The sequence below is a fragment of the Zingiber officinale genome, chromosome 11B (genome assembly GCF_018446385.1).
Source record: "Zingiber officinale cultivar Zhangliang chromosome 11B, Zo_v1.1, whole genome shotgun sequence".
Lineage (NCBI taxonomy): Eukaryota > Viridiplantae > Streptophyta > Magnoliopsida > Zingiberales > Zingiberaceae > Zingiber > Zingiber officinale.
This window is the reverse complement of record NC_056007.1, coordinates 71368248-71512426: the sequence shown is the minus strand read 5'-3', so window position 1 is coordinate 71512426 and position 144179 is coordinate 71368248. Positions and strand designations below refer to the sequence as shown.

General features: G+C 39.5%; 4 protein-coding genes, 1 non-coding gene and 1 pseudogene across 5 annotated transcripts; 2 read left to right on the top strand and 4 right to left on the bottom strand.

The window, feature by feature from the left end:
* Positions 1 to 51292: 51292 nt before the first annotated feature.
* Positions 51293 to 51398, bottom strand: LOC122035488. The gene has a single exon (XR_006127037.1). It is a non-coding gene; the product is annotated as a small nucleolar RNA R71 (small nucleolar RNA).
* Positions 51399 to 79436: 28038 nt separating this feature from the next.
* On the bottom strand, positions 79437 to 107985 carry LOC122033532 (annotated as a pseudogene).
* An 11-nt stretch (positions 107986 to 107996) lies between these two features.
* On the bottom strand, positions 107997 to 109025 carry LOC122033533. The gene is made up of 2 exons (XM_042592578.1): positions 108544 to 109025; positions 107997 to 108244 (listed from the first exon to the last, which is right to left on the bottom strand). Exons 1-2 carry the CDS (start codon positions 108639 to 108641, stop codon positions 108025 to 108027), a joined length of 318 nt encoding a protein of 105 aa, XP_042448512.1. The 5' UTR covers positions 108642 to 109025; the 3' UTR covers positions 107997 to 108024.
* Positions 109026 to 112631: 3606 nt separating this feature from the next.
* Positions 112632 to 114498, top strand: LOC122034757 (NDR1/HIN1-like protein 1). Its single transcript, XM_042594097.1, has 2 exons — positions 112632 to 113973; positions 114037 to 114498. Exons 1-2 carry the CDS (start codon positions 113593 to 113595, stop codon positions 114358 to 114360), a joined length of 705 nt encoding a protein of 234 aa, XP_042450031.1. The 5' UTR covers positions 112632 to 113592; the 3' UTR covers positions 114361 to 114498.
* A 13012-nt stretch (positions 114499 to 127510) lies between these two features.
* On the top strand, positions 127511 to 131652 carry LOC122034890. Its single transcript, XM_042594251.1, has 6 exons — positions 127511 to 127768; positions 127861 to 127944; positions 128057 to 128096; positions 130835 to 130903; positions 131100 to 131209; positions 131339 to 131652. The coding sequence occupies exons 1-6, from the start codon at positions 127512 to 127514 to the stop codon at positions 131472 to 131474; spliced, it is 696 nt and encodes a 231-aa protein (XP_042450185.1). The 5' UTR covers position 127511; the 3' UTR covers positions 131475 to 131652.
* Positions 131653 to 136425: 4773 nt separating this feature from the next.
* Positions 136426 to 138074, bottom strand: LOC122034889 (F-box/kelch-repeat protein At2g44130-like). Its single transcript, XM_042594250.1, has one exon. It carries the CDS (start codon positions 137922 to 137924, stop codon positions 136809 to 136811), a length of 1116 nt encoding a protein of 371 aa, XP_042450184.1. The 5' UTR covers positions 137925 to 138074; the 3' UTR covers positions 136426 to 136808.
* Between the last annotated feature and the right edge of the window lie 6105 nt (positions 138075 to 144179).

The following is a 144179-nucleotide window of genomic DNA, read 5'->3' as shown; positions in this document are numbered from 1 at the left end:
GTTTTAACCTTGTGTCTAAGTGTGCAGGAGCTTAGGAGCATAGGTACTCGAGCGGAAGATGCAGCTAGCGAGAAGGATGGCACGCGGTGCGTCCGAGGGACGAGGCACTGTTGAAGAGTACACCGACGGATGAGAAGGAAGCGTGCGGTGGTTCCGAGGGACGAAAGCCGGAGCGGAAGATTGCTCGGGGAGCAAGAGACGCAGCTAGCGAGAAGGTCGGCACGGGGTGCGACTGAGGGATGAAGACTGCAGATGAGTACGCTGGCAGACAAGAAGGAAACACGCAGTGATTCTGAGAGATGAGAAGCCGGGGCGGAAGACTGCTCGAGAAGACCGGAAGTTGGGTTTGAGTGAGCCCTTTTCTGGATGGCAGAGATCACCCAAGCGAGCGGATCCGGAGTAGAAGAATCGGACCGAAGCAGGTTGAACCGGAGCAGAGGTCCCAATGGATAAAAATCATGTAAAATACCGAAAAATAGGCGAATATTAATAAGGGAATTTTTTGAAATTTTTGGAAATTTTTTGGGAATTTTTCGGAGCTCGTATGGACGAGTTAACAGGGACAAAAATGGAGCCCGGAAAAGCCTGTTTAGGCTACCCCTTTTAAGCGAGGAAATGTTTATATTTACATTTCCTTTTTCTTTTATTTTTCTTTATTTCCTTTCTTCTCCCCTGCCGAAACTCTCACCCAACCCTTCTCGCGCCGACGCCTCCCCCTCGCGCCTCTCTCTGCCCTAACCGCCGGCCACGGCGGTTACCTTCTCCCTCTCCTCGCCAGCGACGCTCCTCTTCACTGCCGTCGGGATGCCAAGCGCCACAGCACACAGCCGACGCCGCCGAAGTACTGCCGACCCAGCGACGCCGTCCTTGTGCCCTAGCGAGTCGCGAGCCTCCATTTTTGTTCTTATCTCCCGAGCCCTCACAGCACTGACGATCTTCCTTCCTACAACACCAATCGCCGACAGCGCATGTCATCCACCTCGGTGCCCTAGCATCTCCGCCGGCCAATTTCTTCTCTGCCGTAGTCGTCTCCACCACCACCACCTATTCGACCAATTTCTGTGCCCTAGTTTTGGGTTCACAGTCGTTCACGCTGAAGACGCTCTTCTCCTCTCTTCTGTCGATGCTATCTTCACCGGCCGACGAGAGCCAACCGAGGGTAGTCATTTCTCTACACTGGTTCTCCTCTGATAACCTCTGTTCCAGCCACAGTAGCGTGCCCTAGTCGATCTTGGGAGGTCACAGATTGGTGAGGAAGTGGGGTTGTAGTGTTATTTGATCAGCAACAGAAGTGTTATTTGATCAGCAATAGAGGACTTAGTCCACAGAGGTGAGGAATGTGAATTGAAGGAAGAATTACAGTGGGTTTTTGTGTGTTGTGGATCAAGATACAATTGCTTGTTCAAATTCGGCAGCAAGCAACCTTTCATCACAGTCACTTAGCTGTGAATTCAAGTAAGATACTGGGTTTTGGTCTTAGTAGTAGATCTTAGTGTAATTTGATTATTTTAGATCGTGAGACATGTTGTAGAGAATTTGATATCTTACTGTAAGAACTCCTGATTGATTTATTTTGGGATTTGTTTTCTTCTGGATAGCAGTGGGCGATTGGTTCGAAGTTGTTGGATTCCAGCCACCACAACACAGAATGACTGGTTATTTTCTTGATCACCATTTTGATTAGATCAGTGTAAGTGTTTTCGGCCAATGAATTTCTGTTATGTATATTGGATTGTTAGTTGTGTTAGAAAGAGATGTTTATGTAGGTTGATTAGGATTTTATCCTATTGGTCGTTGAGATTTTATTTAGCTATTCGTTGTGTTCTAGCTAAATAAATGTATGTATATCGTTTGACATAGGATTTTGACGCGAGACGAGTATCTCGGAGTCAGAATTGGACCTTTCTTTTGTCGGAGGCGGGTACTTTTGACTTATTGTCTTTGATATGCTTAGTAATGAAATTAACATGTTGCATTAATTGTGTTTCTTATTTGTTCGGTTAATCACTGCCCAATACATGTTACCTGTTTGATTGGTTGTTTGTTTGCATCTCGTATTGATCTCGTACCTGATTTTTCATGCTCATGGGTAGTGATATAACCATGTTTTACCATGTCAGGACCTAGGTTTGATACCTTATTGATCAGTATATCTTGATATGATTTATTCACTATGGTGCCCCCATTATTATATGTCTAGAGGTTGGTTTAGTATATTACCATGCTTAGTGACATGCACCATTTGCAAGATCGCATGCTGTGCGATAGATTGCTCCATTATTGTTGAGCACATTGCCAGTTTCATCACTGTTCGTGCTCCGTTGTGGCCTTCGGGTAGCGTGACACGTGGTAGACGCGTCGGTTTGCTCTTAGGTGCTCGTTGGTCCGCCACGTGGGTAGTGTGGCGACGCAGTAGACGTTAGAGATCTCTCCCGTCATAGCGTCGGAGATGAGAGCATCGCCCCCATTTATGATTTGGGGTAGAGTACGTGTACTCTACGATCCCGTCCACTCGGCCACCATCGTGGGTAGTGATGCAGAGTGCGGTTGTCAGCTTCTACCCACTCGGTCCCACTTTTGTTATGAGTTGGGTGGTGGCGTCGGTGGCCGTGACATTGGCGCATCATACGTCGATGCATTTATTGTTCGTGATTGTGTTTCACTGCATTTATACGCCGATATTGTTCGATACCTATGTTTGACATGCATACAGGTCTTCTATACCTTTCGGACTGTTTGTCCTTATACCGGGTCCTGGTTAGTACAGATTCTCTCCTGTCTACTTCGGTTTGTATTTATCTTTATTTTTATCAGGAGACTGTACGCATGATTAGTGCTAGGTGTTATTTCTTTACTTTGTATATCAATTGTACCTGCTGAGTGTTGAACTCACCCCGCCTCCATTGTTGATATTTTCAGGTTGATGCTGTCAGGAGAGAGTTCCAGTTGCTGGTCCCTGCAGCTCGAGTGTCTTTTGGTTTTCTTTTGTTTCTTTTTTCTATGTTTGAACTTGTTATGTTTTGGATTATTTTACTTATGGACATTGTATGGATTTTATTATGTCGATGGATTTGGATTTGGATTTATTCTACTACATGTCTGCCTGGACGGCAGAAGAGGTGAGTTCATCGGATTTGAGCTTTACGAGTGTAGTGGAGTAGGGTTGATTTCGAGTCAGGGTATTATCTTTCTGTTTACTTGTTATATAAACTGCGTGGAATGTGTGGTTGTATTTTTATTGTTTTTATTATTCCAGCCGCCTGTGGCTGAGATATGTGAGGATGTAGAAAAGTTTCAGATTGTCCACCGTATAGGGGAGATGTTGCCGAAATTTTCTCGGACAGGGACTCCTCTGGGTCGTGACAATTTAGTGGTATCAGAGCACAGGTATACGATCTTTTGTTTCGTATTTTTGATGTTTGGGATAACCTGATACCAATTTATTTACTTGGTATCAGAGTTCCAAGTTTGGCGATACTTGTTGGATTTTTGTATTTTGGATTTTCGAGATTTATCTGATACCAATTTATTGGTATCAGAGCAGGTTATGGATACCTTCTTTTGGTGTTCTGTATTTTTGGATGTCTATTTCGGTTTGTACGGATTTTCGTTATGGTTATGTTTCGGACTTCTGTTTTGGATTTATATGGATTTCCGGCGATTTTCTCGTTCGGAATTTTGAGGTCAGAAGTTGGGGACTGGACAGCGATGGAACATCTCCAGACAGTAAATAGGTATGATGGTTAGGACATCTATTAGCACTTTATCTTTATTACATGTCTGGTTGTTGTAGCCATATTACATGTGATGGGTTAGCCACTGATCTTGGTCGACCCTAATAGAGATCAAGGATTATAGTCTCTGGTGATTTTTCATATCATACCATCAGTAGTTTTAGCTTCTGTTACTACTATTAGGAGATGAAGGCACATATCAGCCTCTGCTATTGTTAGCTGGGTAATGGATGATACCTATATATTCCTGTAGACTTAGCCAGTAGAGTTTTTATACTCGTATCTTTTGGATATTAGGGTATCTGATACGATGAAAATTGGTCATTGGAGAGTTATCATGTTTGATCATTGTTGAAAATGATTTGAGGTTGAGGGATATTGGGAGATCAGATATTGTGATGTGTTGATTTCTAATGATTTATGAGAGTAAATGTTATGTGGTTGTTTGATGATCTATTATTTGGGTTGTTGTTGATGGTGACATAGTGAGTGTCATGTATGATATTCACAGGTTTGATGTTTATAGTTGGTGATCGGATTATAAATCGGGTGCTAGAGAGTTTATGGTTTAGAGTGCCTATGAGATTTTAATAAATCTGGTTAGTTGTGGTTAGTTAACAGGATGATAAAATTGATGTTTACTTCCTCTGATATTGGACTATGTTGATAAATAATGATTTGATGTTTTGAATGTTAACTTGCTCTCATGGGGAGTAGACTTATTCATCTGATATTATGTGGGCTGATATTTTTGAGGATAAAAAAAATGAGAGTGTCTTGATGTTCTTGAATTCTGACTTTATCTTTTGGGTAGTATACCATTTTATCTTAGTTAATTTTTATCAGTAAATATTGATTTACTCTTATTAGATCGGTCAGTAGAAGACTAATTTACGATGGTCGAGTTGGGTAGTCGTGGTTTGATATACCTTAGTTGTTTGTGGAGGATTAAGGTATTCTTGATTAGTTAGTAGATGAATGATTTAGTTTTGTTGGTTGGTCAGTAGAGGATTTCCATACTCTATTTTTAGAGGTTCGAACCTTTAGGTTATTTGTGCTTAGTTATGTGTCTAAAGCACATTTGAGTACATGTTTTGTACTGACGTGGAAAGGACTGATTTAGCCATATACCATTGTCGGCTTGGATAGTTTATAGAGGATCGATGTATCCTATTCCATGAAGACTTTGACCATGGACTGTATATACCCGGTTGGATGACTTAGAAAGTGCATTGGGATATGTGACCCCACTGATGTAAGGAAGTGTAGAGCTAATTGCTTAACACTTATGGGATACAATCGTTACTAGTGTATACTGGGAGAGTACATTTGGATTTAAGATGATAAAATTTCCCCCATTAGATATAGTCTTGGTAGTGTACGACATTGACTTACAATGTTATACCATGGTGTGTATATCTTTCTTGTCCGATATTAGTTCCTTTGAACCTAGAGCAGGGTTGTTACTGGATAATTAGACTACTTTATTTTGGGTTGCTTTTGATTGATGTATTCATGCTTGATACATATGCATGAATTTTGTTTAGATATACCCGTAACCCATGAGTGTTGGTAGCATAAGGTTGGTCTCTTTGGTTGAGCTGGTATGCTGATTTTGCATGTCTATGTTGCATGTATATTATGATTGTTATGTGTTGTAGGAGTCCTATGGTAGACTGTCCATTTGCAAGTAGTATATGTATCCATGTTCTGATATGGTTTGAAGGTTCCTTGTGGATCATAGATATGTAGTTCGGTGTATGTATCTGGATGTATTTTTGAAGATATCTTGTCGATTAAATCCGAGTTGTAGTATAAGTACATCGGTGGTGTTTTGATGGAGGCATTTTGTCGATTTAATCTGAGTTGTGATATGTACATATGTGTTTGGTGTGGTATCTGAGGTATCTTTTTGATTATGTTTGATTGTGAGTGCACCTGGGTTTAGTATGCTTTATTGGAAGTATATGTTGGTTATACTATATGTTATGTGAGTGTTGTTTGAGGTGTATTGTTGATTTTACCTATGTTGATTTTGCACACGGGTTCGGTATGCATTGTTGGAGATATCACGATGATTTATACCTATGTTGTGAGTATGTTTGGTGTGTACTAATTGGAGGATTATGTCGATCATACATATGTTGTGTGAGCACGTGTGCCAGGTATATATTGGTAGCAGCATGATGATTCTACTTATGCTGAATGCAGAATGTGGAGTGACTGCATTATGTCATTTGTTGGATTAACTCATCAACTAATTCTCCTATCAGTGGATGACCCACTAGGATGCTGATAGAGTTGATGATGGATTTGATTAGTTTACTAGGTTGTTATAGCCTAGGCTAACCACAGTGATTTGTGGTAAAGAGATCTTGTACAGTCTCTAGCTGGATAGTTAGGTGCCTTGGGGTACTTATGTATTATTTTGTGGTGGAGCGTTGCTCCCACATATTACGGATTGCTGGTAGCGAAGCATTGCTCCTATATTTATTGCGATACATATTCCAGATTATTTGTAGTGGAGTGTTGCTCTTACATATTGAGGATTTCTTGTGGTAGAGCGTTGCTCCCACATATGTGGTGTTTCCTGTGATGGAGCGTTGCTCTCACACTGGATAATTTATTCTTTGGTGATTTATGTTGTTGATGATCAGATTTTTTTTATTTATTATCGGAGATCTTATGAATAAGAATGTCTGTGATACGGACATTATGTGTCTTAGTTTTTTTTTGGCCATATAGGTTTACAGTGCCTTAGATGTTTTCAGTGACATGATGGTTTTGGTATTCCCAGGATGATGGGATCGGTTTTCATTGTCTTTGTTGACGATGTTGTGGTCTATTTCGGATCCACGGTGAGTCACGCACATCATCTTTGCATAGTTCTAGAGATGTTTCGATGGAAATGTCTAGATGTGAAGATCAGTACTGCGTATTTTGGTTGTCTTCTGTGAGATTTTGAGACACACGGTCACCAGTAGAAGTATATCGTGGTCCCACAGGAGATCGATGTAGTTACCGTTGAGAATAGACGGAGTCTATAGAAGAAGCTCGCAACTTCCTATGTTTGACTCGATATCTCCGGAGATACGTTGAGGGTTTCTCACGGATTGCTATGCTACTTACACGTTTGACCATGAAAGGCGTGAAGTTTACTTGGACTGAGGATTGCAAGACCAGCTTCTAGGAGCTGAAGCGGAGACTAGTGTCGGCTTTGATTTTTTTTTTGTTTTTACCTTCTGGAGAGGACGGATTTATCCTCTACACCGACGCGTCTCTACAAGGTATGGGTGCTGTTCTGATGCAGCACGGTAGAGTATTCTCATATGTTTCTCGATAGTTGAAGGAGCATGAGAAGAAATACACAGTTCATGATATGGAGTTGGCCGCTATTATTTTTGCCCTGAAGATTTGGTGGCATTACCTGTATGATATTACATTGAGATTCTCACTGATCATCGAATCTCAAATATCTGTTTTACTTGGAAGGAACTTAATCTTCGACAGAGGAGATGGATGGAGTTCCTGAAGGATTATGATTGTACCATTAGCTATCACCCGGGAAAAGCTAATGTGGTTGCCGATGCACTTAGCCAGAAGTCCAGAGGGACTTTAACTTGCTACCGAGTTGTGGTTATAGGCTTGATTCAGGGTTTCTCTGTGTTAGACCTTGAGGAGCAGGGATAGACTGAGCAGTGTAGTCTTGTTACCATAATTGCTCAGTCGTCGATCAGGATGAGAATCCGAGAGGCCCAGTTGTTGGGACCTCATAGAGCTCAGCGAGGCAGAGTGGTCCTTACTATCGGACGGAGGATGTCAGAGGCATAAGACTGCCGGAAGTGTTATACTGACCGGAGTCGGAGACTCTTAGAGTTCTCCATATACGACCATGTATTTTTGCGAGTTTCACTCACAAAAAGGGGTGAAGAGATTGGCCTCAAAGGTAAGCTAGCTCCGCGATATATTGGACTTTTCCATATCTCGGAAAGGATTAGAGCGGTAGCTTACCGGTTGGCACTATCGCCGTCTTTGGCAGGCGTCCACGATGTATTCCACGTATCTATGCTGAGGAGACACGTACCTGACCCGACACATGTGCTGACAGATATCTCAGTTTCCGTTCAGCCTGACGTCACTTATGAGGTGATTCCGGTATGGATTATAGACCGGAAAGAGCTTCAATTGCGGAACAAGACTATCCGGCTGGTTAAAGTCGGATGGTAGCATCATTCGGATGAGGAGGCTACTTGGGAGCTCGATGACACGATCCGAGCTCGATATCCCCATCTTTTCACTTGAGGTATGTGATTTATTTACCGTTCAGCATATATACTCTATATCTGTTGTTAGTACTTGCTGATAGTAGATAACGAAATTTGGGGACCAAATTTTTATTAGTGGGGGAGAATGTAAAATATCAGAAAATAGGAGAATATTAATAAGGAAATTTTCTAAAATTTTTGGAAAATTTTCGGGAATTTTTCGGAGCTCGTATGGACGAGTTAACAAGGACAAAAATGGAGCCCGGAAAAGCCTATTTAGGCTACCCCGTTTAAGCGAGAAAATGTTTATCTTTACATTTTCTTTTTCTTTTATTTTTCTTTATTTCCTTTCTTCTCCCCTGCCGAAACTCTCACCCAACCCTTCTCGCGCCGACGCCTCCCCCTCGCGCCTCTCTCTGCCCTAACCGCCGGCCACGGCGGTTACCTTCTTACTGCCGACCCAGCGACGCCGTCCTTGTGCCCTAGCGAGTCGCGAGCCTCCATTTTTGTTCTTATCTCCCGAGCCCTCACAGCACTGACGATCTTCCTTCCTACAACACCAATCGCCGACAGCGCATGTCATCCACCTCGGTGCCCTAGCATCTCCGCCGGCCAATTTCTTCTCTGCCGTAGTCGTCTCCACCACCACCACCTATTCGACCAATTTCTGTGCCCTAGTTTTGGGTTCACAGTCGTTCACGCTGAAGACGCTCTTCTCCTCTCTTCTGTCGATGCTATCTTCACCGGCCGACGAGAGCCAACCGAGGGTAGTCATTTCTCTACACTGGTTCTCCTCTGATAACCTCTGTTCCAGCCACAGTAGCGTGCCCTAGTCGATCTTGGGAGGTCACAGATTGGTGAGGAAGTGGGGTTGTAGTGTTATTTGATCAGCAACAGAAGTGTTATTTGATCAGCAATAGAGGACTTAGTCCACAGAGGTGAGGGCTGTGAATTGAAGGAAGAATTACAGCGGTTTTTTGTGTGCTGTGGATCAAGATACAATTGCTTGTTCAAATTCGGCAGCAAGCAACCTTTCACCGCAGTCACTTAGCTGTGAATTCAGGTAAGATACTGGGTTTTGGTCTTAGTAGTAGATCTTAGTGTAATTTGATTATTTTAGATCGTGAGACATGCTGTAGAGAATTTGATATCTTATTGTAAGAACTCCTGATTGATTAAATTTGGGATTTATTTTCTTCTGGATAGCAGTGGGTGATTGGTTCGAAGTTGTTGGATTCCAGCCACCATAACACAGAATGGCTGGTTATTTTCTTGATCACCATTTTGATTAGATCAGTGTAAGTGTTTTCGGCCAATGAATTTCTGTTATGTAGATTGGATTGTTAGTTGTGTTAGAAAGAGATGTTTATGTAGGTTGATTAAGATTTTATCCTATTGGTCGTTGAGATTTTATTTAGCTATTCGTTGAGTTCTAGCTAAATAAATGTATGTATATCGCTTGACACAGGATTTTGACGCGAGACGAGTATCTCGGAGTCATAATTGGACCTTTCTTTTGTCGGAGGCGGGTACTTTTGACTTATTATCTTTGATATGCTTAGTAATGAAATTAACATGTTGCATTAATTGTGTTTCTTATTTGTTCGGTTAATCACTGCCCAATACATGTTACATGTTTGATTGGTTGTTTGTTTGCATCTCGTATTGATCTCGTACCTAATTTTTCATGCTCATGGGTAGTGATATAACCATGTTTTACCATGTCAGGACCTAGGTTTGATACCTTATTGATCATTATATCTTGATATGATTTATTCACTATGGTGCCCATTATTATATGTCCAGAGGTTGGTTTAGTATATTACCATGCTTAGTAACATGCACAATTTGCATGATCGCATGTTGTGCGATAGATTGCTCCATTATTGTTGAGCACATTGCCAGTTTCATCACTGTTGTGGCGTTCATGGGTAGCGTGACACAACGTGGTAGCACGTCGTTTAGCTCTTCCGGTGCTCCTTGGTCCGCTCGTGGGTAGTGTGACGCGTGTAGCACGTTAGAGATCCCTCCGTCATAGCCTGGAGATGAGAGCATTGCGCTCCCCATTTATGATTTGGGGTAGGAGTATGTGTGTACTCCGACATCCGTCCACTCGGTCACATCGTGGGGTAGTGATGTAGAGTGCGGGACTCTACCCACTCGGTCCCACTTTTGTTATGAGTTGACTGACTGGCCATGATATTGGCATCATACGCATGATGCATTTATTGTTGTGTTTGATGAGCATTTATATCTGCGTATTGTTTGGATACCTATGTTTGACATGCATCTGGGTCTTCCATACCTTTCGGATTGTTTGTCCTTATACTCAGGTCTGTTTTACTTTGGTTTGCATTTATCTTTATTTTTATCGGGAGATGATTAGTGCTAGGTGTTATTTCTTTACTTTGCATATCAATTGTACTGAGTGTTGGACTCACCCGCCTCCATTGTTGATATTTTCAAGTTGATCTTTGTCGGAGAGAGTTCGATTCTTTGGTCCCCTCGAGGATATGATTGGTTTTCTTTTGGTTTCTTTTCTGTTCTAGACTGTTTGAACTTGTTATGTTTTGGATTATTTTACTTATGGACATTGTATGGATTTTATTATGTCGATGGATTTGGATTTGGATTTATTCTACTACATGCCTGCCTGGACGGCAGAAGAGGTGAGTTCATCGGATTTGAGCTTTACGAGTGTAGTGGAGTAGGGTTGATTTCGAGTCAGGGTATTATCTCTTGGAATGTATGGTTGTATTTTTATTGTTTTTATTATTCCAGCCGCCTGTGGCTGAGGTTTGTGAGGATGTAGAAAAGTTTCAGATTGTCCACCGTACAGGGGAGATGCTGCCGAAATTTTCTTGGACAGGGACTCCTCTGGGGCGTGACAAATCAACTCCTGTTGACTATAGTGCTCCGGGCGCCTGGAATGGCTCAAGGCGCCCGGACCTTGAAAATCAACTAGATCACGTCAAACACGATCTGAATGTTGGGGATAAAGTTTTATCCCCCCCAGGGCGCCCGGAACCCTTCGGGGTGCCCTGACCTTAGCCTTGGTCCAGAAGCTTTTTCAACGAACTCATTACTTGTAATTCCAATGCTTGTGCACTTCTAGTTGTAGTTGAGCATCTGTTTTCTGTGCTTCAACGTTGTAAGAGGCTTCTCCGCCTGAAGGAGTTTTAGTGCTTAATCTTCCTTGGATTAACAACCACATCGGTTGTAGCCAAGTAAATATCGTGTGCCTCATCTTTTAATGTTTTATTTATTTGCTCTATTCATTATGCAAGTGTTAGCTTAAAGAGTTCGAGAAGGGTTGTCTTTCTTTTTATTGTTGTAGGATATCCAACCCCCTTCTAAGCCGGCCGCAATGGTCCTACAAGTGGTATCAGAGCCGAGACGTCTCAGAAGAACTAATCGCCGTCTGAAGCAACAAAACGATGGTCGGAGCTAGCGTCTACCCACCAATATTCGAGGGGGAGTTTATTTTATGGAAGAAACAAATGGAGGTATATCTAAACTCTGATTTCGGTATTCTTTTAATAATGAAAAGTGGTTTTGAAGCACCAAAGACAACGAATGGAGAAGAACTCGATAAACGCCTCTGGAACGAGAAGCAACGTAACAATTATATGGCAAACGGTCGGGCAGAATTTCATCTTCTAACCATAATACCAAATGAAGATCTCAATAGAGTTGGCGAATATAAAAGCACAAAAGAACTTTGGGAAAAGTTCTTAAAACTCTACGAAGAACAAGTCAAAGTTGAATCCAACACCGATTCATCGCCAGAAGAGTTCGAGAATGAAGAAACTGGCCAAACAGCCGAAGTCCATCCCAAAGCCATAGAAAGTTCATCCCAGATGAGCATCAATGAAGGGGGAGAGTCTTCGGAAGCAAGTGATTCAACAGGGGGAGAACCAACGGCCGACGAGGTAAGTAAGGTATGGCCTCTACCCTCTGAACAACTGGTTAATTCAATAGAAAAGTTGTCTGAAGATTTTTGCGATTTAAAAATTGAATTATCGAAAGAGTGTTTTGGTTTACCAACCATTTTGAAAGAATTTTGCAAATTACAAAATATTTTGACAAAATAACTTTGCAAGTTAGAAATTTTGCCGAAAGACTTTTGTGAATTACAAAAAAAAATTTTGAAAGAATTATGCAAATTAGAAATATTGTCAAAAATTTTCTTCGAATATTCTTTTGAATTACAAATTATGTTATCGAAAGAATTTTGTGAAATAAAGTCTATAAAGTCAAAAGAAATAGCTTATCGATTAAAGTATCTCGACAAACTATTAATAGAAATTAAAATGATACAATTTGTTGCATGTTTAATATTTGTTGCTTTAAATCTAAAAAAGTGTGATTTAAGAAGTTATGATATATTAAAATGGAAATTTAAAACTTTCTGATAAAAGCATTAGAATTAAATATATAAATAAATAAATACATAGAAAATTTATTTTAATGTTATCAATTTTTTTAAATTTTCTTGCATAAAGTTTTCAGCTTAAGAAAATTCTTAATTTTGATGACGAAAACTTAGAAATTTTCCAAAAAGTTATTTTTAACTTAGAAATTTTCCTTGACTTAGAAATATTTTCCAGAAAATCATTGAAATAAATTTCCATAATTTTTTTTTCAAAGTGTCATCCCTTAGATTTTTCTTGCAACCCCAATTTTTTTATGTAATCAAAGGGGGAGAAGAAAAAGTATAAGTCTAGGGGGAGGTAGAAATTGAAAATTAGAATTTTTGAAATTTAATTTTTTTTTCTATCTTGTTGCATGTTATTGCAATATAAATTATTTCATTTTTATGTCTATTTTAACCCTAGCTTAACTTGGATTGATCACATCAAAAAAGGGGAGATTGTTGGAACTCCAAGGTGGTTTTGGTGTGATCAACAAGTTAAGTTAGGTCCTGTGTTGTTTTAACCTTGTGTCTAAGTGTACAGGAGCTTAGGAGCACAGGTACTCGAGCGGAAGACGCAGCTAGCGAGAAGGATGACACGTGGTGAGTCCGAGGGACGAGGTGCTGCGGAAGAGTACACCGGCGGACGAGAGGAAGCGTGCGCAAGAGACGCAGCTAGCGAGAAGGTCGGCACGGGGTGCGACCGAGGGACGAAGATTGCGGATGAGTACGCTAGCGGACGAGAAGGAAACACGCGGCTATTCCGAGGGACGAGAAGCCGAGGCAGAAGGCTGCTCGAGAAGACCGGAAGTTGGGTTCGGGTGAGCCCTTTTCCGGATGGCAGAGATCACCCAAGCGAGCGAATCCGGAGTAGAAGAATCGGATCGAAGCGGACTGAACAAGAGCGAAGGTCCCGACGGAGAAAAGTCAACTCCTGTTGACCATAGTGCTCCGAGCGCCCGGAACAGCCCGAGGCGCCCGGAATGGCTCAGGGCGCCCGGACCTTGAAAATCGACCAGATCGTGTCAAACGCGATCTGAATGTTGGGGATAAAGTTTTATCCCCCCAGGGCTTCCGGAACCCTTCGGGATGCCTCGACCAAGGCTATAAATATAGTCTTGGTCTAGAAGCTTTTCAATGAACTCATTACTTGTAATTCCAACACTTGTGCACATCTAGTTGTAGTTGAGCTTCTTTTTTCTGTGCTTCAACGCTGTAAGAGGCTTCTCCGCCTAAAAGAGTTTTAGTACTTAATCTTCCTTGGATTAACAACCACATTGGTTTTAACCAAATAAATATCGTGTTCCTCATCTTTTAATGTTTTATTTATTTTCTCTATTCATTATGCAAGTGTTAGCTTAAAGAGTTCGAGAAGGGTTGTCTTTCTTTTTATTGTTGCAGGATATCCAACCCCCTTCTAAGTCGGCCACAACGGTCCTACAATTAGTACTACTATCCTGCTGAATTATGCTAACTTTATTTTATAGGATAAATATATTTTTGTTGCCCAGGACTAACTCTTTTTTTACAGGAAGGAGAAGTACGAAAAAGGAGATTTCGGGTGCCCGAAGCTGGTCTGGGTGCTCGGAGCTGAAAAATTATCCCGAGGATGAGTTGGAGCGTGTCGACTGGCCGAGCCACGTCAGCATGGTCCAGGCGCCCGGGGGAGTTCTAGGCGCCCGTCAATATAAGGGCCTTCGACTAGCAACTTCAGAATATCGACTACTACAAGTTTCATTCCTGTGTATTGTTTCGAAAAAGCTCCTACGACACTATAAAGCTCCTCCGACAACCAACGATCGAGATCTATTTATTTTCTCTGTTGTTGATAATATTTTCTTGTAGTTCTTATACTTAATTTGTAATCATTCAAACTATTAGTGGATTGCCCAACGAAAGCACTCAACGAGTGCAGACCTTAGGATATGAGTCGTCGAAGTCTGCGAACTAAGTAAAAAACTACTTGTGTTAACGAACGATTTTCTTTTTTTCTTCTAGTTTCTTTCTTTTATTATTCTGCTGCGTACTTCACTTTAATTCATAAGTTTTCAAAAAATGCTATTCACCCCCCTCCTCTAGCGCATTTATGATCCTACAAATGGTATCAGAGCTTATATCAGTGCATGATAGATTAGGGCTTTTATTATCAAATAAATTTTTAAATGATTTACACATTCTACAAAAAATTTTTACTTATGTTTTCTAAATTTTTTTTATTTCTCTAGTGTTGCAAAATTATTTTGGCCTTAGTCTAAGATCAAACTCATAGAAAGCATGATCTTATAGAACTAGGGAACGAGTATCTCACAAACACACTAAGTCTACCTCGATTGTGTATTAAAAACTTAGAATGGCATGAGATGTGTATGCCTTTTACCTAGACTTCATAGACTTATATCAATGCATCAAAATAAGTCTGGGTGATAAATACAATAGTACATTGATCAAGTTAAGTAGTTCTTTTTCAATAATTTATAACTGGACATTAGTACTTAACTTGACTAACCAAGTAAACACTACTATCCTCTGATAGTTAATTAGTAACAAAAGACTAATCATTTAAGGTCACATTTTAGATGAAAATTTTTAAAGAAATATCAGGTTCAGAAGGAGAATATTTGAAAACTATTTTTAAAAGTATCATCTTTTCAAAAAGTTTTTTTTTGCTATTTTTTTTAAACGGATATTTTAAAACTTACATAAATATCTATTTAATATCTTTTGTTTAAAGTTTTAAAATTATATTATTGAAAAATTAACTTAAAAATATTTTAAAATGATTACATCATCTAAAAAGTTTATTTTCAAAACTGTATTTCAAAATTTATTTTGAAAATTACTTTAAAAATTTCTTTAGAAGTTTCCTTGAAAATGTTCTACAAAAATAATTTAGAAAATATTTTGAAAAATAACTTTAAAATATTTTGAAATGTTATTCTTCTTTAAAATTACTTTTGAAATTTTGAAAAATTACTTACAAAATTCTCATAAAAATTATCTTTGTAAAAATGTTTTTTGAAAAATATTTGCAAAAGTTTGAAACTCCTTTCAAATTTTTCCTAGTAATTTCTTTCACAATATTTTTACAAAGTCATTATATAAAATCTTTTGAATAATATTGTATAAATTATTTTACCAAATTATTTGAAAAGCCTTGCAAAATTTTTTTGAAAACATTTATTCCTACCTACGATAAAGGTTTTTTTTAAAACAATGTATCTTTGTAAAATTTATTATTTTCAAAAACTCATTTTTGAAAATACTATTTAAAAACTAGAAATTATTATTTGAAAACTTGCTTGAAAAACTAAGTTTGCAATGTTTGTTCAAAAACTAGCTTTAGTTTGGTAAATAGACTAACTCCTTTATTGAATTGCTATTTTTTCTACTTGATGCATGGCATTATTTTTTTTTATGTATGCCAAAGGGGGAGAATAGTGGGTTATGTTAGAAAAATTAACTCACTTTACTCAATGCTTGTTTAATTGTATTTTTTTCTAACTTTAACTCAGATTGTCATTACATCAAAAAGGGGAAGATTGTTGGTGTAGATTGCACTGATAATCAGGTTTTGATGTATGACAAATAGGTTAAAGTTAGATGTGTTATTTTTCTAACCTTTCTACCAAATGTGCAAGAGTTGACTGGTTTGAAGAACCTGACACTCGGCTGAACTCCAGCTAGGTCTGCGGGACTCAATAGCTAGTGTGAAGTCCAGATAGGTCTATGAAACTCGATATCTGGCGGGAAGTCAAGTTGGGTCCACAGGACTTGAGAACCGACCAAAATCTAGTTGGGTCCATGGGACCTGATAACTGATGGGAAGACCTAGTGGGTAAAAGACAAATCAAGCGACTATAGTTGATAAGAGGAGGTATTGATGGAGAGATCCAATGAGGACACATTCCCAGTTGAGGGAACTGTAGACATCGGTCCAACTTAGGTCCATTTGGGAAACCTAAGTTGAGACCTTAACTAGATTTTGGTCTCGAGGAGATCGGATCTAATTACTACTACTCTCCTACTAAATTGTGCTAACTTTATTTTATAGGATAAATATATTTTTGTTGCCCAGGACTAACTCTTTTTTGTAAGAAAGAGAAGTATGAAAAAGAGGAGTCCGGGTGCCTGGAGCTGATCCGGGGGCCTGGAGTTGGTCCAAGCACTGGGGGGGATCCAAGTGCCCAGAATGGGCGTATATAAGGGCCTTCCACCTGCAGCTTTAGAATATCAACTACTACAAGTTTCATTCCTGCATGCTACTCCGAAAAAGCTCCTACAACGCTGTAAAACTCCTCTGACAATCGACGATCAAGATATATTTATTTTCTCTGTTGTCGATAATATTTTCTTATAGTTCTTATACTTAATTTTGTAATTATTTGAACTATTAGTGGATTACCCAATGAAAGCACTCGACGAGTGTAGGCCTTGCAGTAGGAGTCGTCAAAGGCTTCGAATCAAGTAAAACAATTACTTCTGTTAGCATGTGATTGTCTTTTTTCTTCTAGTTTCTTTCTTTTATTGTTCCGCTGCATACTTCGCTTTAATTCATAAGTTTTCAAAAAACACTATTTACCTCCTCCCTCTAGGGCATTTATGGTCCTACACATAGACCATTAGAGACGCCTTGGATGCCTTATATTAGCAGTGTTCGACTAGCAATAGCATATTCAATCATTCTATGCTCAAACAATCTTCATGCTATTCCAAAATTTAATTACGACACTGCAACACTACTCTGACATTGATGCTCTACTTTGAATCTTGTTTTCATGTCGGTATAATTTGATTATTACATTTATCTTTTTGTACTTATTTTATAAGAACGGTAAACTTGTTACCGCTCATAATCTTTTGTAAATGAAGAATTGATAGTGATTGCTTAATCAATACAATCCAAGGGATCATGGACCATGAAGTAGTAGTCCGTTGGGCTGCAAACCAAGTAAAACCAAATGAGTACTTTTTTCACTGCTTTTGATTAATTATTTTTCCGCTGCGTACTTGAACTTTCGACGAGTGTTTTAAAAATGAAAAGAAAAGTTTAAGACATCATTCACCCCCCCCCCCTTCCAGTGTCGGGACCCCCTCACGTTTTATACAATCATACACAATATACTTTTGAATTTGGAAAACACATTTGTAGTATTGTCATTTAGATGACACTTAATTTCTATTACATGTTTAGATAAATTCGGATATACTTTGTTGAATATGTGTGAATGGAGAAGATGTAGAAGAGGATAGAAGCTCTATTATGAATGGAATTTTAGGCCCACATTGGGAGCTTCAAGGCATGTTGGTTAGTTTATATTGATTCACATGTATTGAGGATGTGAACAAATGCACGAGGAGAGGCTCTCTCTCACGCGTGGGTGTGTAGGGGGGTGCAAATTCAGGGCTTGGATTGCACTAAACCATGTTGACTCATGTGCGGGCACGACCTGAGTGCGCCGAATGCCAGACCAGTCGGGGCAAAATTTTTCCAAGTGGAACAACCAACATTTTTCCATGTAAACTTTTTGCTTCTATGTAATGGATGCATTAAATTTGAGATTAATGTAGAATTGAAACGGTTTCACTGCTCGGCGAGTAATGGTATTTAATCGACCATTAACGTTGTCGTTGATCTGAGCTCCTATATAAGGAGGTTGCGATCACAGGCAGAAGACACACAGAAAGCAACAAAAGCTCTCCACCTGTGTTCCCTCCTCCTTTGTCATGCAACTCCTGCTTGGTAGAGTACCTGTGATAGCAATCGGGTGCCTCTCAGTTCATCGTGACCACTAGTGCTTGGTGGGATTCATGGTCAGCCGTTGTATCCTGGGAAACAGACGACCCTAGTAAGCCTCGAAGCACATCCGAAGGTGGGGTGAATCTGTTTCAAGGAAACTGTGACTCTAGTAGGCCTCAGTCAGCTCGCTCGGTCTCTAAGTCTCCACTAGCCCGGTCGGTCTCTTCGTCCGCCCGACCAACTTCTCTGATCGCTCGGCATATCGCTTCACCTGAACACCCAGCCTATCGCTTCGCCTGAACGCCCAGCCTGTCGCTTCGCTCGGTCGGCCTGTCTCTCGCCAGACTTGTCTGTCTGCCCGGCCTGCCTGCCACTCGCCAAGCTTGTCTGCTTGCTCGACCTGCCTCTCTCCAGGCCTGTCTGCTCACCCGACCTGCCTCTCATCAGGCATGTCTGCTCACCCAACCTTCCTCTCACCAGGCCTATCTGCCTGCCCGACCATACTGCCCGGTCGGCCTTACTGCCTGACCGTACTGCCCGGTCAGCCTTTTTGCCCGCTCGACCGTATTGCCCAGTCGGCCTTACTGCCCGACCGACCGTACTGCTTGGTCGGTCTCTCTAGTTGGACGGCTGCTCTGTCCGATCGGACTCTGTGCTCTCGACTGCTCGACTCGGCAATACAGACCTGTTGCTCAACAGATCTGCCCACTCGACGACTAAGTCTGATCTGCCACTCTTCGGTACGTAGCAGAAACCAGCCCCTGTTGGCATCTCTATTATAAGTTGAATTTAAATTCTGTGTGTAATTTTAAATTCAGCTAAATCTCCAAAAATCTCCGACAACAGATTATTTTTCTCAACATACTTTTCATTTGGAAATGGAAAGTTCAATATTTTTCAAAATTTTATTTTGTGTGGTGCTAATTTCTTGATTAACAAACTATATAGGTTAGACATTGAAACTAATATGGATAATATTGTAATGCATAGTATGTGCAAAACATGGTTTGACAAGTAAAAATTCATCAATATTGTGGCATAGACATTTAGGGTATATCTCTAAACAATACCTAGAAAAGTTAATATTACTAGGAATTCTCAACTCCTATAATATGTCAGATTTTAGTATTTACATTGAATATATCAAAAGAAAAACAACTAACAAAAGTAATAAGGGTTCAAGATGGTGTAATGGAGTCTTAGGGTTGATACATATAGATATATGTGGATCATTCCTTAAAGCTTCTTAGACAGTCAAGCATACTTTATTAGTTTTATAAATGATTATTCTCGATACGAATACTTGTACCTTATTCATGAGAAGTTGCAATCCCTGGACATGTTCAAAACCTTCAAAGCTAAAGTTGAAAATCAACTAGGTGGGAGGATTAAGGTAGTAAGATCAAATCATAGTGGTGAGTATTATGGTAGATCTAATGGATCAGGTGAACAATGATATGGGGCATTTGCAGAATACCTTTCTAAGTGTGGAATTGTGACACAGTACACTATATCTGGCACCTTTCAACAAAATAGCATAGTTGACTGATGAAATTAGACCCTAAAAGATATAGTGAGAAGTATGATAACACTTTCTTCTCTACCTAAGTCTTTATAGGGTGAGACACTCAAAATTATAGTATACTTACTCAATAGAGTTCCTAATAAGACGATAACAAAAATCTCATATGAGTTGTGGACAAATAGAATGCTTAATATTAGGCATCTACATTTCTGGGATTGTCTAGCTAAGGCTAGGCCCTATAGACCTAACGAAATAAAACTGGGCGAAAGAATCGTTAGTTGTCATTTTGTATAATACTCTGAAAATTCAAAGAGGCTTCTGTTGGAACCCCAAGATTGTTTTGATATGATCAACAAGTTAAGTTAGGTCCTGTGATGTTTTAACCTTGTGTCTAAGTGTGCAGGAGCTTAGGAGCACAAGAAGTCGAGCAAAAGATGCAACTAGCGAGAAGGACGGTACGGGAGAGAGCCGACGGGCTCGGTGCGTCCGAGGGACGAGGTGCTGCGGAAGAGTATGCGGGCAGACGAGAAGGAAGCGCATGACGTTTCTGAGGGACGAAAAGCTGGAGCGGAAGGTTGCTCGAGAAGGTCGAAATTAGGTTTGGGTGAGCCTTATTTCAGTTGGCTGAAATCACCCAAGCGAACGGAGCCGGAGTGGAAGACCCAGACTGAGGTGAGCAACACCAGAGCAGAGGGCCCAGACCAAAAGTCAACTATGTTGACTTTATTGGTCCGGGTGGCCGAGCCTAATCCGGGCGCCCGGAACCCGATTTTGACTGGATCGCGTTTGATCGTGATTCGTTGAAAAGGGGATTAAACTGTTGGATCGAGATATTCGCTAGAGGGGGTGAATGGTGATTAAAAATTTCGAGTGAGTACGCAGCGGAATGAATAAACAAAAAGAATGACACCAGTAGTTTTACTTGGTTCGGAGTCTGTGTCGACTCCTACTCCAAGGCCCGCACACAAAGGTGCTTTCGATGGACAATTACTAATAATTCGAAATATGGATTACAAAAGGAGTATAGGAATTATTAGAAAAGAAAACAACCAACAATAAAAAATACAAACAAGTTAGCAATTGTCGGAGAGCCTTCGCAACGTCGTAGGAGCACAAGGGAGCAAATCGTTTGTTGTGTTCTTGACTCCAGCCTTGACCCTCCTTATATAGGAGGTTCGGGATGCCTAGAACCTTCAGAGCACCCTGAATGTGACGTAACCGAGCTAATAAGTGAGCTCCACTTGGCGAGGCGACGTTGGGATAAAATTTCACCTCCGGGCACCCGGATCCCTCCTAGCGCATGAACCTCCGGGCGCCCGGAACCATCCCGGGCGCCCAGACCCTCATTTTCTAGCAGATTCCTTCCTGCAAGAAAATGTTAGTCTGGAGGCAAATATAAGATATATATCCTTCAAAATAGAGTATTAGCACAGTTAAAAATCAAATAGAATATTAATTAGATTTCGTCTCCTCGTGACCGGAATCTAGTCACGATTTCGACTTAGATATCCGAAATGGGTCTAAGTCGGATCGACGCCTAATATTCCCTTCCCGGGAACGCGCCCTCACAGTCACTCTCCTCTAGTGACTTACCTTCACTTACCTACTAGATGTCCGGTCAGCCCTTCGACCCGTCTGAACTTCGTGTCAGCTACCTGGTCAGCCCGTCGACCTAGCTGAACTTCCCTGCAACACTGAGTTAGCACAAAAACAGTGTTAACAGAATTCAAGTATAACCTAGGGTTACCTCCTAGGGTTACCTAGCTTCACTCACTAGGACTTCCATTGCCTGGCTTCACTCACCAGGACCTGGTTTCACTCACAAGGACTTCTTCTACCTAGCTTCACTCACTAGGGCCCGGCTTCACTCACTAGGACTTCCTCCACCTAGCTTCACTCACTAGGGCCCGGTTTCACTCATCGGGACTTCCACCACCTAGCTTCACTCACTAGGGCCCAACTTCACTCACTCGGACTTCCACTTTGCCTAACCTTGGGTTAGGACTTACCTTTGCTAGTCATCTAGTCCTGACTAGACATCTCTCTCCTAAACATCAAGTCCTGTTTAGGTCAACCCTTGGTCATATTGTCAAACATCGAAACCCTAGAGGTCGATTGCACCAACATAAACTTTATCCCCCTTCTAGGCGTCTGGAACCCTCCAGACACCCCGACCAAGGCTATAAATATAGCCTTGGTCCAGAAGCTTTTCAATTTGACAAGCAATTAGCAATACAACACTTGTGCACTTCTATTTTTAGTTTAGCTTCTCTTTTCTATTCTTTCACTGTTGTAAGAGGCTTCTCCTCCTGAAGGAGATACTTAGTGTGATTCATTCCTTGGATTAACAACCTCCCTGGTTGTAACCAAGTCAAGTCTGTGAGCCTCATCTTTTTAGTTTTATTCTTTATTTAATTTATGCAAGTTTTACTTTAAAAGTCTGAGAAGGGTTGTGTTTTGATTTTGTGCAGGGCTATTTAACCCTTTGATAGCTAGCCACCAACGGTCCCAACAAGTGGTATCAGAGTCAGAGTGCTTCAGGAGGACTAACCGCCGAACGAAGCACTGAATCAATGGCCGGACCAAGCATTATCTACCCACCGAAGTTCGAGGGGGAATTCGCTAGCTAGAAAAAGCGAATGCAGGTATTTTTCAAAATGGATTTCGATTTACTTTTGATAATGGAGTTCGGTTTTACAGCACCAGAAGGGAAAGAAAAATACCACTGGATGAAAAAGGAGCAGGCCAACTACGTAGCGAATGGTAAAACAGAGTTTGATCTATTGAGCATCCTTCCACCACAAGAAGTCAACTGGATCGGCAACTATGACTCAACAAAGGAACTGTGGTAGAAGTTCCTAGAGCTACACAAGGGGACATTCGAAGCCAAGCTCGCGAGATAGGACTTACTTTGCAACCAGTTCACCAACCTGCAACTTGAAGAAAATGAAACAATTGCGCATCTGCACTCGAGAATTAAGGAGCTCATTACCAAACTTTCGAATCTTGGAGAAAAGGTAAGTAACTGAGATTCACTAAGGTATACACTCAATGTATTCTCTAGGAATACAAAATGGGCATCACTAGTAGATGTCTTCTATATTTCTAAAGACTTAGAAACAATTACCTTGGAAGAATTATTTTCGACATTTGAAGTGCATGAATCGAGATGTACAGGTACGAAGGAGCCAAAGCACAACATCGCCCTCAAAGCATCAAGAGACAAACCTGAGTCAGAGTCTTCTCATGATGACGAGGAAATGGTAATGATGGTAAGGCATTTTAAGAAATTATATAAATTAACTATTCGCAGGGTAGAAAGAGGAGGACGATCAGATGCTACCATTGCGACGAAGAAGGGCACATCAAAGACAGTTGCCCCAAGCTAAGAAACAAGGACAAGGACAAAGGAAAGAATCATATCCAAAAGAACAAGTATAAGACTCTGAAGGTGACGTGGGACGATACGTTGTCCGAATCGAAAGTTGAGGTCTTCTCCAGACTTGCATTAATGGCAAGTCATCAAGATGAGGACTATGATTCAAGCTCATCCGAAATGAGCATCGAGAGCATCAATGAAGGGGGAGCTACGTCGGAATAAAGCAGTAGTTCAGGGGGAGCACGGATAACGAGATTGACAAGATAAGTCAGGTACGATCTCTTCCTCCCGATAAACTATTTAAGTTTGTTAAATTATTAATTAAAGATTGTTGTAAGTTAGAAAAAGAGATTAAAAATTTAAAAGTAATTCTAGCTAAATCTTACCCATTAGAAGAGTTAGATAAAGTAAAATTAGAAAATGATAATTTGCAAAAACAAATAAGTAACTTGAAAAATCATGCATGCTCACATAATACAACTTTTAGAAAATTCAATCTAAATTGGTATTTTAGATATCACAAGGGATAAATTAGAAATATTTCAAAGAAATATGTCCCCAAAAAGTTCTTAGTTAATCCAGTTGGTTGGAACCTATATTGGGTTCCAAAGTCTTGTCTAACTTAAACTTTAATTAAGCTTAGCGCTTTCAGTGAAAAAATTAAACATTTAATTTCTTTATGAGGCTTTGTCTAGAAAGTGGTTGTTGCTCCAATAACCAAAAAGGTCTAGTGCCTCGCCACTGCTTGGAAGCCAAGTATTGAAATAAAAAGTTTAATTGACTAACTGAAAAAATATTAAATTGAAATTAAATAATGCTTTAAAGGGTTACTTAATTCTTTTGTAAATTCTCAAAAAATATTTATGCTTGCAAAATTGTCTAACTTAGAAAAATTTTTTCTCTCACTTGAAATTTTCTTTTACTTCGAAAGTTTTTCTAAAAAGTATTGAAATAAGTTTCAAAATTTTCAAAGTTTTCAAAATTATTACCCTTAGATTTTCTCTTGGTACCTCATTTTTTATGTGATCAAAGAGGGAGAAGGAAAAGGTTAAGTCTAGGAGAGGTAGATTATAATTTTTTATTTTTTGCACTTTATTGTAATATTATTTGTTTTACTTTTATGTCTATTTACCCTACCTTAACTTAGGTTGCTCACATCAAAAAGGGAGAGATTGTTGGAACCCCAAGGTTGTTTTGATGTGATCAACAAGTTAAGTTAGGTCCTGTGGTGTTTTAACCTTGTATCTAAGTGTGCAGGAGCTTAAGAGCACAGGAAGTCGATCAAAAACGTAGCTAGCGAGAAGGACGGTACGGGAGAGAGCCGACGGGCTCGGTGCGTCCGAGGGGTGAGGTGCTGCTGAAGAGTACGCGGGCGGACGAGAAGGAGCGCGCGGTGTTTCGAAGGGACGAGAAGCCCGAGCGGAAGGTTGCTCGAGAAGGCCGAAATTAGGTTCGAGTGGGCCTTATTTTGGTTGGGTGAAATCACCCAAGCGAGCAGAGACAGAGTGGAAGACCTGAACCGAGGCGAGCAGCACCGGAGTAGAGGGCCCGGACCGAAAGTCAACTATGTTGGCTTTATTGGTTCGGGTGCCCGGACCTAATCCGAGCGCCCAGAACACGATTTTGACTGGATCACGTTTGACCGTAATCCGTTGCAAAGGGGATTAAACTTTATCCCCCTTCCAGGTGCCTGGAACCCTCCAAGAGCCTCGACCAAGGCTATAAATACAGCCTTGGTCAGAAGCTTTTCAATTCGATAAGCAATTAGCAATACAACACTTGTGTGATTTCATTTTTAGTTTAGCTTCTCTTTTCTGTTCTTTCACTGCTGTAAGAGGCTTCTCCGCCTGAAGGAGATACTTAGTGTGATTCATTCCTTGGATTAACAACCTCCCCGGTTGTAACCAAGTCAAGTCTATAAGCCTCATCTTTTTAGTTTTGTTCTTTATTTAATTTATGCAAGTGTTACTTTAAAAGTCCTAGAAGGGTTGTGTTTTGATTTTGTGTAGGGCTATTCAACCCTCTGATAGTCGACCACCAACGGTCCCAATAGCTTCATGTTTTTCAACCTCTTGAGTAGATCTGTTTTTGTGATAGGTAATGTCAAATTCATTAAGGATGGTGGAAGCACTAAAGTTAAGAAAATATCATTTAAGAAAAATATTAGTGATCCTTATATGCACAACCAGGTGAAATGATTGTCATTCCACATATAGTTGAATTTGCACAACCAGCAGGGGTAGTAGACCATAATGTTTCTATATCACCTCCAATACAATTAGAGGGTACGTTAGATCAAATAGAGTTATTCCCTCTTACGATTAAGCATGACTCTCAATCACCTCAAATACAAGTGTCACTAAGGAGATCTATTAGGGAAAGGAGATCTACAATGTCACATGATTATATTTATCTCCAAGATCATGAGTTTGACATTGGGTTTGAAGATGATCCCACATCTTTCCAAGAAGTCAAATAGTACCCTCATCAGGAAAATAGATCAAAGCCAAGAGGGAAATGATGAAGTCTATGACGAACAACAACATTTGGAAACTTGTTGAATTGCCCGAAGGGGTGAAATTTATTGGTTGTAAATGGATATTTAAAATCAAACAGAATTCATAGGACAATGCCAAAAAGTATAAGACTCGCTAGGTCACCAAGGGATTCACTTAAAATGAGGACATTGATTACAAGAGGACTTTTTTGTTGATTTCAATGAAGGGTTGTCTTAGGGTAATCATGATACTTGTAACTCATTATGACCTAGAGCTACACCAAATGGAGTTTAAAATTATTTTTCTTAATGGAAACATTGAGGAAATTAATACATAGTGCAGCTAGAGAACTTTGAGTTGGGAGATTCAAAACACCTAATATGTAAATTAAGAAAGTTTATTTATGGTATAAAGTAAGCATTTCGTTAATGATACCAAAAGTTTGATCAAGTGATTTCTTCATATGATTTTAAAAATAATCAATTGATCAATAATGTTTGTATATCAAGTTCAATGGAAACAAGTTTATTATACTTGTTATGTATCCAGATGATATTTTGCTAGCAAGTAATAATAGGGGTCTGTTGTTAGAAATCAAGTTATTTCTATCAAGTGAATTTGAAATGAATGATCTTAGAGATGCATCCTTTGTCTTAGGCAAATAGATTTATCATGATCATACAAGGTGCGCACTTGAACTATCACAAAAAGCCTATATAGAAAGGTGCTAATTTGGTATAGCATGCAGATTGTACTTTTGGTGACATGCCTTTACTCATTTGATATAGCATCCTTTGTCTTACAACAATGCCTGCACTATGAACTTGAGATTAAGGAAATGGAGCAATTTCCTTATACATTGTCACTAGGGAGTTTGATGTATGCTCAGGCATGTACATGTTCAGATCTTACGTACATAATAGGGATGTTGCATGGATATTTGAGTAACCCTTGAGGAAAGTTATAAAGAGGGTTATGTGTAAAGAAATAAGGATTATATACTCACATATCAAAGATCAAGTCATCTACAGATTATTGAATATTCAGACTCCAATTTCATTGGATGCTTAGATAGTAGGAAGTCCATCTTAGGTTATGTCTTAATACTAAAAGGAGGGGATATATCATGAAAAAATATTAAACAAACGCTAATAGGCACTTCTACTATGGAGGCAAAATTTATAGTCTGTTATGAAGCTTCTAACCATGGGATATAAATGCAGAATCTTATCATAGAATTATAGATCATTGGGGACATTGACAGATAATTGAGGATCAACTATGATAATAAAGCTACATAATTATATTCTAAAAATAACCTTAGTTTATCGAAATTTAAATACATCAACATAAAATTTTTTAGAGATTAAAGAAAAAGTTCAAAGTGGTTAAATTATGATGGAACATATAAGAACAGATTATATGTTAACAGATCTGTTCACTAAGATATTATCACCCAAAATAATTCATCAGCATGTGTCGAATATGGGTGTTCTTTCTTTTTTGAAGTACCATTTGGTAGGAATTTGTATTTGGTGTAATACTCTAAATTCATGAACACATATTTTTTGACTTATTGTGCGTACTAAAGTTTTTACATGTGAATAAGGTTTTAACTCTCTAACATAAAGACATCATGATTTATTATTGTGATTTTGCATATGGTATTTGTAAATATGATGTAGAACTCTATTTTAAGTCATAAGGATGAATCATGAATTACTACTACAATTCAGCATAATGTATCGGCTAACATGATTTGGACTCGATTTGGGTCATAAGGAGGATCTTGAGAATGGGTATGTATAGATCACATTTCGTATTATTTTTATATTACACATTCACATTCAATTTATGTTATCAATGAAATTAGTATTGTGATTACCGTTGGATCTTATTACAATTATAGTATTCTAACTTTTTTTAGTCTTGTACTAATTGAATTAATGTCCCAAATTGTTACTAATAGAATTTTATTGATAGGTTTCATCATTAATTACTTTGGAGATTATTAATTATGAGGTAATATATGATAATCAACTTTGTTTATGAAACTAACACAGTAAAATATCATTTTAGATTATGTTAAAAACTAGATTTCACTTTTATTTTTAAGTTACATTTTACTTCATAATATATATTTAATAAAGTAGTAAGTTACAAAATAAATTTTATGAATTCTAAGTATTGAATAATAAGTTGAACTGGTTAAAACACTTTTCCCTTCACTATTTAATATTTTTCCACTCAGTAAAAATGAAACAACCAATTCCCATTTTGTAAAAACCCTAGGCCACCAATTTTTTGTCTCCATCGTTCCACCATCACCGTAAATGGCATGTCAACACCTTTATTCAAAATTTTGAGGTCTGAAGCCTTCTATTTTAGTATCAATTCGGTGTTTAAACTCAACCCTGTCTTCTCCTTCATGCATCCTTGTCAGCAGAAATCTTCATTCCAGGTCTTTTGTAGTTCGATCCAGCCTTAGGACATGATTTTTGGGTTCATTTCAGAAGGTGAGTGGAAGACGATCAAGTTTAAGCTTTGCTTTTAGTCCCATTTTTTGTATTAATTTCAAGTTTGTGGAATATTGAGTGATGTGGTGTTCTTGTGTAGAGAGGCGCAAGGAATTTCTCAAATTTTAGCAACATAGCAAGGGTTAGAAATGTAAGAGGAAAATTTTGAGTTGTTTAAATCCTTGTTTCAACTATTAGTTTCAGATTTTAATGGTGATGACTTGAAATTTTCTTTGATTTTAGTCCCATAATTGCTTTCTGAAGATCAAATATAGATAATTGAGCGAGCCAGAGTTATTATTTCATGAAAAAAGATTATCTAGTTTTTGTGAAGATCAAATATAGATTTTTGTAATTGTCCCTGGACCTACCCTTGCCTTGCCCCTATTATTTTGCATGCTTATTTATTGTTGATAAAAGTACGGTTAATATGTGCACTAGAAATTCTTGCACCTTATAGTTTAGTATTCTCTTTGTTAGATAACTCTTTTCTTGATAATAGATAATAGATTGTCGTCATTCCTATTGAATTTCCATAGATTTCATATTTTGAAATACATGTAGCATATTTTATCTTTTGTTTATTTACTGTAATATATTCATTTTTTTATCAAATACAAATTGAAGAAGCAGTAGAACCCTTGAACCAATTTGAAGAATACCTACATCAAGCTATAAATAATACAAAAAAAATTTATATTGACCTATTGTTTTTAGGGATTTTGTTGTAGTTAAATGGATAAACCCTGGATACACTTGAATAGAAGGTTTAAATAATATGAGGATGTGGAATAGTTCATTAGAGTTTATTTACAGAATCTTAATATTAACACTAATTTAATTCATTGTCTTTATTGCAAATATATCAATCTTAAAAAAGGACTAGTTAAGTCCATTTTATAGCATTTTATTTTCATAATTTTAGTCAAAATTATGTAAATTGGATTTGGCATGATGAGCATGTAGAAAATGATTAAGTAAAATGAATGCCAACTAGGAGCCAAATGATAATTATTATGACAACTTTAAAACCTCTAATATGTGTGAGGAAGCATATGATAACTATATAGAAAACCAAAAAGCATTTATGAAATTTTTGGAGGAAGCAGAAGAGCTATTGTACAAGAGATGTCAATGTTACACAAAGGTGAGTGTACTTATAAAATTGTACAATACCAAAGCAAGACATGGAATGAGTGATGCTTTATTTTCATATCTATTAATGGATTTTGGGGATATGCGGCCAAATAATCATAATCTACCATCCTCAACGTATGATGCAAAAAAGATGTTGAGTTGTTTAGCATTGACTCATGAAAAGATTCATACTTGTTCCAATGATTTCATTCTTTATAGGAAGTAATATAAAGACCGCGTAAGCTTCCCTAAATGTGGATTGTCATGGTGGAAGCTAACCAAGTGTTAGGTTGAGAAGAAAGGTGTTGTTGACAAGGTGGTTTGGTATTTCCCTCCCATATCAAGATTTAAGGGCATGTTTAAATTTTTAGCGACCTCAAAAAATTTAACATGGGATGCAGATACCAAAAGAGTTGTTGGTCAATTACGTCATCCAGTTGATTCGCCATCATGGATTGGTGGAACATATGTGGCTCGATTTTGAAAGTGACCAAGAAATGTTTGCCTAGCACTTGCAGTTGATGGCATTAATCCTCATAGCAACCTTAGTAGTCGGTACAGTTGTTGGCTAATCATGTTAGTCAACTATAATATGTCTCCAAACATGTTCATGAAGAGGAAATTCATCATTCTAACTATGCTCATTTCAGGTCAAAAGTTGTTGGTGCAATCGACCTTCAGAGTTTTGATGTTTGTTTGAAAATATATTTAATGGAGTCTGATCAAGGTTAACCTAGTCAAGTGAAAAGTCTAGTCAGGTTAAGGTTGACCGAATGACTAGCAAAGGAACAATCTAGTAAGCTCAAGGTTGATTGGATGACTAGCAAAGGGAAAGCCTAAGCAAGTCAAGAGTAATCTGATGCTTGGCAAGAGGAAATCCTAAAGGAATGAACCTTAGGTAGTGAAAAGCCTTGGAGGAGTGAACTCCAATCAAGAGGGAAACCCTAGGGTAGTGAAATCGAGGAAGTGAGAAGTCTTGAAGGTGTGAACTTCAAGCAAAGGGAAACCCCTAGGAGAGTAAACCCTAGTTAGTGAGAAGTCTTGGAGGAGTAAATTCCAAGCAAAGAGAAAATCCTAAGGGAGTGAATCCTAGGTAGTAAGAATCTTAGATAAGTGAACTCCAAGAAAGTGTGACTGAAACAAGATTTCCAATTGACTGCACATAGTCAACCGAACAAGCATACTTGGTAAATTAAAGTATACTATTTTACTTTACTGTTTCTATCTATTGTGCTAAATTAGTATTGTAGAAAAGTCTTAGTGGATCAGGTCAATCAGATACTAAGCAGAGAAAGCTCAAACAAGTCTAGAGAACCTGATGTTTGGCAGATAAGTGAGGTAAGAATTTGGAGAAAAGAAGTCCTTCTGAAAATAAGGTGTGAGGACATGTTTTTATTTTGAGGAGAACCTTAGGTGTTGATCCGACTGAAGAAACCAATAGAAGTTTCTATGTCGAGATCATATCCAAATCTAGCAAAGAAGGAAATAAATATTCAATCGACTGATAAAGAGGATCAGTCGATAGAACACATTTGGTAACCAAAAATTTGATATGATCAAATTAGTTAACAAAGGAAACTCAAATGTTTAGTCAATCAATTATGGGATTGGTCGACCGAATGTATATGGTAAGTGCATATCAGATAAGATCGGATTTATCGAAAAAGGAAGTTCTGATGTCCAATCGACTGATAAGGAGAATCAATCAAACAATCAAGTAGATTTTGTGGAAGATATGATCTGGGCAGATCATGAATTTAGATGCAAACCCAATCATTTTCTAAAGGTTAGTCAATCAAAAAGTGGTTTAGTCGACTAAATAAAAAGTTTATAAAATAAACTTCAGGACCTAAGGTTGAGTAATAATTTTCTCTCATTCTTCTCTACTGTTCAATTCATGAAGTGTTGTTATTGTTAGAAGCTCTCTGAAAACCTACAACTATATTATACATCTTTTGTTATCAGTAATCTTTTTATTGCATTGCATTAGGGGTTAGTAAATTGTTATTATTGTTGGTGCGAGAAGCATCCGACGATCGAACCTAAGTTTTGATAATGGCAAAGGATTCAAAGTTAAGGTTATTTGTGTTATAATGTGTGTGAATGAGGTTTTTCAGGAAAGTCCTAACTGCGATTAGGCAGGTGGAAAATCTAGGGGATGGTAACCCTAGATCCTAGGGGGTGGTAACCCTAGGTGAAGGAAAACCCTAAGGGGCAGCAACCTTAGATCCTAGGGGGTGGTAACCCTAGGTAGTGGAAATTCTAAGGGGGGTAATCTTAGGTCCTAGGGGGAGGTAACCCTCGGTGGCGAAAAATCCTAGGGGGTGGTAACCCTAGGCGAAAAGTCCAGTCGGTCTGGAGGACCGGACTGACATCAGGTATGCTCTCCTGAGTGGAGTAAGTGAGGACGTGTTCCCCGGAAGAGGGAACAGTAGGCGTCGGTTCGACCTAGGACTTCCGGTTGGAAATCCGAAATCAGAATCGGACAGTCTGGAGACTGTCAAATACTTCTTTTATTGGATTTATATATATGTTAACTTTGTCTTGCAGGGTATGTAGGTGTTTTGTGGACTAACATATTTTGCAGGGACTAAAGTGAAGATCTTGCCTCGGATGAACAGTACCCGAGGCGCCCTCCATGGAGCTTAGAGGCGCCTCGAGTGCAAAGGTGGGATGGCTGCACAGTGGGCTTAGAGGTGCCCTCGAGGACAACAGAGGTGCCCTGGACGCTGGCTTGAAGGTGCCTCAATGGTTGATGGAGGCACCTCCAGGCGAATAAGAAGCAGCGACGCGAAGGCTTATCACAGCGTAGATTTCAAGATAAACCTTTGTGTTTGAGGCACCTCCATGAGGCATTGGAGGCGCCCTCAATGGCCAATAAAAGGGCATCTCGACCAGCAGCTAGAGTATAACCTTCCAAGCGATCTTTTTGTAACTAGCTGTTAACGAGAAGTTCCGACAAAGCTACAACTTGACGCGGACAACCCGGAGCACTGAATCTGCGATTTCTATTGTTGTTGGTATATTTTATTGTATTCAATTATACTTCATTTGTAATCATTTTATGAAATTATAAGTATTACCCAAAGTAAACGTTCAACAAACGTGGGCCTTGGGGTAGGAGTCGCACAAGGCTCTGAACCAAGTAAATACCTTGTGTTTGTGATTGTGTTGTTTTCTTATTTTATTCCGCTGCAATTTCTCTGATACGTTTAAATCGATTGTGAAAGCCACCAGTGTTATTCACCCCCCCCCCCCCTCTAGCGCGGTCTCGATCCAACAATTATCCCCTATATATTATAACAATTTCTCTCCTTATAGAAAGTTTTTGAAAGGAGGTATTTAATGAATTGCCTATCCAAAATAGTCCAAGAGATTATGGGCCTTGGAATACTAATCATTGGACAACAAACCAAATAAATCATTTGGGTTCTTCTTATTTCATTTTTAGATTTCCATTGTGCATCTTTGTCTTTGTTTTTATAAAGAAAAGAAAGTTTTCAAATCAGTGATATGTTAGTGCAAATAATCAAACTCAGATTTTGATATATGACAAATTATCAAAATTAGATGTTGTGTTTTTCAACCTATTTATCAAGTATACAAGGCTGAAAGACTTGATGAACCTAACACCAGGATAAAGTCCAGTTAGGTTGATAACTGGCATAGAAAAACCAAATAGGTTGATCTTTGGCAAGAAGTCTAGTTGAGTCTGTGGGACTTGACAACTGGCTGAAGTTCAGATAAGACATCTGGAAGGAAGACTTGGTGGGTCAAGAGATTGAGATTAAGTAAGTCTACAATGGTAAGTGAGGTAAGCAATTGGAGGAGAGATCCAGTGAGGACGTGTTCCCGGTTGAGGGAACAGTAGGTGTCAATCTGACCTAGGATTTTAATAAAATCTGAAGTCAGGATCGGACAGTCTCAAGACTGTCAAAATATTTATTGTTTTTATATTATGCTTGTTATGCTAACTCGGTGTACAGGAAAACGAAAGCTAGAAAAATGGGGTTCTAGACACTCGAACAAGGTCTAGGCGCCCGGAGCTCCGAGCGCCCCGAATGGGTCCAAGCACCTAGATTAGCCCAAACCCAGCTACTCGTGCAGATGAGTTAGCGCATTCTGCTTAGCTGGTGCACGTTAGCATCCAAGTTCCCAGGAGTAGATAGAGGCTACTGGATAGAGCTTCACTGAGGTGCAGTCACATCAACGATCCATGCGCCTAGGGTAGTCCAAGCACCCAGAGGTGGATAATCCAGTGACAAGGCAAGATCGAATAGACCTCAATCCAGGTGCCTGGGGGTGATCCAGGCTCCCGGGGATGATCCAGACGCCCATAAATGCCTATAAAAGGAACTTCAACCAGTAGCCTCAAACATCAATTTGTACAAGTTGTTTACGCGTTTACTCAACCATTTGGCTACTCCAACCTTGCATTGCTATTGTACTGCTATTCGACTACATTCGACCACTGTAGGCAGACTGACACCAATACCCAAACTAACAATTTTCTCATCCTTGTGTTGGTAATGCTTATTTTTAGTTATTTACATTACTGCTTAAAAGAAGTATAGGTTGTTACATTACTTCCTTATTCTTGTTCTTTGTACTTGATTCCTTATTAGTGGATTATCCATCGGAAAGATCCAATGGACTTGGGTCTTAGAATATATTTTAGAAATTGTTGAAAGAAGAAGTCAATCTTTTTCAATATTCCTTATTGGAAACACCTGCATATTTGGCATTGTCTCGATATTATGCACATAAAGAAAAATATTTTTGAATCCCTTATTAATACTTTGATGAATGTTAAAGGAAAAGCAAAGGATAATGCAGTAGCTAGGTTGGGCATAGTTCAGATGGGAATTAGGCCTGAATTGGCACATAAAGTTGGGAAGAAAAGAATATATCTTCCTCTTACTGCATGCTCATTCACAACAAAAAAAAAAGTTATAAGTGTGCAACTAGATATAAAAGTTCTGAAAAGGTTTCTCTTTGAACATGAAGAATCTTGTATGCATGGATGAGCTGAAGTTGATTGGCTTGAAATCCCATGATTGTCATGATCTAATGTAGTGTTTCCTACCAATAGTCATACGTGATGCACTGCTAAAACATGTTATATATTTCATCATAAGATTATGCTTCTTCTTCAAAGATATTTGTTGCAAGGTTATAGATGTAGCCAAGTTAGATAAGTTGAAATCTGATTTTGGTTGTTACACTCTACTTATTGGTACAGTATTTTCCCCTTTCTTTCTTCGATGGCATGCTTCAGTTAATAGTCCATCTTATTCAAGAAGTCTGATTATGTGGATCGGTTTACTACAGATGGATGTATTTATTTGAAAGATGCATGAAGGTGCTTAAGAGTTATGTAGATATTTCTAACCAAGTTATTTATTATTTGAGTGCAGTTACCTCTACAAATACTTGAAGAAAGAAAATAAGGTTGAATATGTCTCATTTGTAGACCCCGACGACATACCTACATGCGGTGTGGGCAAAGATGGAAATAAATTGTTATAGCATATTGTTACATAGTTGAAAGCATTGAATAGATATATCATCTACTTCATCTCGTACAACACTAGGTAAGATTTTAATTATTTATTAATTTCTACTACATACTAGTCAATGTTATATTGTTATTTGTGTAGATACCATTAGATCCTGACCATCATAAATGAAGGAAAGAATATGATATATTTATTAGACTCAATGGGTAACAAGAACCGAGATGATACTTGGAAAACTATTGTGACCAAGTAGGTAGTAGATTATGTTGCTTCTAAATGCATTCAGTTACAAATATGAAAAAAATAACCTTTTATTTTTTTCAATGTAGTGAGGTCAAGATGTACAATACCTCAAGAAATATTTCAAGGACCAAGGTTTAAACAATTAACGGTATATATTGTGACTATGTATTTAGGCATCAATTGATAGTTCTTATTATTTGGATTGCAACTAATTACATTATCTTTTCAATTTCATTAGGGTAATCTAAAATAAAGTGGTGGTGTTGAATATAGATATTGAGTAATGTGGTATATGAAAGAGATAATCTTAGATGAAGATCCACAATTGGAGAAGAATGTAATTTTTTTTCTTTATGAAATATTGAGTCACTTTGGATTGAGCCTCAAATTTCTATTAATGTTTCTAGAACTTCTATTTCTAAAGTCATAAGTCTAATTACATCCTAGTTTTTTATTATTTTTTTATTGAAGTAAAATCTCTACCCAAGTTATTAACATTATACTTTTTATATTTCAGTTTGAAGCATATATCAAGAACCAATATTACAATCAATCTCAATATGATAAAGTAAGAAATGAATGAAGTGAATTTGTCTACTCCTATATAAATTTTTGGATTAAATTTAGATATTTGTGAATACGCTTTTGGGTGAAGTTAGTCAAACATGTCTTAATGTTAAACATATCTCAAGTTGGTTAAACATGTCTCAAGTTTGAACTTGTGAATTTCATTTGTTGGTTTTAACACTTTATTTGGGTCTACAAGTTGGATTTTATTTTTCAAATTAGTAGATATTTATGGTATATTTATTAAATTTTGGCGAAGTGAAAAATATTTTTTTACTTCACTATTTTATGAAACAAAATGAAGTTAAATGTAATTCAAATACTTCATAAATTTATTAAATTAGCAAAGTGGTAATCAACAATTTCTTCATTAAATTAAAATTGTATTACAGTAAAATATTACCTTTATATTAAAAATAAATGGTGGATTAATATAATAAAAAATACTTTAACAAATTTAAATAGTGGTGTAGTTAAAGAAAATATTTGCTTCACCATGGTTCCAAATTGTTAAGTCGTGTGTATAAATTACTTCATTAAATTGAAATTTTTGCTATGGTAAAATATGTTCTATGATGTCTACACTATGAAGAAGTAATACAACAAAAAAAATACATCGATCAAGCCAAATTGTGAAAAAGTAAAAGCAAACATTTATTGCACCACATTACAAAAACTGTGAAGTCATACAAATAACTTACTTCATCAATTAATGTAACCTATGAAATCATGTATGATCAAATACTTCAATACGTTTACGGAACCGATAAAGTAAAAGAGCCTTTGTACATTGAAATGGATCCAATTTTGAACTGATTATGCATTTTTAGACCGACCAAAGACTTCAGTTTTTTACTAGAAATGACTTCAATTTTAAGGTGAAGTAATAAAAGGCTCTATTAGTTCACATGCATCTACTTTGGTATTTATCTATTTATTACTTCATTGAATATCCGAAGTGTATCAACAAAACTCTACTAGTGTGTTTTAAGGGTATTTAATCAATAAAGTTTTGGTATGTTGATCTCAATTATGGTGTTGTGTGGTGTATACTATATTAAGTAAAGACCAAGAGGAAAATTGAAATATTACATCTCCATTTGGTGGGCTAACACTTGAATTAACAACACACAACAATTGTCATGAAGATTAAATCCCATTAAGTAATCTAATACTTTTATATTAAGGGAGGTTTAGACTATTGAATGTAGATTTAATGTGTAAATTCAATAACTCAGTTCATTAATATTAATGAGTTGTTAATGGATTATGGGCTTTATGGTGGTTTGTCTCTGAAGGATGGCCAAGAGATATAAGGAGGAAGTCAAAAACCCCATTTTGTCCATCTTGAGGATTGGATTGACTCTTTTTCTTTCTCCTCTCCTCCATATTGAAAAGGACTACGATTGTTACCTATTCCTATAGAAGACTCTATTGTGCTTACAAGAACTTCTCCAACGACAAGGGATACAATGCCATTGGCTTTTGATTCAGATCATCTATTTTGGTTTGTCATTGTTTCAAATTAGTTTTGTTATTGCCTTATAGATTATTGATAACTAGATATATGCATCATTGATGTAGTTTGATGTATCACATTGTTGTCATGGCATTATTCTTCTCTACACAAATTAATAAGTTATTGTTAGTGTAAGCCCTAAGAGTCATTCAAAAGTTGATTGACTTAGGACATATTATATCATATTTCATTAATAAAAGGCAATGATTATTATATTTACTTCAGATCTGTGTTAGATGAATAAGTATAATAATGTCCTAGAGTAGTAGATTCTAATCTACAGCATATCAATTGATTGAATTGATAGTGGGAGCTTGTAGATATATATATAAACACTACTCTTAACTATTCCTAGTTAAACATGAATATGCAAGGACAATATTAATGCATTAAAACTAGCATGTAGGTCAATTGATGACTTAATTTCACAAGTCATGGATATGAGATATCAAGTTGACATATGGGTATACATTAAAGAATATGTACTGAATTGATCTGTCATGAGATGTTTCATGGATCGTTATATGAGTATTTTAAATATTGTCATAGTGACTATTGGTATGAATAATCCTTAAACCTAAAGTCACTACGGTTCCCTACATAAGGAGTTGTGTACTTTGGTATCGACAAATGTCACCTATAAATGTGGACTATAAAGTCAATCACTAGGTATGCAATATGTTATGCGGAGAGATATGAGTGATGTAGATGGGATCTATCCCTTCCATATGATGAAAGTGATATCTGTGGACCCCTTGATTAAGTAGGATACAAGAATGTATGGTCATGCTCAAATTAGTCAATATGAAATATTGAGCTTATTTGATTGAGTGTGTCAACTTAGGGATCAAGAAATACAAAGATTGATAAGAGGATGACGCAATCTATACCTCATTGATCAATCTAGATATCAAGAATAGAAGGACCAAGTCATACAAAATAATAGACACAGAAAAATTAGGTCGGATCTTAATATTCTCGTCACTTGGGTAGCAATGATACATTGCTAGATATCACTCATTGTTTATCTATCTAAAATAATTTTTAATACATTCCCAATATTACGAGAGTCTATTGGGTCACACACAAAGAACATGTTGATTTAGAGATAGGTTTAATTTAATTTGACTAAATTTTTATGGGTCTTAAGATTATTGGGTTACTCATTGAGTTAGACTCATTGGGTTGGATTGAGTCTAATCTGAGTTAGACTCAATTGAATCCACTCATTCAAGAAGGAAGTGTTAGAGTGTATACTGAAAGTCTAAGTTTTTGTAAACATTTATTTTGAATAAAGAATCACATTTGGTCAAATTGTCTACATTTGTTTGTAGTTGTTCAATTAATTTATATTGTAGATAACATAGTATGTGGTGTCACATACAGAAGATGATGTTATCAGTACCTTATAAATTATAAACAGTAGCTCACGACCAAAATGGAAGGGAACAAACCATTGGAAGGTCGTAGTGTAATTAGGAATTAGTTTATCATAACTATATAATTACACTAGTACACTTAGAGTGTATTGAGTAGGACCATTAGAGGTCGTTTCTTTTATACTGACTTTATAAAGGAACAAAGACCTCAGTTATTGTGGAAGTGTGTGCTCTTAATCCTAATATAATAACAAGCACGTATATTTGATATTTATTTCTTTAGTTTATCAATGGGTGAGATTTAGTTCGATAAATCAATAAACCCGATAAGTTGGGAAATGATATCACTTATAGTGTGTGTTGTTGATTATAAAAGAAACTGTGTCCTAGTGATCTAGGTTGATAATGTCCCCAAGATGAGCTCATAAGGATTGTCATGTTAAACCCTGCAGGTGGACTTATTCCGGCATGATGATAAGGTTGAGTGGTACTATTCTTGGACTAAGATATTAACTAAATGAGTTGTCAGTAACTCACTTAATTAGTGGACATTCGAAATCTTAAACGCAGGGAGACTAACACACTCATAATAAGGAGCCCAAAAATGTAATTTAGGATTGATGCGGTAGTTCAATAATAGTTCTCTAGTGGAATGAATTATTATTGATAAAATTAAGTTGTGTGTTCGGGGCGAACACGGAATGCTTAATTTTATCGGGAGACCAAAACCAATTCCTCCTCTCGGTCCCTATCGTAGCCTCTTATTTATAGAGTACTATACCCACCTATACCCGCCTTCATACCCATGATGTAGGGGTCGGCCAAGCTAGCTTGAGGATCAAGCTAGGGCCGGCCAAGCCTTGGTTCATGGGTGGCCGGCCCTAGCTTGAACCCAAGCTTAGGTGGTCGGCCCCCATTAAATTAAAAAAAAATTTAATTTTAAATTTTTCTTATGTGAAAGATATAATTTATTGGAGAGATTAAAAATTAAAATATCTCTTTTAAAAGGATCTACAAAAGATCAAAGAAAGAGATTAGATCTCTTTCCTTATTTGTAGATTGGAAAGATATTTTATTTTTCTTCTTTGTAAATTATTCACATGTTGAAAAATTAAAATTATAGAAATTTCTTTTTATCAACCATGAAGGGATTTTAAAGGGAAATTTTATTTTTTAAAAATTTCCAAAGACAAATAAGGAATTTTAATTGTTGATTAAAATAGCCTTGTTTGCTCTTAATGATGTGGCCGGCCATGACATGAAGGAATAGGAAAATTTTGTTTAATTTTTCTTAATTAATTCATGTCAAGGAAAGTTAAGGAAATTTTATTATAATTAAATTTCCTTATTTGCCAAAGCTAAGGATTATAAAAGAGGAGGTTGGGGTGCCTTCATGACACACAACTTTTATTATTCTTCTCCCTATTTTCTTCCTTGGTGTGGCCGGCCCCTTCACGATCTCTCTTCTCCTTGTTGTGGCCGAACCTCCCCTTCCTCTAGGAGATCAAGTGGTGGCCGGATCTTAGTTTGGAGAAGAAGGAGAGAAAGTTTGCATCCCTTGGAGCTTGGTTGGTGGAAAAAGATCTTCATCTTTTAGAAGCATTGTGCTTGGCCGAAACTTGAAGAAAGGAGAAGAAGGTGCTTTGGTGGTTTCTCATCTCGGAAGATCGTTGCCCACACAACGTCCGAGGTTAGAAGAGGAATACGGTAGAAGACCTAGAGGTTTTTGCTTGCAAAAGAAAAGGTATACTAGTATTTTATTTCTGCATCATACTAGTTTTATCTTCATGTAAAAAAATACCAAATACAAGAGGCATGCAATTCTAGTATTTCGAATTTGTTTTCAATGTTGTGTTCTTTGTTTTTCTTTTCCTTGTGATTTGATTGTTATTTTCGATTGACCTAAAGTTATTTAAGGAAATTAAATATTAGTTTTCCTTAAAAGGCTTTGTCTAGACGGTGGTGGTTGTTCCCATATCCAAGAAGGTTGTGTGCCTCGTCATGCAGTCCTGGAAGCCAATTTTAGAAATTAATATTTAATGGAATTAATAACCTAGGTGATTTAGATCGAACGTGTTAAGTTCCGCAGTAATTCCAAGTCTAAACCTAAAAGAACAAATAGATTAAACTTTGGATCAAACGTGTTAAGTTCCGCAGGCGATCCAAGTTTAATTTAAAAGAACACATGGTAGCTAGGAAAAGGTTCAAACCTTTGTACAAAATTTTTGTACAGTGGAACCATTAGGTTTTTCGAGTAGCAACCAACAATTGGTATCAGAGCTAGGGTTTTGTCTCTGTGTATTTGGTATTAGTTTAATTATGCACATGGCATACATAATTTAGGCAGGTTAATAGTAGGATGTGCTAACTTTATGGATGCAGAATCCAACTATTATGGCTTATAGTTTTTATATGTGTGATTGGACCCTTGGACATGTCAAGGGCATTTATTGTGTGTGCATGATTGTATTATAAAATATAGCAGGAGCTGTATTTAGTTTTATTAGGATTTTATTTTTGATCTAGATATATGTACATTCCTTTTATGGAATATAGGATCAATGGATGTAAATTGGTATTTTATGTTCGATCTAGTTCACATGTACATTCCTTCGAGGAATATAGGATCGAAAAATGTAAAATTCTATTTATGTCGCGGATCGAATCTTGCAAGGCGTGGAACCTTTTGAGGACCAGAGATGCAGCGGAACAAGGAGCAAGATGGATGCGACATCTAGACCCGGTGGCGGTGGCCAAAGATGGCAGTAGCTAGGGTTGGCGATACACGGAGGACAGCAATAGATAAAAGCCATAATAGTTGAAAATTTGTTTTTCTATTTATTGCTTTTTATGTTGTGACTGTGTATGCTTGTTAGTATGCATGTTAAGTAGGCTAGCATAGTCAAAATTCCTCATTTTTAAATAACTATGTGAGAGAGGGATTTTAAATAAATTCCACGGTCTCCATTACTGGTTTGTAAGTGATGCAGACAAGCTTGCGCATTGGCTCTGAGTGCCTTCCTCCATATCGGATGAGCTTGTTTGTGGATCACTAGAACAAACTTTCATTTTGGATGACTATAGGAAGTTAATTAAGAGTGTGTGATCTTCCCCATCGGAAGGGGCACAATCTTATTAATGGACTTAGTGTCAAGTAATGGTATACACTTAGGCACGTCTAATAGTATCTTCCCCATCGGAGTCACTGCTATTATTCGTGTGACCAAAGGAAACCAACTATTAATTTTATTTGTCAAAAAGTTAGGTTAACAAGATAATAAATTAATGGGTTAAACCCTCCTTTTACAAAAGTTGAATTTGTATACGTCCACACTATCGTGGCATACAAAAGTCTCGGTGTTTTGAGGTGTTGGTTAATTTAAAATAGTATTATTTGAGGAATCAATATTATTCTAAATTTAGAGTTCTGACCAAAAGTTATTTTTGATTCTTAGGATGACTTTCAACTCACTGGCCATCATACTAAAAGAGAATAGACTTACTGGTCCTAACTACATAGATTGGAAAAGGAACTTGGATATTGTTCTTACTGCTGAAAGCTATAAGTTTGTACTGACTGAGCCTTGCCCTGATGCACCCACTGGTGAATCTACCCAAGAGGAGATTGAATATCATAGGAAATGGATAAAAGCAGATGAGATGGCGTGGTGTTACATTTTGGCTTCAATGTCAAATGTATTGCAGCATCAGCATCAAGATTTACCAACAGCTTATGATATTATGAACAATCTCAAGGAACTCTTTGGTCATCAGGATCGGGCTTCTAGACAAGAAGCCATGAGAAAGATAATGACAGCAACCATGCAAGAGGGTACTCCCGTGAGGGATCATATCCTAAAGATGATGGCTTATCTAAATGAAATACAAATCCTTGGAGGAGAAATTGATGGGGAATCCCAGATCGATATGATCCTCCAAACACTACCTAGAAGTTTTGAGCAATTCCGCCTGAATTACAATATGAATAAAAGGGTATATTCATTGGCGAAACTTCTAACAGAGAAGGTTTGTTCCTTCATAATTCTCATATTCACTATCTGAAAATGGTTCTACTTCTAAACCGAAAGGAAAGAAAAAAAAAACAAGTTAGCTCAGCAAAGAAAGTGAATAAATATCAGAGTACAGAGTGAATGAAGAAGAAGGGCAAGTGCTTCATCTGCAAGCATTGGAAGGCGGACTGTCCTCGTAGGAATCAAAACAACAAAGGTATATCTCATGCTCTAGTTGTAGAAACATGTTTAGCGGTGTTATCTACCAGCACCTGGTGTGTAGATACGGGAGCCACTGATCATGTCTGCAATTCCTTGCAGGGGTTCCAGGAAACTCGATTACATGGGCAGTGCTACTAAGGTGGCGGCTGTTGCAGTGGGAGACGTCTACTTATCTTTTAATAGAAATAGAAATTTGGTTTTAAGAAATTATCTTTATGTACCCAGTTTTAGAAAGAATTTAATTTCAGTTTCTAAACTGTTTTTGGATGGATATTCAGTTTCCTTTAGTAACGATGTAGTTATTAAGAGAAATAAAGTGATTATCTGTACTGGTGCATTAGTTGGCAATTTGTATACTTTAAATTCAATTTCTCCCACAAAATATAATATGGAAATTAATAACACATCTTCTAACTCAAATAAGAGAAAAGAACCTTCGGAAATGAACCAAGCATATCTTTGGCATCTAAGGCTTGGTCATATTAACTTAAGTAGGATTCAGAGGTTTATAGCCGATGGACTCTTGGGTTCATTAGAGTTGGAAAATTTTTCAACTTGTGAATCTTGCTTGGAAGGTAAAATGACCAAGAGGCCTTTCAAGGCCAAGGGGTATAGAGCCAAAGAAGTGTTAGAATTGGTTCATTCTGATTTATGTGGTCCTATGTCTGTCCAGGCAAGAGGTGATTTTGAATATTTTGTCTCTTTTATAGATGATTATTCAAGATACGGATACATTTACCTAATGCGCCGCAAGTCCGAGTGCTTTGCTAAGTTCAAAGAATACAAGGCTGATGTGGAAAAACGACTAGGTAAAAGTATCAAGACACTACGGTCTGATCGTAGTGGCGAATACCTCTTAGGAGAGTTTAGGAATTACTTATCAGAGGCCGGGATTCAATCCCAACTGGTACACCCCAACAGAATGGTGTGGCAGAACGAAGGAATAGGACTCTTATGGAGATGGTTAGATCGATGATGAGTTATTCAGAATTACCAAATTTATTTTGGGGATATGCTCTGGAAACAGCAGTGTACATTCTGAACTTAGTACCTTCTAAATCAGTTTCTTCTACTCCCACAGAATTGTGGAATGGGTGAAAACCTAGTCTAAGACATATTCGGATTTGGGGTAGTCCAGCACATGTGCTGAAACCAGATGCTGATAAGTTAGAATCTCGTACAGAAGTTCGCGTATTTGGGTTATCCCAGAGGAACGAAAGGTGGTTTATTTTATAGTCCTAAAGACCAGAAGGTCATTGTTAGCACCAATGCCCAGTTTTTAGAAGAAGACTATATAATGGATCACAAGCCCAGTAGCAAAGTTGTTCTAGAAGAACTTAGAGAGGACACGTCTACTTTAGTACCAACAGTACAAGATGAAGTACCACAAGAGACTGCAACACGTGTCACACATGATACACAACCACAGACGGTGCTTCGTTGTAGTGGGAGAGTGGTGAGGGAACCTGAGAGATTCATATTTTTGGGAGAGTCTTCGGACTTGATCCCGGGTAAACATGAACCTGATCCCCGTACATATGACGAAACACTCCAAGATATAGATGCAGTATCTTGGCAAAAAGCAATGAATTCTGAAATAGAGTCTATGTACTCTAATAAGGTCTGAGAGCTTGTAGAACCACCCGATGGTGTAAAAGCCGTTGGATGCAAGTGGATTTACAAAAGGAAAAGAGGGACAGACGAGAAGGTAGAAACCTTCAAAGATAGGCTTGTTGCGAAAGGGTACACTCAGAAAGAGGGAATCGATTATGAGGAGACCTTTTCACCGGTAGCCATGCTTAAGTCTATCCGGATACTCTTATCCATTGCTGCTCATATGGATTATGAGATTTGGCAAATGGATGTCAAGACAGCTTTCCTTAATGGAAGTCTTGAAGAGAACATCCATATGAAGCAACCAGAAGGGTTCATTGAAAAAGGCAAAGAGCATCTAGTGTGCAAGCTCAATCGGTCCATTTATGGACTGAAGCAAGCTTCAAGGTCTTGGAACATCCGTTTAATAAAGTAATCCAGTCATATGGATTTATTCAGTGTCCAGATGAGTCTTGTGTATACAAGAAGTGTAACGGAAATGTGGTGGTATTTCTTGTACTATACGTAGATGATATTTTGTTAATTGGCAACAATGTCAAGGTATTATCGGACGTAAGGGTATGGTTGTCCAAGCAATTTGATATGAAGGACTTAGGAGATTGTGCACACATTCTTGGGATCAAAGTTATAAGGGATCGCAAGAAAAGAATGTTGTGTCTGTCCCAAGCTTCATATATAGATACAATCCTTGCTCGTTTTAGAATGCAAGATTCCAAGAAAGGTTTCTTACCTTTTAGGCATGGAGTAGCTCTATCTAAAGAGATGTCTCCGAAAACATCAAAAGAGATAGAGGACATGAAAGCAGTTCCTTATGCTTCGGCTGTAGGAAGCCTAATGTATGCAATGCTATGTACGAGACCTGATATCTATTTTGCCGTGGGCATGGTTAGAAGATATCAAAGTAACCCTGGACAAGGACATTGGACTGCGGTAAAGCATATATTAAAGTACCTGAGAAGGACTAGAGATTATATGCTAGTTTACCAAGCAGACGATTTGCTCCCTGTGAGTTACACGGATTCAGATTTCCAATCAGATAGGGACAACAGTAAGTCTACATCAGGCTATGTGTTTACTTTAGGAGGTAGAGTCATTGCGTGGAGGAGTGTTAAGCAGAAATACGTTTCGGACTCAACCATGGAAGCTGAGTATGTAGCAGCCTCTGAGGCAGCTAAAGAAGCAATATAGCTTAGGAACTTTCTAATGGACTTAGATGTGATTCCTGGTTTGCCCAAAATCATCATAATTTATTGTGATAATAGCGGTGCAATTGCAAACTCGAAGGAACCATGAGCCCATAAGGCAAGTAAATATATAGAGCGCAAGTACCACCTGATACAAGATATCGTGAAGCGAGGAGAAGTTGTCATCGCCAAGATTGTATCAGCAGATAACCTGGCAAATCCTTTCACTAAGGCCCTTCCGGCAAAAGCTTTCGATCGGCATGTGAAGGGAATGGGAATCAGATGTATGGCAGAAGATATAGCAGCTTAGTCATTAGTATAAGTGGGAGATTGTTAGAGTGTATACTGAAAGCCTAGGCTTTTGTAAACATTTATTTTGAATAAAGAATCACATTTGGTCAAATTGTCTATATTTATTTGTAGTTGTTCAATTAATTTATATTGTAGATAACATAGTATGTGGTGTCACATACAGAAGATGATGTTATCAGTACCTTATAAATTATAAACAGTAGCTCACGACCAAAATGGAAGGGAACAAACCATTGGAAGGTCGTAGTGTAATTAGGAATTAGTTTATGTTAACTTTATAATTACACTAGTACACTTAGAGTGTATTGAGTAGGACCATTAGAGGTCATTTCTTTTATACTGACTTTATAAAGGAACAAAGACCTCAGTTATTGTGGAAGTGTGTGCTCTTAATCATAATATAATAACAAGCACGTATATTTTATATTTATTTCTTTAGTTTATCAATGGGTGAGATTTAGTTCGATAAATCAATAAGCCCGATAAGTTGGGAAATGATATCACTTATAGTGTGTGTTGTTGATTATAAAAGGAAACTGTGTCCTAGTGATCTAGGTTGATAATGTCCTCAAGATGAGCTCATAAGGATTGTTATGTTAAACCCTGCAGGTGGACTTAGTCTGATATGATGATAAGGTTGAGTGGTACTATTCTTACACTAAGATATTAATTAAATAAGTTATCAGTAACTTACTTAATTAGTGGACATTCGACATCTTAAACACAGGGAGACTAACACACTCATAATAAGAAGGAGCTCAAAAATGTAATTTGGGATTGGTGCGGTAGTTCAATAATAGTTCTCTAGTGGAATGAATTATTATTTATAAAATTAAGTTGTGTGTTCGGGGCGAACACGGGATGCTTAATTTTATCGGGAGACCAAAATCAATTCCTCCTCTTGGTCCCTATCGTAGCCTCTTATTTATAGATTACTATACCCACCTATACCCACCTTCATACCCATGATGTAGGGGCCGGCCAAGCTAGCTTGAGGATCAAACTAGGGTTGGCCAAGCCTTGGTTCATGGGTGGCCGGCCCTAGCTTGAACCCAAGCTTAGGTGGTCGGCCCCCATTAAATTAAAAAAAAATTTAATTTTAAATTTTTCTTATGTGAAAGATATAATTTATTGGAGAGATTAAAAATTAAAATATCTCTTTTAAAAGGATCTACAAAAGATCAAAGAAAGAGATTAGATCTCTTTCCTTATTTGTAGATTGGAAAGATATTTTATTTTTCTTCTTTGTAAATTATTCACATGTTGAAAAATTAAAATTATAGAAATTTCTTTTTATCAACCATGAAGGGATTTTAAAGGGAAATTTTATTTTTTAAAAATTTCCAAAGACAAATAAGGAATTTTAATTGTTGATTAAAATAGCCTTGTTTGCTCTTAATGATGTGGCCGGCCATGACATTAAGGAATACGAAATTTTGTTTAATTTTTCTTAATTAATTCATGTCAAGGAAAGTTAAGGAAATTTTATTGTAATTAAATTTCCTTATTTGCCAAAGCTAAGGATTATAAAAGAGGAGGTTGGGGTGCCTTCATGACACACAACTTTTATTATTCTTCTCCTTCTTTTCTTCCTTGGTGTGGCCGGCCCCTTCAAGATCTCTCTTCTCCTTGTTGTGGCCAAACCTCCTCTTCCTCTAGGAGATCAAGTGGTGGCCGGATCTTAGCTTGGAGAAGAAGGAGAGAAAGCTTGCATCCCTTGGAGCTTGGTTGGTGGAAAAAGATCTTCATCTTTTGGAAGCATTGTGCTTAGCCGAAACTTGAAGAAAGGAGAAGAAGGTGCTTTGGTGGTTTATCATCTTGGAAGATCGTTGCCCACACAACGTCCGAGGTTAGAAGAGGAATACGGTAGAAGACCTAGAGGTTTTTGCTTGCAAAAGAAAAGGTATACTAGTATTTTATTTCCGCATCATACTAGTTTTATCTTCATGTAAAAAAATACCAAATACAAGAGGCATGCGATTCTAGTATTTCGAATTTATTTTCGATGTTGTGTTCTTTGTTTTTCTTTTCCTTGTGATTTGATTGTTCTTTTCGGTTGACCTAAAGTTATTTAAGGAAATTAAATATTAGCTTTCCTTAAAAGACTTTGTCTAGGCGGTGGTGGTTGTTCCCATATCCAAGAAGGTCGTGTGCCTCGTCATGCAGTCCTGGAAGCCAATTTTAGAAATTAATATTTAATGGAATTAATAACCTAGGTGATTTAGATCGAACGTGTTAAGTTCCGCAGGAGATCCAAGTCTAAACCTAAAAGAAAAAATAGATTAAATTTTGGATCAAACGTGTTAAGTTCCGTAGGCGATCCAAGTTTAATTTAAAAGAGCACATGGTAGCTAGGAAAAGGTTCAAACCTTTGTACAAAATTTTTGTACAGTGGAACCATTAGGTTTTCCGAGTAGCAACCAACAGGAAGATCAAAAGATAATAATGATTAATTTAGATTAATCATGCTTTAATAAGAGGAATACCAAAGGGTAAAAACCTTTGGTATTCATTAGATGAATATAAAAGGATTTTTTGCATTGTAATTTATACATGAGACTTATCATCTTCTTCCTCCTCCTCCTCCTCTTCTTCTTCTTGGTCGAAACTTCCTTGAGGGGTTGCTAGCACAACTGAGGTTCTTTCTTCTCCAAAAGGGTTGTCCAAGCCCCTAGAAGGGATCCGAGCGCCCAAACTCTGATGCCCAGAGTTGGTCTAAGCGCCTGGACCAGCTTCACAGGGCATGTGCCTAGCCAGGCACCAAGGCAGTCTAAGAGCCCGAAGCTAGTCCAGGCACCTAAACTAAAAAAAGTCATCTGAAGCTGAGTTGGAGCACATCAACTGGCTGAGCCCGTGTCAATGGTTTAGCGCCCGGAGGGGGTCCAAGCGCCCGAGGTGGATAAACTTCACAGATGAAGTTTTGAAGAGAGCTCACCACGTCAGTACAGTCCAAGCACCCGTGAGGGGATCCAAGTGCCCGGACAATGATGTGTGTAGATTGTATACTCTTGTTTAGCATGTTTTGACGTACATTCACATACTTTGCACATGTTTTATCTATGCTTTTTTGTACTTTCATATTTACTCTTTTTGTTCGGAGATCTTCTTTTGTGCATTTTTTGTACACAGGAGTCGATTTTGGAGAAGAAATGATGTCCGAGGCAAGCAATCAAAAAGAGGAAGGCACCATCCTTGTGTGTCACACGACCCTGTCATGGGGGGTTGCCCTGGCCGTGTGAGGTTCACCACCCGTGTGGCTGCAGCAGGAAAGGGAGTGGTCATGGCTGTGTGAGCTTCACACAGTCATGCCCAGTTTTAAAGCCAACAAGAGTCAGGCCGTGTACACCACACGGCCTTGCAAGCTCTCCAGAATTGAAGCAGTGCTCAGTCGTGTATATCTACACGGTCGTGCAACATTTCCAGAAGCTAAGAATGCCCTGGCCGTGTGCACCACACGGTCGTGTAGGAGTACCAGAATAGGAGGGAGGGTAGACCGTGTAGATCTACACGGGCGTGCAAGGGGGCAATGGCAGCGCATGCCACGACCGTGTGAGCATCACACGGCCGTGTCACCCTGGCAGAGAGGGGAGTAGGGCAGGTCGTGTGAGCTTCACACAGCCGTGTCTCGGGGCAGTGTGGCGCCCAAACCCCTCTTCTATATAAAGCTCTCTTCATGATTTGAAAGGGGATCTTCTCCCTTTTGGGGGAGAACGAGATTAGGGGCGTTCCTCCACCTTCTTGGAGGATTTTCCGGCGATTCAAGGGCAGATTCTTCAACGTATCGACTCTGGAATCGAGGATTGGATCCGAAGACCGTTCTTCATTGTAGATAAGCTTTTCTTCCCTTTCTTTTCTTGGATTTGGGATCAAGATGCTTGTAATCTTCTTGTTTTCGGATTTCTTTCCTCGTTCTATAGATTAGATCTCTTGTTCTAGGATGGAGGGAGTATTTGTAATGAAGATTTGATGTAAAACTCTTGTGGATTTGTCAATTTCCTATTTCAATGATTTTGTCCTGCTTTGTATCTCTTTGATCTTGTGTGGAATGTTATGATTTGTATCTAATGCCCATTCTTGATTGAATGTTTGAATACCTTGTGGATCTTGTAGAGATTATTTCCCATTCGATTTTTCGAGGGGCGTTCATGACAGGAACAAGCCCGTGTACGGACGTTTGAGAGATGATCTTGAGGGTGAAATAGGGTTATTCAAGGGGGTAGGATAGATTGTATGTGTTCATATCTTATATCTTGATGCGGTTGAGGAGAGATAAATTCTTATGTTGATTATCCGAGGGACGCACATGACAGGCAAGCCCGTGTAAGGACAACATAGATTCATCCCTAATTGATCACATTTATGTATAATTTCAGTCCTAGGCTGGTTGTCTGTTGCAAGAGGGAACCCGCAACCTCCTACAAATGATGGGCAATCGAGGAATAAGATTTGGTAGATCATTTACATTGAATGATCTTACAAAGAAACCGAAACTCCTAGAACATACCTTTATCATAGCCCTTATTCTTGTTTCTTATTCTTTAGTTTCTATGTTTTACTTTGCATAGTTGTACTTTGCTTTTGTCAATCTATTGATTTTTTGCTTAGCTAATTTGCGTTGAGATATCTTTAGTGCTTATATCTGTCCCTGTGGATACGATATGTTTTATTATTACTTACGATATTTCCGTACACTTGCGGAACGTCAACATATTTTTGGCGTCGTTGCCGGGGACTGCGCTATAACATTAGAGATTATCAATTGAGTTAGACTAAACATAACTTTTCTTTTCATTAGCATAATTGTAACTAATCTTTAGAATTCTATTTTTCTTGTATATCTTTCTACTTCTTGTCAATTCCTTTTTGTTACAATTCTAATTCTGCATTTTTAATTTCTAACATTCTAGTCTAACTTTTCTCTCTTTTGATTTAGTTTCTTTCTTCTTTTCTTTTGTAAACATATCTTGAAATCTTGTTCTTGGCATATGAATTATTCTAGATATTTTTCTTGTTCCTTTTGTCTTTTCTTTCTTGTTTTCATTATGCACTTTCTTTCTTGCAATTTAAATTCTGCATTTTCTTTCTTGCTTTTCATATTGCATTTTATTTCTTGTTTTTTATTCTTGAATATCCATGAGCACTAACATGTCAAGCAGGCCCATGAGAAATTTTTCTACACCTTTTTCTGCAAGATTTTTATCTCCCATTGTGCAACTTCAAATTGAAGCAGAAAGTTTCCAACTAGACCTAGAGTTAATTTTCAAGATACACGGTCATAAATTTGGAGGAGAAGTATCAAAAAGTCCTTATCTGCGTCTAGAATCATTTTTAGAGATTTGTGATACGGTGAAATGTGAAGGAGTGTCAGCAGATGCAGTTCGATTGATGGCATTTCCTTTTAGTATCAAGGATGAAGCAAGGACTTGGTTATATTCTCTCCGTCCTCAAATCATCACAAGTTGGGAATAATTGGAGAATCAATTTTTGAATCATTTTTTCCCTCCAAGCAGAACAGTGTATATGAGGAATTGCATAACAAATTTTTCTCAAGCATATGGAGAATCATTATTTGAAGCATGGGATAGATTTAAGAGTCTTCAAAGACAATGCCCTCATCATGGTTTTGAAAAATGGTTGATTTTGCACATATTCTATGGGGAAATTTCTTTCTCATACAAGAGTTTATTGGATTCATCAGCTGGAGATTCTTTTATGGACAAAAGTGTAGATGAAGCATATATGTTAATTGATCAAGTGACATTGAACCTCCATGAATGGTCGAACATAGGTTGGATGAAATCTCCCTCAAACATTCAAGAAGTACAAGCCATAAATGCTATAGAGCTTGTCAAGCAAATTGTAACTCAACCATCTATGAGTTTTGAAAATCACAAGTCATAGAACGGGAAATTCAAACATTTGGGGGCAAAGATTGAAATTATTATTTTAAAATGGTTTAAAGAAGATCCCCCTTCTTCACAGACAAGATCTCGTGAAAAGTGTGATGATGTTGGGTTGAGAATTGGAAAAAATCATGAAGAACTTCTGAAGAAGGACATGTTTAAAATTGAGGAGAAGAATAATAGAAGATCACAAGAACTCAGTTCCATTTCTCCAGGAAGTTCCCAAAGGTCACAAGTACCTTTCCCTCAACAATTGATCACACCAACACTAGATAAGCAAGTTGGTCCTCCTCCAAAAGCTCAAAGGGAATTTTGGAAAAAGAAAGTTCAATCTTTCCCAGGACCTTCACTAAGGGTTCCTTTTCCACAAAGGTTAGTGTGGGTCAATGAAAATAAAGACTTCGGCAAATCCTGTGACACTAATATGGTTGAGTGCAGATTTTTGAATGTATATAAAGATGAAAACTCTTAATATGAGGATTTTATTGATAATGCAGTGGTAAATAAGTTTTCAGATCTACCTCCAAAATTCATAGGGTGTTATAGTGACATTGAACTTTCAGATGATAAATGTGATGTGGTAGATCAACTTAAAACTACAAGTGAAGTTATTGATCCTCTTGTTATTGATTCTCCTATTGAGGACATAGATGTTGATTTATTTTTTGATGTTTGTGTTGATGATGATGATATGGAAGAATGTGTAGGGAGTTGTGTTTTGGAAGCAGCATCTCAAGGATCACCACCTTTGTTCATACAACCCTTAGAGGTTGTAAGAATTGATCATGTTGTGGAACAATGTGTAGGGACTCATGTAGATATGGTTGAGTCTCAAGAATCACCATCTTTGATATCACCAACGCCTGAGCCAGAGCCAGAACCATCATTTGATTCAGAGGAATTCATTTCTACATGTTTAGAAATTTCAAGTATCTCTCACCAAAGTAAGGTTAGTACTTCTTGTGATCTTTTAGGAAATTTTATAGAGGTACCTATTATTGACTTTGTTGGATATGATTCAGTTTTTATTTCTTATTCAGTTTATCTTAATATGGTTATGGCTCTATCTTATCTAATATGCTTGTGGGAGATTTGTACTTTCTTTACATGTGCAGATTTCACTTGGGCTAATGATTGGAAGCTCAATCTGAACCGTCTTCAACCACCCGAAAGAACTTTAAAGAAGACGAAGATGGAGAGAGTGTTACTTCACTTTTTAATGCAAATGTTGAAAGTTTCCACCAAACTAAGAACCCTTGGTAGGAGGGTGATAAATAATATTATCCCTCCAAGAACAAGATTTAGATGAATCTAATGAGGTGGTCAAGCTAATGACCTTAAACAAGTGCTTCTTGGAAAGCAACCCAAGTTCAATCTTGTTTTCATTTTCTAGTTTCTTTTTAGTTTCATTTCTTTCCTTATAATAAACTTGTATCTTCTATTTAATTTTTCTTGTCTATCTTATTTTTGTAGATTTCAAAGTTGTAGAGGAATGTGAGCATTGGATAGAGGAGTATCTTTAAAAACATGAATGTCAACCATTTGGAGCTCATCACTTGGTAACTTCTCTAAACATCATAAATCACCTCCATATATCATTTCTAGTTTTCATTGGGACAATGAAAAGTTTAAGTCTGAAGGGATGCGTTAGATGCATTTGATTTGCTTTGTTAGTTTTTGTTTTTTGCTTATGTCTTGCATTTTGTTTTGATTTTTCGTGGCATGCATCTTGAGAACATCAAACTTCACTTATATGTTTTCTTATCTTTTAGTAAAAATGTTAGCACGTTCATTATCTAGATTCATGATGTTTTAAATGATGCTAGTAGTATGCTTAATGTACCTCTTTTCTCTATCTTGGGTAGCATGAAATAAGCTAAGTGTCATATGGAAATGAATTTTAGTTTTGGCTTAACCTTAAGGATTTTACCTTCACTTCACTATACTTGAGCTTGGATTATTGATATCATTGAAATAGTTATGATTCATTTTATTTGTTTAGTACTTGGTTTCCATGGTGATTTCTCAAACTTCATTTTGGTTACTGGATGAGGCTCAAATCATATAAGCTCATTTGGAAAAATCAAAATATCCCAACATCTGTGCTAAAAGTACATTTGTGAATAAGATTTGCACAATGCAAATACTTATGAAAAAAAAGTGTGAAAAAGAAGAAAAAAAGTGAATAAGGGATATAAAAAATAATTGTCATGAGTGGAATCTAGCAAGTCACCCCTTTGAGACAGAGTTAGGTTACTGGGGAAATGACTGCTTAGCTTCTCTTGAGATTGAGCACGCCTTTAAGACCTTGGGTTGATTGGGAAATATGAACCAAGTGTGTGGCATGTAAGTGCCTATCACCGGTTACGTGTCTATCACCGAAAATATTAGGAACTCAAATTTGATGACGACTTGACTAGGACAAAGATTGAAACTTGAAGGGTTTTGAGTTACTTATTGCACTGTGCACAAGATATTTATGCTTAAGTCATTCTTAACTTGTTTCCATCATCATGCTTGTTAGTGAAACTTTTTGATAGAGATAGGAAAATGCATTAGGGATATAAGTGTGTTGTAGAACATATGAATTTAGATTGTAGCATTTTGCTTGAGGGCAAGCAAAGGTTTAAGTCTGGGGGTGTGATATTGTCACGCCCCCAAAGGAGTCCCTGTCAGACAAAAATCCGACAGCATCTCCCCTGTACCGGTGACAATATGAAGCATCACTACAAACAAAATACATCAGTCACATGCAGCTGGAACATTTATATACACAACCACGCAGTTATAATAACAGTCCACTCGGCTGGAATGAAACAATCACAAACACGCAGTTATATATAAAACAGCCCACACGGCTGTACTAAAACACAGCGGAAAAACGAAGGAAAGCCCACACAAACCAAATAAATACAATGCTTGTCGGCACGGCTTAAACATAAATACAACACCAAACCCACAAAATAGTCACATGGCTACACATAAATACAATGCCAAAAATAATAAAAAGATATACAAAAGAAAACAAACACGGTCTTCGGATGTGACGTAGGACCCGGCAGACAGGATACTCCGAGCGACACCAACCATCTACAAGCTACCTGAAAACATAAATGTATACATGCGGTGGTGAGTATAGGTAACTCAACGGGTAATAGACAAGATAGTGCATGGTCCATAAACAGACATGGAGATCACAAGTATACAATCTCAGTAGGGAATAAAGAACATGATCATACTATCATAATCAATGCACCTAAACATATCTGACATAATAACCTGGCATATAAACTGTACAAACCACAACTAACATAATGACAGATACATACCCAATCTGGAATCGGCACATGGTACAATGATCAGTAAACTCACCGGATCTGCAACAGATATACCCATGACACCTGTGCAATATAAGTACGACTACATATACATGTAAAATAAATGACATGTATGCAGTATGACAACCAAATGCAACAACCATATCTCAATCAAATGCAACAAATCACAATCACATGCAACTAGTATCTACTAGGCATGTATGCAGATATATCCCCCCAGATGCACCGCGCATCATATGCAAAAGTGCATGCATGCTCCATGGTCACCCCCGCCACCTCTCCAGATACCACGACCCCTGTATGGCCGAGAGGCTTGGGTTTGTGACGACTGTACTACCCTCCAGCTCACTATATAGTGGTCGAGGCGGACAGTCCGCTAGTAGCTATCTAGCTACATAGCATTAGGGTCCCTGACTGCTCACAACGCCGGATCTCACAAAACCTCATGACCGGGTGGCACGACAGGACTATCAGCAACTGCTCCAGCTACCACTACCCATGAGTGGCCGAGTGTGCGGTGCTATTCCCAAACCAACTGATGACTCTCTCAACCACAAGGGAGATAATGGTCATCAAATGCAATGAATGATGAACATGATATATATATATATAATCATCATCCATGCAACAACCCCAAACCTCATAAATACCTCCAACAAGAGTATAATCGTCATGATACCTCCACGTATCCCACCAAACATATGTACACACTACACATGTATAATCAACCAAAAATCTCCAATAATCCCACCAGACACATGTACACAAAATATAAGTACAATCAACATGTATCCTCCAGTAAAAACACAACAGACAGGTGTATATACCCCAAACATACAATCAACACAACTCCTCTAAAAGTACATGACAAATACGTATGTACACACCACATGTAAATGCACGGTCAACGAGATGACTCCTATAACACATACCCACCTATGTACAGTCCACATCATATACCCAATCAGCATGGTAATACCAACAACCCAACAATCCCTACAAGACATACTCTACACGTGTAATCACAACAGAGTAGATATCAAGAGTGGAGACTGTATTAGAATTAAATAGATCATCACAAGGGTCAAGCATAAGTATCATGCAGGAAAAACAGCAACCGATCATGATATAAGATAAAGCAGCCTAATTCATCCAATAATAACCATGCACTAAGTACAAGAAAATCTACATAGAGGCCAAGGAAGAAATACCCGCCTTGATACGTAGATCACGTCCTGAAATCCCACGCTGAGACACTCATCCCGAATCCAAGTCCTGCGATCACATAGTATATTTAGCTAATTACATAGCTAGCAAATAGCTAAATAAACTCCCCAATCTAATTAGGGAAAATCCTAATCGAAATAATTAACCTAATTTCTTAATCCAATTAGGTTTAACTAAATCCACAATTTCCTCCACTTCAATCCTACTCATGAGTAAATCAATTTAATCATGATCCTCTTCTAAAATCAATATACACTAATCAAATTCAATTATCCAAAACATCTCATTATCCCTAACATAATATGATTTAAATCTTTATTCATCCATCTATCACATAAATGCAACCAAAACTCCATACTTAGCTCACCTTGATCCATAACAAATTCACACCCTTTGATGAAGAAATCCAAAGTTTGATGTGGAGAAAAATAGAGCTTCTCCACCCATTTACAGCTGGTCCAGCACAAACAGATGCTCAAAATCAACACCTAGCATAAATCCAATACTAAATCCACAATCAATACATTCTCAATTAAGATTAAACCCAATAATTCATCCACAACCATTACCCTACACTTTACCTCGATTCACAGCCGATCAGGTTGCTGGTTGGAGTGTTGCCGGCAAGGAAACACCACTGGAACCAAGATCACCTTCAACAGATCCTCACTGATGGATTCACCTCACGATCACAGTTCCAGCACCTCACTGGAATCAATCGGATCAAGTAGAGAAATCAAGCAAGAAGCTCACTAATCCAGCAACAATCCTACTAGCTTCTGCCCGAAAACTCAAGAACACCTCATCATCATCAATCGAATCCCCCAATTAGCCACAAGAAGAGGAGAACCAACCTGATCAGGAGAAAAGTCCAGCACAAGAAGAGTCAACCTCGAAAGAAAAACCCTAATCTAGCTAAAATCCTTGAATCAACACAGATCCAACGAAGCCTTACCTCTCTGGATCACCTCCCGATGGCATCGCCGTTCAATTCCAACAAGAAAGGAGGCGGATCGCTCCATGAGCAGCGCGAGGGTAGGAGAGGGAGAGGTGGCGAGCCTCCTCCGGCCTTGGCGTTGAGTCGCCCGCGAGAGAGAGATAGCGAGAAGAGTCGGGGAGATCGAGAGAGGGAAGAAGGAAGTGTGTTCGGGTGAGGAGAGGAGGAAACGGCGATTTGGGGAAAAAAGAATAAAATAAATTGAATTTATAATTGAAAATATTTTCTCACTTAAACGGGTATCCCAAACAGGCTTTATCCGCGCCCGCCGATCGATCCCCTCAAAACCATCCGTACAAACTTCGAAAAATTCCCAGAAAATTTCTAAAAATTCTAGAAAAATCCAATAAGATTTTTCGTCCAATAATATTTATTATTTAATTTGGCGATATCTTATATTCTCCCCCACTAATAAAAATTTGGTCCCCAAATTTACTGGTCAATTTAGGGATCTTCATCCAAGGGTAACATCCAAGCAACATACACACACACCACTCTATCCAAGTATGATGAACAAATCTCCAACCGTAAAGAATGACTCTGTGGGTTATGAGCTCACCCTACTTCCACTACACCCACTCTACAATCTACCCAACTATGGAAAAATCAACTACCTCTGAAAATCAAAATCCACTACCCACGGATCATCCAACATCAGTATAGGGCACTCAAACTATCCATCAGTTTGAGGGTGAAAATCTATACTAAAGTAAAGCTCCTAATCCAAAATCTGCTGTAACCGCAATCAAAACCATGATGTGGAATCGCTGATCTCCATCCAATACAACACTCAGAGATATACCATAAGGTCCGGTAATCTCTCTACAGTATAATCCTGCTACTCAATCTAAAGAATCCGTCCTACAAATCGATAGCTAGGGAGCAAGTCATCGCCCAACAATGATTACCCAAACCAAAATATCCTCTCCAAGTCCTGGATAATCCCACAACAAAATCCATCATAACATGCTCCCAATTCTACACTAGTACCCAAATCAACGGAGACAATCCTACTAATCTCCGATGTTCAACATTCACTTGCTAACATGCTAGACATCAAGCTACAAAATCCGTGATGTCTTTCTTCATGTCATTCCATCCAACAGGAACGCTTCAAGTCTCTATATATCAGGCGTCACCCGGATGTATCACAAATCCAGATCAATGTGTTTCATGCAGTAACTCCTCCCGGATAAGAAGTGACTTGGAAACACATACTCTCCCATGAAAATCAAAGAATCTCATTCCTATCACAAGATAATTCAGTATACTGGCATGAGACTGCTCCACTCATGCTACATCGGAACTGCACCAAACCCCAGGTATGCCACACCTGTGTAGAGTACAAATCTGTCTACACCAGAAAACACAACTAAGACGGTGCAGTTAACAACTTTTTGTTTCAACACCTGAAACTGATCTCACAAGCATCTATCTAAGAAAATTTCATACCCTTCCTAGACAATCCAGTCAACGACATAATGCTGAAGAAACCCTTAACCAAACTCTGATAATATCCAGCTCGACCAAGAAAGTTGCAAGTCTCCTGTATAGACTACGACTACTCCCCGCTGGTAACAATCTCTATCTCCTGCAGATCTACGGTATACTCCTACTGATCACCACGTGTCAAGTAATCTCACAGAAGACAATTATAATACGTACTACTAAACTTCACATATAGATGTTCCCGTCGAAACATCTTTAGAACTATGCGAAGATAGTGTACATAATCAATCTCGGATCGGAAATAGATCACAACATCATCAATGAAGATAATGAAATCTAATCCAAACGCCCTAGGAATACCAAATACATCAAGTCCATAAAAACATTTAGGGCACGATATGCCTAAATGGTAATACCAAGGACTCATTATGTACGTACAAGTACACTCAACCGTAAGATCTCCAACAGCAAACCTATGATCGGATCACCAACCACAAATCACCAAATCCATAAATATCACACATGTGCTACTCCCCATATCGCTATCAACCTCAAACACCAAATAGTAGATCATCAAACCAAATATCCACCAATAGATCATCAATAAATAACATATCATCACACCTGATCTCCCAATATCCATCAATCAAAAATCATCCTCAACATCAATCAAACTGGATAACTTCATGAACAATGATAGCGAAAAAGAAAATCATCCAACCATATAACACTCACTGCCGATAAACTAGTTGTATCCAAAAAGTCTGTCAAATCTCATCATCTCATCCTCTTGGGTACTCAAATATCCACAGTAAGAGGATGTCAATCCCAAGTCCAAAGATTCACACCACCTCCTGACTAAGAGTCTATCCATCCAAAAGATATCTCCACAACCCTCATCTATAAATGTCCATCGACAAATACCGATAAAAGGTCAAACCCTCTAATATGAGATATAGACTACAAGATCTGGTAAAATGATCATGTGGTCAAGGTCTTGAGCCACCTGATAGAAACAATGTTAGCTAAGTCGTTTAACCATTGTCTTGTACCCCATCATACTGTGATTGCTCCACCCTGAGGTTCAGCAACCTCTAGTATCGAGCAATGAACACAAAGATAGAGGAACGCTATAACTAAATAGCTGATCAAAATATCCATCCATCGACGCTCTACCCCTCGAAGATCATCATCTGAAATTATACCTAGTTATGATGGGACCTCCTAGGTATTACTCAACTAACACTACTTCCTTCGCACCATTGCGGGGTATAAATATCACTAAGTACATCATGGATATCTAATCATATCCAATAGTTCCATGAGTCAGGATCTCCCATGGAACAGCGTTAGGCGAGTCGACTGATCATCGCCTTATAAACCATTATGCTACCGAAAGAGGTCAAGAACTACTCTCTCTCCAAACACCTCAAAGAAATCACTAAGTGATGTCCTAATCTCCAAAAAGCATTTTCTTCTTCTTCCTTCACGTGGTACTGGGTCACGTAAAGGTTAAGCAACTAACTTCAACTCTCTCACACTAGTACAAATCATATATCCCAATATACTCTTCAAATTATACACTCTAGTAACGACTGTATCTCATAAGTGTTAAGCAGGTAGTTTTACACTTTTTCACATCAATGGAGGTATCCTATCCAAATGTACCTTCTAAGTCATCCTATCAGGTACAAATAGTCCATGATCAAAGTCCCCATGGAATAGGATACTACAATCCTCTACAGGCTGACTAAGCCGACAATAGTATACGGCTAACTCAGTCCTTCCCATGACTGTACAAGTCATGTACTCAAGTATGTCTCCCAAAATATCTAACCAAGTACGAGTATCCCAAAGATAGGAATCTCTAAAAATAGAGTAAGTCGGTCCCTAATGATCGAACCAACAAAATAAATCGATCATCTCCTAACTGATCCAATAAGGGTAAATCAATTCTCGTCAAAAGCAACTAAGGTAAAATCGATCCACCACTATCCAAGTCAACGAGGGAAATCTACTAACCTAACCAACATGAGTAAATCAATACTCTACTAATCAAAACAACAGAAGTACAAAACCAACTAAGATAAATCAAACCACCACTGCACATGTCGATTAGGTAAATCAATCCTAAACTGATCTAACCAACCGGAGTAATACAAACTGAGTCAACATATGCATACAGATACCATCCACTATCCAGCTAATAATAATAGAGACCGGTATGTGACTCTGGTAAAATCGATCCACCACTATCCAAGTCAACGAGGGCAATCTACTAATCTAACCAACATGAGTAAATCAATACTCTACTAATCAAAACAACAGAAGTACAAAACCAACTAAGATAAATCAAACCACCACTGCACATGTCGATTAGGTAAATCAATCCTAAACTGATCTAACCAACCGGAGTAATACAAACTGAGTCAACATATGCATACAGATACCATCCACTATCCAGCTAATAATAATAGAGACCGGTATGTGACTCTGACTCTCAACTAACTAGTAGTAACAGACACTAAAACTACTAGTAGTATGATATGAGGAAATCCCCTGAGACTGTAATCCTTGATCTCCATTAGGTCAACCATGATCAGTGATTAACCCAACACATGCAATGCATGATACAATCAACTAGGCAAGTACTAACAAGAGAACACTAACACATGTCATAACGATCAGAACAACCATGCATATGTACTAACAAAATGCAAGATAATAATATGCAAACATACCTCCTAAAGCCTGGAGATGTCCTGCTGCTGCCTGGTCCCAAAACCTGAAAAGTCACATCAAGAAAACTGAATCACGAAATCCAAAACACGAATAACAGGCATCGTACCTGCTCTGATACCACTAATTGGTATCAGATAAATCTCGAAAATCCAAAACACATAGCAAGTACCGTATACCTGCTCTGATACCACTAAATTGTCACGACCCCAAAGGAGTCTCTGTCAGACAAAAATCCGACAGCATCTCCCCTGTACCGGTGACAATATGAAGCATCACTACAAACAAAATACATCAGCCACATGCGACTGGAACATTTATATACACAACCACGCAGTTATAATAACAGCCCACTCGGCTGGAATGAAACAATCACAACCACGCAGTTATATATAAAACATCCCACACGGCTGTACTAAAACATAGCGGAAAAACGAAGGAAAGCCCACACAAACCAAATAAATACAATGCTTGCCGGCACGGCTTAAACACAAATACAACACCAAAACTACAAGATAGCCACATGGCTACACATAAATACAATGCCAAAAATAATAAAAAGATATACAAAAGAAAACAAGCACGGTCTTCGGATGTGACGTAGGACCCGACAGACAGGATACTCCGAGCGACACCAACCATCTACAAGCTATTTGAAAACATAAATGTATACATGCGGTGGTGAGTATAGGTAACTCAGCGGGTAATAGACAAGATAGTGCATGGTCCATAAACAAACATGGAGATCGCAAGTATACAGTCTCAGTAAGGAATAAAGAACATGATCATAGTATCATAATCAATGCACCTAAACATATCTGACATAATAACCTGACATATAAACTGTACAAAGCACAACTAACATAATGATAGGTACATACCCAATCTGGAATCGATACATGGTACAATGATCAGTAAACTCACCGGATCTGCAACAGATATACCCGTGACACCTGTGCAATATAAGTACGACTACATATACATGTAAAATAAATGACATGTATGTAGTATGACAACCAAATGTAACAACCATATCTCAATCAAATGCAACAAATCACAATCACATGCGACTAGTATCTACTAGGCATGTATGCAAATATATCCCCCCCAGATGCACCGCGCATCATATGCAAAAGTGCATGCATGCTCCATGGTCACCCCGCCACCTCTCTAGACACCACGACCCCTGCATGGCCAAGAGGCTTGGGTTTGTGACGACTGTACTACCCTCCAGCCCACTATACAGTGGTCAAGGCGGACAGTCCGCTAGTAGCTATCTAGCTACATAGCATTAGGGTCCCTGACTGCTCACAACGCCAGATCTCACAAAACCTCGTGACCGGGTGGCATGACAGGACTAGCTGCAACTGCTCCAGCTACCACTACCCATGAGTGGCCGAGTGTGCGGCGCTATTCCCAAACCAACTGATGACTCTCTCAACCAAAAGGGAGATAATGGTCATCAGATGCAATGAATGATGAACATGATATATATAATCATCATCCATGCAACAACCCCAAACCTCATAAATACCTCCAACAAGAGTATAATCGTCATGATACCTCCACGTATCCCACCAAACATATGTACACACTACACATGTATAATCAACCAAAAATCTCCAATAATCCCACCAGACACATGTACACAAAATATAAGTACAATCAACATGTATCCTCCAGTAAAAACACAACAGACAGGTGTATATACCCCAAACATACAATCAACACAACTCCTCTAAAAGTAGATGACAAATACGTATGTACACACCACATGTAAATGCACGGTCAACGAGATGACTCCTATAACACATACCCACCTATGTACAGTCCACATCATATACCCAATCAGCATGGTAATACCAACAACCCAACAATCCCTACAAGACATACTCTACACGTGTAATCACAACAGAGTAGATATCAAGAGTGGAGACTGTATTAGAATTAAATAGATCATCACAAGGGTCAAGCATAAGTATCATGCAGGAAAAACAGCAACCGATCATAATATAAGATAAAGCAGCCTAATTCATCCAATAATAACCATGCACTAAGTACAAGAAAATCTACATAGAGGCCAAGGAAGAAATACCCGCCTTGATACGTAGATCACGTCCTGAAATCCCACGCCGAGACACTCATCCCGAATCCAAGTCCTGCGATCACATAGTATATTTAGCTAATTACATAGCTAGCAAATAGCTAAATAAACTCCACAATCTAATTAGGGAAAATCCTAATCGAAATAATTAACCTAATTTCTTAATCCAATTAGGTTTAACTAAATCCACAATTTCCTCCACTTCAATCCTACTCATGAGTAAATCAATTTAATCATGATCCTCTTCTAAAATCAATATACACTAATCAAATTCAATTATCCAAAACATCTCATTATCCCTAACATAATATGATTTAAATCTTTATTCATCCATCTATCACATAAATGCAACCAAAACTCCATACATAGCTCACCTTGATCCATAACAAATTCACACCCTTTGATTAAGAAATCCAAAGTTTGCTGTGGAGAAAAATAGAGCTTCTCCACCCATTTACAGCTGGTCCAGCACAAACAAATGCTCCAAATCAACACCTAGCATAAATCCAATACTCAATCCACAATCAATACATTCTCAATTAAGATTAAACCCAATAATTCATCCACAACCATTACCCTACACTTTACCTCGATTCAGAGCCGATCAGGCTGCTGGTTGGAGTGTTGCCGGCAAGGAAACACCACTGGAACCAAGATCACCTTCAACAGATCCTCACTAATGGATTCACCTCACGATCACAGTTCCAGCACCTCACCGGAATCAATCGGATCAAGTAGAGAAATCAAGCAAGAAGCTCACTAATCCAACAACAATCCTACTAGCTTCTGCCCGAAAACTCAAGAACACCTCATCATCATCAATCGAATCCCCCAATTAGCCATAAGAAGAGGAGAACCAATCTGATCAGGAGAAAAGTCCAGCACAAGAAGAGTCAACCTCGAAAGAAAAACCCTAATCTAGCTGAAATCCTTGAATCAACACAGATCCAACGAAGCCTTACCTCTCTGGATCACCTCCCGATGGCATCGCCGTTCAATTCCAGCAAGAAAGGAGGTGGATCGCTCCATGAGCAGCGCAAGGGTAGGAGAGTGAGAGTCTACCGGTTGGAAATAATGCTAGATTCGGCTCCTCACCGTGCCCTAGCCTCGATCGTCGGCGATTGGTCCCAAAATCCGCCGAAGCAGAAACCCCTCAACCGGAGATGACCTGGAGCCCACTGGTATCCGTCGAGCTCCGGTGGCGAGCCTCCTCCGGCCTTGGCATTGAGTCGCCCGCGAGAGAGAGATAGCGAGAAGAGTCGGGGAGATCGAGAGAGGGAAGAAGGAAGTGTGTTCGGGTGAGGAGGGAGGAAACAGCGATTTGGGGAAAAAAGAATAAAAGAAATTGAATTTATAATTGAAAACATTTTCTCACTTAAACAGGTATCCCAAACAGGCTTTATCCGCGCCCGCCGATCGATCCCCTCAAAACCATCCGTACAAGTTTCGAAAAATTCCCAGAAAATTTCTAAAAATTTTAGAAAAATCCAATAAGATTTTTCGTCCAATAATATTTATTATTTAATTTGGTGATATCTTACAGATATGCGTAGATTGTATACTCTTGTTTAGCATGTTTTGACGCACATTCACATACTTTGCACATGCTTTATCTATGCTTTTTCGTACTTCCAGTTTTGTTTTTAACATATTTACTCTTTTTGTTCGAAGATTTGCTTTTGTGCATTTTTTGTACACAGGAGTCGATTTTGGAGAAGAAATGATGTCCGAGGCAAGCAAACTAAAGGAGGAAGGCACCATCCTTATGTGTCACACGGCCCTGCCATGGGGGGTTGCCCTGGCCGTGTGAGGTTCAACACCCGTGTGGCTATAGCATGAAAGGGAGTGGCCATGGCCGTGTGACCTTCACATGGTCATGCCCAGTTTTGAAGCCAACAGGAGTCAGGCCATGTACACCACACGACCTTGCAAGCTCTCCAGAATTGAAGCAGTGCTCGGCCGTGTATATCTACACGGTCGTGCAACATTCCCAGAGGCCAAGAATGCTCTGGCCGTGTGCACCACATGGTCGTGCAGGAGTACCAGAACAGGAGGCAGCGCAGACCGTGTAGATCTACACGGTCGTGCAAGGGGGCAGTGGCAGAGCATGCCACGGTCGTGTGAGCATCACACGGCCGTGTCACCCTGGCAGAGAGGGGAGTAGGGCAGGGCGTGTGAGCTTCACACAGCCGTGTCTCGGGGTTGTGTGGCGCCCAAACCCCTCTTCTATATAAAGCTCTCATCAAGATTTGAAAGGGGATCTTCTCCCTTTTGGGGGAGAACGTGATTTGGGGCGTTCCTCCACCTTCTTAGAGGATTTTCCGGCGATTCAAGGGAAGATTCTTCAACGTATCGACTCCGGAATCGAGGATTTGATCTAAAGACTGTTCTTCATCATAGATAAGTTTTTCTTCCCTTTCTTTTCTTGGATTTGGGATTAAGATGCTTGTAATCTTCTTGTTTTCGGATTTCTTTCCTCGTTCTATGGATTAGATCTCTTGTTCTAGGATGGAGGGAGTATTTGTAATGAAGATTTGATGTAAAACTCTTGTGGATTTGTCAATTTCCTATTTCAATGATTTTGTCCTGTTTTGTATCTCTTTGATCTTGTGTGGAATGTTATGATTTGTACCTAATGCCCATTCTTGATTGAATATTTGAATACCCTGTGGATCTTGTAGAGATTATTTCCCATTCAATTTTTTGAGGGACGTTCGTGATAGGAACAAGCCCGTGTAAGAACGTTTGAGAGATGATCTTGAGGGTGAAATAGGGTTACTCAAGGGGGTAGGATAGATTGTATGTGTTCATATCTTATATCTTGATGCGGTTGAGGAGAGATGAATTCTTATGTTGATTATCCGAGGGGCGCACGTGACAGGCAAGCTCGTGTAAGGACAATATAGATTCATCCCTAATTGATCACATTTAGGTATAGATTTTAGTGCTAGGCTGGTTGTCTATTGCAAGAGGGAATCGGCAACCTCCTACAAATGATGGACAATCGAGGAATAAGATTTGATAGATCATTTACATTGAATAATCTTACAAAGAAACTGAAACTCCTCGAACATACCTTTATCATAGCCCTTATTCTTGTTTCTTATTCTTTAGTTTCTATGTTTTACTTTGCATAGTTGTACTGTGCTTTTGTCAATCCATTGATTTATTGCTTAGCTAATTCGTGTTGAGATATCTTTAGTGCTTATACCAGTCCCTGTGGATATGATATCTTTTATTATTACTTACGATATTTTCGTACACTTGTGGAACGTCAACAGACAAGCCTATAAAAGCAACCTTCGACCAGTAGCATCACAACAACATTTGATACAAGTTTTATTCTTACACGCTACTCCAAGAAGGTCTGACGATCCTAAAAAGCTACTCCGACAATCAACTATCAAGGAACTCTGTTCCTTCTTATTTTCAGTAATCTTTTATTTTTGAGCTCTTATACTCAAATCTTAACTCAATTTTTAACAAATAGTGATTGACTAACGAAAGCACTTAACGAGTGTGGGCCTTGGAGTTGAAGTCGTCGAAGGCTTCGAACCAAGTAAAAAATTACTTGTGTTAGCATTTATAATTTCGTGTTTCTTTTTCGCTATGTACTCTCGATTTCTGAAAAAAAACAGCAATTGTTATTCGCCCCCCATCTAGCGTCTTTACGATTCAACAAGTTGTATCAAAGCCAAGTTGGCTTTGAATTGGTGCAACCACCAATTAGGCAAGGGGGTAACTTTCAAACTTTCTTTTAATTTTTCTTTTTGATTTTTGAGCTTTTCGATATAGTCCATATTAGTACAATTACCTCTTTGGACAAGTCTTCTCGTCTCTTTCTACAATATCTTGAATTGGTGTAACATCAATCAGGTCTTTCTTTTCTCCCACACTACTTACCCCAAGACCAAGCTTTGGAAATATTTTAAGTTTCTCTTTCAGAAATTAATAGCCCAAAATGAGGGATACAGCACCATTTGTTCCCCTTCAATGGGAATAACTTCCCGTATTGGAAGAAGCGGATAGAAGTGTACCTAAAGACTGACATCTATCGATGGTTCACCATTCAATGGGGACACATGGTGTTGATAAGTTTCAAATTTTGCGTCATGAGTATACTTATCAAATTAACAATGTAATTCCAATAAAACCCCTTAACTACATAATGATGTCGTAATAAAGAGTGAATCTCTCGAGGAACTAACAATCAGATGTTTCTCTTAGACTTAGAACTATTTTTAGGGCTTCAGGACTGTTAGCTTCTATTTTGTCAGATACTCTGAAAGGTCAACGGGGTTTAAGTTGTATGACTCCTCGACAAGTTCATTCTTTGAGATAGGTTACGTAAAATTCAATGAGGACAGTGGGAGTGCATCATGATGAAAAATATTTTTTAAAGAGGAAAATATTAGTGATCTTGTTGAGGTTACTACTGATATAGTAGATAGTGACAGGGTAAACATTCCCTATGCTTTTGATATTGCACATCTAGGAGGGGTAGTGAGTCAAGATATTTTTGTTTCTCTTCCAATTCAGGTGGAGGGTCTTTGTGTTCCAATTGAGGATTTACCTCTGATTGTTTAGCAAATATCCCAATCTTCTCAAGTACAAGTGTCTTTAAAGAGATCCAATATGGAACTAACAACTTCTAGTGTGTATGTTTATCTCCAAGAGCATGATTTTAACATTAGACTAGAATGTTATCTTGTCTCTTCTAAAAAATCAAACAATTCTCTAATCCCACTAGGTGGATCGAAACCATGAAAGAAGAGATGAAGTCTATGACAGATAATGACATTTGGAAACTTGTTGAATTGCCTAAAGGCATGAAACTAGTTGGTTATAAATGATATTTAAAACTAAACGGGATTTACGTGGCAATGTTGAGAAGTATAAGGCTCACCTTGTTTCCAAAGGATTCACTAAGAAAGAGAATATTGATTACAAGGAGTCTTTCTCACCTATTTTAACAAAAGCTTACTTCAGGGTAATCATGACACTGTAGGCTGATTATGATTTAGAGTTACATCAAATGAATATAAAAACTGCATTTCTCAATGGATAAATCGATGAGGTTATATACATGGTGCAACTAGAGAACTTTAAATCAAAGGATTCCAAACACCTAGTATGTGTTGATGCGGGTAGCACTAACGGTCTAACCCAGGTTTTGATGAATGACAAATAGGTTAAGTTAGTTGTGTTGTTGTCTGACACTTTGATCGAGTGTGCAGGAGAAGTCCAGACAGGTCGACGGACTGACCAGATGTCTGGCACGAAGTCCAGCTAGGTCGACGGGCTGACCGGATAGCTGGCGAGAAGTCCAAGCGGGTCGACGGGCTGACCGGACGCTTGGCGAGAAGTCCAGCTAGGTCGACGGGCTGACCGAATAGCTGGCGAGAAGTCCAAGCGGGTCGACGGGCTGACCGGACGCTTGGCAAGAAGTCCAGATGGGTCGACGGGCTGACCGGACGTCTGGCAGGTAAGTAAGGTAAGTCACTGGAGGGGAGTGACTGCGAGGACGCGTTCCCGGGAAGGGAACATTAGGCGTCGATCCGGCTTAGATCCATTTCGGATATCTAAGTCGAGATCGTGACTAGATTCCGGTCTCGGAAAGACGGAATCTAAGTCATACTCTGGATGCTAATTTTTATTACTGAGCGTACCTGTAAAAATGTGCTAACAAACTGTGCTGCAGGGTTTATTTGCCTCGGACTAACACTGTTTTGCAGGTAGGAAACAGTGGGGGTCCGAGCGCCCGGAATGGCTCCGGGCGCCCGGAAGTCCGGGCGCCCGGAGGCAAATTTTATCCCCAGGACGACGTTGACACTTGGAGCATGCTGGTTGGGAGTGTTACGTCACATTCCAGGCGCCCGGAAGGGATCCAGGCGCCCGGAGCAGCATATAAAAGAAGCCCCAGGCAGGAGCTTCAATATATCAGTCTTCTGAGAACTCTGAGTCCAATCACTCTGCTGCTCTGCGCTCCAACGACGTTCACAAAGCTCCGACGACTCACTCCGGCTCTCTTTTTAATTCATTGTTTGTCGGTTAGCTTTGTTTTCTTTCTTTTCATTAGCAATATTTGTACGTAAATTGTAATTATCCGAATTGCTAGTGAATTGCCTAATGAAAGTACTCAAGGAGTACGGGCCTTCGAGTAGGAGTCGTCACAGGCTCCGAACGAAGTAAAAATCAACAGTGTTCATCTCTTTACTTCTTTACTTTTCCGCTGCGTCTTAACTCGAGATTTTCGAATCGATATTCACCCCCCCTCTATCGAATCTAACGGTCTTACAAGTGGTATCAGAGCAGGTACCGCTCTGATTTGGTGCAACCACCAATCAGACAGGGGGTGAAATCATTTTTTTAACAATTCCAAACTGATATTATTATCTTTTTGGAAGATTTTTTCTCGTTGCATTTAAAATCTAAATTGGTACAACACCAACTTAGAGTTTCTATTTCTCCCGCACTGCTAATCCAAGACGAAGTCTTGGGATTTTTTTCCAGTTAATTTAGTGTGTGCAGGATAAGATGTCTCAACAAGAAGGCTTCAGCACAGTACGTCCTCCCCTATTCAACGGGGATGACTTTTCGTACTGGAAGAGGAGAATGGAGGTCTACATGAAGACAGACTACGACCAATGGATGAGCGTCACAAAGGCTTACAAAATTCCAGTAGACAACTCCGGGAAAATAGTAGACCCTGAAGAATGGACAAATGATATAAAGAAAAAGGCATCAATTGAAAACAAAGCCATCAATACTCTACACTGCGGACTAACACGAGAAGAACTGAACCGGGTCGGACCACATGAAAACGCTAAGGAGCTTTGGGATAAACTGATCGAGCTGCACGAAGGAACAAGCGACGCAAAGGTAACAAAAAGAGATTTGCTGTTAAATAAAATTTTTAATATAAAAATGCAGGAAGGAGAAACGGCAAGTCAGCTCCACGCGAGGGTCAAAGATATCCTCAACGGTCTCCACGCGATAGGCCACCAAATGGAGAACCGAGACTTAATCAGGTACGCGTTAAATGCTTTTCCGCGAAACAATTTGTGGGCATCAATCGTAGATGCCTACAAAATTTCAAAAAATTTATCTAAATTAAAATTGGATGAACTCTTTTGTGAATTGGAACTTCATGAGCAAACTAACGCCGGGGTCGAGAAAGGTGTAGCTCTATTTGCAGGTTCCTCAAAAGAAAAGAAGAACAAGCCCGAATCCGAAGAAGATTCCGATCAAGACTCGGAAGACGAAGAACACCTGGTGAACCTGGTAAGGAAAATGTTCACCAGAAAAAAGAGAAGCTTCAGCAAACAGGATCTTCAGAAGATCAGTTCGCCAGCCGACTCAAGAAATGTCACATGTTTCGGATGTAACAAAAAGGGGCATTACAAGAACGAATGCCCAAGATTGAAACTTGACAAACCAAAGTCAACAAAGAAGAAAGCCCTCAAAGCAACATGGGACGATTCCTCCTCAGACGAATCGGAGGGAGAAAGGCAAAAGCACTAAAGTCACCTCGCGCTGATGGCTCGCGAAGCTGAAACGGAAGACGGGTCCGAACCCGAATCGAGCCACGAGTCTGCACTCGTTTCCGAAGGTTCCGAAGAGGTATACCTAAACTTAAATCGTAAATTCTTTAGAATTATCTCGTGTTTAAATAAAAAATTAGTTAAATTGGAAAATAAAAATAAATCGCTTCTTGAGGAAAATCAAAACCTCAAGGAACAATTAAAAAATTCGAATCCAACTCAAGATCGAACACTTGAGGAGGAGAATTTATCATTAAAAAATGAAATTAATAAGTTAAAAGAATTGTTGGAAAAATTCACAACAAGATCTAAAAATTTAGATTTAATTCTAAATAACCAAAAGGCATGCTATAATAAAACCGGACTTGAATATAAGTCAAACTCAAACAAAACCTTTAAATCATTATTAACCCAACACAAAGCAACTAAACAAGCTTGGGTCCCGAAAGCATGCTTAACCACGCAAGTAGGACTTAATCAATTCTATATACCTAAAGATAAAATACATTATATAAACTTGAATAAATCAGATCAAAAACTAAAATATAAATCTAAATTAAAATCAAAATTCAAAACTCAACAAAATTTAGATTATCACCAAGTTGATTATAACTATAAAAAGAATCGACACAAACCCAAAATCTAAATCAATGGCCAATAATTCAGGGGGAGGCTCCAGAATAGCTGGCACCTCCAAAACTAACCTACCCGACAGGGTAACCCAAAACAAACTAACCCGGCAGGGTAATTAGGATTAGTTAAAGAGAGACCAAGTTTAACTTGACTCATGGTACTGGTGAAGTTTTTGGATGATAGTACGTTAGGGAAGCTTGGGCATCGCATGTCTAGAAAGATATGGCTTCGATCTGGTGCATTTGGCCAAGTGGAACTGACCGAAGCTACCCTTAAACGAATCCTAACCAGTTAGACCAAGATTTAGTACTAAGTTCCGTGGGTAGGACTATTCGGAAAACTTCGAAAGGTTGGTTACTTCTAATGATGTCCATGTGACTCACCAAGCTTAGAAATTTATCCGAAGAATGCCTATTTGTGGAAACCAAAACTAAATCTGAATCTAACACACGTTAAACCAAAACTCCATAATTAAAAATCTAATTTCATCTCACAAAATCATAGGATTCCCTGATTGATAATCTAGATCGGGTGAGATGAATAAGGATTAAATTAATTAATTTTCAAACGAAATTAAAATTAATTAAAATTAAATTTGGAATTTCAAATTCAAATTAAATTAAAATTAATTAAAATTAAATTAAATTAAAATTAATTTTTTAAAAAAAAAAAATCTATTTTAAAGATTAAACTTAACTTTTTTTAACTTAAAAATTTATTTTAAAACTTATTTTTTTTAACTTAAAAATTTTTTAAACTAAAGTTTTTTTAACTTAAAAATTTATTATTTTAAATTGAAAAATTTATTTTAACCTAAAAATTATTTTAAAAAATTTATTTTAACCTAAAAATTATTTTAACTTAATTATTTAAAAATAAAAATCTATTTTTTAAAATTCTTTAAAAACTATTTTAAAGACTCTTTAAAAACTATTTTTTAAAATTCTTTAAAAACTATTTTCAAAATTCTTTAAAAACTATTTTTTGAAATTCTTTAAAAACTATTTTCAAAATTCTTTAAAAACTATTTTTTGAAATTCTTTAAAAACTATTTTCAAAATTCTTTAAAAACTATCTTAAAAATTCTTTAAAAACTATTTTTAAATTTCTTTAAAAAACTATTCGTTAAAAACTCTTTTAAATTTTTTTTAAAATTCTTTAAAAACTATTTTAAAAATTCTTTTAAAAATCATTTTAAAAAACTTTAAAATATTTTTATAAAAATTCTTTTAAAACATTTTAAAAACTATTTTAAAAATTATTTTAAAAATAATTTTAAAATCTTTCTTTTAAAAATTCTTTTAAAACCTTTTAAAAATTGTTATTTTAAAAAAATTATTTTAACTTAAAATTATTTTAATATAAAAATTACATTTTTAAAATTATTTTAACTTAAAAATCATTTCAAAAATTATTTTAAAAAACCTTTTAAAAATCATTTAAAAACTATTTTAAAAAACATTTTAAAACTATTTTAAAAATTATGTATCATTTTGAAAAATTCTTCTTATTTTTTCACTGTAATAAAATTCTTTTAACTTAAAAAAAAAATAGTAATAATAATAAATTATTTCTATAGACTATTTTCACTTTAAAAATTATTATTTTGACTTTAAACTCATTTTTAATCTTAAACATCATTTTAACCTTAAAACTATTTTTTTATTTTACCTAACTGAAAATTAAAACTTAAATTAAAACTTAAAAATTTAACTTTAAACTTAATTATGTAATTAATAGGTAGAACTTAACTATTTAAGTTTAACTTTATTTGAGAACTAAATTTGATTTGATTAGAACCTAGGTTTAACCTGAGTAAAAATATTAAAATTACTCTAAGTCATTTTTTTCAACCTTTAAAATATTAATTATTTTTATTAAAACATAATTAAAGTTTGACTTAAATTGAACCTTACTTAACCTTGTTTAATAACGAGTTTAACTTCAAATTACTACCAAATTTAAACTAAGTTAATCCAACTTAAAAGGAAGTAAATGAAAAGTTAAATTATAACTAACACCTTCATCAATTAATACAAAATTTAGATTATATTAAATTATTGAATCAAGCAAACTTTAATCAATAAATTATTAATATTGATTAATTATTGAATTAATAACAACTTATCTTACTTAACATTACACTAAAGGTTAACTCATTTCAACTGAATATAACGTTAATTACGTTTAGTCAAATTTAAATGAACAATTTTATAAAGATAATTATACAATCACCTAAAACACTTAGGTACGAAAATATGTTACGGTTGTAAAATTTTATATTAAGGGGGAGTAATAAATAAGGAAGATTAATAAATTAAAGGAGTATCAAATTCAGGGGGAGGTTTTTAATTATCTCCATAAGTGTTATTTTTTAATCTTCTCTTTAAAATCTCTCTATAAAATTCTACCTCAATTTTTTTTGAATATATTTAGCAAATATTTTCAAAATTTTATGTCAGGTTCAGGGGGAGAAATAAAACTAATTCAGTTTTTTAAATCGAATTTTAAACTTAAATTTGAAAATCAATTTTCAAAATCAACCTGTTTAAAATTGCGAAAAATTTCTCAAATCAACTCACAATTGTTTATTTTAAATCACAAACTTTTTATCCTTTTTACTTAGTTCTTGAAAACTGAACTTTTCTAGTATTTTAAACCATGGTTTTGAAACTAGTACTTTTCTAGTATTCTAGAAAACTGAACTTTTCTAGTATTTTTCAATCAGTTTTGAAAAATAAATTTTTCAAACTCAGTCTTGGAATTTTTGAAAACTTATTTGAAAAGCATTTCAAAATTGAAACTTGTTTTGAAAATTTAAAATTTGATCTTGAAATTTAGAACTTATACACTTGTGTTTGAGATTTTGTTTATCTAAACTTAGCTATTTTTCTAAAAGCTAAAAGCTAAAAGCTAAAAGCTAATGCTTTAAACAAGTTTTCAAAACTTTAAACTCCCCCAAGTCAATTTGGCTATTTTTTTTTGTGTTAAAAAATTAAATCAAAGTATATTGCAAAATCTGATTACTTTTTGCAGTAACTCAACACTATGATTGTTTACCTTTGCTTATTTTTTATGAATGCCAAAGGGGGAGAAGGGTTAGGTGGTTAAGTTAGCTAAACCAATTTGAAAACACAAACTAACTTTAAAACCACACAAATGCATGTTGTTTCGTACATATGCTTTCACTAACTTAACCAGGTTGTCATTCCATCAAAAAGGGGGAGATTGTTGGTGCGGGTAGCACTAACGGTCTAACCCAGGTTTTGATGAATGACAAATAGGTTAAGTTAGTTGTGTTGTTGTCTGACACTTTGATCGAGTGTGCAGGAGAAGTCCAGACAGGTCGACGGGCTGACCAGATGTCTGGCACGAAGTCCAGCTAGGTCGACGGGCTGACCGGATAGCTGGCGAGAAGTCCAAGCGGGTCGACGGGCTGACCGGACGCTTGGCGAGAAGTCCAGCTAGGTCGACGGGCTGACCGGATAGCTGGCGAGAAGTCCAAGCGGTCGACGGGCTGACCGGACGCTTGGCAGAAGTCCAGACGGGTCGACGGGCTGACCGGGCGTAAGTAAGGTAAGTCATTGGAGGGGAGTGACTGCGAGGACGCGTTCCGGGAAGGAACATTAGGCATCGATCCGGCTTAGATCCATTTCGGATATCTAAGTCGAGATCGTGACTAGATTCCGATCTCGGAAAGACGGAATCTAAGTCATACTCTTGATGCTAATTTTTATTACTTAGCGTATCTGTAAAAATGTGCTAACAAATGCGGGTTTATTTGCCTCGGACTGCTTTGCGGGTAGGAGCGATGAGGTCAGGCCGGAATGGCTCGGGCGTCGGCGCTGGAAGGATCCGGCGCCAAGGCAAATTTATTGACACTTGGAGCATGCTGGTTGGGAGTGTTACGTCACATTCCAGGCGCCCGGAAGGGATCCAGGCGCCTGGAGCAGCATATAAAAGAAGCCCCAAGCAGGAGCTTCAAGATATCAGTCTTCTGAGAACTCTGAGTTCAATCACTCTGCTGCTCTGCGCTCCAACGACGTTCACAAAGCTCCGACGACTCACTCCGGCTCTCTTTTTAATTCATTGTTTGTCGGTTAGCTTTGTTTTCTTTCTTTTCATTAGCAATATTTGTACGTAAATTGTAATTATCCGAATTGCTAGTGAATTGCCCAACGAAAGTACTCAAGGAGTACGGGCCTTCGAGTAGGAGTCGTCACAGGCTCCGAACGAAGTAAAAATCAACAGTGTTCATCTCTTTACTTCTTTACTTTTCCGCTGCGTCTTAACTCGAGATTTTCGAATCGATATTCACCCCCCCCCTCTATCAAATCTAACGGTCTTACAGTATGTAGGTCAAAGAAGTTCATTTATGGTCTGAACCAAGTGTCCCGTCAATGGTTGTAGAAGTTTTATCAAGTGGTTACCTCATTTGATTTTAGAGAAAACCCCGTTGATCAGTGTATGTATATCAAGTTCTGTGGGAGTAAGTTCATGATACTTGTTCGGTATGTGGACGATATTTTACTAGTAAGCTATAATAAGAGCTTGTTACATGAAACAAGTCAGTGCGTAGAAGCTTGCCACTCGAGAGCATGGGTTCGAACCGCGGGGTAGTCAGGGTGTAATTCCCTGATCCCTGTGCACCTCTTCCCACTGCGCACTAACTTCTCCAGCTACTGTGATTTACCTCCCTCGTGAAGACCTTGGGCGTGGTGCGGTGGGGGCGCTGGGGGTGAGCGATATCGCCATTTTGCCACTTGTTACATGAAACAAGTCATTTCTATCCGATAATTTTGAAATAAAGGATCTTCATGAAGCATCTTTTGTATTAGGCTTATAGATTTATCATAATTGTCCAAGGGATATCAAAAAGGTACTTAATCGATACGGCATGCAATAGTGACACACCTGTGTCTAAAGGTGAAATGTTTAGTTTGCAATAATGTCCACAGCTTGAACTTGAGATTCAAGAGACACAAAAGTTTCCTTATGGAGCCGCAGTAGGAAATCTCATGTATGCATAAGTTTGTACACTTCTGAATATTGCATACATACTTGGTATGTTAGGTAGATATTTGAGTTACCTGTACCAACACATTGGAAGGGTGGCAAGAGAGTTATGAGGTATTTACAGAGAACAAAGGACTATATGCTCAGGTATCAAAGATCTGGTCATCGGAGGTCATTGGATATTCATATGCAAACTTTGCAAGATACTTAGACAGCAAGAGGCCCACCTCAGGTTATGCCTTCATGATGACAAAAGGGGTTATCTCTTGGAAAAGCGTCAAAACAGATACTTATAGTCACTTCTACGATGGAGACAGAGTTTATAGCTTGCTACGAAGCATTAAATCAGGGGATATGGTTGTGAAACTTCATCATAGCGTTACAAATCGTCGATGGTGTTAATAGGTCATTGAAGATCAACTGTGATAATAAAGTCGCAAAATTGTATTCAAAGAACAACACAACTTGTCGAAGCCTAAACACAGCGACATTAAATTTCTAACAATCAAAGAAAGAGTTTAGAGTGGTCAAATGTAAATAGAGCACATTAGTACAAACTTTATGATTGTAGATCCACTCACCAAGGGCTTGCAACCCATGCAAGGTGTTTCATGTGCATGTTGCACATATAGGGGTGCTTCTATTGGGTGAAGTGCATGTTTAGTGGGAATCTGTATTTATGTTTGTCATATTGCTCCTCTATATATGCATTGAACATTTTGTTTATTTTTCACATACAATTTCTTATTTGTTGCAATAGTAATGGATTTTAATTATCACTCTGAAATAAGGATATCATAATTTACTAATACAGTTTAGCATTTGGTATCGTAAATATGATATGGACTCTAGTTTGATTCATAAAGAATAGGTCATGGTTTACAACTGCAATTTAGCTTAAGATATTTGTAAACACGACATAGACGCTTTGGGTCATTAGGAGGATCGGTTGAGAATGTGTATGTGAAAATTACTTTTCATGCAATTTTCATGCTACACATCCACATCCGATCTATTTCATTAATGAAGTTTGTATTATGATTACTATGAGACTTGTTACAGTTATAATAGCTATGACTCTTTTAGTAATTGCTAATGGAATTAATGGACTAGATTGTTTAAGGGGATATTTTTACTCATAAAGATTGACATCATTACATAAAACTAAGGAATATATTGCATGGTATATTATCTTCACATGAAACTCAAGTAAAAGATTGTTAAATATTTATATATCCAATAATCCGTTAGTAGGCTTATCGTGAATTTATAACCCACTATTTTGTCACTTAAGTGCAAATTCGTTAAAGTGATCTAATTGATACGTTATTAGGTTTGCTTTTGGATGTGGATATTATATGTGTAAACCTGTCATCCGTTATCATTAATAGGTTGATAATGAATAGTAGGCATTAAGCTATATATAGGGTATGATCTCCACAAGGTTAGGAATCGAGAGATTATTCCTTGCTTCCCATTCGGTGAGGATATACGGCGTCGAAGTCCTAACCCCCATGAAAAATCATGCTTCGACTTCAGAATTTGGGGATAACACCAAGACGATGTTTCTGAATTCAAGTATAATTTAATTACAGCATAAGATTTTTCGCATCTCGTTATAATTAATCTAATTTTTCCATGTCTATAATGTCTATATGGAAAAGATCCTGCTAGAATCTATTTTTCTCTTAAAGGGGTTCATCAATTATGGGAATGTAAGGAAGAGATGTTAATTTTTTGTTGGTATAATTCAATTTGATATGACGTTTAGTGTATTGACGAGAAGACTAAGGATACATGTAAGAATGCTTATGGTGTTGGATTTCAGATACACACAAGGAGCAAAAGTTTACTATACTAGTTTCGCATATCTATGACGTTGCAGGCAAGTCAATAATATTTGGAAAAAAAAACAGCCATTTTTCCCTTTTAAAATTTTGATTATTTGCATCTCGGGTTCGTGTAATTTAGCGTCGATGGCATGCCCCGTAGTTTTCTCAAAACTGGACAATGACAATGCCTGCAGAAAAATCAATGAGTGTAATAATTCAGAAGGAAAGTAGTGAGCAAGAAGTTTGAACAGGCATGGAATCGAAGCAAGTGCAGTTTCCATGAACATAAGACCAGTTTACAAGTCAAGGTCAATACAAAAAGTGTGAGATGGATCTACAGGGCGATCATGCCATTGGTCGCTTGTGGACTTGAAGGGTTCTGTATGGCTGATGTCATTTGCATCCATTCAAAAGTTGCCCCTGAATTCCAAGCTCCAAGACCGTGGACCATGGTGAAGCGGACTGTGTTTGTCGGGCAGTTCTTGGTTTGGTCCACCGTGCTTCTTTAATTTAATTTGAAAACCACCTTGATTGACACTGGCTGCTATGGTTGATTCATGGAAAGGAATTGATAGGGACAGCAAGAGCACGATGGTAGAATAGTGGTTACATCATTTAATTTCAGGAACTTAACATTGGACGAGAAACCACTAGTATTTTTGGATACAAATTTTTAGATTTATCCAATAGGTGAATTATAGAACCTCCTAAACTAACCTAGATACCTGAATTATCAAAAATAAAAAATTAATAAAAAAAAAAACTATTCATGTGTCTAGCTCTGCCAGAAAAATTCGATCCAATGTTAAGTTCCTGATTTTATAACGACAGATTTCCAATTTGCCGTTAAACCATACATCCATAAATTTTTATACGTTGCTAGTAAAACAAACAAATTGTAATCTATCAAAGTTCATTCAAAAATACCTCCAATTTGTACAGACGCAAACAGTAGCGAGAGGCAGTGCACGAGGTAGCAGATTCAAAAATCTTGAAATTGGAAATACAATTACGCTGAGCAAACCTCGTAACAATGACAGCTCACAAAGGCTTTATAGCTAACACCAAATTGAAGGTAAGCAAATTCTGGGCAATTGAAACAGTAGGTGCCGGCTGCTTTTGCTGTTGGAGATGCAGGCACGCACAAGTAGGCGTTGTTGATGAAGTAGACAAAAGAATGTCTAATCTTGTCACTAATGTTGGATTCGGAGAGATAGTCATGGTGGCAGAAGCCAACCCTGCCTCCTAACTTTTTTCGATCAGAACAATGGTTCTAAGAGACCACTCACTGAAGATCATCAAATGACTCTTGCAGGCACAGAGGCTTGTTGGAAAATGCCGTGAGCCATGTTGATGTTACCAGCAGTATGCAGTGTCATGTTTCTTCCAGCTGATGATTCTAACAATTGCACTGAGTGAAAGGAATATCTCCATTCGAGTTACATCCCGGTTTGCCTGCACACGACAATACGAGTATGCCCATGTTTTCACATATCAATAGACAATAGTGTTGTTTTTAGTGAGAAGAGAGCTGGAAGTACCTCTACAGCAAAACGTGCCCAAACTTTGCTTTTGCGTGCCTCCATCACCCCTTTCAATATGGTCAAACCCAAGCCTCTGATGAAGTCAGCAATCTCCAGAAAAGAACCACGCTCCTTGCAGAGCATCTACAAGGAAATGCATCTTTAAACGTTCTCATCATTGATGATCAATAAACATGGAATTAATTGTACCAAAGCAACGTATGATTTACTTCTACTAGGAGTTGACGAGGAGGGTTTAGATCCTCCACCACAATGGGACAAATCATTGGTTGAGTTCCTACTTCAAACGCCCATGTTGCACCATCCTCAAAGTTGTCTTTCATAAGTAAACCACCCTCCTCATCGCTGATCTGCATGAGAATGGAATTGTTATTAAACATTCGTATGGTCCAACAATATGATAACAAAGGAAAATCACAAAGATTCATGGCATGCATCCATGAGCAGAATTGACTGATTTATCAAGAAAGACATGGCATTAAAGTAAACAGTCATATATTAACAATTAAACCCAACAATAAAATTCATTTGTTCCAGAATTTGTCAAAGTTCAGATGCGTTTTCATTCTGAAGAAACTTCAAACTACCATTGCAATTAACTCTATCATGCATTGGAAATACTACTGAGTTATTTAGCTAAAAGAGAAGTTTTATCCGAAACTTTAGAATATATAGACAAGACATAGCAATGCAAGTTAGGAGTGAAAGTCCGACCTTGGGTTCTCCAGAAACCTTCAGCTTGTCAGCATGCGTTGTCACACTTTGCAAGAAAAACATGTGTTTGATAGTCTTCTCCAGCAATGCATCAATGCTGCACTATTCACTCACCAACAACAAGAGGCAAAAATATGTTAAGTAGGGCTCTTAAATACAAGCAGCATTTGCAAAAGATAAAGATTTAAGCTTCATTTTAAAACAAGTACCTTTGCCCCATTGGGGACTATTTCTCGAAGTTCCTTGATACGGTCTTGTATCAACTGTCTGTCTTTTGGCCGTGGTCTAGGGCTCTCTCCTGCTCTAGGCCTCTTCCGGTTCAGCTTACCTACTTCTGATACTCTTTTACTATTTGAATCTGATGCACCATCATTCATAGCGCTTTGACAGCTTTCAACCCGTGCGTTGATTTGAGGCTTATGAACCCTAGATTTCTGAGTGAACTCTCCATCTTTTTCAAAGCTGCATGAAGACTTGCTATAACTTATGCATGAAGGCTCTAATTTTACTACTAGCGGTGAAAAACCTACAGGTTCATCTTTCTTGTGATTAGACAACTGTACTTCACAGTGACTGGGAACTCTAGCATAACGTGAACTACAAGGATCCATGAATGCACTCTGAGAAACATTACTGTCCAAACCCTGATTGGAACACGAATTGATCTTTGTAATTACTGCATCCAATAATTGATCACTGTCATCTATGGGAAACAACCCAGAACAAGAGATCTGTTCATTTAAGGAATCATAATTGGGACAAGCATCCGATTCTTCTGGGAGCATGGTTACATCTGTGCCAAGATCACAAGCATTTGTACTATTCTTATGCACTACCACGTCAGCCAAACAGCCATTTGTCCAATATATCTTGTGATCAGCATCCAACATATGAAACATATCATTTTCTGAAGCAAACAAAGTTTTACTTTTCAATGAAGGCAGAAACCTATACTCTTTCAAATCTTGTGTACACTGAATGATCTCCGTTCTACAAGGGTCATTTTCTACATAATCAACATTTTCATTTATTTGGTCATTCCAGACAGGTTTTGAGTGGCTTATTGCATGTTCTTGGAGAATGCCAGAGAGCAGATCAGAGCAAGAAACTTTAGATTCAGAGGAAAAAACTAGAGAAGCTTGAACTGAATCATCATTTTCTTTGATCTCAATATTTGACTGGGTATCATCACCTTCACTTAATAGTAAAGGCTGGTCCTTCCTGGAAACCTCTGATATGCATGTGTTTCTAAATTTGAGTGCTTGTGCTCTTTGGCTTAAATTTGAAGTTGTCTCAATTACAGCAGATGAAGCTGAGGATTTAGTAACTGTGTGTGGATTTGTCATTGAACTAGCATTGACAATATCATATACAATGTTTGTAGATTCATATGCTCCAATAGCCGATGCAAACATAAGCTCTTCTTCCAAGACGTTTAAATTATTAGGCAATAAAAATGGGTTCAAATCAGAGTGTCTGTTTTGACACTGAGATTTTGAATCATCAGGTGGAATCTGTGATGTGGGTTGTATGCCTGCCTTTGGAAATATGTAATCAGCACTTTGCAAAATAAGCTTACCTAAAGGATATGCCCTCTTTGCAGTCAGTTCGGTTGGCACTACTTCAGAATCACTAGAAAGGATTTTCTTATTTAATTGATATGGAATTAGAGAAACAGATTCAGAGAAAGATCTTGGAGTTGGAGAATTGAGTAATTCAGTGTTGCATTGATCAGAAATGACATGTAATTTCTCATCCACATTAAGCCAAGGATTTTGAGAATGAGAACCAAGAGCTAGCCCATATGAACTATATATTTGACAATCTTCCCTCCAAGCTTTCTGGATATTACTAGATAGAACATCACTTGAACCATAATCTAGCTTCGCAAACAAACATTTTATGTGCTGAACCAATCCAATGTTTTCCGTAACCTGCAATTAACATATGATAAAACTTGAATTTTCTCCTAACCGCATGAATTCTAGGAACGAAATAAGAACTCAGATCGAGAAAATACAAAACATGATCTAGTTATGTCGTAAACATGGCATCACATAAGAAAGCATAATAGACAAGAAACTTAATTGAAGAGGCATGTCCTTGTCCGTCATTGGCTTGATCCCTATGGAAGAAGATGCAATGGAAAGGAAGGTCTTCCAAGGGACTTGGAGGATGACGGCGCCAAAGAGTTTCTTGTCAATAGAACAAAAAACTATAGATTTTTCCTAAACCTTGGGGACCTCCCCTTTATATAGGAATCTAATCCGTTATCAGCCCATAAATAATAACAGATTGGGCTAAAGAGTTCTACACATTGAACTCGCATTCAATAATCCGAAACCCAATAACCTTAAGATAGATCACTTAACGGGTTTCGGTATCGCAAGTCTTTTAAATGACATATTAGCGCACATCAAGGGATATTAAATTCAACAATCTCCCACTTGGGCTATATGTGATTTTAGACAATACGCGAATGTAACTTTAGTTGATATCATACTTTATGGGTATAAGATACCCCTATAAACATGCCTGGTCCATTAACTTCATTGATATAGGACTAAAGAGATCATAGTTACTGTATATGATCGTAACAAGCCCTAACAGTAATCACAATACCAATGTCATTAATGACATAGATCAAGATGCGAATGTGTAGAGTGGAAATTACAAGAAATGTGATCAATACATGTCAATTTCTAGCTAGTCCTAAGTGACCCAAAAGGATCTTATCATATTTGCAAATACCATATGCTAAACTGCAATAGCAAATAATAATCTAAACCTTATGATTCCTAAATGGAATGATATCATATTTTTCCAACATCAAATGTTCAACAGCAGCAGTAAATCATGATATTATATTTCAGAGTGTCTAACAAATAAATAAAATTCCATGAATGTTTTGAACTCTAAGTACATACAATTATCAAAACAAAATGCAAATATAGAGCAATAAAATAAATACAGATTTCCACTAGATGAGTTCTTCTTCCACAAGAAGGTCTCTCATATCCACAACATGCACATGAAACACCTTAGGCACCAAGCCTTTGGTGAGTGAATCGGCCAACATGGAATTTGTGCCGATGTGCTCTACCATGATCTAACAACTTTGAACTCTTTCTTTAACCGCTAGAAACTTGATGTCGATGTACTTGGACTTCGATGAACTACAATTGTTCTTGGCATAAAATTCTGCGACTTTTTTATCACGGTAGATCCTCAGTAACCTGTCAATGCCATCAACGATCTACAACGCTGTGATGAAGTTCCGCAGCCAAATCCCATAATTATATGCTTCATAGCATGCTATCAACTCTGCTTCCATAGTAGAAGTAACTACGCTCTTCTAAGATATAGCTCCTCTAGTCAGCATGAAAACATAGCCTAAAGTGGACCTCCTGTTATCTAAGCATCTAGTAAAATCGGAGTATGAATATCCAGTCATTTCCAGGTGATCTGACCTCCGATACGTGAGTATATGTCCTTTAGTTCTCTGCAAATACTATATCACTCTCTTTACAACTCTCCAGTGCGATGGTCCTGAGTTGCTAACACATCTACCTAACATGTCCACTATAAATGTTATATCTGGTCGAGCACAAACTTGTGCATACATAAGACTTCCCACTGACGCATATGGGAATTGTTCCATCTCCTTTATTTCAAGTTCAAACCGTGGACACTGCTGCATGCTGAACTTCTCACCTCTTGACACAAGTATGTCACCAAGTATACAATTCTATATATCATACCTTATAAGCACCTTTTCAATATAAGCCTGTTGTGAAAGTCCAAAAATCCCTCTTGAACGATCACGATAGATTTGTATGCTTAAAACAAAGGATGTTTCACCAAGATCTTTCATTTCAAAATTACCAGATAGAAATAACTTGGTTTCATACAATAGACCCTTACTATTGCTCGCAAGCAATATATCATCCACATACAGAAAAAGTATAACAAACTTGCTCCTACTGAATTTGATATATATGCAATGATCAACGAGGTTCTCTTTAAATCCAAATGAAATAATCACTTGATCAAATTTCTGATACCACTAGCAAGACGCATGTTTTAAACCATAAATGGACTTCTTTAATCTACATACTAGGTGTTTTGAGTCCTTAGACTCAAAGTTCTCTGGTTGCACCATATATATGGATTCCTCTATGTCTCCATTAAGGAATGCAGTCTTTACGTCCATTTGATATAGCTTCAAATCATAATGAGCTACAAGTGTCATGGTTACCCTAAGAGAGTCTTTCGTCGACACAGGTGAGAAAGTCTTCCTGTAATCAATGTCTTCTTTCTGAGTGAATCCCTTAACAACAAGACGAACATTATACTTTTTTATATTGCCCCTTGAGTCTCACTTGGTTTTAAATATCCATTTACAACCAATGGGCTTCTTACCTTCAGGCAATTCAACAAGTTCTCAAACGTCATTGTCTGCCATAAACTTCAACTCTTCTTACATGGCATTAATCCACCTTTCATGGTTAAAACATTGTTTGACTTCTTGGAAAAATGTAGGATCATTTCCAACCCTATGTCAAAATCATGCTCTTGGAGATAAACATAATCACGAGAATTCGTGGTTCTCTGTTCCCTTGTGGATCGCCTTAAAAGCACTTGTGTTTGAGATAGTTGAGGTACTTGCTCATCAATATAAGGTAATACCTCAATTTCAATGGCAGACTCCTCCAATTGCATTGGAGATGTCATGGGAATATCTTGGTTCACTACGCTCACTAGATGTGTAATATGCATAATGTGCAGTATGATAACCACACCGCTATTGATCACACTAGTAGTGACCATAGGAGAATTGCTGACACATTCCTCAAAAGATACTTTCCTTACCTTATCACTCCTACTGCCATCAATAAACTTGGCATTTCCCGTTTCGAAAAAGGATCTATTAGAGCGATTATAAAATTTATACCCTCTTGACTTCTCCGAGTAACCTACAAAATTGCAGCTAACCGTTCTTGAGTGCACTTTCCTTTCATTAGGCCTGTAAGGCCTAACTTCAGTTGGATAACCCCAGACATATAAATGTCTAATGGTAGGCTTTCTACCCATCCACATCTCGAATAGGATTTTAATTACTGCCTTACTAGGTACGCTATTGAGTAGGTAAACTACAGTCTTGAGTGTTTCATCCCACAAAGACTCTGGTAGAAGAGTGAAAGTCATCATAATTTTTACCATATCTTTTAGGGTACGATTGACTACACGATTCTAACTGGGAATACTAAGTATGGTATACTGAGGCACAATCTCACACTCAGCAAGGTAATTCGCAAAAGGTCTTAGACGTTGTTCATCTGATCTATCATATCGACCTGTAATATTCACCTTCACTATCGGATTGGACGATTTTAATTTTTTTGCTTAATTGAAGTTGAATTTCGGATTTAAAAATTTTAAACATATCCAAAAATTGCGACTTCTCATGAATAAAGTACAAATAGTCAAATCTAGAATAGTTGTCTATGAAGCTAATAAAATATGTGTATCCATTCCAAGATACCTTAGGGAAAAGTCCACAAATGTCCGTATCTATTAGCTCTAAAACGTTACTACAACGGCTAATCCCCTTATTCCTTTTATTAGTGGTCTTCCCATTAACACACTTTATGCAGACATCAAAGTCTATCATATCAAGAGAATTGAGAATTCCATGTGGCATTAACCTTTCTAGGCGTTGTTTGAATATATGTCCTAAACGCCTATGCCACAACATAGAAGAATTCTCGTCGGTCAATTTGCGTTTCGTACATATACTATGCATTATTACGTTGTCAATCGTAGGAGTAAAGGTGTTTATTTTATAAAATTTATCAACCAAGAAACCATTGCCAGCAACACTGAATTAAAGAGAATATTGAAAATTTCATTTCTAAATGAACAAGAATAACCTAATTTGTCCAAAAAGAAATTAAAATTAAATTCCGTCAAAAAAATGGTACAATAAATGTATTTTCTAAATCCGGAAAGACATTAGTTCCTAAACAAAACCTAAAAACATCAATCAACTCGATTTTAGCCTTCTTTCCATTTCCTATATAAATGTATCTTTCACCATTAAGCGGAAGCCAGCTCCTAAGACAACCCTACATAATGGTACTTATGTGAGTAGTAGCACTAATATCTATCCACCAAGTGTCAGTGGATACAATTGTTAGAGTGTATACTAAAAGCCTAGCTTTTTGTATAAACATTTATTTAGAAATAAGAATCACATTGGTCAAATGTCTACGTTTATATGCTAAGTGTAGTTGTTCAATTAATTTATAGTGTAGATAACATGGTGTGTGGTGTCACACACAGAAGATCATTATCAATTCCTTATAAATTATAAATAGTAGCTCATGACTAAGATGGAAAGGAACAAACCATTGGAATAGTCGTAGTGTAATTTGGTATTAGTTTATCTTAACTATAAAATTACACTAGTACACTCTGAGTGTATTGAGCAGGACCATTTAAGGAAAGTTCTTTTATACTGACTTAATAAAAGAACTAGACATTTTGTTATTATGAAAGTGTGTGCTCTTAATCCCGATATAGTAACAAACACATGTACTTAATATTTATTTCTTTGACTTATCAAAGAGTGAGATTTAGCTCGATAAATCAAGAGGCCCGATAAGTTGGGAAATGATATTATTTATAGTGTGTGTTGTTGATTATAGAAGAAAATTGTGTCCTAGTAATCTAAGTTGATAATGTCCCCAAGAGGAGCTCATAAGGATTATCATGTAAACTCTGCAGGTGGACTTAGTCCGACATGACGATAAGATTGAATGATACTACTCTTGGAGCTAGATATTAATTGAGTTATAAGTAACTCATTTAATTAGTGGGCATTCGATATCTTAAACACAGGGAAATTAACATACACTGATAAGAAGGAGCCCAAAATGTAATTTGGGATTGGTGCGGTAGTTCAATAATAATTATTTAGTGGTATGAATTATTATTGATGAAATTAAGTTGGGTGTTCGGGGCGAACACGGAAAGCTTAATTTCATCGGGAGACCAAAACCAATTCCTCCTCTCGGTCCCTATCGTAGCCTCTTACTTATAAAGTATTATACCCACCTATATCCACCTTCCTACCCAACCTTAGGTGGTCGGCCAAGCAAGCTTGGACCGACCAAGCCAAAGGCTTGAGCCAAGTAGGGTGGTCGGCCATAGCTTGGAGCCCAAGCTTGGTGTGGCCGGCCATATAAAATAAAAGGATTTTATTTTTAAAATCTTTTCTTATGTGGATACAATGGTGATCCTGTCCGAACGCTGAATCGATGGACGCTGGGCACGTGGCGCTCTTCCAACTGGTGAAGTGGACCTCTGACCGGCCGTATGGATCTCCGACGAACCTGCAAGGAAGTCGGGCCGGGAAGGGGTTCCCGGCGACGACCCTCCGACGCTCAAGTCAGACAAGAGGAAAACTAGAAAGTGGCTCAGGAGATGTGAGATCGCGTGATTGCGTGCCTACGGCGAAGTATGAGGACCCTTATATAGAGCTGTGAAGAGGCTTATGCACACACACCGAGGCGAATACGTGTCCTCTTACCATACCTCAGTATGGGCTTGTCAGTGGAGCTTGCCTGACACCATACTGCTACAGTCCGAGCACCTCTATAATGGGACAGTAGAACCTTCCATCATAGACTTCTGCGTATGGGTTAGTCGTCGAACACGCTTGTTGTCAGAAGATGTTCCCCGATGTTTCCCTTGTCTATGATGAACACGCTTGTTTGTGGGCTTGTCATACGCTTTTGTCTCTTCTGTCCCTGTGCCGAGCGTCCGGCCGCTCGGCGGGCACGTCGCATCCGACCGAACGTAGGTGATGGTTTGACCGGGAAGATTCTCGGTCACGTGCTCGGCTAACTGTTCACAGCATTGTCGCTCAAAGCCTTGGTCCGAGCAGGCTGCCCCGCTCGGCCTAGTTACCCTATTCCCTATGAGCATCGGAAACCCGAGTCCCCATCGGGTTGTCTTTAATTCCGCTTAAACCCCGTTCGGCCGGTCGGATACCCCTTTTCTGGTCGACTGTTTGACCTTTGACCTCCACGTGACGTTGACTCCCCTTAAAGGGGGTCCCGCGTCCGTACCGTCGGATCACTTGCCTCCCCTTCAAGTCTAGTCGAAGGAGGTGATTAGTCCGACTGACTGGACCATCAGTCACGCCGGGCGGCGTCTATATGCAGCTATCCTCCGCTTGGCCCCCATGAGGGTAGCTATAACGCCAGTCAACGCCAACATTCCTCGGTATCTTTTCGAAGTTTTGGCCAATCTCCATCATTAAGGTCGAGCGCGCGCTCATTAATTGCACTCCAGTAGCTGAAAGCCACGTGGCGATGCTGCCGTCATCGTATAGCGGTGGCGTGGTGTCCGACAGGATCGAGGCGATTCGAAATGGATGGCCTGATGCGTGCTTCGATTCCCGTGACCTGCATCCGACAGTGGAGGCCGCTCGGGCCCAACCCTATAAAGCCTTCGCCTTCTCTCCCAGCCGCATCTTTGCCTTCGCGTGCTCCCCAGTTTCTCTATCTGAGCTCTCCGGCGATCCTGCTCTTTTGTTTTCAGACGATCTCCGGCGTTCTTCCCTCGACCTTCCGTTTCATTGTAAGGTTCTCCTACTTTCTCTTTTGGTTAGCCTTGTGTTTCTTGTCGAGTTCTCGTCCTTTGCGCACTGTTTCGTCTATCATCTTCTTCCTTCTACCATCTACTTTTCTTCGCCTTTTGTGATTTCGTTCGCTCGGACAATGGCTAGTTCCTCTCAGCCTCAAGAACAAACTCTTGGCCCATGGTATACCACCATGGAGTCGCGCTTCGATCGGCGCGATGTCGATGTTCTGATGGATAATTTTGACATCCCATCCGACTTCGAAATTATCTTACCTTCTCCCTCCGCTCGGCCATACTGGCGTGGCGGGCTTTTTGTGTTTTCAGCGACCGGTTCGCGGTAGGTGCGATTTCCATTCATCCCTTCTATTGAAGTTTGCGATTTTTGCCTTCGCTCGAAAGCCTAGTCCCCAACACCTTGCCTTACGTGCGGCGTTGTCGTCTGTTCAAAATCCACAACATTCCCTCCAACCGGAGGTCTTACTATTTCTACTACCTAGCGATCCAGTGGTGCCCGTATTCGGGCTCGGCACGTTTAGTTTTCTTTAATAAATTGCCCTCATTCAATAAGCATTGGAAAGAGTTCTACTTACATTCGTATGCGGCGGGCCTCCTTCGAATCCGATGGCGGATCGGATGAGCCTCCCGAGCTTAAGAGGTTCAAGACCCGAAGGACTACCTTCATGCCAACACGCTACTTGCGAAGCTTGACATCAACAAGTTCTTCTGAAGGGTCGTGTATATATTTGGCTTGAGTCCGATCAGACCCCCTTCCGAGCGGCGGTAAGAATCTTACTTTGTCATTTGCCTTGATTACTAACGATTTTCTCCTTTTTCCTTCGCAGCCGAACATTGTCATGGAGTCGGTGATGGTAGACATTTTGAATAGAAGCGGTGGCTCGGCATGTTGTCAAAGAAATGGAACGCTTGCATTGAGCGGTCGGCTCGTGAAGGAGAAAGCGATACGAACGCGGGAGTCAGCTCGGCTTCTCTCCACGAGCGCCGCCTTGTTGCTAGTCGAGAGTGTTCCGTCCGGGAGGAAGGCTCGGCTCAGGAAGAAGAGCGCCCCCTCCGACAAAAGAGGCGCCACACGGAGACACCACTTCGCTCGGCTACTTCTGCGGTCCATCCGTCCGAGCGAGTCACCGCCGATTCTCGCGGCAAAGCGCCGGAGGTGGAGGCGATCTCGTCCGATCGGACACCATCCCAACTGGATGCGTCTGCGGAACCCCTCGAGGACGTTTCGATCAACGCCCATCCGCCCGCTCCCCGCCAAGTCCAACGTTCGGCGATTTTGTCTCAATTTTCTGCGTCGGCCTCCGATCCTTCCCCGGCTTCCGCCCAAACGACTCCCGGTCGGCACCGTACCATCCGGGTCTCCTTGCATCTCCCCACCGAAGAGCTGCTGCCCGAGTCCGCTCGAACCGCGCCCAAGCACATGATCACAATGAAGGGGCCTCTGGCCGAAATGTGGGCTGACGCTCGGACACGCGTCGCTATGATTCCGCTCAACAACTTGACCAATAGCCACATGCAGCAGGCCACCGGGGTAAGTGTATTTTCTTCCGAAGTTTTTTATGCATTCTTTCCGATCGTCCGTTAACAATTCTTGTTTATGCCAGAGATGGGTGGAGGAGATTGCCGTCTCCAACCGTCTGGCGATGGTGGACGAGGAGCTAAAAAGATTAAGGAGTTCGGGCGGCGCACCTTCCCAGGGTCCATCATATGCCAAGCTACAGAAAGAGCTCAAGAAGGCCCAAAACTTGTTGGCAGCCGAGCAGAAGAAGACGGCCGATCAGACCCACACTTTGGCTGAGCTCAATCGACAGGCCAAGACGCTCGACCAAAAAATAAGCATAGCCACCACTCGGAAAAACACTGCTATCTCCGATCTGGAGATAAAGAACGTCGAGGCTCGGGGCCTGGAGCAAAAGGTTAAAGAGCTGATGGACCAGCTGGCCAGCAAGAAGGTTGCCCGTTCGGCTGAGGTCACGAAACTAGAGACTGTTTTACAAGAACACCAGGCAGCTGCAGATGCTTTCCGAGCGGCCCTCAAAGAATATCAGGAGGCCGAGCCAGAACGGGTTGCCGCCTTGAGACAGAATTACATCCGATCGGACGAATTCTTGGAGAAAGTTTGCGAACGGATGTACACTGCCTTTGAACTTGCCATGGCTGCCACGATAAACTACCTGAAGTCCAAGGGTCATCTTCCAGACTCCGTCATCATCCCGGCCCAAGACCAGGCGATGCTCCTCGGCACCATCCCAAAAGACCTATACGATTATCTAGAATAGTTCTTATGTAATTCGGCCGCTCAGCCAAAGACTATCCTTGTTTTGTAATTCGGCCGCTCGGTCTTAATTTCTTTAATGATATGCTATCATTTCGTCTGCCTTTTCTTTTGCTAATCAATACGCGTGCTGTCCGCTCGGCTCACCAACCATCGTTCATGTTCCCGTACTTCTCCCCGTTATTCGCCTCTCATCCTACTTCTCTTGTGTTCGAAAGGGATTTTTTACGAAGTATTTTGCCTAGCTAGTCCGCTTGGCTGAATATATCCTGTTTCGCAAAAGGGCTTTTCGCTAGATGTTTATGCAGTACTTTTGGTTACTAGGCCGATCGGCCAAACGACTCACAAGTTAACTTCTTTATTGTCTTCTTCCGACCGGAGGGTTTATAGTCGCCGACGCGACTCTCGATTTTTAACGTCGGAGCTCGACGGTCTTCCGGCCAGAGGGTTTATAGTCGCCGGCGCGACTCTCGATTTTTAACGTCGGAGCTCGACAGTCTTACGACCGGAGGGTTTATAGTCGCCGGCGCGACTCTCGATATTTAACGTCGGAGCTCGACGGTCTTCCGGCCGGAGGGTTTATAGTCGCCGGCGCGACTCTCGATATTTAACGTCGGAGCTCGACGGTCTTCCGGCCGGAGGGTTTATAGTCGCCGGAGAGTCGGAATGAACGAAAACGTGGTATTAAACAAGAGGAAAACCTGAGTCTAGATCCGTGAGGATACTTGAACCCAAGAAATTTTATTTCTGGCACACTTACAACTTAAGTAAAACTCACACTTACAAGTACTCTGACTTACAACTTAGTAACACTTCGAGTATCTTTCGCTTGTGTTTCTAAGCATACTAAGAACACACATTTATAGGCTAGGAAAAGCATCTGATACGATCGATTTCATAGTGATCGAATCTTATCTAAAGTTACATTATTAAAGTTTGTCTGCCATTCAATAGTAGCATAAGGAAAGAACGGCTCCCCGGGGCTCAGTTTTTTCCTTTGTCACTAAGTAAAGCTATTGTGAACAGAGTTTTGATTGTTTCACCAAGAATCTCTTTTGTGTTGTCGCTTGCACCTTGCGTTTCCTCCACCGAGTCACAAACCTGCTTTAATAATTGAAGCTGGCATTCAGGTAAAGTGACTTTATTAGTGACATGATGCACTATTCGCGATAACGCATCTGCCAGCTGGTTGTTGGTACCTTCAATGTGCTCAAATTCAACATTAATACCTATCCCGGTGATATAGTCAGTAAATGCAATCCATCTGACACGGGATGGTTTGTTACTTGTTGATTTGTTGAAAAATTTTATGATTGCATGACAGTCAGTCCTCAACGTGATTTCCTTTTTATCTAAATAATGAATTTTGAATGCAGATAACGCTTCCATACAAGCATGTATTTTAGCGTCTATTGTGGATTTAATCACGGAGAACTTTCCACTGGCATATGCACATATCTTCTCAGTTCTTTTACTATCGTATTTTGCCATTTTCCACTTGCATACTCCTCCCCAACCTTCCATAATTCCATCTGTCTCAATTATCAAATATGCTTCCTGGGAGGTAATTCTAGATCTGGTAATGTCTGGACCAAACTCTTGATTTCTTTTATAATTTTCCAATCTGCTGCCTTGAAGCGCCTATCACCATGGGGTGAAGTTTTAGAATATAATGGCCCAAGAATTTTACTCAAGTTCGGAATATGTGATCTGACATAATTAAGAATACCCAGAAAGGATCTTAATCCTTTTAAAGTTGTAATCACCTTTTAATCAAAGTTTATAATTTTCTTGATGATGTGCTCTTGAAGTTTAACCTTTCTGTTGCCAATAATGACCCCCAAAAATTCTATCTCAGGCTGGGCAATCTTCATTTTTGTTGGAGAAAGTACTAATCCTTCTCTTTGACAGATGTCAAGAAATTGATTTAAATGGTGGCAATGCTGTTCTTCATTTTCAGAATAAACCAGGATATCATCAATATAGACGACCAGGAATTCTTCACAGTCTTTAAAGCATGAGTACATTTTTCGCTGAAAAATAGCTGGTGCATTTTTCAGACCAAATGGCATTACTAACCATTCAAATAATCCTTGTGGAACTAGAAAAGCTGTCCATGGGATTGATTCTTCTGCCATTGCTACTTGATGAAAGCCCGACTTTAAATCAAATTTGGAAAAAATTCTCCCATTACCAATTTTCTTAAGGATTAAATTAATCCCAGGTAGAGAGTACTGATCCTTATATGTATTATCATTTAAGGATTTGTAATTGAAAACCATTCTCTCTTTACCTTTAATTTCTTTCCCCGTGGTTGGATCCACCGTTGTCCCTGACTGGACTATGAAGGCCATTGTTCGATGCCGACTCCTGCTTGGACGAATCACCTTTAAACTAAGAAGTGAATCAATATGAAATTTGAAAGCTGCTTCCATAGAGGGCGTTATGTGCTTCAGCGGTTTATCCTGTATTGTCAAATCAGGATTAATTATATCTAAGGTACAAAATACCTTATTGTTTGCCCAGAATTTGAGAGGATCATTGCCAATATAACCAGACTCCTTCAGTCTTTGAAATATGGGAGAATATCGCGCCTTGAAATCAATATTAAATAGAGAGTATTGTGGAGAAATATCATAAATATTTAAATACTCATCTTCATCAAGCTCAAGCTCAGGGATTGCTTTAGCAGAAATTAAAACTTCTAGAGAGGTTTTAATAGTTGTGATCTCCTTATAAAAGGTTACTTCTGTTCCTTCAATCCTGAGTCCTCCTGCCATAGATTTGATAAAATTACAACCAATTAACATCTGAATACCATCCTTTAAATTCATCTCCAGTTGATATGTGAAGGGAATTCTGAATTTGTGGATGCCCATGGTCATATACGCATTCTTTAACTTTTTTGAAGACTCTTGTTGAGAGTTGATTCCAGAAAATAAAACCTTGTAATTGATTTCTTCGAAGGCTTCCTTTGGCATTGCATTTTTACATATGCAACATGTTGTTGCTCCGGTATCAAGAATTGCTTGTACCTTTGTGTTACTGATACCTGGTATTTGTAGAATAACCTCCATATTATAGAGCCTATTAATTAAGGATTTTTTGGAAGCTGAAAATGCCAATTCCTGTGCACTTGGTTCTGATTCAATCTATTCAGTTATTATCATATTGGTTGAACCAAATGCTCCGTCTCCTCGCTCAGTACTTTCAAGATTAGTGACTTCAATTACCGGTGGTGTCATAATCTTTTCAAAAATTAACTGAGCTACTGAACTACCATGAGCAAGAGACAAGGTTATTGTAGAGAAATTGTAAATAACCACACATACCTCTCCCCGGAAATTTGAATCAATGACACCAACATTAATTAGATAATTAAGACGAAGTACTGTGCCTGATCTTGGTGCAATACGCGCATAGTACCCATCCGTAAATTCTAGGCTAATACCTGTTTTAGCCATGTATTGTTGTTGTGGTAATATATGCACTTCTTCGTCTAAGAATAAGTCATAACCAGTTGCTCCTTTTGTCTTTCGAACAGGTATTTTTGCTGTACTGGTTAAACATTTAACCTTCAGAATTTGATATTCTTCTTGTTGTGGTGCTTTGCTCATAATACTTCTCAAGTAGGATGTGTAATCAAGGAGTTCCTGGATAACCCTTTCTTCTTTATGATATGGTGGAATGACTTCTGTCTTCTTAAGCTTCAGGGTTTTATTCAGATAAAAGGGGCCGCGTGCAGGACATACAGTCATCCTGCAAATTAGACAATGAATTCTCATAGTATCGGTTGTGATCAACTTACATAGCGTACAGCAGAGGTACTTGCTGTCAGTAATGACTTGATTTTCCTCCCAGTGGTGTTGGCAATTTTTCATTTTATCTCCAACGAAGACTTGACTTCTCCATCCACAATTTTCTGCCCCTAGCATATAGATAGTATCCTGTATCCAAGGAATGTCATCAAGAATAAGATTAATATAACCTGTTCCAGTTTCACCTTCTGAGAAAGAACAGATGGCGTCTGAATCTGCTTCATTTTAGTCGACTGAGAGGACATCATAATCTGATGGTAAGTCCAACTGATCCAGAATTGCTGCTCGGGCAATATTTCCTGTTTGCTTTTTACAATCCCGGGCAAAATGACCTGGTTCTCCGCAAATAAAGCATTTGCACTTCTTTTGCTGATCTGCCTTCTTTTTCTTAAATACACGAACATGAGAATCATGAGGTTTACCTTTGTAAGTTTTCGCTTTGCGGAGCCCATATTTCTTTTGCTTGTTATAATACCCAGGAATAGGTATTTTACTACAAAAAGTCAAATCCTTGACACTTTTTTGTATGGCTGCTTTCTTACATATTTCTGCCAAATATTAGTATGTAAAATGTATTCTGGGAATAACACCAACCTGATTTGCCGGGTATTTTGCTTTGAATGCTGCTTCAACTTCGTTTCCAATTATAGGTGGCATCTTCCTGAATAACTTATCAGATAATTCAGGGCTTATAAACATTCTTCCAGATTTAGCAACCAAAATTTTGTAATCATTAAGATAATTAAAAATATCTTTCCTATTATGACATGTGAGACACTCTATGTCAATATATGTCTGATCTTGTTCTACTGTTAAACCCTGATATGGGTCTCCCAATAGAATTAAAACTTGCCACTTGCATACGCGCAGATTTTTTCCTCTGCCTTTGAATCATGCTTTTGAAGTTTCCACTTACAGATGCCACCCCATCCTTCCATGCAGCCATCAGTTTCAATAAGCATATAACACTGGGCCGGTGGTATAGTTAAATTAGGCAGTTCTTTTATTATTGCTTTGACCTTGCGTACTAAAGCCCAATCTTGTGAATTCATCTTTTTCTCACCATTTGGGCTTGTTTTAGAGTATAATGGGCCCAAGATTTTTCCCAGATTAGGGATATAGGATTGGGCATAGTTAAGGAGGCCCAGCCATGAACGAAGCTCTTTGGTTGTCTGTAATTCACTATCACTGAAATCAGCTATTTTTGTAATAATGTGGGCTTGAAGCTTGATTTTTGATCCTCCTATTGTTGCACCAAGAAATTCAATAGTTGGGCTTCTAAGCTTCATTTTTGTTGGACTTAATATTAGCCCATTCTTTTTGCAGATTTCTAATAGGACCTTCAAATGACTTCGATGCTCCTGCTCAGATTCGGAAAAAACCAGAATATCATCAATATAAACTGCAATAAAATCTTCTGTACCTTTAAAGCAGTTGTCCATCTTCCTTTGAAAAATAGCCGGAGCATTTTTTTAATCCAAATGGCATGACTAACCATTCGTAGAGTCGATCAGGAACCCAAAATGCAGTCCAGGGGATAGATTCAGGATCTATTGACACCTGATGAAAACCACTTTTAAGATCAAACTTTGAATAGATCTTACTTCGGCCAACCTTGTTAATAATGGTGTTGATGCCTGGGAGGCTGTATTGGTCTTTGTGAGTATTGTCATTGAGACGTTTGTAGTTAAAGATCATCCGCTCCTTTCCCTTTGTCTCCTTTCCGGTTACTGGGTCAACTGTAGTGCCGGAATGGACAATAATTGCTGTAGTTCTATGCCTGCTTGTACTTGGTCGGATTACCTTTAACTTCAACAAAGCTTTTATATGGGCACTAAAGGATTTTTGCATCTGAGGGGTTACATGCTTCAGGGGCCTGTCTTCAATAATAAGATCAGGATTTTTAATTTCAAGCTTGCATGTAATCTTGTTTTTGTCCCAATATTTGGTGGGGTTATCCCCAATGTATCCAGTATCAGTAAGTTCTTTTATGAGGTCTTGCAGTAGAGTACCTGATTGCCATGTACAGATTTGCTCTTGAATCTGGTTGTACTCTTCTTCTTCAAGTTCCAATTCCTCAAGGGTGGATACTGCAACAACAGTTTGTTGAGTTTTTATAGTAGTTATATTTTTGTAGAAAGTTACCTCATCTCCTTCTATCCGAATGCCTCCGTATAAAGATCGGATGAAATTACATCCGATTATCATGGTGATATTTCCTCCAATTGTTAGGGGGAAAGCATACGTATAAGGTATTCTGAAAGTGTGTTCCCCTATCTTCATACTGCCATACTTTAGTTTTTTGTTGGCAGCTGTTTTTAAGTTAATTCCATTGAAATTGACAATGAAAGTATTGTCTTCAATGACTTCTGGTGGTATAGATGCTTAGTCTATGCAGCATGTAGTAGCTCCGGTGTCTAATATTGCATTAACTTTGAAGTTTTTCACCCCTGGCATGCTGAGCTCTATCACAAGATTAAAAAGGCCATTTGTTTTTCTTTTTGGCGCTATTACTTCAGAAGTAGAGAGATCCTTTTCTCGCCCTTCAGTGACAAATATGCTTCTTCTTCTTCTTGATAAACTTCCTCATTCTGATTTTTAGATATTTGCCTTTTGAGGTCGGCATTTTCTAGCTCAAGAAGGTCTACCTTTAAACGAAGTTCTTCATTTTCAGTATCAGCTTCAAGTTTATCTGCAGAAGCGTTTCTTATTAATTCTTCCTCCCTGCCTTGGAATTCCTTTTTTAATTGTTCTATCTACAAAATAGAAAGTGCTTTGGTTGCCTCGACTTCTTGTTTTAATCTAGCCATCTCTGCTTCGGCCCAATTAATATATACCTGCTGCTCTTGAACAAGACTACTAGGATTGTATGGAATTGGTGCTTTTTGCTGAATAGGAATTGTAACATTAAAATAATGTTTTGAGCACATACCGCATGATGTTATTTTGCATGTAGAACAGTGCATCCTGTGTTTTTGCATCGTCATTCTTTTGCAGCAGTAACATCTTTCATATGGGTATGAGATTTCATCATTGATTATCCATATGTGGTTGCAATCGTGTTGGGTTTTAGTGACCCGTACCATGGGTTGTCATCCACTTTCCTTTCCAATCATATAGCAATTTTTCTCCTCTATAAATACAAATAGAGATTCATTGAGATTTAGAAATACCTAGTGATCTTCTCCTTCGGATATGCTATAGATTGCGTCAGAAGGTTCATCTCCTTCTTGGACAGACATTATCTCATAATCTTCTGGAAGCTCAAGGCCTTCAAACATAGCTACCCTTTTTGTGTTTCGGTATTCCTTGGGGCAGTCTCTTGCAAAATGGCCTTCTTCTCCACATAGAAAGCATTTGCATTTCTTGTTTCTTAGAAGGTGTTTTTTTTTTCAATCCTGGCATGAGAGTTATGAGGGTTTCCTTTATAAGTAGTGGATCTTCTTGCTCCGAACTTCCCTTTCTTTTGATAATATCCTGGTATAGGTATCTGATTACAGAATGATAGATCTTTTAATGACCTATTAAAGACCGCTCGCTTGCATTCTTCCTCCAAGTATTTGTATGCAAAAAGGACCCTTGGGTGAACTCCTATGGTATTTCCTTGGTATTTTTTCTCAAACGCAGCTTTAATTCTTCTGCCAAGGTCACCTGGTAATTTTAGCCAAAATTTCTCAGATAATTCTGAACCAGTAAATAGCCTTTCAGTTTTTGCAGCTAAATTCATGTAATCATTCATAAATGGAAGAATATCTTTAATATGGGAGCATGATATTCTTTCAAGGTCTCTATAGGCATTATCTTGCATATCTGTAGATCCTTAGAAAGGATCTTCTAGAATAAATACCTGTCTTATTTGGGAAAGTATGTTTTGGGTATCATTTCTTCCTTCAGCTGAATTTACCAATTCTTGATATTCTTCTGGGTAGGTCATCCGCCATTGAATCCAGGTCAATCTATCTGCTTCTCCTAAAAGATTTTCAATAAAATCGACCTTGTCCTAGTTGTCTGTGAAATTCTGCAAAGCAACCATATTTTTAGTAATGTCTTCCCATCTTAAAAATACATCCTCTACTTTACCAAGCTGCGTAGGCAGGGTTAAGATGGCGCCAGTTTGTTGGTGTGCATACTGTCACGAATGCCATCAGGGTCATCTTCCGGAGACGACGTCTATCCCCCCAGTGACCTGGCCGGACAGCTGGAAACCATCCTCGAGCCCATCTTTAATGTTCTGGAGTGAGGAGCGCCTTTAAATTTTGAAGTTTCATCTATATACTCGTCGTTCAGCAAGTTAATATTATCCGCATTTATCTGACTTTTATCCTACTTTTATCCGACTTTTGTCTATGTATTGGCCATGCGACGAGTCACTATAACCCTTCAATTCTGTTCTTGTTTATTTCTCCAAACGCATTCCTTCCAAGCGACACTCGACGGTTTGATGGAGATGGTCGTTTGATGGAAATTCGTATACCCTTGTGTTTGTGATTCAATTCCTGCAGCTAAAGGGTACAGGAGAACGAAACTTGCTTAAATGATTACATTGGCGCACCTTTCACCCAGCTCGGTACGGTTGGAGATGGTTCGCGCTCCATGGTCGTTCCAGCCGTCGCCCGTCTTGATCTTCGAGATAGTAGGCGCCCGATCGGAGCTTTTCAATGACCTTAAAGGGGTCGGCCAATGGGACCTCCAGCTTACTCACATCGCCGACCGGCTTTACCTTCTTCCATACCAGGTCGTCGACCTGAAACGCTTTGGGTATTACTCGCTTGTTATAATTCTGCTTCATCCTTTGCCGGTACGCCATTAGTCAGACGGCTGCTTTGGCTCGCTCCTTGTCAATCAAATCCAGCTCCAGTTGTCTCCGTTCGGCGTTGTCCTTGTCGTAGCTCAATATTCGCTTGGACTCCACACCGACCTCGGCTGGGACGACCGCCTCTCCTCCATATACCAAGTGAAACGGAGTAACGCCCGTTCCCTCTTTTGGGGTCGTGCGGATGGCCCATAGCACGCCTGATAGTTCATCCACCCAGCTTCCCCCTATATGGTCAAGCCGAATGCGAAGAATCCGAAGGATCTCCCGATTGGTGACCTCGGCCTGCCCATTGCTTTGGGGGTATGCTACGGAAGTGAAGTGCTGCTGGATGTCGTACCCTTCGCACCATGCTTGGAGCTCTTGGCCGTCGAACTGCCGCCCATTGTCGGACACGAGCCGTCGGGAAATACCGAACCGGCATATTATGTGTTGTCAGATGAACTTCTTAACCATCTACTCGGTTATTCTTGCCAGCGGCTCGGCCTCGACCCATTTTGAAAAATAATCTACCGCTACCAATAAGAACTTCCGCTGTCCGGTCGCCATGGGAAAAGGCCCTACAATATTCATACCCCACTGATCGAACGGGCAGGATACCGTAGACGCCTTCATCTCCTCCGTTGGCCGATGGGAAAAGCAGTGGTGTTTCTGGCAGGAAAGGTAGTGGGCGACGGTCCGGGCGGCGTCTTCTTGAAGGGTCGGCCAGAAGTACCCCGCTAACAGGATCTTCCTTGTCAGCGAGCGACCACCCGAATGTCCTCCGCAAGATCCCTGATGCACTTCCTTTAATATATATTCCGCATCCTCTGATCTGACGCACTTTAACAACGGTCGGGAGAAAGCCTTCTTGTAGAGCTGGTCCCTATGAGGGTGAACCGACCGGCTCTTCTTCTCAGTAACTGGGCTTCCTCCCGATTGGACGGCGTAGTTCCAGAGTGTAAAAATTCCATTATGCCCGCTCTCCAATCGCTCGGGAACGTGAGGTCTTCCATTCTGTCGATGTGTGCCACCAAGGATACATGCTCGATCGGTTGCTGGATGACGACCGGCGATATTGAACTAGCGAGTTTAGCTAATTCGTCTGCCGCCTGGTTCTCCGTTCGGGGAATCTTCTGTATGACAACTTCCTCGAAGTTGGTTTTGAGCTTCTCGAAGGCGTCCGCATAGAGCCTGAGCCGTACATTGTTTATCTCGAAAGCTCCTGAAAGCTGCTGGGCGGCGAGCTGAGAGTCCGAGTAGAGGGCCACCCGACTGGCCCCGACATGTCGAGCAGCCTGCAGGCCGGCTATGAGAGCCTCATATTCAGCTTCATTATTTGTTGCTCGGTAATCCAGCCGGACAGACATATGCATCTGCTCTTCTTGAGGAGAAAGTAGTAAGATCCCGATTCCACTTCCGAGCCGAGTGGATGATCCATCGACAAATATTCTCCATAAGGCTGCGGGCTCGGGGTTCTGTACTTCAGTTATGAAATCTGCTAAGGACTGCGCCTTAATCGTCGTTCGAGGCTGGTATTGTATATCGAATTCACTGAGCTCGGTTGTCCATTTGATAAGCCGTCCGGACGCCTCTGGGTTGAGGAGGACTCTCCTGAATCATGCTGATTATCGTGTGCAAGAAATAAGGCGAGCCTCCGGCGGCGAGAATGACAGCAAGCTTCTCGAGACCATGTAGCGGGATTGGCATCCTTAATGTGACTTAGAAAATACCTGTTCTTCACGGTCGTACGATCTTAAGAAATGGCGTGCTTGGTCGATGATAAGTAGAACGGGCGGCTCATGGTAATTGGTTTGGCTAATAAAGGCGAGAGTTCGGATAAACCTTCAAGCTTGAGCGGTCATATTCATCATCTCACCGGAATTTAGTAGCTCGCAGAATCTTGAAGAAGGGCAAGCTCGATCGGCCGTCCGGAGATGAATCGCGATAATCTTTATTATCCGTGGTGAGGCCAGAACTTCCTTAAGGTTTCGGGTGGCGGTATCCTGCGGTGCCTTCACCTTGCTGGTTCGCCTCGATGCCACGCTCGGTGAACGTATCGAGCGTCGCCTTTGGCTCGAGCGAGCCACGGGGTTCACTGACTCAGACGTTCGCGGCGTCAAAAGGTTTCTTATATCTGCGGATCGGTAGCTCAAGTGATTTAATGAGTATGTCATCTCATATACCTCTAAGTTCCGATCGCTTTGAACACCTTGTTCGTAGGCGATGCGTAGCTCGGCGTTCTTTAGTCCGAGCAGCATCACGTTATAGCGATGGTGCGTCTGGTAATGAAGCTAACTTTCTCTTGGTCTTGCGGCACTTGGTGATAACGATAAGCATCCGGCGTATGTCGGTTCACGCAAACGGATGAGTCCACCATTTGGTCGTCAAGGTGGCGGGTAAAAATCCTTGAGCACGCCTTGTTTAGGTCACGAGTCGTCGGACTCTCCATTTGTTCACGGACTTGGAGACTAGCACCATTTGCGAGCCGACTTGGCGTACCTCGCATATGTGGCCGGCCTTCAGGAGCTTCTCGACTTCCGCCCGTATGATGACGTTCTGCTCGGCACTATAGTCCCGCTTCCTTTGCTTGACGGGACGAGCGTCCGGCCGGACGTGTAGTTCGTGCTGCGCGACGCTTGGCGAGATTCCTGACAGCTCGTGCGTCGACCACGCGAAGACGCCGTGGTTTTGTTGGAGACATCTGGTCAGCTCCTCCTTCTGACTTGCCTCCAGGTCGGAGGCTATGAACGTCGTGGCCTCCGATCGGGCCGGGTGGATCTGTACCTCCTCCTTTTCTTCATAAGCAAAAGTAGGCGATTTTTCAGTTATAGCGTTTACCTCGATACGGGGGGCCTTCCGAGCAGACCTCGACTCGGCTCGCACCATCTCCACATAGCAGCGCCGTGCTGCCAACTGATCGCCTCTGACTTCTCTCACTTGGTTTTCCACGGGGAACTTGATCTTCTGATGGAAAGTTGAGACGACAGTCCGAAACTCGTTGAGGGTCGGTCGGCCCAAAATGACGTTGTACGCCGAGGGAGCGTCCACAATGATGAAGTTAGCGGTCTGTGTCCTCCAGAGTGGTTCTTCCCCAAGTGAAATGACCAACTTCATCTGACCGACTGGTTGAACCTCGTTACCAGTGAATCCGAACAAGGGTGTGGTCATTGGTAGTAGCTCCGCCCTGTCGATCTGGAGCTAGTCGAACGCCTTCTTGAAGATAATGTTGACCGAACTCCCTGTGTCAATCAAGATGCGATGAATAGTGTAGTTCGCTATTACCGCTCGGATGATGAGGGCGTCATCGTGCGGCACTTCGACTCCCTCGAGGTCGCCAGGACCAAAGCTGATCGCCGGCCCGCTCGCCTTCTCTTGCCTGCATCCCACAGCATGAATTTCCAGTCGTCGGACGTACGACTTGCGGGCTCGGTTGGAGTCACCACCTGTTGGTCCACCAGCGATGATATTGATTTCCCCCCGAGCGGTATTACTTCTATTTTCTTCCTCCCGAGCAAATGGTCTGACTCGGTCATGGGAGACTCGAGGGTTGGCCCTTGACTGGTGATATTGCTGCTGATGGTGGTGCTGCTCGGGTGAACGCCTAACTATTGGCCCCTCGGCGTGCTGATAATGAGCTCGCCTGTCCAGTGAAGGTGATCGGCGGCGATAGTTCCTCGGCTCTGGTTGGTTGACCGAGGGGAGACTCCGGCAGTCTCGAGTGTTATGAGTGGTTGATTGATGGATTTTGCAAAACATGGGCGTCCATACCCTGCCTTTTTGTTTAGGCCGCTCGGCCGCAATGTGCTGCACGGCGGGCGACCTGAAATCTTGAGGTGGCCTCATTCCCTCGGCACATGGTCCTCTCGACGGTTGCTGGTTAGTGTGTGTTCTCCGTTCGATTTGGGCTGAGAGCTCGCATGGCGCTTCCTTCTTTCGAGCCGTTTGCGCTTCCTCCACGTTAATATACTCACTTGCTTTTTTCAGCATGTGGTTGTAGTAGCGAGGCGACTTCCTGATGAGCGAGCGAAAGAAGTCCCCGTCGACTAAGCCTTGTGTAAAAACATGCATCATTGTCTCAGACGAGACCGCGGGGATGTCCATAGCTGCTTGGTTGAAGCGTTGGATGTAGGCTCGGAGAGTTTTTCTTGGCCCTTGCTTCATGGAAAAGAGGCTGACGCTGATCTTCTGATAACGTCGACTGCTGGCAAAGTGATGAAGGAATGTCGTTCGGAAATCTCTGAAGCTCTTAATGGATCCGTCCAGCAACCTTCGGAACCAGCGTTGTGCCGAACCGGACAATGTAGTGAGGAAGACTCTGCATTTGACTCCGTCGGTGTATTGATGAAGAGTAGCAGCATTATCGAACTTACCGAGATGGTCGTCCGGATCGGTTGTACCATTATATTCTCCGATAGATATGGGAGCGTAATGCTTTGGGAGAGGGTCTTGTAAGATCGCCTCGGAGAACTGGCGATTGACCCGCTCGGGGGATGACTCAGCACGCGGCGCCTTCCCCTTCCTGGCGTCCCGCACGGGCGCTTCATCGGACGATCCCTGGTTGGCTAGGGTCAGCTCCGACGGAGTCTGGAACAGTGCCCGATGGAACGGAATAGGGGCGGGCGGAGCGTCTCCTGGCGTGCCGGTCTGCTTAGTTGCTCCGGCCGATATTTGGGTGTCGCTCGGCCCTCCGATGCTGATGCGCCTGCTGCGCTGCCCGCTCGGCTTGGGCCTTCTGCTGTTGTTCGACCATCTTGCTGCTCGCGCTTGGATGAGTGCGTCGAGCTCCTCGGGAGAGCGTCACCATGAGTTGGCGTCCAGCTTCTTCCATCTTTTACGCTTGGCAGTGCGTTCCCGGCGGCGTCGGTTGATCTTGTCCGTGAGTCGATGGCGGGGCGCGGCTCTCTGCCTCGGGTGATCTCCTCGGTGGCGTGGACCTCAGGAACTGCAATAGGCGGGAAGGGGTTCCCGGTGGCGGCCCTCCGACGCTCAAGTCGAGAAACAGAGGCAGAATAGAGACTGTGGTTACAGTAGATGAAAAACATACCTCCGTCAAGTCCGGAGGTCTTTATATAGGACCCAGAAGAGCGCCAGCGCTTCGGCGTCGCGTTCCTCAGCATACCTCAGAATGGTTGTGTCGAGCGTGTCGGCGCCATCCATAACTATCAGCATATCTCCGCGGCGGTGAAACTTCCACCGTCACGATTCTCGATGCGGCCCGACGACCGTCGCTGTTTGTCGTGGCGGTCATCTCGAAGGACATCACTAGCTGCCCCTTTTTGTCCTCTTCTAAGTCTTTTGTCTCTTACTGGGCCGGACGGGATGCACGCGCGGCCTCCAGGGCGTTTGGGTGCGTATGCGCATCAGACCGGGCGAGAAGGCCGCTCGGTCAAATACTCGGACGGGAGTACGATCTAGTTGATCTGCGGTTCGGCCAAGCGGATCGGCCGCTCGGCCCGACGGTTCCTCTATAAGGGAGCTTGTGAACATCGGAAGCTCGACCCCAGGTCGAGCTATCACGCGCCGGCCCGGGATTTACTCCGGCCGGTCGGCCAAGCGACTTCCCCACCCCGCTCAGCCAGGACTTTGACTCTCCCGTGTCGTTGACCCCTTCCTATGTGGGCCCCCGATCCTTACCACCGGATCAGAAAGCATAATAAACAAGGAACCTGATTGAAGAGTCATACCCTTGTCTTTAGCGTCGTCGGTTTGATCTGTGGAAGAAGATGTAGTAAAAAGGAAGGTCTTCCAAGGGGCTTAGTGGATGACGGCGCCGAAAAATTTCTTGTCAATGGGGAACAAGAAACTAGGTCAAGATTTTTCTTAAACTCTTGGGGGCCTATCCTTTATATAGGAATACAATCCATTATCAGCCCATAGATAATAATGGATTGGACAAAAGGGTTCTACACATTGAACTCACATCCAATAACCCAAAACCCAATAACAACAAGTTAGATCACTTAACGGGTTTCGGTATCGCAACTCTCTTAAATCACATGTGAGTCAACATTAAGAGATATTAAATTCAACAACATATACAAAGGAAAATAACAGATAAAATAAGTATACACTGAAATACCACCTACGCCCACTAGCATAAATCCCCTCTATAACAAGAATAGATGGATGTTTCTGCACAAAAGTAAAAGAAATCTTAAGAAATTACTTTATGATGAAATGTATGTTTCTGCAACATTTTTATCAACAATGATGTAGGCATCTTGGACTAAATATTAAACGTACAATAGAAATCTTTTCAACTATTTTTTAGAAAAATAGCGACCATGTGCAAGTTAATTCTTCCTAGTTTGTTAATGCAACCCCTTGTCATTTTATGAAGTGCCTGAAAGCTAACATTTCAGATTTTATTGTGTCAACTATTTGTTTGAAAGTTGAAACAATAAGTAAAAACTAAAGGACAAAACAATGTAAAAATAGGACATTCAGAAGAAGTATAGTGGAAATAAGAGTACCAATTGAGTAGAACCAAGTTGTATTATGCCATATGGAAGCACAGGGACAATTACAATAGTCTGCCAAACAATAAAGTCATCAGAATTTAAGAATAACAAACAAAAATGTAAAACAAAAACTAAAGCTTTAGAACAAATGAGAAAAATAAGAAACAAAAAAGTTAAATATCTTACCTGCATGCCTGCTTCTATCTGACAGTTAATCTCAGCAAGGCCCTTGCAGAATGCAGTTAAATTAGTTAGGATGCCAAAAAAAAATGTTTAATGAAGGAGCACTTAGTCAAAATCTTAGAACCTTAGATGTTTTCAAATTTAATCAAAGCTAGATAAAGTAATTCATACGCAAAGGAAGGTGGAGATATAACATGAGAGCTTATTCATGGATCTCTAACTTCCCATCCAATTCATACACTGGCTTGTACAGTGAATAATCCAGTTATAGACATTCTAGCGAACAATGCTAATTGAATTGTTTGCATATGCTGGGAATCAGATAAATAATATCAAATAAATTGAGTATCTGGTTCAAATTTTCAAACGAAATTGATGGACCCTTTATCATTTCAACAGGAGAAGTTCCGGTAGCAATAGCTAGTGCTATCTTAATAGGTCTACATAATCCAACAAAAATTAAAAAAAAATAAAAATCCAATGAGTTTGAACTGTTCTGGATCAGCTACACGGATCTTATCCCACTATTGAACTCTATGTATGGCTATATTGTGGCAGATATCAGGATCTTTTGAGTCACTTCTACATCTTCAAAGAAAAACTTAAAAGATAAAAAGAGCAACAGGACGAGATGGTCATCACTTGTGGGTAGGGTTGGACAAGTAGCTGATAACTTAGCAAACTCAAGTGTCAACCAAATAAGGATCTATAAAAAGATATTGTGTTTTGGATGCTAAAGCAAGCAAGACAACCCATTTCAAACGACAATGCTCTCACATGTAAAATGTGCATCATGGAGATGATTAGGAGCTATAGATTAGTTCAACTATATGATAAGACATTAAGATATATACCTCAGATTCAGAACTAAATTTGTCTGTGTGGATCCACTTATATTTTCCTGATAGAGCAGCTTGTCCAATTAAACCGAAATAAATTTGATTAATTAAATTTAACAAGGAGTGAGAAGTCGGTGTCGCATACCAAAAAAATTAAAAGAGAAATGTAATATCAAGAATGGCGCATATGCACACACCCATCTCCGACGAGATGGACCTGAGATGCCAAAATCTTGTGAACCAGAGCGTGTGTTCCATCATGCTTCTCACAGCCTAGCTCTAAGCCGTCACTCTTGATACCCACATCTTCTTCCTTACGAAGGAAATTAGAGATCTTGAAGCTTGAGATATTGGGCTTCTTGTTGCAGTACCCATCTTGCCAGATCAAATGTCTGTAATTTCAGAAAAGGTTCCATGAACAACTGCCGGAACATGTATTTCGGACTTGAAAGAAATTCAAAAAATCACTGTATGTTGTCATATACATGCACAAACAAACACTATTCTCCTTCCTTAACCCACCTCTATGTTAGATTCAACTCATCATTAACTAACAGATTAACCTAAGTGGAACCATTTCCATATTTGCCAGGCTCAACAAAGGCAAGCTATGAAGCTAACAAACCCTATCACAGCCAAATCTTATCCGACGAAATATTACAAGTGAAAGCAATTGAGGCATGAATCTTACACTCGACGCTCGAAGACAACCGGCTTCCATATAACAGCGTAGGACCACCCTGACTCAAGGCACAGTCTCTTCAGCCCCTCTCTCAACGGCATCCCCATGAGGAACCGCACTCTGTTCTGAACCAAAAGAACCAAACTTTGCCGCAGCGGGAAAGTACCAAAACGGAGAGATGTCTAAGAAAGATCGAGTTAGGAAGCACAAACGCCAACGCTGCGGAAATACATAGATATTCCCAGCGTGCCTAACTGCCGCGGCAAGAGCCCCGCCCGGCCTGCATGGTCCTCACCCCGCCGCCCCTCTTCCTTCTGTTTCGCGCCGCCTTCCCCTCCTCCTCCTTTGCAGCGGGTCGCCAGCCACCCATCGACGAGCTTGGCCACCAGGGAGGCTTCGCGAGCTCCTCCTCGGAGCGAACGCCTTAAGAACAGAAATAAGGCGTTCCAGAGCCAACCTTCTTTAAAATTAAAGCGCAGCCTCTGTCAATCATTCTCTTCGAGGGCAAAACCGGAAACCCCTCGCAAATTATACTGCCCACTCAGCAACCGATAAATTTAAACAGATACCAAGTTTTCACTATTGGAAATTGCTCAACTCGGACCCACTCATTCTCCGCCAATCACAACACGGGTAGCGACAACATTAAGAAACAAACAATGAACATACGAGCCCTCATGCGAGCGCTCGCAGGCCTCATCTGTGCTTCATAGTTCCGCACTTTGGGCCTCGATGTTCACGTTAAATTACGAGGAAAGCCAGTCAGAGGAAGAAGGCAGTGAGGGACGGAGGCTTTTTAAAAGGCAAAGCATTTCTTTATCTCTGTATAATAAGCAATCATATAGTCTTTTAATGGTGGGGGTAAGGATGGGGCTTTCTTTTCAAAACGACGAAAGTGGGGGATCGAATGGCGTGTTCGTACTTAGTAGGAAGAGTAGAAGCAATGCTGACACACCTCGCCCAGTGCTTGTCACCTCCTTTTGCTTAAACTACTAAAAATTTCAGTAGTTCATGGCCCTTTCCAGGTTTCCTCTTCTCCTTCTGAAGTATGTTTCGATGTTGCTGCATTTGTTTGATTCCTTTTTTCACATGAAGTTTTCGTTGATGTGGTTGCATTTTGTACTGTGTTGCCAATTGATATTGCTGCCGATGGTGTCCATTTTTTATTTCAAACACAGATGTTTGTCCAATGAAGACAAGATGGTTGGCGGAATGCACAAGGACGCAGCTCATGCTACCAAAGTGAAAGTGATGAAATCATCTTCAACTTAGGAGTCTTTAGGGCTCATAATCTCATTCCTATAAAAGTGAAGGATATGATTCTTAAACATATCTAAATATGCATGATCTTGGAAGGGTAGAGTACTTGATTGCATTGGTGGCAATAAGCTAGCTATGAGTTCGACATCTGAAGGGTGTTAACAACTTAATCATCATGATGTGGATGTCAAGGATGACTAATCTAATCCTAGTGCCTTTGTGGAGTGCTTCAAGAAACATGAAAATTGTGTAAAAGGAAAGAGGCAACTAAAAGACATATCGGTATGAGAATCTTGACTTTGGGAGGCGATATGAATCTAGTCCTTTGTTACTCAATCTAAGGCCCACTAATTTCGGGAGGTGATGCAATCACGAGAAAGGCAAGTAAATGGTTGAGGATGGGTCACACCAATGATAATTGTGGATCCCACTTTCATTTTAGATGACTCAGTAAAGTCCCAGACAATTGTGCTTGATGATGTCAATTGGCATGCACTTTGTTTTGTTTGGAACTAAACCATTATATATATATATATAGAGAGAGAGAGAGAGAGAGAGTGAGAGAGAGAGAGAGAAGAGGGGTATTTGTTATACATCTATTCAGTCTATACTCCTAAGCGATCTTCACAAGTTTAAATACTCAGAGTCATGACGCCCCAATTCATCTTTGGGAGTTCGAACGCCTAGGGTGACTTCAGACACTCGGACCTGTGAGAGGTGTCTAGAAGTGTACACCTAATAGATGTGCAGATAATATATATATATATATAGAGTGAGAGAGAGAGAGAGAAGAGGGGTATTTGTTATACATCTATCCAGTCTATACTCCTAAGCGATCTTCACAAGTTTAAATACTCAGAGTCATGACGCCCCAATTCATCTTTGGGAGTTCGAACGCCTAGGGTGACTTCAGACACTCGGACCTGTGAGAGGTGTCTAGAAGTGTACACCTAATAGATGTGCAGATAATATATATATATATATATATATATATATATATATATATATATAAAGAGAAAAAGATTTGTTATGCTCGACTAAGTGAGGCAGGGTGCCCGAAGTATTTCAGGGCACCCTGATTGAGTGCATGCCCAGATGATTTTCGGACGTCCCGTCTTACACAGTCATGCAATAGTGTTGCTCACACAACACATATATCCCATAAGATAACAGAATATTTATATATAATATGGCAAAATATTGTTGGGAGGTCTTAAATTAGATTTTGCATCCATTATATTTTATCTACTTCTAGATTGTAAACTATGGACCACTGCAAGTGTGGCGTGTAGAGTTGGTGGAGGTTCAAACAGCAGTTCACATATGGCCCAAAGAAAATAGTTAAATCAAAATTATGGTAAGATAAAAGATTGGAGAATTGTCTCTTTCATCTGTTATTTTTCACCATATTTTTTTAGACTAGTTTTTTATTGTTTCACTAATCAGACTAAGAATTTTTTGCTTCTGCAACTCATATCCTGCTAATTAGGATTATCAGAAACAATTCTGGTGTCTTTCCCCATCAAATTTGCTTTCTTCCTGTTGCTCATTATATCAGAATTCGTGGACAAGCTAATACAAACTCCTACAGTGAAATGTGAGACTGGGAGTATGGTAGTAGATGTGAGATATATAATGATAAGTAGATAGCTCTGTGAAATTTGGAATGGCATGGGGAAACTCTAATGGATGAGAATATTTCTTGATGATTTCTGAAACAGAGTAGCTATTTTGCAGCAGTAGCCAGTACTTACTGATGGAAGCAGCATTTATTTGGATGGGAAAAGGAATTGTCTTGTGAAACCTTACCAGTACTTGATCTATAGAACAAGCTATAAGACTAAAATAAGATATTTTATCTCTACTCATTCAGGGACCATAAAGCTGCAAGTCAAGCTGCAACAACTGGTAGAAAGCTTGAGGTAGGTGTTGGTGGGCCTAAGCAAGAGTGAGTTTGAAGGCATTTCTTAGTTTAGTTTAAGAAATAGAATTAGATTGATAATTGTCTTGATTTATAGATGTGTAGAAAAATAATTAAGCAATAGAAGAGAATTAATATTCACAAAGATAAAAATAACTCTTAAACTGATTGGCATAGTTCAGTTGGCCGCTTTGATCAACTCATTCCGCCTACTCTATCAAACCAACTCAATCGGTTCAGTCAATTTGTTCGGTTTATTTAGCACGGTCGGTCCACGCGATTAGTTTGGCCTGTCAATTTGCTTGGTCCTTTTCAAGCAGCAAGACGGAAGAGGTGTAGTGGCTGATCCACCTCCTAAGTGCACTAAGAAATCTCAAATGGAAACATCAAGCACATAATTATTGCTAGTGTGACTGCTGCTGCTACACTGATCGTCAACAGAAGTGGAATGTTGGATGGAAGGCATTTATTCTCGTCCACAGTTCATAGTTCTTCCACCTACCATGAGAGCATGTAATTATCTTAGTTTTGTCTTTTGATGATGCTAATTAGTCTAGTTGCAAAGAGTTTTAAAAGTTACTATTAGTCTAGATTTAATTGAAAAGCTATTTAAAAGAAGGCTTTGAATGTATTGCAAAGATGGGCATCTTGCAACATTGTGCAAAACAAGGTGATACAATTTTCTTTTCTTTTACACATAAAAACTGAACCAATATTGATAGAACCATCATTGTTGCATACATCTGTTAATCTGTCCAGAGAAATCTGTCATGGCATTCATCTCTCTGAGTCCCATTTGATGATCTAAGTACTGATCTGTGGCTATCATTCCTGCACTGGTCCCCTTCTCTGCATTGCTGAACAGTGCTCACAAAATGGGACCATCTTTTCTCTCACCATGCCTAAACTTGTTTCTTATGGGGATCTGAATTGAGTGTTTTTTTCCCATTTCCGCATTGATATTTTCATCTTTTGGTGAGCCAATTGTTGTTTAGGCCATTGAGATGTAGATTTTGGGCTTGGCCCTTGTGCATGTGAGCATCATTCAATGTAGGAAGAAAAGGACTTAAAGAAAGATAATGCTCCAATTCATGATCATATATAAATTATCTAACAAAATACAAGTCATATCAAATCTTAGAATATCCATCCATCCATCCATCTTATGCAGCATTCTGAGTAGTTAAGATGCCCCTCTTTTTCCGCTAAACCTTTATATAAATACACATGATAAAGTTATTTTAGGTCAACGTGTGGAATTTTTGCCTCTCAATCAATCAATCCCATGTGCGATCATCTCTCTACCAACACCTTGAAACTTGCATGCCTTCCTGCAATTAGCAACTACAAGGAAGTTTCATACTAAATTAACTCATCACAGAATTCCCAAATACTAAAATATATTTAACAGGTACTATGAGCTTGCAAATCAAGCCTGGTCTCTTCCTTGTTAGTCTTTTTCTATATGCATATAGAATATCAGGAATGTACCAAGGAGTTGACATTGATATAATCATAATTTGATCCTTGCTTCCTTATTCTTTGATTAGTTGGAGAACTTAATTACTTCAACTGGGACAAGTTTGAGAAGTAAATGGTGGAGGAGAGAATTGATGAAAAGAAATGTCAATCAGTGCTTACTTATATGTAGTATTATGATTTTTTTTTAAAAAAATTATTTATGATGTACATTTATTTACTAAAAAAATAAAAACTCCATCTCACACATATTCTCATTCAATTCCCTCACATAAACAGAATCCCTCTTTATAAGCTCTCGCTCATTCCTTCCATTTTCCACACACTTAACCTGATCCTCCTCCTCTTCCTCCCCCAATTAATTCCAATTAATCTCTCTCATTACGACCGACGCCAGCATGGGCGTCGGCTGCGACCACCACCACCACCACGACTTCTGCGACTACCTCCTCATCAAATGCTACTCCATCCTCTGCTGCGGCTGCCGCAGCGACGACTGCTGCGACTGCTGCGAGGAGCGCCACCGCAGGCTGATCATCGCGGCGCGGATCGTCGGCGGCATTCTCTTCCTGGTCGGCCTGACCATCCTCATCGTCTGGCTGGTGCTGCGCCCCACCAAACCCACCTTCTACCTCCGCGACGCCACCGTCTTCCAGTTCAACCTCTCCCTCTCCGACAACCTCCTCGCCACCGTCGCGCAGGCCACCGTCGCATCCCATAACTCTAACGGCCGGATCGGCGTCTACTACGACCGCCTCGACGTCTTCGCCACCTACCAGGTCCCCCTACTTAATTCCCGCTTCATGGTTAATTAACGTTGTTAACTTGCTTTTCGATTCCAGGACCAGCAAATTACGGTGGCCACCGCCATCCCGCCCTTCTACCAAGGCCACGAAGACAACAATGTCTGGTCGCCGTACCTCGTCGGCACCTCCGTACCGGTGGCGCCGTACCTCTGCAGCGCCCTTCAGCAGGACGAGACTGCCGGCCTCCTCTTGCTCTACGTCAAGATGGACGGCCGCATTCGATGGAAGGTCGGGTCCTGGACCTCCCGCCACTACCGCCTCGAGGTCTCCTGCCCCGCCTTCTTCTCCTTCACGGACTCCTCCGCCGGCGTCCCCGTTCTCCGGTTCCTCCACGGCACTTCTTGCAGCGCTAGTGTTTGATGGGTGAATTAATGCCAATCCGATGCAATTTAATATCGTTAATGAAAATCAGATTAATTAAAAAAGGAAGTTTAATTTCTTTCTAATTCGTGTAAGTTTACAATTTGATATATATTTGAAATGGAAAAAATGTTTTTGATACAAGTTTGAGATGACGAACACCTCCCGTTTAATATATAGTAAATGGAATATATTGACATTGTTCTTCATTACGTAAATTAATAAGTAAATGAAGTGCATCTGTCACTTGGGCATCACATGGTGATCGAGGAGTTGGTTGACCATTTACTTTGCGTGGACATCGATTTCACCTTCTTCATATGATTATTCTCGGTATAATATAAGATAGAACCAACGAGGACTTTGAGGTTTCAGTTTGGTCTACCTGTTAATAGATATGTTCGTGAATAGTCTGTACTCCGTAGTGACCTTGACTTGTTAACAATTTGATACGGCGATGGAAAAAGGCCCATCAAATCAAAGATGGGTCAAAGCGGAAATGAACAACTAGGGTAGAGGTCAAAGTTACAAATAGATGATCAACAAGTCAAGCAAAGTCAATCAAACAGAATAACAGGACTGAACGGACGGCCTGCCCGATCCGATTGGACAAGCAAGCCCGGACAATATGCTCAGCCCCTAAAAACCTGCAAAGGAACGATGAAGATAATATGAAAATCTCCAGACCATCGGCGCAGCCGATTGGACAATATGTCCATTCGGATGAAAATCAATCCTCCGGCAATAGGACAGTTGAGTAAAGAGAGATTGCTATGATTAGTACGATCGAGCGTGAGTGTCCCGGTTGGCCTATAGCAGGATCCATCTATGTATCTCATCGTACCTTCTTGGATGTTTGTGTCACTGACAACAGAGTATGTCTAGCAGACAAATCGTACTTTAGAAGCTTCCAGTCTGTTATATCAGGATTTGTATGTTCACTTAAGGAAAGATATCAGAAATACTTTTTAACTTGTCTTTTCCTAAGATACTTTGGAAAATGTACGCACAATTTGAGATATGTACGCAGACACTATAATAGCACTAGAAAAGAAAGTTCCTATCTATAAACGAAGGTATATCCAATTTTGTGATTCTATACGCTCTTTGTTATTACATTTTCATTACTCCCCACTTTATTAAAAATTAATTTGAACGTCGAAGGGTCAACACCAGAAACTCTTTTCCAATCTGACACGAACACCTCTTGTGTTATAGAATCACATAGAATATTCACTTCATCTATCTTCAAGTGGTATCTCTAACTTACCATCTTCTCTCTCTTTTCGGATAAGAGCATAATTCATATGTTCACGGAAACTGCACTTGCTTCGATTCCATACCGTTCAAACTTAAATTTCAGGTTTGTGGGGCTCAACGGCCCACGTTTCTTAATATACATGTTCATTAGTAAATTGAAATGCCAATTAAATATAAACGGTATTTTATTACTCAAAGTTTTAAAATTTTCAAAAAATAGTATTATAATTTTATTTTTCTCAAAGGATACGTTTAATTTAAAAAATATTCTCGCTGTCTTTCAGATAAATTGAATCAAACTGAAGGAAACTAAATTAAGAAAAAAAAATAATTAATTCATCAAGGAGTTTCATGCAAAAGTTTTTGATGAAAAACTTATTTTTTTAAAAAAAAAAATCACGTCATTAAAATCATGATATCTTATGCATATCTTTTTTTCATATTTTAAAGTTTTAATAAAAAAAATACAAGGTTTAATAAATATATATATATATATATATAATTAAAGCAACATTAATAAAAGTAAAAAAAATATATATATATATATTATTTTTATTTTTAAATAGTTAATTATAAAGAACAAAATTTTATTTAAGAAAAATAATAATTTAAAATTTAAAATTTAAAAAAAAACTGTGGTGATGGTTAAAAATGGTGATGCTTTCGTCAAGATATCACTATCTTGATTTTAATTTCGCTAAAACATCATCACATTAATGTTGATTTTATTAAAGCATAATCACTTGATGTTTATTTCTTAAAAGAATGAACACCTTGTTGATGATTTCGTCTAAGCATCACCATCTTCATATTATTTTCATCAAAACATCCTCACTTTGATAATTCAAAGATAGAATATCAAGAGATTTGATATAATGGATTCCTTTCACTCTCCTTAATTTCACTATTCTCAAAAACTCTGGATTCATAACCTCTATCAGTTTAGAAAAATTATTTAAAAACTTAGTTTTTTTTTTTTAATTTTTAGCACAATGTGAGAGAAACATCTAAGCCATCAATGAGACCTAAAAAAGTTGATTTCAATGCAAATTTTATTTAATAAGTTCCTTTCCCTCTCATGAGTCTCACCCTACTTATAAACTGTTAATTCATAATCTTTATCAATTTAGATGATGTGCTAACTTACTTCTTAGCCTTCTACGTGAAGTTATGGTTATGTGTTAATTAACATACAAATTTAATTTTTAAAAATAGATTGTGCATAATTAGGGAGACCTTGAATGTGGTTATGTGTTAATTAACATACAAATTTAATTTTAAAAAATAGATTGTGCATAATTAGGGAGACCTTGAATGTGGTTATGTGTTAATTAACATACAAATTTAATTTTTAAAAATAGATTGTGCATGATTAGGGAGACCTTGAATGTGAGACTTTAGGTAGAGCTATTAATTTGGGTTAAGTTCGTCGAGATGATTCATCCCGCCAAATAATTTAAGTTAGATTAAAATTTTATCAACTTATTTAAAGACGGATCCAAGGAAACCGACCTGCCTGAGCCTGTGACCCGCATGGATCGACCCCCTGGTTGAGAAATTTTTTTTTCCCAAAGGTTATGAGTACTCTTGGATACACTTATCTATACTATGAATACTCATGTGAATGTTGATCATGTCACAAGTACAAGTTTGATAAAGGTAAGCTATCTGTAATACCCATAAATTTTCTTTCCTCCAAAAGAGCAAAAAGAAATAGAAGAATAGAAAAGAAATAAAAATATATATACATAAATGACCCGGGTTGGGATTTGAATCCTAATCAAAGATTGGTTTAAGTAACTATTAGGTGGTGGTAAAAAATTCTATCAAATCGCAACATGGCATGATCCGTTGTGACGAGGATAAAATTCTATCCACATCCAGGCGCCTGGAACCCTTCCAGGCGCCTGGAACCCTTCTAGGCACCCCCGATCAAAGCTATAAATATAGTCTTGATCCTAGAAGTTAAATAACAACACTTGTAATCAATTCCCTTTCTATTTAATTTTGTAATTGAGTACTTCAACTACTGTAAGAGACTTCTCCATCTGAAGGAGACTTTTAGTGAGTTTTACTTGTCTTGGATTAACAACCACCTAAGTTGTAACCAAGTAAGCAATCTGCCTCTTTCTTTCTTCAATTAAGTTTTTTTTATGCAAATGTTTCTTAATTTAGCTTGAAAGGACAAGAAAGATTTTATTTTTATTTCAGGCTATTCACCCTCCCCCCTCTAGCCGGCCACCAAGGGACCTACATGAAGCTCGTGCTGAGCCATGCTCGATGAGATGTCCGGGAGCTCGTGAGTTGATCAAGAAAACACATCATGGTTTTGCCTAAGGCAAGTGACCAACTCTACCTTCCTCTCGTCTGTCAGGTAGGCGGCGATAAATGTTGAGGCTTCCGATCGACTGAGATGGATCTAAACCTCCTCTTTGTCTTCATAGATCAGTGCAGGCGGTTCCTCCATGATTGTGTTCACCTCCAAAAGTTGAGTCTTCCAAGCAGCCCTTACCTCAGATTTAACCATCTCGACGTAGCACCGTCGAGCGACTAATTGATCACCTCTGACTTCGCCACCACATTATCCACCGAGAATTTCATCTTTTGACGAAAGGTGGATACTACGGCTCAGAACTCGTTCAAGGTCGGTCGACCCAATATTACATTATAGGCGAATGACGCATTTACCACGATGAAGTTTATAGTCCTGGTCCTCTTGAGAGACTCATCTCTGAGGGATATGGCTAGCCAAGCATGGTCGATCGGTAATACTTCATTGCCCATGAACCCATACAGCGGGGTCATCATGGGCTATAAGTCGCTTCGGTCAATTTACAGCTGGTCGAATGTCTTCTTGAAAATGATATTCACCGAGCTACTTGTATCCACGAAAGTTCAATAAATAGTATAATTAGCTATTACCGCTAGGATGATTAAGACATCGTCGTGAGGGATCTCTACTCCCTCTAGGTCCCGAGGGTCAAAATTGATCTCTAGTCCCTCGACATTCTCCTTACTGCATCCTATAATATGTATCTCCAGTTGTCGGGCGTGTAAATTCCTTGCTCTGTTGGAATCACCATCAGTTGGTCCTCTGACGATAATTCCAATTTCACCCCGAGCTGCATTGCTTCGGTTTTCCTCCTCCTGAGGTGAAGGTCGAGCCCACTCAGCCGAAGTATGGGCGGGACTTACATTTCCTCTTCATTGAGGCTGATGTCGATGTTGTTGGGTCGTCGGTCTCTCTTCTTCTCTTTGCCCGTTCGATCGGCGTCGATGATGCCGATCGGGAGAGGGTGAACGATGATGGTATCCTGGAGGAACCGGTTGGCCTGAAACTGGCCTCAGGTCGTAGCAATCCGGTGTATGGTGCATCACCGAGTGATGGTAAGAGCAGAATGATGGTGTCCACGACCTACCTTTCGCAACCATATATTGTACTGCATGGGATCAGGGCTCCTAGTGCGGCTGTGTTGCTCTCGATCGGGGGCCCTTTGGTGGTTGATTGTTATTGGTCGACTGCCATTCAGGGAGAGTAGTATGTTCAGCGGGCACTTCTTTCCTTCATGCCGCTTGGGTCTCCTCCACGTTGATGTATTTGGTTGCATGTATGAGCAGGCGATTGAAGTTTTTTAGCGATTTCTGAAAGAGTGAGCAAAAGAATTTGTCTTCGATAAGCCCCTACGAGAAGACGCTCACCAATATCTCGGGGGTGACTGATGAAATATCCATGACCACTTGATTGGACCTCTTTGTTGGATCGAAAAGTATTTAGATATCTCCACAATTGCATGATATTGTCCACTTTGGGCCTAGACCCTCATGGCTTTGCTCCTGGGCTCTCCCCAAAAGGCCTCATGCCAATGGAGATATCTTTTCTCTTATAAACCCATGATCTTTCCCATGTGTTTCCAATATGGGACTATGTTTGCAACTAGGGCTGCAAACGAATCGAGCCGGCTCGCGAGCTTTTCGAGCCGGCTCGCGAGCTTTTCGAGCCGGCTCGAAAAATATTCGATTCGTATTTGAATTTATCGAATTCGAGCCGAACTCGAACATGTTCGAACTTTTTTTCGAGCCGAACTCGAGCCCAAATTATATTGTTCGAGCTGCTCGCGAGCCGCTCACGAGCCTTAATATTTATTAATATAAGTTAAATATATATTAAATAAATAAATTTCGAGCCTTTCGAACCTATTTTTGAGTAATAATTCGAATAGTTCGCGAACATATTCGAATATTTCGAGCCGAATTCGAACCCGAACCCTAATTCGAACCGAACTCGAATCAAACATTTTATATTTTTCGAGCTTCGAATCGAGCTCGAACTCGAATATACCTATTTCGAGCCCAATTCGAGCCTTAAATTTTTCAGCATATTCGGCTCGATTCGATTCGTTTACACCCCTATTTGCAACCTTGCAACCTCAACAATCCCCCCCTCAAACAAAGGACAATAGGCTTCCCACGTCCGATCCTCGACCCACCAGGTCTTCCCGCCCCTCGGTCCACCCGACCTACTAGGACTTCCTTGCCTAGTCGCAACTAGGACTTCCTGCCTGGTGTCTGGTTCTCTTGATCTGAACATAGGAGCTCCACCTCTTTTGTTCGAGGTCAATATTATACCCACATGGCTCAATTAGACCATAGCTCTTGTGCACAGTCGGCGGTTAAACCTTCTGGCAGTCCGCGCTCTGATACCAATTGTTGGATCGAAAAGAATTTAGATATCTCCACAATTGCATGATATTGTCCACTTTGGGCCTAGACCCTCATGACTTTGCTCTTGGGCTCTCCCCAAAAAGCCTCATGCCAATGGAGATATCTTTTCTCTTATAAACCCATGATCTTTCCCATGTGTTTCCAATATGGGACTATGTTTGCAACCTCGCAACCTCAACACTCTTGATGTAGGCTCTCAATACCTCCTTAGGCCCTTGCTTCACAGTGAACAAGTTAATGTTCATCTTCTTGTAATGGCAGCTATTTGTAAAATGATGCAGAAACACTGCCCGAAAATCCTTGAAGCTATAGATTGATCCGATCGGTAGGTGTCTAAACCACCTTTGCACTGATCCAAAAAGGATGGTGAGGAAAACTCGGTACTTTACTCCATCAGTGTACTAATAGAGAGTGGTCGTGTTGTCAAACCTGATCAGATGGTCCTCTGGGTTGGTTGTCCTATTATATTTCCCAATCGTCAGTAGCGTGTAATATTGGGGTAATGGGTCATCCAGAATCCCCTAAGACAATTGTTGGTTGATGTGTTTGGGAAATCATCGATCCTTGGTGCTTTTCCCTTCCGTCCGTCTCGAATAGGCACGTCATCCGAGGAGGATCCTTGCTCTCTATCCGCTCGGCCTTGTTCCTCTGAAGGAGTGTGGAACAACGCCCTATGAAAGGGGATCAACGCATTTGGTGCATCTCCATATGTACTGATCGACTTCTTATTTTGCTTCCAAACAGATATATTTTCCACTCGATCTCTATAGCCGACCTACTGTCCAGCTGCTAATGTCGTGCGTTTATTTACTTGGCGCTCGACCATCGCCTACTGTTGCTCCACCATCTTGGCCACCAAGACTTGTATCAGCATGTCCAACTCCTCCTTCGTCAGTGTCACAATCGTGAGTCGTCCAACATCTTCCATCTCCACGTCTCAGATACAGGTTATGTTTCTACAAATGACACCAATATGATCCTGTCCGAAAATAGTGAAGATGCTGGTGTTAGAATGTATACTGAAAGTCTAAGCTTTTGTAAATATTTATTTTGAATAAAGAATCACATTTAGTCAAATTATCTACATTTGTTTGTAGTTGTTCAATTAATTTATATTGTAGATAACATAGTATGTGGTGTCACATACAGAAGATAATGTTATCAGTACCTTATAAATTATAAACAGTAGCTCACAACCAAAATGGAAAGGAACAAATCATTGGAAGGTCGTAGTGTAATTAGGTATTAGTTTATATTAGCTATATAATTACACTAGTACACTTAGAGTGTATTGAGTAAGACCATCAGAGGTCGTTTCTTTTATACTGACTTTATAAAGGAACAAAGATCTCAGTTATTATGGAAGTGTGTGCTCTTAATCCTAATATAATAACAAGCACATATATTTGATATTTATTTCTTTAATTTATCAATGGGTGAGATTAGTTCGATAAATCAATAAACCCGATAAGTTGGGAAATGATATCACTTATAGTGTGTGTTGTTGATTATAGAAGGAAACTGTGTCATAGTGATCTAGGTTGATAATGTCCCCAAGAGGAGCTCATAAGGATTGTCATGTTAAACCCTGCAGGTGGACTTAGTCCGACATGACGATAAGGTTGAGTGGTACTACTCTTGAACTAAGATATTAATTAAATGAGTTGTCAGTAACTCACTTAATTAGTGGACATTCGATATCTTAAACACAGGGAGACTAACACACTCATAATAAGAAGGAGCTCAAAAATGTAATTTGGGACTGGTGCGGTAGTTCAATAATAGTTCTCTAGTGGAATGAATTATTATTGATAAAATTAAGTTGTGTGTTCGGGGCGAACACGGGATGCTTAATTTTATCGGGAGACCAAAACTAATTCCTCCTCTCGGTCCCTATTGTAGCCTCTTATTTATAGAGTACTATACCCACTTATACCTACCTTCATACCCATGTTGTAAGGGGCCGGCCAAGCAAGCTTGAGGATCAAGCTAGGGTCGGCCAAACCTTGGTCCATGGGTGGCCGACCCTAGCTTGAACCCAAGCTTAGGTGGCCGACCCTATTAAATAAGAAAAGAATTTTAATTTTAAATTTTTCTTATATGGAAGATATAATTTATTGGAGAGATTAAAAATTAAAATATCTCTTTTATAAGTTTCTACAAAAAATTAAAGAAAGAGATTAAATCTCTTTCCTTATTTGTAGATTGGAAGGATATTTTCTTTTTCTTCTTTGTAAATTATTCACATGTTGAAAAATTAAAATTATAGAAATTTCTTTTTATCAACCATGAAGGTATTTTAAAGGGAATTTTTTTAAAAAAAATTTCGAAGACAAATAAGGAATTTTAATTGTTGATTGAAAATTGCCTTGTTTGCTCTCCATGAAGTGGCCGGCCATGACATGTTCTATTAGGAAATTTTATTTAATTGTTCTTAATTAATTCATGTCAAGGAAAGTTAAGGAAATTTTATTGTAATTAAATTTCCTTATTTGCCAAAACTAAGGATTATAAAAGAGGGGGTTTTAGATGCATTCAAGGTGAACAACCTCTATTATTTTCTCCCTCTTTTCTTCCTTGGTGTGGCCGGCTCTTCCCTTTCTCTTCTCTCCATCCTTGTGGCCGAAACTCTCTTCTCTCTTGGAGATCAAGTGGTGGCCGGATTCTAGCTTGGAGAAGAAGGAGAGAAAGCTTGCATCCCTTGGAGCATTGGTGGTGTTTTCTCTTCATCCTTGGAGGTGCTCTTGTTTTGGCCAAACCTTGCAAGGAGGAGAAGAAGGTGCTTTGGTGTTTTCTCATCTCGGAAGATCATTTCCCACACAACGTCCGAGGTTAGAAGAGGAATACGGTAGAAGACCTAGAGGTTTTTGTTTGCAAAAGAAAAGGTATACTAGTATTAAATTTCCGCATCATACTAGTTTTATTTCTTTGTAAAAATACCAAATACAAGAGGCATGCAATTCTAGTATTTCGAATTAGTTTTCGATGTTGTGTTCTTTTATTTTTCTTTTCCTTGTGATTTGATTGTTCTTTTTGGTTGACCTAAAGTTATTTAAGGAAATTAAATATTTGTTTTCCTTAAAAGGCTTTGTCTAGGCGGTGGTGGTTGTTCCCATATTCAAGAAGGTCATGTGCCTCGCCATGCAGTCCTGGAAGCCAATTTTGAAAATTAATATTTAATGGAATTAATAACCTAGGTGATTTGGATCGAACGTGTTAAGTTCCGCAGGAGATCCAAGTCTAAACCTAAAAGAATAAATAAATTAAACTTTGGATCAAACGTGTTAAGTTCCGCAGGCGATCCAAGTTTAATTTAAAATAACACATGGTAGCTAGGAAAAGGTTCAGACCTTTGTACAAAATTTTTGTACAGTGGAACCATTAGGTTTTCCGAGTAGCAACCAACAGCTGGCTGGGGATGTGGCTTCTCGATGGACCATGTGAAGACTCCGCTCCATTCTGCAACACAAGGAACGTCAGTGTTGGGGCAGGGAAGAGATCCTGACGTTATCCCTCTGACGCTCGAGTCAGTCATCGAAATAGTAGAAAGACGGTGGAGAAATGTAGCAACAACGAGGGCTCAAGCACAAATAACGCATACCTCCGCTGGTGCATAGACCCACTTTTTATAGTGCTCTAGTAGCAGACGTGCGTGCTTCTCAAGCAATGTGCACATTTTTCCAACTGTCCTATGAAAAGACATGTCATGAAAGTATTTCTGACATCATTGCTTTATGGGGTGTGTAAATCCCTGACATGACAGTAGAAGCTTCTGATGTACGATTTACTTGTTGATCATGCCCTGTTGTCAGCGACATTGCCTCCCAGAAGGATATAATGAACTTCCCCACTGTTGGGTTGAGTGGGAGGCCATTCGGTCAGGATTCCCCATCCGGTCGCTTAAGGTTGTTCTTCTCCAGGGTCACTCGGCTCAGTAGGGCGTTCCTCACTAGGCTGGACGATCCGGTCGGACTATCCTTCATTTGGTCATAGTTGTGAACATCTGATGTCCTCTATATGGTCATCCCGGTTGGATGAGCGATCAGCTCAGATGAGCCTCCATGCCGATTGGGATCCTTCATGTTCGCTCGGTACGTTGCCATCCGCTCGGCCGACTTTGGTCAGCCGACGATTTTCTTACTGTGACTGCCCTGACTTTGACCTTTACGTTTACTGCTGTTCTCGCCTTTGACCCACACTTAGTTGGCTCCCTTTATCGCCGCATCAATTAGAATAAATTGAGAAATATTCATAAAGTTGATTTTATATAAATTTTCTATCAATTATTAAAATAAATTGAGAAATATGTATAAAGGAGTATTGATTGACTCATAGAAAAAATAGACTATACATAATTACTCATCGTCGGAAAATTAAAATTGACAACATATTTTGAGAGCCCTTGACCTAAGCTATCCATTGATACTACTTTTATGAGAAAATACTATGACATGGAATGTAAAATATTGAATTTTAAAAAATAAAAAATATAATAATAAATGGATAAACTAAAACATATAACACGAAGTGAGAGTGCTATATTAAAATTGGATCGGGTTCATCCTAAATCCAACAAATAAACGCTGATACAATAATTGAGGTGCCCCCCCTCCGAGTCAGGTCAAAGCCCAGGAGACCGACTGACATCGTGATCAAAGTCAAGGAAGGGTCAACCCTTGAGGCCAGAGGCCAGCGCAGTCAATCGTTGCAGCCAATAGGTTATCTAACCGACCCAATGAGCGGATCAGATCATTGGGCCAAAAGGTTATCCAACCGGGCCATCGGGCCGGTTGGATACCAAGCCTCTCAATATGGACGAATAACTCAAGAAGAGTCATCACTCTCCAAGGTCAAGATTTCTTTAAGATAGTACAACTGAATTGCTCGGTCGAGTAGTTCAATCGATCGGAACTACAGTCCAATCAGATAGAATAAACGTCGGATCTGATTGAACTCTTTAGTTAAAACTGATAGGCCAAGTAAGGGACGAGTCCCCAACAACATTCTATATGTTCAATCAAACAAGTGACTGCCTACCGGGTCATGGGAAAAGCTCTGTTGGTTTGCCAGGTTAGCGAGTTGTGGGCCCCCTAGTCCAACGACCTTATATTCCTTTTTATCGTTTTGTACCATGAAGGATAGCGAATATTCTATATGTAAGTTGTACATCAAAAGCTTCCTCTTTGTCAAACATAGATATTGTGGATCCATTTTAGAAAAAGTGTTAAAGTATCTTTATGGTCTGTCCTTTTCTAGAAACGAGTTGAGATTCATGCATAGATGAATAGTAACACTATAAAAAGGGATCTCCATCTGCAGGCGCAGGTATACTCACATTGCGCGAGACTACGTAATTTTTACTATTCATTCATACTACTGTTCATCACCTTCTACCAATGACTGACTTTTACGTTAGAAGGTCTACGCTGGGCCCCCTTCCTTGGCTAGGTTACTAATACTTTTTTTGATGCACAGAAGTGCTTCAAAGTTATCTTTTGACAGCAAGGAGTCTTCAATTGGTCAACATGCTAGCCACGTATCCAGCATTCCATCTCCATCGATTTCAAACAAGATAAAATGCAGAGATAAGAATTACATTGGTTCAAACTAAGATTGATTTAGAGTTGATTTGGCCAAGTTATGACCGAACCAAGTTTAATGTTTACATGAATTCAATTGGTTTAAAACGAATTAGGTTATTTTTGAAGAAACCTTCTCTTTTTTTCTCCCTACGCATTCAGCAGCCCTCGCTATGAGATACACCACCATCATGCCTTCGCTCATCCCTCTCTTTTATTTTTCCTTCCTCTTCTTCCTCATTTCTTTATTTTCCTTCTCTTGTCCAACGGAAGTAAATCTGCAGTTTTTTCCTCTCCTCTTCTCGTGCTCTTGAGCACAAGAGTCCTCTTTTCTTCTTCTCCTTTCTCTTCTCCAGCAAGTAAGAAACGCAACATCAGTTGCTGCCCTCTTCCATCAACAAAAGCAACCCTCATCAGTTGCTGCCCTCTCCTCTTCTCGGTCGGCTTGTCTGTCTCGGCTGGCCTATCTGCTTCGCTCGGCCTGCTTCTCGCCCTGCTTGTCTGCTCGACTCGGTCGGTCTCTCTCTCGGCCAGTCTGCTCGACCACTCAGCTTTATATCCTGGTCATCCGCTCTACTCGCCCGGCTGATCTTCCTGCACAAACTTTCTGCTCGACCAACCTACCCGCGCCGGCTGCTCAACCCACTCTGTCAATACTATGCAGATTGCCTTCATCATTTGGCAGAAATCAGCCCCTGCTGGTAGCCTGAGATTATCAGCTCAGGTAATCTCAACTGTAAGTTGAATTTAATTCGAGTATTTAAATTCAACTAATACCCCGTATATCTTCGGCAACAGATTGTTTGTCCAACAACTTCTTCCTCCCTATCTTCTCTTCTATGTTTTTTCTCAAAAGCAACGGTCGTTCTTTTATTTTTTTAGTGAGTAGTATTTTACAAACAACTCTTTTTCTCCTTTTTCCAACCACCACAATAACAAGAGAAGTAAAGTTGTTCCTTTCTTAATTCTTTTATATTTCACTAATTGAAGTAGAATTGTAAAGTATAAATTTTATTTTATTAGGTTACTAGTTATGATCATTATTTATATAGAAATGGAGGTCTCATACGTAGAAATGCTAAATACTACGAGAAAACGAGTTACAAATGATCATTCAACTTTGAGTAATAGATAAAATTAGAAGATCAATAGATCATTATTTCAACTAGAACTCAGGACTAATCTTGAAATTGTTGAATTTAAATTCCTTTTTAACTCATTAAATTTGAGTGTGCAGAGATTGATATGTAACCTTAGTTTTGAGCGTCCTGTATGAATTATCCGCTACGTCAATTATCGCAGTTGTTGAATTTTTGAAAATAGACTATTCCATCTTTCTGATACATTTGTTGTGTATCAGGCACGTGGAGCGTTTGGACGCCAAAGGTCCAGCGAACCGCCATTCTGTCGCCACGTGTCACGATGTTAACGGCACCTTCTTCCGACTCAGACACTAACTGCACTTTTGTCGACCCGCCAAAGTCAATCTTTCGCGAAGCCCGTGGGACCTACTTGCGAAATATCTTTCAATCAATAAGCATCCGTGTATACAAATGTGTAACGATATATACTCGTGTCTCACTAGTCATCATGCTGCCCATTGTCGTTTCCAAGCTTCCCGCTCCTTTTTCTTTTCTACCAATGCCGCTAAGTCCTCTCTTTCCCCTTAGAATTAGGGTTCTTAGTCATTTCCTGCCATCCTCGATTCAGAGTAAGGCTAAGTACTCGTCCATGGAAAAGGAGCAGCGAGCGAAGGACTTCCAGGACTTCAAATATCGCGGCGTTACTGGGGGTCGCGTTGACGGCGACGGAATCGCTGACCTTATCATCCCCCATCTCCTCAAATTGTTAGGATTTTTTCCGAATTCATTTTCCTAGTTGATAAGCTTCCTCTTTGCTTATTATTTTAGTTTTTTTTTTTACTTTATTTCGAGATCAGATACGGATCGAGTGCGACGGCGCGGGACTTTGAAATCTACTCTCCGAATGCGATATTCGAGGATCCGCTGATGTGCGCTCATGGGTGAGGCTAAGTTGTTGCGATGTTTTCTTTTTTGCTCTCTTTCATGCGATTTTCCATCCGTTGAGTTTGGAGTTTTGATTTATTTATTTTTTCAAAAAAATGTTATTTGCAGAGTGAATCAGATCAAATCGGCGTTCTATTCTCTGCCCAAGGTTCAGAGTTACAAATTAAGTTTTCCTGCTGTAGTTATACGTCAATCCTGCGCTAGTATCTCTTTTAAGCTTTCGTATTGCGTTGAAATATACTTTTCCTTTAATCTCGCCTCATGCTTGTTGTTTAGCTTAGTAAATTTGAAATTTTTATCAGATGTTAAATTATGATAAGAATCGTTTGAAATATATCTAGACGGGAAGGGTCATATTTTTAAAAGATGAAGCAGAGCCTAAGGTTAATTTTACAATAGCTCTAATGTGCATTTCTCCCTTTTCCAGTTGTTGTCTATCTCCTGATTCTCCTCTCTGTTTTCCACCATCTTCTCCTCCCTTCGACTGTTGCTTCCATCTCCTTCCCCTCCTGTTTTCTCCTCTTCCATGAACAATCCCCTATTTTCTCCTCTTTTCTCTGGCCATTGCTACTGTAACTTCTCCACCTCCATGCCTTTCTTTCTCGGTCTTCTCTTCACTCCCGCTACCCCCCTTCCTCCTCCCTCCCTCCCTCTCTCTCCACCTTCCTCCTCCTCCTCTTCTTCCATCGCCTTGCCACCAAACAACCTGTTTTGTAGACCAAAGTAATAAAATGTGGCTATTGGAATATGTGGATTTTGAGTTGATCAACCAAAGCAAACTTTTTGATGGACCAACCACTTGGGTCAACCAAAGGTTACTGCTTGATTGACCAAAAAGGACCCAACAGTCCCAAGGCCTTGTCTAAGTGAGCCTACTAACTTGTATTCCTCCCTACAGCTTTGAGACACAAACTCGAAGCTACCAAGATCCTGTAGGTCTCTAAACAGCATTCTAAATTTTTTCTAAATATCAACTCTACATAGAAACGCAATTTCATCTTAATAAGATTGATTTACGGGAAACAAACACAAAAGTACAACATCGCAAGCAAAATACATGAGTCAAATGTCTTTTTGTCTCCATCCAAGCTCAATGACAATGTTCAGTTTCCAACTCAACTCTTACTCTACACTGGAACAGTAATATCCATCATCTAAACTTCTTGATTTTTGACATATCTACCTTGGAGTTCAATCTCTTCTATTATGGCTACCTGCCATCCAGTCTAATCCATTCAATTTCGGATCACAAAATTACCACGAGAAGGCTTCCCACTTAAATAGTATATCAAATACAACGCAACAACATAATGCTTTGAAAAATATTAAAACTTGTAATTAACCTTAATCACAAGGGAGGAACTAACATCTTTATCCACCATTGCAATTTCATTAGTCTTCTTGCAATCAATTGTAAGATCAACTCATGATTATTTGGTTAATTAGTTGTCTTGGCAAACTATATTTGATAGTATGGATAATAACGTATTTTTACAATAATTCCAAAATATGAAAGCTTGTTTTAGACAATTATATATTTACATTTTATCTAATTTATTTATATCTAATTAAATAATTATGAATATTATTATATCTCATGCCCATGTTTATATTTTATTCTGATGTTTTCTAGTTTATTTTTAAAACTGTTACCTTCAAATTTAATGGCCCAGTCAAAAAAATTTCTAACTATGGCACTGTTCTTGATTGGATACCACCACCTTTGCCTTATGGTCATTCTATGTTTGTTCAGCTTTTTGTCGCTCAATCTTATCCAACTTCTACATTTTACATTGTCATTCCACGAGTAGCATTTTAAGTCTTCTTTTTCTTATCCTACATGTTTTATGTATGGGTATTCTGAAATTCAGTTTCTTGTTTTCTTTTTGTTTGAAATTAAGCCCGTTGTTGTTGTTGAATATTGTTCTTTCTTACCTTAAGGATGTTGATATTCTTAGTTGAGTTGTGTGGCATGTCTGGATATATTTAGTTGAGTTTGATTTATCAAATGTGGATTGAAATGTTTGACAAAATGAGGGTTTTGTATCTCTTAAAATTTATATATCACGTTTTGTATTCCCTTTCAATTGTATATAAGATTTTTTTGACTTAATGAATGTTCTTTTTTAAAATTCAAAAGTTAGTTGCAGTGGCACAACCCATCGCAGAAGTCCTGCAACATTGCAATGGTGTTGTTTCATTGTAGTAGTAGAAGTTACAATAGTTTTTTGGTAATTACACAACTGCAACAAATATTTTTCCGTCACAATTGATTTCTCCTCGTAACAGTATTAGCTGGTGGCATGGAAATGTTTCCTTAGGCAATCCCATTTGTAATGGTGTTTGGACAATGTTGACTATTCTTTTTTCCATTGCAATTGCATTTTTTGTGATAATCAGTAATCGTTCTATGCTCATGACAGGAGTTTTTCAAGTGATACATGCAGGTTAATTATTGTAATCATTATGTTCAAGTAGAAACTTTGCAACCGAACATCTCAGTACATTGTAGTTGACTAATACTGAACATCAGAACATAAAAGTAGACTATGAAATAATAAGGAGCAGGGTCTCCAAATTATTCAATGTCGGCAAGTAGATTATAAATGCTATAACTGCTGTTATAGTACTGCCAGCTATGTGAACTTTATGTTAGTTTACGATCTTCAATTTGTTATTTTCCAAGTTAATGAACTCATTATCCATAAATTCTGCTTGGATGTGCATTAAGTATTCATGCTGCACATATTGTTTGTTTTAGTACATTTGTTTCTTTGTTCCACATGGTTAATTAATGTCGGAGAGTTCAGAAGTTGTTAGCTATCAAGAAGTTAACCTGTCATCTGTAGTCATTTTTCATTTGAAACAGACAACTTTGCCTCGCAGTTATTCAGTGAGTCCAAGATTGTTGAATATACGGTAGAAGAAAATTCAACCGGACCTGGAAAAGTAGAGGTTTGTGGTTTTATTCTGCTTTTAAACTATGCCTTTCTCTTAATGGAAAATCCATGTTGTCATACCCACGTTGGCACCACCAATATGCCATAATGACTCAATACCAACTTATTAATGCACCCACATGTTTATACGTATCACTATCTCAATAGCAATTGGCTTTTTTTTTTTTTTTTTGTTGTTTGTTTATTTTCAGATTTTGATTGATAACAAGCAACACTACAAAATCTTTGGGAAGGCTATCGACCTAGTATCGCTTATCAGGCTGAAAGTTGAAGAAGGGAAAGTTGTTCGCCATGAAGACTGGTTAGTCCACACTCTCTCATTATTTTATGCCTGATATGCCAGATGGTCATATCAGCATTCATAAATTTATATTTTGAGAAATTCCGACAAATAAGTTGATTCAAACTGTTCCACATTAATACTGCGCAGGTGGGACAGGAAGCCTCTGAAAAACAGGGAAACAGCCAGTCTAGCTTTAACAGGGAGACTATCAGAAGTGACACGCAGAGCTTCTATGCTGATCACTCATGTCCTGATGGGTTTTGGCAAGGACCCAAGCAATTGAAACAATTTCATGGTCCATTCTTTTTCATAGTTAATCAGTAGATTGCTGGAGAACATAGTATAACTTGAAAAATTGAATAAGTGATTGGGTTGTGTTCGTCTGTATAATATTGATACGTTAATCAGACCCTATTCTACACAAATACAATGAGGATGCATGATTAAAGCAGAGTTTCCTATTTCCTACATGTCAAAGAATTGTATATTTGATGTTTGATACACCACTCTAGATTGGCATGTCTTTGTCAAGAAAATTTCCTACAAATCTTATGCTTTGGCATGCTAGAAGGCCATTGGTTAGATTTATCTTTATGGATGGTAGGTCAAAAATAAATATTAGGGACAGCCTATTATGAAACCAAGAGAGTTATTATTAGGTTTGATTGATGTCTCACCACCCATTCTCCAGCTGCAATCCCCTCGGATTTTATTTATTTGAATGTTAATAAGATACAGGAATTATAGGGCAGATTCTATCTTGCAACCGAACGCCTTGGAAGATAAAAGATGTCAATTTTTGTAGTTCTTATTGACTTGGCAAAGCATGCATTTGTGATTTTGTGATACTTTAAAGATAATTTAACTTCAGTAGATCGACTGCAAAGCAGGGGCTGCTGCTTTTTTGTGTGGATAGAAGACCACTTTGGAATCAAGCTGAAGTCTGAGATGGTGGAGGGAACTCATGCAAAATAAAGCCAAGCTGTAAAAGCAGGCAAACTCATAAGAAACCTGGAAAGCAAAAGTGACAACAACATTCTGATAATGGCACAGTCGCCATAAAGCTGGCTTGATAGAGATGAGAGTGCTGCCCACTTTTCAGAGGTATCAAAGATTTTGTTTCTCTAGCTTCCTTCCCATGCTTCTGAGCCTTCTAAATCAATGTAAGTAGTTCTGCTATTCTTATCTGTTTTCAAGTGCATATTAATCAGAGCAATTGGTGCAGGAATTGGACAATCAGTTCTTCCCACCAAGATTCCATATAAATGGAAAGGCATTCAATACTTGGAAACAGAGTATTTACTACACACGTAACAACTCCCGTGGCTCACTCTCATTATTTACTTACGGCACGCCTCTGAAGCAGCAAAACCTTCAGTTAATTTACAAAAGCAATCAAAAATGAAACTCAGAGCTTCGTCTAGTGGAATGAGAAGATAACAAACTAAATATTGAGCTAGGAAATAGTAATAACTGTCATGAATCTCCCCACTGACGACCGTTCATTTATCCCCACGCAACGCTTGTGAGCTCGCTGGCGCAAGCTCTCCGGAGTCGTCTATCACCTCCGACGCTTCAGGCGGTAGAGACGGCGCTTCGGAGTTGAATCGGAACGACGCGCAGGGCGTTGCGAATGGCGTCTCATATGCGTCGTGATCGGCTTCCTCCTCGGTCTCTTCTTCCTTGATGGTATAGAGCGCCCTCGAGGGCCCCAGGTAGACGGCGTGCCACCGAGCGAGGTCGCACTCCTCTAAGTCCTCTTCCGTCGGCGATAGCGGCGCCGTCGTCCGCGACGAGTGGACGGCGGAAGCGGGCTCGATGCGGGATCGGTGCTTGAACTTGAAGCAGAGCGCTCGAATGAGAAGCGCCCCAGGGGCGGGCCCGTCGCTGAAGGGGCAAGTGCGCTCGGGGTCAGCGGGGAAGCGAGAGCAGCGGCAGCGGCGGTGGTAGAGGAACTTGGCGGCGAGACCGAGGAGGGAGAACATTAATAGTATGAAGATCAATGGAAAACCAAGCTTGGTGAATCCACTCATGGCGGCCGAGTGGTGTATGAAGTGTTGTGAAGCTCAAAAAGGCAAGGCCTGGGTATATATATATATGCATATAGTGAAGCACACTCATCCGCGAGGACCCGTTAGCATTTAGCGTTTTTTAAAATTTTTTTTTTTTAAACTTAGAGTTTAAATTTTATGGTATAATATCTACATTAAAGAAATTTTAAAAAAATTAACACTAGATGTTCCAGAGGACTCGTACACCTAGTGTTATTTAGGCTTACGATTTAAGACTTAAAATTTAAGGTATAAAGTTTAAAATATATGGTATAATATTTAGGTTAAAAAAAAAAATTTAACTCTCGGCTCATTAATAAATGTGTAGGATAATAAAATTCTATATATACTAAGTATAATAGTCATTTACTGTAATGGACCTAAAGAGAATCATGACAGTTAGATCGCAGATAAAGATGGAGAAAACAAATGGAGAAACATAAAGGAGTAGAAGTTATGAAATTGCTTACTTGCAAGTGATTACCTTTAAATAGAAAGTGAAAGAATGACTCTATTACCAAGAGACATCATTCTATTGATCGCTACTTTAACTATTGTATCTCTGGGTGATCGACGTTTCAATAATCGTTGAGTCGAGTACCAATTTTATCAGACTACCTTCAAACGCGACTTGGACTGAATTGACTTGAGATCTTCTTTTTGACTTGATTGAGTCGAAGCTTGGTTTGCTCTAACCCGAATTCTGGCTAAACTAATTGATCGGTTTGATTCGATTCATTTAGGCTTAATCAAGCATGATTTTAACTTCCAACTCAGATTAACTTTTGATTTGATCATATTACATAGCGCTGAATTTACTCACCATATCATATATAAAAGGGGAATGTCGGCCCGTCTAATGCGGATTTGTAGTTGAGGAGAAAGGGAAGTTTATGGTTGGGAACATATTTTTAATTAACAGATATAATTTAAACGATTAGGCATACAAATGTATTTTAAACTGTACAATAGTTTATATATGATTCAAGTTTAATTTATAAGTACCCGGACTTAGTGTGATGGTAAATGGTGAGGTGGTATATTCATGTAATAATGATTCGATTTTCATGTGAGGCATTTTAAATATGTGCTTGAATCACTCCTGATATTGGGCCACTTAACAGGTTCTATTTATACTTTTTAAATTTACTCGGTGATCATTTTATAAGGTATAATCGTTCACCTCAGAATTAGTAGCCAAGAATATCAGGTAAAAAACATAAAGTTTAATTTATAACTTATAAGTAAATATTATCAAAAGTTCAAGTTTCTTAAATTTAGAGAAAACAATAAAAATAATAATCTGAAACGGATGTGATAGGCCGGCCCAACTGAAACTGTACCAAGCCAGACAGTTATCGATTGAATAGAACAGCCTGTGGCCCACGGCCTATGAAACGAATCCACAGCCTCAAAAGGCAGAGTGCGTCTAGTGATCCTTCAGTACACGAAAAGAATGCGCTGATTAAATATTTAGTTTCCGAGAAGAGTCTGAACGGGTAGATGATTAGCGTGCTCAGGTGGAGCACCGAATCCTCTTTTGTTCACGCCCTTCTGGCCTTGTCTAGATAATATGAGTTTCGAGATTGTGGGATAAGATCGGAAAGTGGCAGACTAGGAGCCAACAGGGGCAGGTGCGTTGATTCACAACCCAGTATTGTTTGTTTAATCCTCCTAAAATTTGCATATCCTTCGGCGATTTGATGTTCACTGGGATTCATTCTCCCGTTTTGATCTCAAAATCAAAATTCTGGTTCTATTTCGTTCTTTGATCAGAAGAGGGAGAGTGCTCTCCACGGTGCAATACAGATTGAAAGGATAATACTCGATTTAGAGATGATAATTAAGAAATGCCATTACTTGTTTAGTCATCTACCCAAATGAGATTTTCTAGGGATTTCACTAGTTGTATTGTTTGTCCATGGACTAGTTGTTTAGGTCTGGCGAATTTTCTAGAGATTTGTTCGATGTTGGCTGTATAATTAATATTGAAACTGTATATTGTCGGAGTAAATAGGTTGTTAGTTTTCAGGAGGTTAAATACCAAATGCAAGAACTGCGAAATTTGGAAGAAAATTTGGCTTTTATCAATTGAGCTACTTGATGCTTGTATGATATTTATCAGGTTGAGTGCTGATAGTTGTTGCCCGACCAAGAAGAAGAGTAAAAAACACTAACTGTAGAAGTTATTCACGATCAAAGCTTACAACGTACCTCATTGGACTCTAGATGCTTAATATGGGAAATCAATTGTTCACCCAAGTCATTTATATAAAACTAATGGATAATTATTTACCTCCAAACTGTGCAGTTGGATCAGTTACTTTATCTTGTTCTTTCTTAACTTGAAATGCAAAACTTTGTTTAGTTATATGATGGAGAAGGATATATCTGTGGCAGAATGAATTCATGGAAGAAATAATAAATCTGCTAATTTTCTGGTTAAACAAACAACTAAATGAAGAATGATATCACTGGAAGAATAAATTCATGGAAGAAATAATAAAGCTGCTAATTTTCTAATTAAACAAACAACTACTATAGTTGAAACCACATCTATGCTCAATGTAAATAAATTCCAATTATCCAAACCACCAAGAATTGCATTTTAGTTGATCAGTCAACTTCTGTTTCTTAGTTTTTGAAACCAAAAAGACTACTAATTCTTTGAACTGATTTTAATACATGGCTATTTTGCATCTAACGACTATTATTTATTCTATCTGTTTTATCTATCTAGCTTTCAAGTTTATTCACTCGAGTATCTCATTCTTCTGATTGTTTTTGTTATTTATGTTCTTATTTTCCTCTGATCCAGTAAAGCCAAACTTGCACCATGGGAAATAAGCCTGCAAGACAGGAGAATACCAGGGATGAGATTTTGGTGAAAGCGATGCCTCCGATAGACCGGGCCTTTGCGAGATGGCTGGTTCGCGATGTCCGAAGATTACATGACTTTGCTCCGAGAAAGCTCCGTGCCATCAAGCCACCAGATCATTACATCGAGTACATGAGGCTATATGGATGGCTAGATCTGGACATGGATGATCCAGACCTGGCACATTTGATCAAATAACTTTCATCAGCTTTATATTCTAGCAATCAAAGATCATGTAGTAGTGTTCGCCTCTTGTGGCTTAAGAGTTTATTATTCCTGATTGATTACCTTTGTGTTCTGATATAGACCATAATGGCAAATATGCTTTCTTATAAAAAATGGTGAATCTCACAAGATTGCCTGTGCTCTTCTGATATAGAGCAGTAGTAGAATCCTTAGCCTCAGTTGCTTGAAAAATGACACTGAAGACACGAATAGTCTCACAAGATTGCTCAAAGATTCAACTTAAAACATTTTGCATCTTGCAATCACACTTTCATTGTGAGTCAATCCGTTCTCTTTCAGAATGAGTTTAGTTTAGCAATGCATATTAAGTTGTTAACGCTTTGTTCCATACACAGAAGAAACTTCATTATTGCCGCATGTACCTTTCTCAAATACACACCGACCAGAAACATGACAAGTCTAATTAAGAAATCAATTAAGAAACTACGGAAACTCTTGTCAACTAAAGCCGGACCGCAGCGGTTGAAAAGGTGAACCGGTTGAAGCGAGATGGAATTTCAAGCCGGGACCACGTGGCGGAGGCCACCTCCAAAATCCAGCCTCGATTGGGCTCCATCCCCTCAGCCTCAGCCTCCACCTCCGCCACGAGGAACACCCTCTCTCCGCCGTCGATCGCCGCCGCGGAAGGTCTCACCCTCGTCCGCGCCGGGAGCGGCGCTACCTCTCTCCATCCTTTCCCGTTTCCCTTGTACTCCCTCACCATATTCTCCCTCCCGCCGCCGCACTCCACGCTCCACATCCGCCCCCCGGCTAGGCCCACGCAGACTCCCTCCTCCCATTCCCACATTCCCTCTTCCCTCTTCCATTTCCCCGCGTCAGCGTCGTACCACTCGGCCGCTCCCAAGAACCTTCCCTGGCCCTCCGTGCCGTACCCGCTCACTGCCCAAAACCGGCCCCCTGCCGCCACCCCCTTGCACTCGTCCCGCTTCTCCCCCATGGCCGGCAGATCCAACCACCGATCCTCTTCGACGTCGTACGCCTCCGCCCCCTGAAGCGCGTTCTTCCAGGCATCGTGCCCCCCGGCGACGTACACTTTCCCAGCCACCGCCGCGCACGCGAAGAAGCTCCGTGCCACAACCATGGACGCTCCTATCCGCCACTCGCCTCTCTTAAGATCCAGCACCCGAACCTCCGTCACCGGATCCAGGGTTACCGGGTCCCAGCCACCCATCACCACCAGCTTGCCGTCGACCGCAGCGACTTGCGCAAACAGCGGAATCGGTTTCGGAGTCGCCAACCGGTGCCACGATCCATCAGTCGCATTGTAAATGCTAAGGCCGTAAGCCTCCGGACTGCTTACAGTGGCGCCGTCGCCCTTCTCACCGCCGCCTCCAGAGTTCTTTCCGAGGAGGGCTTGGACGAGGAAGATCAGGTCCTCCGTCGCCTCGATTCGCTCCCGGTGCTGGTGGAAGCAGGGAGCGGTGAGCAGATTTCGCCAGCCACGAGAGACGAGTCGGAGACCCGGGTGAAATCGGTGCGGAACTCGGGCGAGGCAGTCCAAGGCCACGTCATTCGGTAAACCCGGTATGAGTTCCTGCGCGCTCTCCTCATTCCTCATCTCTCTTGCTCTCTTTTCTTTCAATCTTTTCGTTGCAATTTTTGTACTTTGTTACTCCAGACAATGAGAAATATGGCGAGAGACCTGCGTAGCTTCTATACTTAATATAATTGGAGTTATTCCTATTCTAGATGAGCATCATGCACTTCATGGAGTATTTATAATCTTTTCACGTTTGACCTACTAGAACCCTGGTGTATGGTCAGAGACAAAAAAAAAAATATTTTCAGTGCCTTAGAGAGAAGGGAAAGGTTGCATTAGACTGGAAAGGATTGAAGTTTGAAATTTGAAGTTTACAATGGTCATTAGATGGAAGTTTAGTCTTCCTGAATCAAAATCGTGCTGTTTAATTTTCTGTTTCTACATATAACATACTGTGTAAGCTACTGCATCAGCTATAATTCAACTGCTAACATACTTTCCTTTTACGTCTTATATAATTTACCTGTTTAACTTTGCAAGGTAAGAATGACCATGTGTTATGTTGCCATCAAAATCTCTGAAACAGATAAATACAGAAGTTATAAGTTGCTTAATGTATTGGTCATTGTATAATTTTTCATTACTGATATTCATTGTGCCAAATAACTTTCTTTTGCTAGATTTAGCTATGTCCTGGAAGCTGGTCTTGGCTACATTTACTTCTTGAAAACTCCTACCAAGGATTTTTTTTCTTCAACGTTGTTACTTTTTCCCCCCTTTCTAGAAGCTAAATTTGGTTTTTTAAAATCATATGGTCAATTGGGCCCACACATTGCCTTCTACTATATCCCATTCAGATACCCTTGTCTCTTCTTCTTGTTTAGTTTTTACAAGCCATATCTTGATATTTCCTTCCTCTATAATCATGAATGAGTAGAAGAGAATGTTAGGAGCTTTTTAGCTAAATTTTCTTCTTGAAAAAAAAATCCCCTCACTGTAAGTTTCTTAGACTTTAACGCTATTTACTTTTTAATGTGGTGATAAAGAGGGGCCCCATCCCGCGGAGGATAGTGGCCACGGTGGAGGTCAAAGTCAAGGCGGTCAACGCTCAGATAGCATTGGCCGATTGGACGAGTATATCCGACCGGGAGGAGAAGGTATTGATCCTGCCTTCAACACGGGGAGGTGTCAAATGACCGACGCTTAATGGAGTATTGGATGATGGACGGAGGTGATGATGTGCAGAAGTTGCACCGAGCGGCTACCCCGCTCGGCCAGGCAGCAGGACTCGACACTGGCAGAGCGACACTTTGGCCGAGTGGACGGGACACAAGCACAAAGGAGTTACGGCTGATCGGACGCGACACAAGCATAGGGGCGTTACAGCCGAACGGACATAACACAGACATAGTGGAGTTCCGGCCGAGCAGGCGGTATAGAGGAACAACGAAGTTCCGGCCAAGCGGGTTGGAGCATACTCTGGTATCCATCGACATCCCTTTGGGAGTTGGTACCGCTGACACCGGGCATGGACCACCAGAAGATTGTACGGTGGAAGCTTCCATGGTCATCTCAGAGATATGCTCGGTCTGTTAACGTACTGTGTCAGGAACACTTTACTGACAAGTCTTTTTAGGAAAAATTTTGGGAAGCGTGCTCGCATTGGGGAGCATGCACGCGCGCTACATAAGCTCTATATAAAGGGGGTGTCCAAGTATCGGCGGAGGTACGCAATACACGATAGATACTGTTTTCGTTATTGTTCTTCTTGTTTGCTCCGCTCTCTACTTCATCGCCAGTGATTGTCTTGAGCGTCGGAGGGCCAACGCCGGGGACCTTTTCGCTTGCTCGGCACTGACGTAATTTATGTTGCAAGTTCGAGCGGATTCTACAGGCGGTCAGCGGGAGCGCCATATCCTTAGCTTTCCATCTCATCGACTTTGGATGTGGTGATAAGGAGGATAGCGACCACGGTGGAGGTCAAAGTAAAGGTGGTCAACGCTCAGATAGCATCGGTCGGTCGGGCGAGCATGCTTGACCAAGGGGAGAAGGTCCCGATCTGATCCTGCTTTCGACACGGGGAGGTGTCAAATCACCGATGCTCAATGGAGTATTGGACGACGGACGGAGGCGACGATGTGTAGAAACTTGGCCAAGCGACTACCTTGCTCGGCCAGGCAGCAGAACTCGACACTGGCAGAGCGGAACTTCGGCCGAGCGGACGTGACACAAGCACAGAGGAGTTACGACCGATCGGACGCGACACAAGCATAGGGGTGTTCCGGTCGAACGAACGTAACACATACATAGTGGAGTTCCGGCCGAGCGGGCGGTATAGAGGAACAACAAAGTTCTGGCTGAGCGGCCAACCCGCTAGGCTTAGCAGTATACTCTGGTATCCATCAACATCCCTTTGGGAGTTGGTGCCGCTGACATCAGGCATGGACCACCAGAAGATTGTATGACGGAAGTTTCCATTGTCATCTCAGAGATATGCTCGACATGTTAAGGTACTGTGTCAGGGACACTTTATTGACACGTCTTTTCAGGGAAAACTTTGGGAAGTATGCTCGTCTTGGGGAGCGTGCACGCGTGCTACAGGAGCTCTATATAAAGGGGGGGTCCAAGTATCGGTGGAGGTACGCAATACGTGATAGACACTGTTCTCGCTACTGTTCATTCTTGTTTGCTCTGCCCTCTACTTCATCGTCGGTGACTGACTTGAGCGTCGGAGGGTCAACTCCAAGGACCCCTTTTCTGGCTCGGCATTGACGTAATTTGTGTTGTAGGTTCGAGCGGATTCTACAGGCGATCAGCGGGAGCGCCACATCCCCATCTTTCCATCGCATCAACTTTCGGACATGATCAACTTCTCTTTTTAGAAGATGGATTTAGTTATTTGTAATCAAGAGACTAGTGGAAGTCGGCAAATTCAATACCAATTGTTATCCTGGTCCTGCCACTATGAACTTCTGCTACACCCCATTAGATCTCCTTTCCCTTATTCGTGCCTAATTCTTGAGGTCATATCTTGATCTCACCTCTATGATCATGAATGATACGAAGAGAATGTTCGACCGGCACGCAAGGGGAACCGTCGCCCGCGCCCATCCCCTTTCATCGCACCTTATTCTAAACCCTCTCAGAAATAACTCAGGTGAACCAGGAAAGGGGGTCATCTTCGGACGATGCTCCCGTTCGGGATGCGCGAAAAGGAAAGGCGCCTAGAAGTCACGTATCGCCCGAGCAGATCAATATGCAGTTCTCCTAGGCGATCTTGTGTGACCCTCTACCTTGGCACTATACCCCACTGGCGATCGGGGAATACAACGGAACGACTGATCCAGATGATCATCTAGATAAGTTTGATAACGCGGCCACGCTGCACCAGTACACAGATGGGGTGAAGTGTCGAGTCTTTCTTACTACTCTCTCCGGCTCGGTGCAGCGTTGGTTTCGAAGACTGTCGGACGGATCCATATGTAGCTTCAAGGACTTCTGAGCTACGTTCCAGCACCATTTTGTCAATAGCCGACGCTATTAGAAGACGAACGTCAGCCTCTTTGCCCTAAAGCAGGGGCCCAAGGAAGCGCTCCGAGCCTACATCAGGCGTTTCAATCAAGTAGCCATGGATATCTCCTCGATCTCATCCGTGACGATGATGAACGCCTTCACTTAAGGGCTGGTTAAAGGAGAGTTCTTCCGATCGCTCATCCAGAAGCTGCCTAGGAACTTCGACCACTTGCTCAGGAAGACCAATGAATACATGAATGTGGAAGAAGCCTAGGCAGCGAGGAAGAAGGAAACTGTTGGTTGCTACTCGGAAAACCTAATGGTTCCACTGTACAAAAATTTTGTACAAATGTCTGAACCTTTTCCTAGCTACCATGTGTTCTTTTAAATTAAACTTGGATCGCCTGCGGAACTTAACACGTTTGATCCAAAGTTTAATCTATTTGTTCTTTTAGGTTTAGACTCGGATCTCTTGCGGAACTTAACACGTTCGATCCAAATCACCTAGGTTATTAATTTCATTAAATATTAATTTTCAAAATTGGCTTCCAGTACTGACGTGGCGAGGCACATGGCCTTCTTGGATATGGGAACACCCACCACCGACTAGACAAAGCCTTTTAAGGAAAGTTAATATTTAATTTCCTTAAATAACTTTAGGTCAACCGAAAAGAACAATCAAATCACAAGGAAAAGAAAAAAAAACAAAAGAACACAACCTCGAAAACAAATTCGAAATACTAGAATCGCATGCCTCTTGTATTTGGTATTATTTCCAAAAATAACTAGTATGATGCGGAAAGGAAAAATACTAGTTATACCTTTTAGAAAGACCTCTTGATCTTCTACCGTATTCCTCTTCTAACCTCGGACGTTGTGTGGGCAACGATCTTCTGAGATGAGAATCACCAAGCACCTTCTTCTTCCTTACAAGTTTCGGCCATCAAAATTTCTCCTAGGATGAAGAGGTTCGGCCACCACCACCATGCTCTAAGGGATGCTAGAAACAAAACTTTCTTTCTCTCCTTCTTCTTCTTCTTCTCTAAACTTGATCCGGCCACCGTATGAAATCTCCAAGAGAAGGATTTCAGTCACCAAGAGAAGAGAGGAGGAGAGGATGGCCGGCCACACCAAGGAAGAAAAAGAGGGAGAAAATAGAATAGAGTTGTTCACCCTGAAGCCTTCTCTACCCCCTCTTTTATAATCCTTGGTCTTGGCAAATAAGGAAAATTTAATAAAAAACTTCCTTAATTCTTTTGCCATTGAAAAGGAAAATTTATTTAATTAAAAATAATTTTTCTTTTCAATTTACAATGCGGCCACTACATAAATTTCCAAGCAAATAAAATTTTAAACATAGAAATTTATAAAAATTTCTCCAATAATTTTTCCCTTCATGATTGGTTAATAAAAAGGAAATTTTATAAATTAAAATCTTTCTTTTAACATGTGGATAAAAAGAAAGTTATCTCTAAAAATTAAAATATCTTTTAATCTACAAATAAGGAAAGATATTAAATCTTTTCTTAATCTTTTGTAGAAACTAATAAAAGAGAATTTTTAATTTTTAAACTTTCTTTTAAATAATAAGCATGATTAATAGGAAAGTTTTTACCAAAATTAAAATCAACCTTTTAATCTACAAATAAGGAAAGAGATTTAGCTCTTCTCTTAATCTTTTGTAGAATCTTATAAAAGGAAAGATTTAAAATTTTAAACTCTCTTTTAAATCATGTTATCCACATAAGAAAAATTTAAAAGATAAAAATCCTTTTATTTAAATTTGTACTGGCCACATTGAAGCACCCATGACCCCAACTTTGGCCGACCCTAGCTTGGTCTCCAAGCTAGCTTGGCCGGGATGGGTAAGAAGGTGGGTATAGGTGGATATAGTATTATAATTAAAAGGCTACGATAGGGACCGAGAGGAGGAATTGGTTTTGTCTTCGATAAAATTAAGCATCCTGTTCGAACACACAACTTAATTTTATCAATAATTCATTCCACTGAGAACTATTATTGAACTACCGCACTAATCCCAAATTACATTTGTGCTCCTTCTTATTAAGTCTCCCTGTGTTTAAGATGTCGAATGTCCACTAATTAAGTAAGTTATCGACAACTCACTTAATTAATATCTAGCTCAAGAATAATACCACTCAACTTCATCGCTGGACTAAGTCCACCTGCAGGGTTTAACATGACAATACTTATGAGCTCCTCTTGGGGACATTCTCAACCTAGATCACTAGGACACAGTTTCCTTCTATAATCAATAACACACACTATAAGTGATATCATTTCCCAACTTATCGGGCTTATTGATTTATCAAACTAAATCTCACCCATTGATAAATTAAAAAAATAAATATCAAATATATGTGCTTGTTATTATATTAGGATTAAGAGCACACACTTCCATAATAACTGAGGTCTTTGTTCCTTTATAAAGTCAGTATAAAAGAAACGACCTCAAATGGTCCTACTCAATACACTCTAAGTGTACTAGTGTAATTATATAGTTAAGATAAACTAATACCTAATTACACTACGACCTTCCAATGGTTTGTTCCTTTCCATCTTGGTCGTGAGCTACTGTTTATAATTTATAAGGAACCGATAACATGATCTTCTGTGTGTGACACCACACACCATGTTATCTACAATATAAATTAATTGAACAATTATATTTATCATAAATGTAGACATTTGACCAATGTGATTCTTATTTCTAGATAAATGTTTATACCAAAAGCTAGGCTTTTAGTATACATCCTAGAAAGGGGGTCATCTTCGGACAACGCTCCCGTTCGGGATGCG

Excerpts from the sequence above, each read along its gene's own strand:
- LOC122033533 (XM_042592578.1), bottom strand. The coding sequence starts at position 108,641 with ATGGGGATGCCGTTGAGAGAGGGGCTGAAGAGACTGTGCCTTGAGTCA. Across the intron at positions 108,245-108,543 it reads GTTGTCTTCGAGCGTCGAGT|ACATTTGATCTGGCAAGATG; the intron begins GTAAGATTCATG and ends CTGAAATTACAG.
- LOC122034757 (XM_042594097.1), top strand. The coding sequence starts at position 113,593 with ATGGGCGTCGGCTGCGACCACCACCACCACCACGACTTCTGCGACTAC. Across the intron at positions 113,974-114,036 it reads ACGTCTTCGCCACCTACCAG|GACCAGCAAATTACGGTGGC; the intron begins GTCCCCCTACTT and ends TTTCGATTCCAG.
- LOC122034890 (XM_042594251.1), top strand. The coding sequence starts at position 127,512 with ATGCTGCCCATTGTCGTTTCCAAGCTTCCCGCTCCTTTTTCTTTTCTA. Across the intron at positions 127,769-127,860 it reads ATCCCCCATCTCCTCAAATT|ATACGGATCGAGTGCGACGG; the intron begins GTTAGGATTTTT and ends TTTCGAGATCAG. Across the intron at positions 128,097-130,834 it reads CGTTCTATTCTCTGCCCAAG|TTATTCAGTGAGTCCAAGAT; the intron begins GTTCAGAGTTAC and ends TTTGCCTCGCAG.
- LOC122034889 (XM_042594250.1), bottom strand. The coding sequence starts at position 137,924 with ATGAGGAATGAGGAGAGCGCGCAGGAACTCATACCGGGTTTACCGAAT.